The 139,484-nt window shown below is 34.3% G+C and overlaps 32 protein-coding genes across 32 annotated transcripts; 13 read left to right on the top strand and 19 right to left on the bottom strand.

Annotated features, from left to right (window-relative positions):
• Positions 1-5,528: 5,528 nt before the first annotated feature.
• P175DRAFT_0428993 (uncharacterized protein) lies at positions 5,529-7,008 on the top strand (the record flags this gene model as incomplete). Its single annotated transcript, XM_040893338.1, has 5 exons — positions 5,529-5,714; positions 5,837-6,176; positions 6,232-6,533; positions 6,590-6,755; positions 6,818-7,008. The coding sequence occupies 5 exons, from the start codon at positions 5,529-5,531 to the stop codon at positions 7,006-7,008; spliced, it is 1,185 nt and encodes a 394-aa protein (XP_040757082.1).
• A 1,205-nt stretch (positions 7,009-8,213) lies between these two features.
• P175DRAFT_0469214 (MFS transporter) lies at positions 8,214-10,148 on the top strand (the record flags this gene model as incomplete). Its single annotated transcript, XM_040894996.1, has 2 exons — positions 8,214-8,733; positions 8,785-10,148. The coding sequence occupies 2 exons, from the start codon at positions 8,214-8,216 to the stop codon at positions 9,993-9,995; spliced, it is 1,731 nt and encodes a 576-aa protein (XP_040757081.1). The 3' UTR covers positions 9,996-10,148.
• Positions 10,149-10,213: 65 nt separating this feature from the next.
• On the top strand, positions 10,214-11,861 carry P175DRAFT_0529258 (uncharacterized protein; the record flags this gene model as incomplete). The annotated part of the gene is made up of 6 exons (XM_040899673.1): positions 10,214-10,280; positions 10,583-10,622; positions 10,702-10,817; positions 10,945-11,004; positions 11,066-11,413; positions 11,569-11,861. 6 exons carry the CDS (start codon positions 10,214-10,216, stop codon positions 11,859-11,861), a joined length of 924 nt encoding a protein of 307 aa, XP_040757080.1.
• Positions 11,862-12,613: 752 nt separating this feature from the next.
• P175DRAFT_0490711 (uncharacterized protein) lies at positions 12,614-13,609 on the top strand (the record flags this gene model as incomplete). Its single annotated transcript, XM_040895804.1, has 1 exon — positions 12,614-13,609. The coding sequence occupies one exon, from the start codon at positions 12,614-12,616 to the stop codon at positions 13,607-13,609; it is 996 nt and encodes a 331-aa protein (XP_040757079.1).
• A 592-nt stretch (positions 13,610-14,201) lies between these two features.
• P175DRAFT_0514359 (uncharacterized protein) lies at positions 14,202-15,159 on the top strand. Its single transcript, XM_040898801.1, has 2 exons — positions 14,202-14,432; positions 14,584-15,159. Exons 1-2 carry the CDS (start codon positions 14,276-14,278, stop codon positions 15,090-15,092), a joined length of 666 nt encoding a protein of 221 aa, XP_040757078.1. The 5' UTR covers positions 14,202-14,275; the 3' UTR covers positions 15,093-15,159.
• A 411-nt stretch (positions 15,160-15,570) lies between these two features.
• P175DRAFT_0469209 (metallophosphoesterase family protein) lies at positions 15,571-16,886 on the bottom strand (the record flags this gene model as incomplete). The annotated part of the gene is made up of 2 exons (XM_040894995.1): positions 15,571-16,690; positions 16,745-16,886. The coding sequence occupies 2 exons, from the start codon at positions 16,884-16,886 to the stop codon at positions 15,630-15,632; spliced, it is 1,203 nt and encodes a 400-aa protein (XP_040757077.1). The 3' UTR covers positions 15,571-15,629.
• A 353-nt stretch (positions 16,887-17,239) lies between these two features.
• P175DRAFT_0521418 (histidine phosphatase family protein) lies at positions 17,240-19,054 on the bottom strand. Its single transcript, XM_040899200.1, has 3 exons — positions 18,605-19,054; positions 17,642-18,540; positions 17,240-17,590 (listed from the first exon to the last, which is right to left on the bottom strand). The coding sequence occupies exons 1-3, from the start codon at positions 18,950-18,952 to the stop codon at positions 17,431-17,433; spliced, it is 1,407 nt and encodes a 468-aa protein (XP_040757076.1). The 5' UTR covers positions 18,953-19,054; the 3' UTR covers positions 17,240-17,430.
• A 337-nt stretch (positions 19,055-19,391) lies between these two features.
• Positions 19,392-20,778, top strand: P175DRAFT_0498773 (phosphatidylinositol-specific phospholipase C). The gene has a single exon (XM_040896585.1). It carries the CDS (start codon positions 19,408-19,410, stop codon positions 20,563-20,565), a length of 1,158 nt encoding a protein of 385 aa, XP_040757075.1. The 5' UTR covers positions 19,392-19,407; the 3' UTR covers positions 20,566-20,778.
• A 1,156-nt stretch (positions 20,779-21,934) lies between these two features.
• Positions 21,935-24,535, bottom strand: P175DRAFT_0521416 (Zn(II)2Cys6 transcription factor). Its single transcript, XM_040899199.1, has 4 exons — positions 24,122-24,535; positions 24,034-24,061; positions 22,211-23,948; positions 21,935-22,071 (listed from the first exon to the last, which is right to left on the bottom strand). The coding sequence occupies exons 1-3, from the start codon at positions 24,490-24,492 to the stop codon at positions 22,413-22,415; spliced, it is 1,935 nt and encodes a 644-aa protein (XP_040757074.1). The 5' UTR covers positions 24,493-24,535; the 3' UTR covers positions 21,935-22,071; positions 22,211-22,412.
• A 239-nt stretch (positions 24,536-24,774) lies between these two features.
• Positions 24,775-27,401, bottom strand: P175DRAFT_0469197 (IQ calmodulin-binding motif protein). The gene is made up of 6 exons (XM_040894994.1): positions 26,835-27,401; positions 26,452-26,757; positions 25,870-26,386; positions 25,690-25,821; positions 25,238-25,630; positions 24,775-25,170 (listed from the first exon to the last, which is right to left on the bottom strand). The coding sequence occupies exons 1-6, from the start codon at positions 27,228-27,230 to the stop codon at positions 24,896-24,898; spliced, it is 2,019 nt and encodes a 672-aa protein (XP_040757073.1). The 5' UTR covers positions 27,231-27,401; the 3' UTR covers positions 24,775-24,895.
• A 176-nt stretch (positions 27,402-27,577) lies between these two features.
• On the top strand, positions 27,578-29,835 carry P175DRAFT_0469193 (uncharacterized protein). The gene is made up of 3 exons (XM_040894993.1): positions 27,578-27,823; positions 27,892-28,854; positions 28,912-29,835. The coding sequence occupies exons 1-3, from the start codon at positions 27,818-27,820 to the stop codon at positions 29,551-29,553; spliced, it is 1,611 nt and encodes a 536-aa protein (XP_040757072.1). The 5' UTR covers positions 27,578-27,817; the 3' UTR covers positions 29,554-29,835.
• A 123-nt stretch (positions 29,836-29,958) lies between these two features.
• On the bottom strand, positions 29,959-31,714 carry P175DRAFT_0498769 (putative nucleoside transporter). The gene has a single exon (XM_040896584.1). The coding sequence runs from the start codon at positions 31,386-31,388 to the stop codon at positions 30,072-30,074; it is 1,317 nt and encodes a 438-aa protein (XP_040757071.1). The 5' UTR covers positions 31,389-31,714; the 3' UTR covers positions 29,959-30,071.
• A 34,440-nt stretch (positions 31,715-66,154) lies between these two features.
• P175DRAFT_0507104 (vWA domain-containing protein) lies at positions 66,155-68,328 on the top strand (the record flags this gene model as incomplete). Its single annotated transcript, XM_040898243.1, has 4 exons — positions 66,155-66,307; positions 66,371-66,548; positions 66,623-67,663; positions 67,739-68,328. 4 exons carry the CDS (start codon positions 66,155-66,157, stop codon positions 68,326-68,328), a joined length of 1,962 nt encoding a protein of 653 aa, XP_040757070.1.
• A 415-nt stretch (positions 68,329-68,743) lies between these two features.
• P175DRAFT_0529247 (uncharacterized protein) lies at positions 68,744-69,597 on the bottom strand (the record flags this gene model as incomplete). Its single annotated transcript, XM_040899672.1, has 2 exons — positions 68,744-68,933; positions 69,332-69,597. 2 exons carry the CDS (start codon positions 69,595-69,597, stop codon positions 68,744-68,746), a joined length of 456 nt encoding a protein of 151 aa, XP_040757069.1.
• A 159-nt stretch (positions 69,598-69,756) lies between these two features.
• On the bottom strand, positions 69,757-70,152 carry P175DRAFT_0498766 (uncharacterized protein). Its single transcript, XM_040896583.1, has one exon. It carries the CDS (start codon positions 70,070-70,072, stop codon positions 69,767-69,769), a length of 306 nt encoding a protein of 101 aa, XP_040757068.1. The 5' UTR covers positions 70,073-70,152; the 3' UTR covers positions 69,757-69,766.
• Positions 70,153-70,366: 214 nt separating this feature from the next.
• On the top strand, positions 70,367-72,208 carry P175DRAFT_0498765 (putative MFS transporter). The gene is made up of 2 exons (XM_040896582.1): positions 70,367-71,029; positions 71,102-72,208. The coding sequence occupies exons 1-2, from the start codon at positions 70,404-70,406 to the stop codon at positions 72,048-72,050; spliced, it is 1,575 nt and encodes a 524-aa protein (XP_040757067.1). The 5' UTR covers positions 70,367-70,403; the 3' UTR covers positions 72,051-72,208.
• Positions 72,209-72,599: 391 nt separating this feature from the next.
• P175DRAFT_0427407 (putative nucleotide-sugar transporter) lies at positions 72,600-73,448 on the bottom strand (the record flags this gene model as incomplete). Its single annotated transcript, XM_040893239.1, has 1 exon — positions 72,600-73,448. A coding segment is annotated over one exon (849 nt), but the record flags the coding sequence as incomplete, so codon positions are not given.
• Positions 73,449-74,828: 1,380 nt separating this feature from the next.
• Positions 74,829-76,065, top strand: P175DRAFT_0554903 (glycosyltransferase family 32 protein; the record flags this gene model as incomplete). Its single annotated transcript, XM_040900596.1, has 3 exons — positions 74,829-75,300; positions 75,360-75,591; positions 75,667-76,065. 3 exons carry the CDS (start codon positions 74,829-74,831, stop codon positions 75,998-76,000), a joined length of 1,038 nt encoding a protein of 345 aa, XP_040757065.1. The 3' UTR covers positions 76,001-76,065.
• A 147-nt stretch (positions 76,066-76,212) lies between these two features.
• On the bottom strand, positions 76,213-77,373 carry P175DRAFT_0427374 (PIG-L family deacetylase; the record flags this gene model as incomplete). The annotated part of the gene is made up of 4 exons (XM_040893237.1): positions 76,213-76,558; positions 76,674-76,741; positions 76,806-76,996; positions 77,076-77,373. 4 exons carry the CDS (start codon positions 77,371-77,373, stop codon positions 76,213-76,215), a joined length of 903 nt encoding a protein of 300 aa, XP_040757064.1.
• A 958-nt stretch (positions 77,374-78,331) lies between these two features.
• On the bottom strand, positions 78,332-80,351 carry P175DRAFT_0498762 (glycosyltransferase family 69 protein). Its single transcript, XM_040896581.1, has one exon. The coding sequence runs from the start codon at positions 79,915-79,917 to the stop codon at positions 78,346-78,348; it is 1,572 nt and encodes a 523-aa protein (XP_040757063.1). The 5' UTR covers positions 79,918-80,351; the 3' UTR covers positions 78,332-78,345.
• Positions 80,128-82,048, bottom strand: och3 (glycosyltransferase family 32 protein). The gene is made up of 4 exons (XM_040901121.1): positions 81,636-82,048; positions 81,153-81,535; positions 80,564-81,069; positions 80,128-80,488 (listed from the first exon to the last, which is right to left on the bottom strand). The coding sequence occupies exons 1-4, from the start codon at positions 81,796-81,798 to the stop codon at positions 80,302-80,304; spliced, it is 1,239 nt and encodes a 412-aa protein (XP_040757062.1). The 5' UTR covers positions 81,799-82,048; the 3' UTR covers positions 80,128-80,301.
• A 649-nt stretch (positions 82,049-82,697) lies between these two features.
• Positions 82,698-83,289, top strand: P175DRAFT_0507097 (YbhB/YbcL family Raf kinase inhibitor-like protein; the record flags this gene model as incomplete). The annotated part of the gene is made up of 2 exons (XM_040898242.1): positions 82,698-82,818; positions 82,874-83,289. The coding sequence occupies 2 exons, from the start codon at positions 82,698-82,700 to the stop codon at positions 83,287-83,289; spliced, it is 537 nt and encodes a 178-aa protein (XP_040757061.1).
• A 490-nt stretch (positions 83,290-83,779) lies between these two features.
• Positions 83,780-86,165, bottom strand: P175DRAFT_0498759 (MDR family MFS transporter). The gene is made up of 8 exons (XM_040896580.1): positions 85,768-86,165; positions 85,626-85,702; positions 85,510-85,561; positions 85,237-85,435; positions 85,100-85,171; positions 84,525-85,028; positions 84,294-84,454; positions 83,780-84,190 (listed from the first exon to the last, which is right to left on the bottom strand). The coding sequence occupies exons 1-8, from the start codon at positions 86,062-86,064 to the stop codon at positions 83,789-83,791; spliced, it is 1,764 nt and encodes a 587-aa protein (XP_040757060.1). The 5' UTR covers positions 86,065-86,165; the 3' UTR covers positions 83,780-83,788.
• Positions 86,166-86,475: 310 nt separating this feature from the next.
• Positions 86,476-88,586, bottom strand: P175DRAFT_0469162 (transcription factor domain-containing protein; the record flags this gene model as incomplete). The annotated part of the gene is made up of 5 exons (XM_040894992.1): positions 86,476-87,221; positions 87,281-87,570; positions 87,634-87,864; positions 87,931-88,428; positions 88,480-88,586. 5 exons carry the CDS (start codon positions 88,584-88,586, stop codon positions 86,623-86,625), a joined length of 1,725 nt encoding a protein of 574 aa, XP_040757059.1. The 3' UTR covers positions 86,476-86,622.
• A 589-nt stretch (positions 88,587-89,175) lies between these two features.
• On the bottom strand, positions 89,176-91,065 carry P175DRAFT_0521403 (nucleobase:cation symporter-2 family protein; the record flags this gene model as incomplete). Its single annotated transcript, XM_040899198.1, has 4 exons — positions 89,176-89,299; positions 89,360-89,991; positions 90,056-90,596; positions 90,647-91,065. The coding sequence occupies 4 exons, from the start codon at positions 91,063-91,065 to the stop codon at positions 89,176-89,178; spliced, it is 1,716 nt and encodes a 571-aa protein (XP_040757058.1).
• Positions 91,066-100,164: 9,099 nt separating this feature from the next.
• P175DRAFT_0469158 (alpha/beta fold hydrolase) lies at positions 100,165-101,578 on the top strand (the record flags this gene model as incomplete). Its single annotated transcript, XM_040894991.1, has 3 exons — positions 100,165-100,430; positions 100,503-100,705; positions 100,763-101,578. The coding sequence occupies 3 exons, from the start codon at positions 100,165-100,167 to the stop codon at positions 101,467-101,469; spliced, it is 1,176 nt and encodes a 391-aa protein (XP_040757057.1). The 3' UTR covers positions 101,470-101,578.
• Positions 101,579-102,517: 939 nt separating this feature from the next.
• On the top strand, positions 102,518-107,830 carry P175DRAFT_0490691 (esterase/lipase family protein; the record flags this gene model as incomplete). The annotated part of the gene is made up of 5 exons (XM_040895803.1): positions 102,518-102,627; positions 102,693-102,951; positions 103,028-103,084; positions 103,145-104,244; positions 104,302-107,830. The coding sequence occupies 5 exons, from the start codon at positions 102,518-102,520 to the stop codon at positions 107,828-107,830; spliced, it is 5,055 nt and encodes a 1,684-aa protein (XP_040757056.1).
• A 13-nt stretch (positions 107,831-107,843) lies between these two features.
• On the bottom strand, positions 107,844-109,776 carry P175DRAFT_0498756 (ATP-binding protein). The gene is made up of 3 exons (XM_040896579.1): positions 109,672-109,776; positions 108,486-109,615; positions 107,844-108,428 (listed from the first exon to the last, which is right to left on the bottom strand). The coding sequence occupies exons 1-3, from the start codon at positions 109,700-109,702 to the stop codon at positions 108,018-108,020; spliced, it is 1,572 nt and encodes a 523-aa protein (XP_040757055.1). The 5' UTR covers positions 109,703-109,776; the 3' UTR covers positions 107,844-108,017.
• Positions 109,777-110,069: 293 nt separating this feature from the next.
• P175DRAFT_0498754 (glycoside hydrolase family 130 protein) lies at positions 110,070-111,667 on the bottom strand. Its single transcript, XM_040896578.1, has one exon. The coding sequence runs from the start codon at positions 111,425-111,427 to the stop codon at positions 110,315-110,317; it is 1,113 nt and encodes a 370-aa protein (XP_040757054.1). The 5' UTR covers positions 111,428-111,667; the 3' UTR covers positions 110,070-110,314.
• Positions 111,668-112,040: 373 nt separating this feature from the next.
• On the bottom strand, positions 112,041-113,284 carry P175DRAFT_0498753 (WSC domain-containing protein). Its single transcript, XM_040896577.1, has 2 exons — positions 112,885-113,284; positions 112,041-112,822 (listed from the first exon to the last, which is right to left on the bottom strand). The coding sequence occupies exons 1-2, from the start codon at positions 113,189-113,191 to the stop codon at positions 112,509-112,511; spliced, it is 621 nt and encodes a 206-aa protein (XP_040757053.1). The 5' UTR covers positions 113,192-113,284; the 3' UTR covers positions 112,041-112,508.
• Positions 113,285-113,652: 368 nt separating this feature from the next.
• P175DRAFT_0507090 (uncharacterized protein) lies at positions 113,653-114,161 on the bottom strand (the record flags this gene model as incomplete). Its single annotated transcript, XM_040898241.1, has 2 exons — positions 113,653-113,917; positions 113,971-114,161. The coding sequence occupies 2 exons, from the start codon at positions 114,159-114,161 to the stop codon at positions 113,653-113,655; spliced, it is 456 nt and encodes a 151-aa protein (XP_040757052.1).
• A 20,306-nt stretch (positions 114,162-134,467) lies between these two features.
• On the bottom strand, positions 134,468-136,390 carry P175DRAFT_0554891 (putative l-fucose permease). Its single transcript, XM_040900595.1, has 8 exons — positions 136,215-136,390; positions 135,968-136,168; positions 135,821-135,906; positions 135,728-135,771; positions 135,247-135,668; positions 134,987-135,186; positions 134,795-134,923; positions 134,468-134,720 (listed from the first exon to the last, which is right to left on the bottom strand). Exons 1-8 carry the CDS (start codon positions 136,309-136,311, stop codon positions 134,517-134,519), a joined length of 1,383 nt encoding a protein of 460 aa, XP_040757051.1. The 5' UTR covers positions 136,312-136,390; the 3' UTR covers positions 134,468-134,516.
• Positions 136,391-139,484: the final 3,094 nt, after the last annotated feature.

Genomic DNA, 139,484 nt, shown 5'->3' with positions numbered 1-139,484 from the left:
TATATAGACTAATAATTCTCTTAATATAATATAGCCTAAAATTCTTCTAGTCTAATTTCTTCTATAGGTAGAGTATTTAAATATTATAAGTATCTAGCTAGACTTCTTGCCTTATAATATAATAATATATAGATTATCTTTAATAATTAACTTATACTTTATAATAAGCTTAAATAAATAAAATCTTAATATAAATAAATTTATAAATCTTATATATAATATTAGTAAACTTCTTAGTATCTTTTTTAGTAAGATAAATAATAAAATAACTTAATTTAAACCTTAATATTAAGTAAAATTTATAATTAGTTATAAATAATAATACTCTTATAAACTTAGAGTAAATAAAGTTAGTAGTAAATTTAATTATTAATAATTATTTAAATTAATTATTTTATAAGTATAATATATATACTTATAAGTATTATTTTAAAATAATATTAATATATTTAATTTAATTATTAGTCTTAGAATAATAAATAGTAGATAATAAATTATAGATCTTTAGGTAGAATATTAAATATTTTTAAAAAATAGTAATAAACTAGACTTTATAATCTAATATAATTATTTTAGGGATATTATAAAATTTTTAAATATACTTAAAATATAAATTAGTTACTTCTTTAATATTAATTATTCTAGTATAGGGAAGAAAGTACTTTATCTTTATTAAATAATTAATTATAACTAGAATAGTATTATAGCTATTATTTAGTAATAAATATATAATAAAGTCTATACTTATATCTTATTAAATATATTTAGAAATTAATAAAAATCTTAGTATTCTTTACTTTATTTCTTAAGAAGGAGTAATTTAATAATAGAAATAATAATTCTAGACTTATTAATTAATATACTTATAAATCCTGGGCTAGAAATATTTATATAATATTAATTTATATATCTTAGTTTTTCTAGAATATTTAGTAATAGGATTTTTATAATAAAGTTTTAGTATTTTAATTTTTATCTTATTATAGTTAGACATGTAAAGTTAGTCTTAATATCTTAGATATAGACTAGCATGTCTATAGTTAGTTAATATAATATTAGGGTGTCTTAGTAGACTATCCTTTAAGATATTTAAAATAGACTAGAGCTTCTTATCTTATAGATAAGCTCTATTAAATAATAATTATAGTATTAGTAGTAAGGAGATTAGTTTATTAGTAATAAATTATTTAGTAAAGTATATTTAATATTAGTTATTAGTATTTAGTCTTAGATTAATAGTAGTCTTAGATAGCAAGTTTTTAGATTTTAAAATAATCTAGCTCTAGTAAAAGAGTTATTTATTTCTCTTCTTAAGCAGGTCTTCTAATCTCCTAATTAGTATATTAAGTTTAATATCTAACTTCCTAAAGTAATAATATATTTAGAAATTAAATCTTAATAAAAATTTAGACTAGCAGGCTTATTAATAATTTAGTAGCTTAATTAATATAAAATACTCTAGATTTTAATAGTTTATAATAACTTTTATAAGTAATAAAGTTCCTTCTAGTTTAGGATACTATTCTTTAAAGTAATAAATAATAATTAATAATTTTTTATTATAAATCTTATAATTATATTCTATTATAGAATATTTTTTAGAGAAAAATATAATAAAGTATAATATACTTTTATTATTATATTATAATAATATTTTAATAAATATATAATTAAAGGTATTAATTTCTAGAATTATATTTTTTAACTAGTTAAAAAATTTTAATATTAGAATATTTATAAAAGTAGCTTTTAATTATTTAAATATTTTTTAATAAATAAATATCTAATTAAAGTTAATATTTTTCTTAATTAAATTAACTAATAATTTAATAATTTTTAAAAAATTATAAATAAATTAGTAGTAAAAGTTTCTAAAGTTAATAAAGATTTAAATATTAATTAAATAAGTTAATATTTCCTACTTAATAATTATTTTTACTTTATTAAGATTTATTTAAAAATTATCTCTATTTATAATTAGTTCTAGGAATTTTATCTTATATATAAAGAATTTATATTTACTAAATTTAGTATAAAATTTTATTACTTATAAATATTCTAATACTTATTAAATATAATAAATATATTTAATATAGATTTAGCTATAAATTAGAATATTATCTAGATATATAATATAAAAGATATCTAGATAATTATATAAAACTTTATTAATAAATCTCTAGAATAATACTAGGGCTTTAATAAGCCTGAATAATATTATTAAAGATTTAAATAGGCTTAACTAAATTTAGAAAATAGTAAGGTATTCTTATCCTTTCTTAATCTATAGATTATTAAAAGTAGAGATAATATTAATTTTTAAGAAATATTTTATCTCTTTTAGATTATTTAATATTTCTTTTATTAATAATAATAAATAATAATTTTTTATAATAATTATATTTAAGACTTAATAATTTATATAAAATTATAGACCTTCTCTAGATTTCTTTATAAATAAGATAGGAAATATAATAAGAAAGAAATTAAAGTAAATAAAATCTTTCTTTAAATTTTTTTTAATTTATTTCTTTAAAATTTTTAATTTATCTTAAGACATGTTATATAGGCTCCTAAAAGGTAAGATTTTTCTAGATAGTAATTTAATCTTATAATTATTAAATTAGTAGAGTAGTAGGTACTTAGCCTCCTTTAGTAAGAATATATTATAAAATTTAGTAAATTTAGGAAGTAGTTATTCTTATAACTTAGATTTAGTAATAATAATAGGATTTAAAATAGCTTTAATATTAGTAATAATAGTAATAAATATCTAGTATTTATAGCAGGTATATATAATATAGGTAGTAATTAAGATTCTAGTAATATCTTAATTCTTTAGAGATTTAAGATAAGAATTAAGGTATTAGAAAAAAGCTTTTAATAATATATTATATAATACTAAAATCTTTATAAATTTTAAAGATATATTATAGTACTTCCTATAATAAAGGCTTTTAAATAAAATAATATAATTAATAAATTTAATCTAGAAATTATAAGTCTTTAATTAAGATAAGTTAAAAATAATAAGAAAGTATATAAATTAAATTATAAAAAAAATAGTATTTTTTTTAATATAATTATAAATTTTTTAAATTAAATAAATAAAATAAATAATATTATTAAACTTTATTAGAATATTATTAAATTTCCTTAATAAAATAGGATTTCTTAATAATAATATCTCTAATTAATTATTTATAGTCTAATTATAGTCTATAAAATATTTATTCTTAATTCTAGAGTTAATTATAATAAAAATTAATAAAATTTTATTAAAGGTTTCTAGATTAATAGATAAGATTATTAATTTAGATTAGTAATTTTTTTTCTTTATTATTATTCTAGCTATTGCAGCTTTTAATAAATAGAGGAAATATTAGAGATATCCTTAATTATAATTTAGGTTAGGAATACTCTATTTTCTAATTTAGGGGATATAAAGTATTTAGTAAGTAGGATTCTAGTTAATAGAAGGTACAAGTCTAGTTTAGTAGTAGATATAAAGATATAGCTAGTTAGTCTTTAGTTAGGATATAGATAGCTACTTACTAGGTAGTTAGTACTACTATAGTAATAATATAGGTATTAGGTTTAATAATTAAGATAATAAATAATAAATAGATTTATTAAGTCTTTAGTAAAAGTAGTAGTAATAATAAGATTAATAAGGACTATAAGAATTTAGGTAATAGGAGTTAGCTTTAAAATAGGTTAGGAAGGCTAGGAATTCTTTATAAATAGGAGTAGGATAGTACTTATATAATAATAGTAGTAATTTTCTAGATTTTATAGATAATTAATAAAGTTATAATATTATAATAAGGTCTTAAAGTATATTAATATTTTTTAAAATTTTTAATTAATAATCTATTCTAGAATTATAGATAAGATATCTTTATTTATATTCTTTTCTAATATAAGATATTAAAATTTAGTAAAAAAAATATTAAACTTATAATAAATTTATTAAAGATAGAATAAATTAATATAAGTATTAATTTCTAAATTTAGATTTTTAAAAATTTTTTTTAAAATTTCTAAAATTTTAATATAATTATTTAATTTATAGATTCTATTTTAAATATATAGTAAGATTTAAGTATATAAGATTTTTTTAAGGTAACTAATTATATAAGCTATTTTACTATTTAAGATTAGAAAATAATTAAGATTTATAATTATTTTCTAGTAGATTTAAGAAGTAAAGTATCTTAAATTATTTTATTAATTATTAAATTTATTAGGGTTAGGAAGTTATTTAGAAGTTTAAGTAATAAAAATAAATATAATAAGAGTAATAATAATAATAAGAGAGGTAATAATATTAGTATCTCTTTTAAAAGAAGATAATAATTAAAAAAATATATTATTCTAAATAAGTACTTTAAATAGCTTCTATTAGATTTTTTTAGTTTATATCTTCTAGTACTTAATTATACTATTTTTTTATTAAATATAATTAAGAAGATTAGTAATAGTAGAGTATAAAATAGATAATTTATAGAATTTTTTTATAATAGTAGTAAAGAATTAGTATATTTTAATAATATACTATCTTAATTTATTAGAGGTATTATATAGGAGGGTTTCTATATCTTTAGGTAGTATAAATAATAAAATAGGTATAATAATAGTAATTAACTCCTAATAAAGAGGAGCTATATAATATTAGGGAATAGAATTAGATTTAGATATTTATTAACTAGGAGCTAATCTAGATAGAATAGTAGAATAGTAAGTATTAGGTAATAGATAGGACATAGCTTGAAGAGCTATAACAGGATTAAGGGCAATGTGGCTTAAATACAGGAATAAGGGTGGATAGTCAAGGCAGAATCTAACTAGATAGGTACTATGGCTTCGCGCCGTGACAAAAAGAAGGATAAAAGTATTATATTATTCTATTATTAAGATAATTATAGATAGATTAATTAAAGTACTATCCTACTAAAGCTTTAAGATATTTATAAAGAATTTAGGAATAATAAAAAGATTAAAGTTAATAAATAACTTATTACTAGATATAGTTTAAATCTATCTAAAATAAGAATAGTATCTTAAATTACTTTATTATAGATTTAAACTAGATAAAATCCTTTAAATTTAAGAAAATATATTAAATTAAAGGAATATTCTATAATATACTTAATAAGTAAAGGAGGGATTAAAACCCTATATTAAGGTCTTAGGCAAGCACACAACCCCCTAATATATACATACATCAATTCATCTAATTACCTGCTTCTATTGAGCTACCCCTAGGATCATCATATATCCGACAGGGACCGGGCGTCAGGTGATCACCGACTGTACCCCTTCAATTCAACAACTGTACACCACATATTCTGCTATCTCCCACATCAGGGATAGCCTATATTTCGACATCTCCATCCCTTCAAAAGCTACCAGCGCATCCCACCATCTAAAGGTGTCTCGATATTCCCAGCATTCCACACTATCTACACCAATGATCTGAGTTATTCAATAGGCCTGCAGTAAACCTGCTTACCCTCATCTCAGAAATGATGACGTCTATTCTACGGTCCTTACCCCTGCTCGGACGAAGATGGACACCACTTAACTTCTCGAACCCGAACTTCGTCCGGATACCTGCAAGCCAGGCAATTGAAGAGGAGACCATCCCTGGTTATGTTGCTACCCGGTACTACCCTACTACAATAGGAGAAATCCTTAAGAGCCGATATCAAGTAGTGGGAAAGCTAGGATTTGGAGCTAGCTCAACTGTGTGGCTTGCGCGGGATATGGAGTGAGATGCCCGTAGAATATATGTTTACGATTATCTTGCCTCTACTTGTTGGCTAACTGAAAGTACAGCTGCTGTCGTTATGTTACCCTCAAGATATTCATCAAGTCTGCATCATTAGGGAAGCAACTAGATGACGAGCTCAACATATATAAACGCATGGGAGGAGCCTCACAAAAACATCCTGGTCATAAATATGTCAGATCGTTGCTCGACTCGTTTGATATTGATGGACCTGAAGACAAACATCGGTGCCTCGTGCACCCTCCCTTATGGGAGAGTGTGTTGGCTTTTCTATTTCACAACCCGATACGGAGACTGCCTACACCAGTTCTAGTTGTTGTGCTTCACCGTCTGTTTTTGGCACTGGACTACCTACATACAGAATGCAAGATTATACATACTGGTCTGTGCTCCTATTCTGCCTTCTGCTTCTATTATTTACTTGGGAATGCCACCAGACATTAAGGCCGACAATATCATGTTTAGCATCGCCGATGATTCAGTTTTTAGTGATTTTGAAGAGAATGAGCTTCGGGACCCCTGTCCTAGGAAAGAGGTAGCCGGAAGGACAATTTACATTTCCCGGGAACTTAGAATACCTAAGAAATTAGGTGCCCCGGTCCTATGCGACTTTGGCTCGGCCGTACTCGGTGATGAGAAGCACTCGGAAGACATACAACCTGATATCTATCGAGCACCAGAGGTAATTTTGGAAGTTGCGTGGACATACAGCGTTGATATATGGAATGTGGGATGCATGGTAAGACAATTAATCCTATAATAATGGTGCAAAGCTTCTTAAAACTTATGTTACAGATTTGGAATATATTTGAAGGCGGGTCCTTGTTCACTGGCCAGGACCCAGAATTTCAGACTTACCGGAGTCGAGCACACCTCGCCGAAATGATACGTCTTCTCGGCCCGCCGCCGCCTAGTCTTCTTGCACGAGGGAATCTGACCCAAAAATTCTTTTCGAAGGAAGGTAAGTCAACTGCTGTCTTATTATTCAAGGCGGGTATCCACTCATTATGTCTGACTTTCTAGGTGACTTCTGCGCGGGAATTCCAGTACAAGAACATACTCCGCTCGAAGAGAGGGAAACTACTCTTGAGGGACAGGAAAAGGAGAAGTTCCTCTGCCTCGTACGAAAGATGTTACAGTGGGAGCCAGGAAAACGAAGCTCTGCTAAGGAACTCGAAAAGGATGAGTGGTTGCAAACAGAACTACATAAATAGTCTGAGGTCCATGTACCTATGTCCGTTCTACCATTTCAGCTCGCGCTGACCAATGAAATAGGCAGGAGCTTTCGTGCAGCACCTCCTTGAGACATTAGGGCTCGTTCCAGAGGAAAAGAGAAACACGACACTGCTTACAGAACCAACACGGACCCCCTGATTCGTGCTCTTACAGTGTTGGTAAAAAGATTTGGAACCCCCCCCCCCCCCTAAAGCCATTATTCCTAAAGGATCACTGCCCCCATGCGTAGTATAAACAACGCGCATACAGGTACTATTTAGTAAAATTTTATCTGCGTTCTAAAGCTGAAATGTGGAGAGCATGGCGGGAGTTAGCGCCCATATTTCAGCTTCTATTACTCCGTAATAATAACCGCGCGCCTTCAAGGCCCCATCATAAACGGAGGACGAACCAATGCAAAATTGATGGTTTGCCTGTGCTTGAATGCGGTTGCCGGAGCACCTAGGTGCCATAGAGATACAAGATTAAAGCTGCCCAATAAGGCTGAACTTTATAAGGCTCTATTATTTAAAACCTATCTAGTAATAATACTAGATATTATTTAAGATTAGAAATAATCTCTAATATTATTATTTCTAGCTTATATAGGCTATCCCTAATGATATAGTATAACCTGGCGTGGTAACCACTCCTGGGCTTTAGTCCGTGCGCGCCATACAAAGTGATAAAGGTCTAATTCTTTCTATTCTAGTAAAATAACTAGGTTAAAACTTGAAATATAGTAAAATTCTAATTTAGAGATAAGTAAAATAGGGGTAAACTAACTAGTATAGGAAAAATAGAAAGATACACTCTTTGAACAAATATCTGGCATAAGCCTCCTGCAGCTGCGCTAACTTATTTTGTTCCGTACGCGACTCAGGTAGATAGACTTCCGAGTCATGACGACGGTTATCTCGGACTCGGAGTTATCAATGTCGACCCAGTTCGGAGCTAGGCTGTTTTTACCTAGGTGATATCTCCAAATGCTCCACCCGAGCGCCCTTGCTTCGGCCACACAACGCGCAAATGCCAATGTACATAGATCTGACTGGTGCCCGTTGGTGCTTTTATGGAGTCACATTATTAATAATCACTCAGGGATAACTAACTAGTTAGATCAAGGTGCAGTGCCAGTCCAGTTCAAAAAGGTTCTGCCCCCTTTTTGTTTCTTCATTCCGAGTTTCCCAAGCGTTTCCCAATCATGCAGTCCTTTCTCCAATATAGACACGCGGGCCGTGCGGCTCAGGCTCAGATTGACAGAGATGCGGAAAAGTTGAGACATGGCCAACCAGGTGAGAAATCTCCCGCCGGGTCCTCTTTTCCAAACCCCGAACCCTCGATTGGTTCGGGATCCCCCATGCCAGATGATAACATCGAGGAGGGTATCACGAACATCGAGCGCAGTCACACAATTGAAACTGTGATCACGCGCTATTCTGAGGGAACTGCCCTTGGTCATGCGTTGACGGGAATTCGTGTTCAAGATGTGCACAACCATAGCCATGTAGGGCGCAGCGGGAGGGTATTTGTTGTCAACTGGGAAGGGCCTAACGACCCATTGAATCCCCACAATTGGTCAATTGGTAGACGCATTGGCGTCACTTTACAAATTTCTATGATTGGGCTCTTTGTTACAGGTGCATCTGGAATCGACGCAACAGTACTCCCGCAAGCAGCAAAGGCGCTTCATGTTAGCGAAGTTGCCGAGTCACTAGCTACAGGTTTGTTGGTACAATTAGTCCGTACGAAGAATATGCGCTCACTGTTTCTAGGATTGTACCTCGTTGGAATGGGACTTGGGTCTCTGATAGCTGGTCCTTTCTCTGAAACGTTTGGGAGAAATGTAGTCTACATTACTTCTATGGCTGTCTTCATGATATGGATTATGGCTTCTGGCCTTGCTCCCAACTTTGGTGCCCAAATCACGTTCCGTCTGTTGGCTGGATGCTCCGCATCGACACCTCTGGTCTGCTCTGGAGGCTCAATCGCCGACATGTACAACAGCATTGAGAAGACATGGAGCTTCCCTCTGTACGCTATCGTATCGTTTGGTGGGCCGATGATCGGAGCGGTTATGGGTGCTTACATTGGGCCCTCATCCGTCAGCTGGCGTTGGGTAGAATGGTGTACACTCATCGCCGCTGGTCTTGTATTGATACTCGTGGCTTTCTTCATGCCCGAGACATATGGGCCATTGTTGCTACAGTGGAAGGCTGCCCACTATCGAAGAATTACCGGCGATGATCGCTTTTGTTCCGAGCACGAAATTGCTGATGCGACTCTGTTCAGTCGGCTCAAAGTTAGCATGACACGTCCTTTTCGGATGCTCACTGAGCCTATTATCATCGCAATGACGCTGTACTTGAGCGTCTTGTATATCATTCTGTTCACCTTCCTCGTCGGCTGGCCGTACATCTTCGAAAAAACATTTGGCCTGGACCAGGGACTTGCCAATATTATATTTATCTCCATGTTTCTTGGCACCGAGGCCAATTTTGTATTGGTTCCAATTGTCTACCGGATGACCCTCCAGCAAGCCAAGCGGGGACAGGGAGAAGGGAATCATCTTTTCAAGCCTGAGACGCGTCTGTGGTACGCCATGTTTGGTGCAGCAATTGCAGTCCCGGTTTCGCTTTTCTGGCTAGCCTGGACCAGTTTTGCGAGCATCAGCGTCTGGTCCTCAATTTTTGCTGTGGCGATGTTCGGTTTCGGCATAACCGGTGTGTTCATTTGCGTCTACATGTACATCATCGACTCGTACGAGATTTACGCGGCCTCCGCGCTCACGTTTGTCGCCTTGACGCGATACGTTGTTGCGGGAGGAATGACAGTGGTTGGCATCCCATTCTACGAGAACATGGGAACACACCACACCCTGACGATTTTGGCGTGCTTAGCGTCAATTCTTGTACCAATTCCTTATGTCCTTTATTATTATGGACACTGGATTCGATCGAAGAGTAGATTTGCCGTGGCAAAGTAATCATTGCTGCGAAGAGGTTTCTAGGGAGCATAAACCAAGATTGCTTAGATAGCGTTGAATGTGATCCCAGGTTTTCTAACTTAGTTTAATGGGGAATTTCAATAGAAGATGACAAAAAGGGTGTATGGAGAAATGGACACATTACCTAGGTAGATTCATATTGCTGTTGAAAAAATGGAAATAATAGTCATACAACCGTCATATATGCTCTTGCCACCATGAAAGCACATGTATTACTCCAAAAGAAGGCCCCAGAAGACACAGCAAAGGTCGATATCTCAACATGTACGGCACAGGTTTACATCCCACTGTTACGATGCTTGCGTCTTTAATACTTGAAGTGACTACAACCTGGGGCTCTATCTTTCTCGCATCTTTCAAACGGTCATCATGGATTTGCCCTTCTTTCGCTTAGTCTTGAGCGGCCTAGCCAGTATGAGCTGAGCTCTTAGAGGAAACAAGAGCTCCAGGATTAGGGTTTGGGTCCCATCACTGTTATTGTGAATGATATGTCCGCTCCGTTCCTGCTGCAGGAAAAATATCAAAATATCAAAATGGTATAGTTTATTGCCTGAACCCTGATGCAGATCTACAGAACTTATCTCAAGGGGATACCATATGCATCAGGTAAGTCCCGTATCTTCTTTCACATTAGATTGGGATTTGAATAGCCTCTAACATTAATAATCCCGCTCGCCACACATAGGCCCCCAGGAGGCACCTATATCCCCCCGACCACCACAGTCGGTGCGGCAAACCCGACAGTATTCACCACGACGGCAACTCCAGGTGATCCTACTGTTAGCGGCATGATTCCAAATTGTGGGTTGTATTACATAGTTGAAAAGGGGGATATATGCCATGATGTGGCCGTTCGCTTCTCCCTACCTTCCAACCTGGTCATCAAGCAATTCACACCCTCCCGTTAGATCCCCATTTATCACTACAGCCTGGGGTATTGTCGCTACCTTGACGGGCATTATGCAGGGCTATAAGAGCTTGGTAGCCTGTCATGTTATTATCGGAGCTTTGTATTTATCCAACAATGTTCCACACCAAACGCCAATAAGCTCTGCGAATTGGTTATCTTTTCGTGTCTGCTGCTCTTGCTGGATCCATTGGTGGACTCTTTGCCTATGGTATTGGTCACATGGATGGCCTGGCTGGTCTTCGTGGCTGGCGTTGGATCATTATCCTCGAGGGGATTCCCACTTTCATGCTTGGGATCTCGATCTGGTTCTGGATTGCTGATACGCCAGATACTTCTCACTATTTGACCATGCAAGAACATGAGCTTATCAACCTGCGCATGCGCCAGCAAGTCGGACACACTGGATCTTCAGACCAGATGCACAAAAGAGATGTCTATGAAGGATTAAAAGCCTGCAAAATCTGGCTGTTCTGCATTAGCCAATTTGGTGCACATACTATCCTCTACTGATATTCCATATTTTTGCCTACCAATATCAAGGGGCTCAGTGACTGGACATTAGCTATATCGTCGTCGCGTGGTTCTCTGACCGCAGGCAGAGACGTGTAATGTTCACGGTACTCTTCGGACTAACCTCTGTAGTTGGGTACAGTATTCTCGTGAGTACCGCACCTAGGGGCGTCAAATACTTTGGGTGCTTGCTTGCCGCCATGGGACTGTACTTGATTGTGGGTATTCCTCTTGGATGGCTCCCAAGTAACAATCCCCGTTATGGGGAGCGTACATTGGCAACTGCTCTCCGAGGCAGACAGCTTTACACCAGCTTGACACTACCAATGCTGATTCTTCAAAAATCGATACAGTACTTAGATGCTTTTGGACACATTGCTGACAATAGTTTATTTCAAAGGGTGGGGCTATCCCCAAACTATTGAAGAGTTTCCAAAGGGGTGGTAATGTGTGCGCTTGTTGATAGGCTAAACCAGTGAAATGTTGCTGATGATGATGACACCTACTCCTCCTTCCTGACCACGCTAGCGGTATATATCGGCTTGTTTTTGTCTCGTTGGCTGTTCTTGTGCCGCCCAAAAGACCCCGAAGGAATTAGCCAGAGAGTAAATTCGCCTTTTGGACGAATACCGGAGAAGTACTCCCTAGGGCGTCTACTCCACTACTGTGCTACTGAATCACAGATTGGCGCCAAAAATAGCTCTTCTTGCAAAACTTGATTCACCGTTTCACGTCCTCATGAGTAGGCTCGTGGCCCCCCCGCTTTCCCTATCTTACTACTATGTACTCCGTACGTACCCAAGTATTTATTTACAAACCTCTTAGGGCTGCGCCGCAATCAGCTCAGCCTTCACTCAGCCTGGGGCTATTATGCCCGATGATCGCGATGTGAGATGCCGTTCTACGGCTTGTCTTATAATCGTAGAGAAAAGACGATGAAATAGAATAAGAATGGGGTAGTTATTTATTAACGGGTCACAATACTGGAATACTAGTAGTCCCCCGTAAGCATGTGGGTTGCGAGGCGTCCTATAGCATTAAGCGGATGGGCCTCCTGATATGAGTATTTCGATTGCCCCGTGCATTTCGAATCTTTCATTATTTCCTCTCTGTCTCTGGAAACCGGGCACGACTACAAATTCCCCGCATCCCTTAACCAGACCCTGAACGCTTCGTCATGATGCGAAAAAAAGAAACTTATACCATCGTCACACCCATCCCTTCCTGCGTTCCTCGCCAACTGGCTATTGACATCCTCCATAGCCATAGCGAGATCATTACACTCAACCCACTGGTGCTGTCCCACCGCCCGATCAAAGCCCCGCGAGATGCTGCCGCGGACGAGTACTACTCCACGTGGTATGAGATTACCGAGCGGGTCCAATATGTTCCCGGCATAGGAAAGATGGGGTCCGGCAAGATCAAGTTCAAGGGCTGTTTTCACAACGTCTCCTGGGGGCTTCAGACGCACATGTATGCTCCCATGGGAATTGACCTCCAGAGCAAATGGCGTATCGGGGGTAACCAACCTGATGAGCCGCCTGAACTTCAGGAATCTCATTTAGGGAATGCCCCGAAGAATGGACTCTATCTCCGCGAGAATATCGAAATAGAATGCAACATCACACTCATGTCATTTGTCAAAAATCAGTTGAAGGCGTCCTCAAAGGTGCTGGTGGATCGCTTGATTAAGAAGGCCGAACTTCTCGATGCAGGCGTTCTACAGGCGATGATGGAGGACGGGAAACTAAGGACATTTAACCCTGCCGATCGATCAAGCAGGATATCATTGCAATCTCCATCGCGGTCACTATCACTACAGCAAGGTCAAATGTCACCGACATTGCCCTATAATGTCCCAACGTCGCCGACTGACTGCGTACGACTGAGCTCGGTGCCTGAGAAGTCTTTTTTACCCTTCAATTACGGACAAGAATGCAGTAAAGGTGTCGCAGTGGAGTTACCGGCCGACTCTTATTATCCAAACCTCCTGGAATCCAAGAAATGGCACGAGTTGTCGGATGTCGACAGCGGCCGACATTTCAAGTCCAGAACATTATCTAGCTCACATAGGGACTCAAATACTACGACTGGCTTGCTTTCCTCCAGATCTGACGAGAAATACCCTGCGGAATTGTCCACAAGGAAAGAGAATAACCGTTACCATAACTGAATCACCTACTTTTGTTTTCGAAATGATTGAAATTCGTATAATTACCCGAAGCTAATATGAACCTCCAACTGCCTCGCCTTTCCAGCAACCTTATATTGTTTATAGGGAAGATACCCCCATGCTTCATTCATCGCTGGGCCCTTTGGGCACAGTTGGCTTCGAGGATCCAGGGTTCATTTGTTTCATGCAGAGAAATTGTTATCGAGTTCAGCAACAGGGAGCTCGTGTGTTACGCATCTGAGTTTCTCAGCCTTGGGTGATTGCAGCATTTTATTTTTACGGACCAAAGCAAATCGGCTTCAGGGAATTGTAAAGTATAAGTATTGCATCCACTTACTTACCCTTGTCCGAATCCCAATCTTCTTCCCTTTTCTTTCCCTGCAAAAGTAGGATACAATGGATAGCTTTGGTTTACTTTATTTCTCCTTTGTGTTTTCGTCACAAGTTTCTGGTTCCTGGACCTATATTCCCCCCTCCCGGACCCTTGTTTCTCGTTTCGCCAGATATTCTCAACGGTTCAATCACACGGTTTTTTTGGCATACGGGGGAGAATCAAATAAGGGTTTCTCACCTGGTTCTACCTTCCTCGTGAAGTAAAACCTACTCGCTTCTGGATAGGGGTTAGCATCTGGAGCCGTTGTGCATTGTATCACAGCAGGTGACAGCATGGATCCCATAAGCACCGACGGTAACTGCGGCTCAAATTCAGATACCAACACAACATGTCTCACTTCCGAATTCGGTAACTGCTGTTCATCAAAGGGATTTTGTGGAGGTACTTCTGCCTATTGTGGTGAAGGCTGCCAGACTGCCTTCGGGAAGTGTAGCTCCGCGAGCATACATACAAATAGTCAGCACACAGGGATCGTGTGGGTCTACATCGACAAGGAACATTACCTGTCTAGGGAGCATCTACGGAAATTGCTGTTCGGCTTTGGGATATTGTGGAGGGAACGCCAGCTATTGCGGGACAGGTTGTCAAAGTTCATTTGGATCGTGTGATTCAACAAAGCCAAGTTCTTCAGTTTCATGGTCGGCCACCCCTTCGAACCCAGAGAATGTGTCCAAAGATGGGAATTGCGGATCCAATTCTATGACCAACGCAACATGCCTCAAAAGTAAATACGGCGCTTGCTGTTCTAGCCACGGCTTTTGTGGTGGGAATGCAAGTTACTGTGGCACTGGTTGCCAATCTAAGTATGGAAGTTGTTCAATTGCAACGATTCCGGCAGTCCCAACACCATCTCTAGCTTCCGTCTCTACCGTCAGTAGTCTCAGCAAAGGTGCCATAGCTGGGATTAGCATAGGCGCAGGAGCTTTTGGATGCGCAATGCTGGGGTTGTTAATGTGGTCTCTATTCGCTAGAAAGAGAAGATATTCCACAAACGTCGACATTAAACCAATATCCAAGAGTGATGGTTTTACAAACGAAATGGATGGGAGAGGCATTTCTATCCCTGTAGAGCTTCCCACTAGTAAATGACCCCCCCCTCCCTTAGAAGTAAGATAACCTGATGGATGGATGATGTTCAAGCTATACGTATGCATACGTTTTATGAAGTTAATAGGCTATTTCTATTTCCTTAAACTTGAATCTTTATATATTGTGCCAAACCCCAAGCATGTGATGTGATCCGGTTCGCGCAAATCATAGCTGTATAGCCTGTATAGCCTGTATAGCCTAATCCCAGATAGTTTTCCTAGAGATAAAATCATACCTGGTATAAGAGGTCAATATATTAATCAAATGGCCTGCTGTCATTGATTCTAGTTATTTGAATATATACCTAAAACTTGTTTTGATTGATCTTGTTTTTCTTTCTCTTAATTCTGTCATAAAATATCTACCTACAAGATAGATACTATAAATCATTTAGAATACAAGGGAAAACTCTCTTATATTGGTTCATAATAGCGGCGGCTATATGGTAAATCGGGGATACGAAATTATCAACCCCCCCGCCAAAAGAACCCAAGTTACATTGGCCCCGGAAACTCAGGTAAATTCCGAAGATGTAATCTACATATTAGTTGTGGTATCTGGAGTGACAGGATACACATCTTCCCCGTAGGTTGAGTTCAATGCAACAGACCCCACAATATCCCCTGACTCCAAGCGAATCCAAGTGTCTAGCTCCTTATGCTTGAGGAGAGACTCCGTCACAATTACCTGTCTAGATCCACGAATCCAGCTGCCATACCCACCGTAGCCAGAGTGTTGGCCAAAACATAGATTCACTCCATTGCCCTTAATAGTCATACCGGGAAGTAACTCATTCCATTTATAACACCATGTATCGCCGTGGTCATGGCCGGAAAATACGGCAATAAGTCCTGGAGTTTCAACCAGGGCTTTCATGAATGGAACATCCTGGGCACCATAAGAACAGGAGTCACTGTTTGTACCATCTTCACACCATCCTTGCGCCTGCTGAGCAAGGATATAGTCATCATTGATGCCAGGTTCATGGGTTTTACTGATGCCAATCTCGGTTTGGGCTGCCTGCGACGCATTTGTAGGGATGTGAACAAAGGCGAGGGACGGGATAACTTTCTTATGCTTGTGGTGCAGATGTTTGCTTGTTTCCCTGAACCATTTGACAACACTAGCATCCACCCAGTTCGGCTGGGGAATTTCATTGCCGGACGAGTCAAGTTCCTGGAAGTAATTTCCTCCGCGACTATCGAAGAACCATAGAATCATTTTGGGGGCATGGTGGACCGCATCCTTACCAGCGCCGTAGACAGGAAGGTAGTAATTAGTTACTCCCGCGTTCCGGTCGAATACCATTTGTTGGGTACGGGCATTTGGCCAGCGTCGTTCTCTGGCCAATATGGCTGTGCGAGACAGGTTGTACGCGCTATCGTGATTTCCATACGTCGACGCCCAGGTCAGTCCACGATCAACCAGGGGCCCAACAATATCATCTATATAGACCGTTGCATTCTCGAGGAATCCATTTTCTCCCGTAATCAGATCGCCATTGAGGACAACAAGGTCAGGGCTTTCCTTGTTGAGGATCTCGTTAATCACAGTGACCGACTTGCGGTCCTGTTCAGGGCCCCACGTATCCCAGGCATCTACATTTATATTAGCAAAGAAACAAATGATTGGAAATTTTGACTGAGTCTCACTCTCTCCAAAGTGTAAATCTTCAAAAATAGAAATCTGGAAGGTTCCGTTCTCTGAGAATTTAAGTGGGCTAAATTCCGTAGCTCCTTGAGCATAAACGGACGGTAAAACAAGCAATGCCGTGGCGATGATTAGGGACCGCATCTTTCCGACGTAGAGATATACCACTGTAAAAAAAGAAAAGGGGAAGGGGATGACCTCGCCGACTTTATAGACGTCAGGTTTATTAACGCCCCCCTCCTTTTTATTATCATCCACCCAGTTCGAATTTACACTGCTATGTAGCAGCCGAGAGGTTGCCGGTTCCAATACACGTGCCTGCAAGGGTAATATCTAATGGTCTCCCAGTTCATAACTGGGATTAATGTAGATGAATAGTGGGTTATTAGCGCGCTTTACCAAAGCATAGTATGAATCTTATTAATGATTGTATACTTGGTCGTAACGAGATCTGACACTCTCTTACTATCGTATACTGTATTCGGGAATCGGAAAATGCAAACATTACATTGAAATATTATTTCCTAACCTAGAAGGGGAAACAGGAAGAGAAAAAAAAAACCTCCAACTACTCTCCGGCATCACGCGCTTGCCGGAGGGATCGGTTAATTCATAGTACATGAAGACTATCCACGGTTTACACCACAAGGACTGTCGGTAGCTGTAGATACAATTATCAAGTATTAATTTACCCACACAGCGAGGCAATGTCGTCGGGAATATAGGGCTTCATGATATTGATAAGATCAGAGAGCGGAACCCAGTCAAGAGTGCCATGAATTGTCCTGACTGGCTCTCCGCTGTACAGAACTCTGGCGTAGAAAGCGTGCTCCTTATGCTCAGTTTCCCTGTATACTGTTAGCATCGGCCCAAGCGCAAGTGGTTCCGAATAAACCTACCAAACTTCAAATGCAATATTTGAGCCCATACCAGGCCAGCGCAGTGCAGTAATTCCCAGCGATCCCAGGACCGGGCCAAGATCCCCGTCATGGATGAATGTGTGGCTGTAATCCAGAGTGGAGGTCTTATCCAAGACGGCCTGAAGATGAGCCACGACTTCTCCAATGTAGAGGCCTTCGACAACTTGAATATATTTCTTCGCGTAAGGGTTAGTACGCCAGTAGTAATTCCATTCCCAGTCTCCTGCACGGAAGACCTCTTCGGCCAACTGCATGGTTACACAATCGGAAGAGTTCTCCATATTACAGGGCAGCTCATACCCATTGCAAAGCCTGGCCTGGAAGTTGTCCGAGAAATGATCGAAGGTGCTCTGCCATGAGGATGAGGTCGCTCCCAGCATAGAACCGAGAGTCGACCGGAGCTCTTCAGTTACGGTCAGGTGCTCTGCCCATTCTGATGTCGATTCGAGCTCACTCAAGGTGTTGCCAATAGCGGAACAAGAATATCCTTCATTGACTGTATCAACTGAAGGAGTCATTTGATGCAGGGGTAGAGCACCGTGATAATCCGGCCACACACCGCGCAAAACTGCTCCGGCGCTTGCCTGGGTCAGGGGAGACTCGCTGGAGCGGAACCAGACACGTTTGTTGGGCTTCTTAGGAATCAGGCCTAGTTTGTGGCCGTAGACTTCCCATAAGTCTTTTCCGTGTTGATATCCATCCTCAACGCCACCGACAGTCAGCTGAGGAAACTGGCAGGTTCCGTTGACATCTGGGGTAAGCGGATTGGTGGGATCCTGATATGTCTGGGCGTACACTGGCAAGGGCTGCATCCCACTGTCACTTGCCGGGCCGGAGTAAAGGTAGGGCCGAACATTGTCGCATTGATAAGCTTGATTCTGGGGTTGAGTATTAGTACGAGAGCATTGTAATCGAGGAGGAGGTGCGAATTTTGAACTTTACCTCTCCACCTGGTAGAATATTATAGGGAGTGCGGCGCTGGTGGCGCTGCAAATACTCCAGGTAAACTAGTTTTCCCTTGGTGGAGCCGTTCACAATGGCCTGCGGCATCTCGTACTCCTTTGCACGAGGATGTGGCATGGAGCAGTAATCATAGGTTCCATAAGCACCTCCATCCGCTGGGCCTTTGACAGGTGCGCTATAGATTCCTCCATAGGTGCCGATGGTAGTATCAGCAATATAGGAGGTCGCATTCAAAGTGGGAGGGTAAAACGTGTCTCCGCCTGTCAGTCCAGCAACGGGACGGACGAGGGCAGTAGTAGCCACAAGACTCAAGACAGCACTGAGCATGGTTGTTAATTGCGAAGCTCGTCGTGGAAGTATTTTTTTTGGGGTTGCTAATTGTTCTCATGTTGCCCGTGGGCTGTGCAGAATATAAAAGGCGATGTCGAGAAAGGATGGGAGCTTCCATCATTAAGGGCCCACCAGGAAAGAAGCCAGTGGTAAGATTAAGATCGATACACGTGGAAACAAAGCCTAGCACGTGGAATGGAGGCTTCGCACGTGGAATAGAAGCTTAGCGCTTTGCAGACCGAAGGATGCGGAAGGAGCGGATGGGATTTTTGGAGGCATGTTTCATACTATACATACCTCGGCATTGTAAGACACGATGTTTCCCGCATGAATTCCTGGCTCGGAAGTTAAATACAACTCCAGCGCGACACCTGGCCTCTATCTAGCGCCGCTTTGTTAGGTTGGATCCCATCTTGGCTTCTTTTAAAAATCGCGAAAAAAAAAACGCAATTATGCGCGGTTTATTCTCATTGATTGTGACCATCGCGGTCTCCTCGCCCTCGCTAGCTATTGCTTCCTCATTATCGGACCTTGCGCTGGGCAAAGTCCTGCAGGATGCTTCCCCCATCTTCGGGGACTATGTCAAGAAATCGCACGGCAAGGCAACCTGGATGAAGGCCTACTCGGATGATACTCTGCTGGTGCACATGAACATACCAGGTACACATGATAGCGCGACCTGGAACTACACACAAGCTACCCAGGATGCTCTTGAAAGCATCACCGCCCTGAACCAGGTGACAGCTCCTGTGCCGGAGACTTTCCGATGCCAGGATGTCTCATTCATTGAAATGCTTGATAAAGGCATCCGGGCATTCGACTTACGCTATGCTTTTGATCCCACCAATACCACGCTCATTTTTTACCACTCCCAGGCCTTGCTTTCTGAGACTGGAACGGTTGACAACGTGCTTTTTGCGTTCTACAAGTGGCTTGATGATCATCCATCAGAGACTATCTTTTTGTCCTTTCAATATGAAGGGTCAACGGCGCTATATGCTTCCAACGACGCAGCGGTGCAGATGCACCTCTATAATGCTTTAACATCAGAAGCTGCACATCGTTATTTTCTTCATGTGAACGGTGAACTCGGGACGTTGGGCAAGGCCCGCGGAAAAATCATCCTCATGCGACGGTTTGACCTTGATCAATTACCCGCATCCTACACAGATGCCCTCCCAGGACTCCATTTTTCCCCCAGCCTGTGGACGGATAACGGCCTAGACATTGCACTGGTGTACAACACAGAGAAGAATTTAACTGCCTACATTGAGGATTACTACCAGCCCTTGACGCCAATGGGCTCTAGTGCTGCCGAAAATATCCGCTGGAAGTACAACGCCACGACTGCCCACCTCACCAAGGCTGCTACCACGCATCCCAATAGCCTGTTTTGGACTTGGGCGTCAAGTGAAAACACGGATAATGTCCCACAAGTCTGGCCAAGCATCATGGCTGTTGGAAATGGGACAGCTTATACACCCGACGGCGGTGTCAATCAGCAGCTAGTGCCATTCCTCAAGCAGCACAAGGGTAAGCGTATGGGGATTGTGATGTTCGACTTTTTCGAACAGCCTTCAGATCTTATCGACACTTTCCTCAGTCTTTAGAATATCCAACATGTACATTATACCGCAGATTAGCAAAGAGTCACCGTGATACTATAGGTGGAAGGCATGTATAATGTAGAGCATATATAACCACAATTGTGATTGACCATATAGCCTGAAGACATGATCAAACTCATTCCATATATGTTACTTGTGCTGTTTATAGTACATGCCAAATGTACTCCGTACTTATCAAGTACCAATCATCTATAGCCAATCAAAATCCTAGTTTACCAGGTAGCCATTCAGAAAACGGCTTGTTGCATTTAGATCCTTGGAATGAACTAATGCTCAAAATGATATTACATGAATAGAAGCTGGAAACCACGGCTTCTTTACACCCATTTAATTGCCGGCTGCAGGTACATACATTATCATTCATGTATGATAAGAAGAATCCTATCCAAAGTCTTAAGACTTTTACTTCTTTATATTAGTTTTAACATATTAACATTCTAAATAAATTAATATGAAATGGTTCAATAAATTATCTTTTTTGAGCTCAGCATTATCCGCTCAACCACTTCGCGAATCACCTATAGGTATTTCCCCCATGCGCCAGTCCTCCTCTCCTGCACCTGCTCAATTAATAGAATGGTACCTCGTGCAACCGAGCAATTATCTCACAATTACCCGAGGGACGTGATGTAATATTCAGGAGGACGCGGTTCCATGGGATACGAGTCAGATGCCGTCGTTCCAGAATATTGTCGGCTTTATCCGCAAAATTCCGGTCACTTGCAAGGCGAATTTCTTCGATGTGATCTAGATCTATAGGGCCCATGGCTATGTATTTTTTTTTAGACACGTGTGAACGCTCGTTTTATCATTTTATTACTATTTACAACCTAACTAAGCTATCTAGCTCTCTCCAAATGTCCAATTGATCATACCGAAGCTCCTTCTAGCAAAGAAAATACCATATGTAAATGTCAGCAGGATATAGAACTGCTCATTGCATTATCTGATTAGTATACTGTGGGCGGTTAGAGGAATTGCAACACAGATAGTTATAATGGATCAATCCTCCTTACTAAATAGTCTCATTAATATAGGAAAGAGTAACTGAACGAGAGTTGCTTGACCAAGCGGGCGCTGAAAAATTCGCCATGGCTAGATCGTTGGAGTAGATCCTACCATTGGCTTCTACTTGATACCCATTTTGCATCATTAAGCAATAGAATGTGCGCTACAATTCAGAGGTACAAGTACACATACACATTGGAAAAATGAGAACCACACCAAAAAAGTAAGGGATTTACTACGGTAGAGGTCACAGATAATGGATGATGGAATTTCCAAATAAGTATCTACCCCAGAGAGAATTAGTAAAGTCAGCATTCTTATGACAAGGTAGGTGTACTCGGACCAGCTATTTCTGAGCCCTCGATTCTACGGCATGAATCTACAAGGCATGGGGCAATGATGAAGAAAAAATCGCGTGGGTTTAACATGGTAGGAACCTAGAACCGTATCCCAAGGAAATGAAGGGATGATGGAAATAGACTAAAAGGGAAAAACCAGGTTATTAGTTCGGGTTGCGGATCTTGATGGAAGATAATACATGCTATCAGGGCTCCTTGATCCCGCGGGATAATACGTCCAATTCATAAACCTCGACTACACCTGCAGCATTATCACGTACCTTGAAAGAGGTTGAATAAATTCAACTTTACCGTTCGGCCAAAAAGGTGTCAAGACAACCATTTCTAGCTGACACAGTATTATATTGGTCCACAGGAAGCTATTTCGGTTCCTAGGGTGTCAGGAGTTGTTATTCCAGCTTGGAAGATATTTGAAGTATGCGTCTCCCATGTAACATTACAACATATATATCAAACATATTGTTATAACCTCAAGAAATCACTCCAGTATTCCCAATCCAAATCGGCGTCCATAATGAAATCGGAAATTATGGGGGTCGAAGCACCTTCAATAGCCTTTTCTTTTCTCCTATCAGAAAGTAATTGAATGAATTGCGGATTGGCGTTGAGTTCTTGTGGTACTTCATCACGAACCAGCCCTTGTCTTCTGGCTTCCCACGCTTCCAGCGTCAAATCCCCCAGCGCGACAAAAAATCGGTTATCGCCATCAGAGATCAGTTTAGGGTGCTCATCGTAAAGGTTCTCCACTAGTCGCCACGCGAGAGCTACACGATCGCCCGAATACCGCCGTCGCAGCTCACTCAAAACGTAAATATAAGCATCAATCGGCGGTTTCGAAGTCATGTGGGTAAATAAATATGAAGCAAAATTGCAGTGCGTGCCCACATCCACCATTTCCAATGAAAGTAAGGCCGAATCAAAGAGTGTATCACTCTCTTCTTGCGTCAAGTATATCTTGCCATCATCACCGGCCGTACGCGATCTTGGATGGTGGACCTTAAATCGCAGGCGAGCAATTAAAAGATTGGCCATAGCGTATGCTGATCTGTGTAGGGGTATGCGTTTGTCGAGATAGCGAAAGTGTTTCGCTTGATATATGGTTTGAAGCTCATCAATAGCCCTATCTTCGAGCTCTGGCCACATATGATGCTTGACGGGGCCATGGATAATGTTCTGAAAAATCTCGGCAGCGGTGAGCGATGACCGAAGCCAGTTAGAAAGTTCGAATTTCATCAAGACAAATAACATCTCAGTTGGGCCCCTATGCTCGATAGGACATTCGATCATATCTGGATGTAAATCTGCATCATTAACGTTGAGCGGAAGGCGCAAATCACCGAATTCCCATGGTGATGGCCGTCTCCCTGGACTAGAAATCACTCGTACGCGGGAATCAAGGCCAAACAACTGCCACCACAGACGAATACGCATCTCCTTCTCAAAAAAGGAGACCTGGACTTCTGTATCATTTCGGTGTAGGCCTATCCTCTGGCCAATCCTTAGGGCGACGCCACTGAGAGTTGAAGTTAATTCAGACTCGGGGTCCGTTAGGAGAAACAGAACCAATGCCTGCAAAACCTCAAAATCTTTTGTTGTCGGAAAGTCAGCTGCAACTAGCGCACGGAGAGTTGCGACTCGATAACGTATCAGAAGGGTATCCCTGGCCTCACCTAAAGTGGACTGGGAGTAATCAGGAGATATGGAAGTGACAGCGAGAGTGTATATCGCAAACAAAATCGCCGTGAGTGGTTTGGATACGTTGGGTAGATCCCAACTGGCGTCCAAGATGCGCTGTTGCAGCGTTGGCACATGTACGATCTTTATGAGCGGGTTGACCCTTTCTACGAACGTCTGCCAGAGTCGATAAATGTTTTGTGGGCTAGGATGTAACTCATAGAGCTCAGGATGCGTGCCAGATAGGACGCAAGAAAACGGTGGTGTAGGATGCAAGCTAGGGTCATCTTTGTACTGGAGATTTTGAATAGGAGGATGCTTGAGCTATTCGTATTGAAGGAGTCAATTCGCACGGTACAGGGAGAAAAAGGGGGAAAGAGGCAGGGAAATGGTTTCTTCAATCGCTAACCTCTGGGCTTAAAATGGACCATAAACATCTTGACATGAGGTTAGTTCACGGTGACTGGAAAGCTGGGATCTATAGTGACTTGACTCACGGGTCGAGATTTACTGTCTGTCTCTCTTGTTGGTCACAATTCGAATGAATACGGTGTCCACCGGCTGATACAGCCACTGGCCTGGGAGAGCCAACTGCACGCGTCTTAACTTCCAAGCCGGAAGGCACCCAGGTATTTGCGAAGGGAGTGAAGTCAACATTGTGCTTGCGCATGAGATTCTCATAGCGGGCCAGCTGAGCGATCAGATCCTCGTCAGCAGCTCTCTTCCGGGGCCGATACGAATTCGGGGCCTCGTATAAGCATTGGGCTTGTGCCTTATGGCAGTTCGAACAGGGGTCCCCTTTATCGCATTTGACCTTCCGACGAGCACATAGTGAACAGGCATGCCTTTTCCCCCCTTGGGATGCCATTTGGGGAAGTCAAGTCATTCCAGATCAAAATGTAAGAAAATGCATGTCCGAAGCCATGATAACCAACGGTGATATATTTTCGTGTTAAATGCAGAACAGATTTCGGAAGACTCGGGTCCACAAACGGTTAAGCGCAATATATCTCGGGTCCGAAGAAGACAGTCTTAATCGGATGATGTTGGTGATGAGACTTATACCTACGGAGTACAGAGTATAACTTTTCCAGGGCTCACTCAAACTACTTTGGGGTCCCTGTGTTTCTTGTTTTCATTAGGTCTTGCACTCCTACAGCTTTTAGTATACCTATGCTTATGCCTTTCATTCCAGGCTTCAGATAAATATTTTCACACTAAATTCCTCTTCTCCTTGTACCTATACCTGGACGTCTAAATGTCACACTTATTCAAAAGCCACCTACTCCTCGCACCCTCTGGACGGCTCCGATGGCCCCCTTTGCCCAGCTGAATTTCCCCGGGTCAGTACCAAGAGAACCTTCGGGAATTTCTCCCGTTTTCGGATCGTGCCAGCATCCGTCCTTCATACTCACCAGTCCGTATTTGGCAGTGTTTTGGTTTCGGTTCACAGCATCCAACCATATGCGACAGATAGTGGACGAGTCATACAGGAGATTGACTTCCTGGCTGTGGAAAAATGACTGGGTATCCAAGTTCCCATTTCCTGATGGCGAGTATTTTTAGTGCATCATCATACCCACAGCAGCATCTGTAGACTGAAATTCACCTACCTTGTATAGCCACCTGTTCGTCAATGATCATCAATTTGATGTGACAACTTCGCTTCTTGTATTTGTTGGGAATTGGACGCGTTTGGTCTTTCCCAACGTAATTATAAATCTTTAATCGCGATCGCTCCTCATTGGTTTCCAGAGAGTGGTATAGACGGTTTGCAATCATTTCATTAGTTCCATTTTGGAATGGAAGCAGCTCGCCGGCATCATTGTAGCCTAAACATAAGTAGCATGTGACAACCACCCCGCGGCGGACGGCATCTAGAAGCGGCTTTAAAAAGGGCTCTGCGTTCATATTGGGTGTTTGAATGAAAATTGAGCGTTGGGCATGCTTAATGGCAGACAGGAATGCTGCATCTTGCGGCACATCTACGCTTGTATGATCAGGTACTATAAGGTCAATTAGCTCACTTAAGTTCAATAATCTAATGGGCATATTTGTTACTTGCCTCCGTAAGGTTCTCTATTTACCAATGCCATTGGAAAGGGCTCATGTGGCGGTAAGACCACGTATGGTTGCATTCGATTTTGTTGATCCTCATCAGGCGCGTCTCCGGTGGTCGAGGGCTGAATGGTTGTGTCTACCATATATCAGCTGTGATAAGCCTGTTCCGGATAGAGATGCATACTGAGATGGCGAGTTACTGCCTGGGTGGGTGACTCCCCTTGGCGAGGGCTAAGTAAGTTGTTCATTCTTCTGGTCTCGGAGCGAATGCTATCATCGTAATGGGGATCTTCCGTGGTGTGTTCCAGAAGTATCTCTCCATCTCCTACACCATCTCCGATATTACTTGCCTGCGTAACAACGCCGGGGGGTGAGGCCATAGCAGCAGGAGAGTTGAGCATGGGGAAAGGTGGCTCCAGCGCTTTCCCCCAAGAGATCAGAGCCGTGTCATAGAGGGAATCCACAATTGGGCCTTCAACGCGAACCATCATTTCCAGATTATCGTTATCTTGTATGTTGCTACTCTGGAGAAGTGCAACGTGACGATCTATAATCACGAACTTTGCATGAAAGGTCCCTAAGATGGGGCGATGGAAATTGATCACTTGCAGGTCAATATTCGGAATGTCGGCGGGGGCAGGGAGTTGGACTTTTTCGCTCATATATTTATGTTGGTGAACACTCAGGTGATTGTCAAACAGCTGGCGGGTTTGTAAGCTCTCTATGCAGTCCATCATTACCCAGAAGATAGGTGTAGCTAGCCTACCTGCCGAGGATCTCCCCGATCGTAGAGAATCTTGACGATAATTTTCGTGCCCCTTTGGCTCGCTCGCTGCGACAGCTCCCTCAATGCGTTGGTAATCAAAGTCGATGCGTTGGAGTAAAGCCAGTAGTTTGTCCCGAGAAAAACCTCCTTCTCAGCGCGCACAATGCAGTTCGCGATGTGACGGCAGAGGTCCGGTAACGGGGCGATGATTGTAAGAGGAACTGTGCCACTGCTCCCCATAAGTGGCAGAGACACAGCTCCTCCCGTTGGATTCTTATCGAGAACGCAGAGAGCATCATGATAAATCTACCCCCATGGTAGGTGAGTTATTGCAGATATCAGTGTACTGTATAGATTCCGGGTGTTTCTTGTTTTCTTTTTACCTGAAGAAACAGCTTGCTGGGAGTTGCAGTTCCCCAGTTTCCACACTGCGACGCCCTCTCCAGGTTATCGTCCTGTTCTAGGTCGGCTTCCACAGTGACTTGTTCCACATCAGTCTGTATGCCAGGTTTCGCAAAAAGTGCCCTGAAAACATCGTGAGGCACCTTGGTCGGATCTCTTGCCAGCTCCGAGCTCACCGTTCGGTCACTTTGGCACAGGTTGTATACTCTAGATGAGACCATTTTGCAAGGAATAGAGATATGATTTGAAAAGGATCTTTTCCGCGAAACAATTAAAGTAGCCAAGAGAATGCCGACAAGGGCGCTATAAAGCTTGACCAGCGGGTGAAAATGGAAATCAGGGGGCGTTGGGAGCTCGGAGCACTGTAACGCTAGCATGACTGAGGATCATTACACGATGCCTTTTATGACCTAGAAGCTAATACACCACAACGCTAAGTGACGATAAATCAAACGCCCAAAACGGCGACACTCAACGCCAGGGGAGGGGTCCTCTATGCTGTCCCGAATAGGCGCTTCGAGTTCCTTTGGCGTTCGCTCTTCTGTTAAGACATCCTGATAAGCCCTGAGGTTAGTTATTGCTGGCGCGAAGCACTGGAGGATCCTCACCGGAGTGGATTAACTATAATACGGGATCGCGTGACTACACGTGATCCCCCTATCAGACATGCTCAGATAGTAATCCAATCAACAACTCACTTCAACACCTAAAGTCGGGGGATACAGCTCGGCATGGGTAGAGATAGGCTCATCGTAGGTAGAAAATTGTTAGCGCTAGTTCTACCTACCCACGATGAGCCTATCTCTCCCCATGCCGAGCTCTATCCCCGACGGACCCTGTCCGTCCTTCCCTCCGTCAGAAAGCTTGAAGCAGCGTCCAACTTTGGACTGAGATTGTGGCCTCGCCCCACAAAAGTCCTTGTAGCCCGGCACTTCCCCACTGCCAAGCTTGCGCGGACATAATCATGGAGGTACTACTCCGTATCATCCCAAGTCACCCCATAATTTTTGATTCATCTGACAGACTCATTGGTTCTAGGCCGGACCTCTCACTCCCGAGACTTTTTCCCCAGAAGGCAGCACTATCAGCTGTCCAGGCTGGGCCACTCCGGTTCAAGTTTCCCAGAATGCCATCCGCCCCCTCACCTTCCCGAATATTCGCTTAATCAACATCGCAGCTTACGCTGATCTACCTAGCCTCAAGGCCAAAGTATCTTTGATGACAAAAATAGAAACTTCTGATGAAGAGATACTTGTTCGATCAACGCATCCTTCACTAAAGGGTTGCCACGAAGTTTCAGTTGTCGAGGGTGGCCCGGTAGACAGGCCTGTATGGCTAGTCAATGCGAGCGATGCTCACTGCATTGAAAGCACGCATGCGGCCGGCAGAGAGATTCACATTTTTCCAACGCATTTTAGCGAACCCCTTTCTTACTCTCATGTGCCGGTCCGAGACGTGAGTGTTGTGACGATAGATCCTCGGGCTTTTCTTTCACCGCAGGTCATCACATTAATCCGTGAAGCATTCCCTGGGTCCTCAGGCATCCAAATCATTCTCACTGGCTGGATTTTGGTTTTGTTTCCAGACAAGAAATCGGTAGAGGCGTGCTGGGCCAAGGGTGCACCGAACAACGTCGGGACCCTAAGGGTCGGATACATCCTAACGTCGTGTTGTGCTACAGCTAATGTCATCGAATCCGGTCAAGCTGTAAGCGATGCGCCAGCCAATATCGCGCGCCATGCAGCGCTAGGCCTCCGATTACGACTTCCGGGTGGCTTAGAAGCAATAACAACAGTCACGCATGCATTTGTTCGAGTTGCTAACCCTGGAATGTCCAATTTGAGGAAGGGCTTCATGGAATGGATTCTATCCGCGAAGCAGTACCTTGGGAGGTTGCGACCACCGCCAAAGCAGACCCAACATGCAGGCATTGTCCATTCGAAGGGGCTTTCAAATTCGCCGGTTGGCAAAGAAGTATGGTTGAGCGGAACCAATACTCAGGTATGTATTGGGTTACAAAATCATAATTATAACAAACAGCATTAACCTTACTACCAGATTGGCACTATCACTGTCACATATGACCGATGTTCACGTCATCACCTCATTCCATACCCTTATGGCTTCCAACATGATCTCAGTTTAGTCACTGGACCCAACCTCCCTCAGCTAACGAGCCCCCCCGGCACCCCCCGGGTGACTGAATGGGGCCCATACGAAGAGGCGCTTCAAGGCAGGCCGGTATTTTTACAACGCTACAATATCGCGACCGGGAGGTTTCATATTTACCAGGGCCATGGGATAACCGCGCAAACCCAACAGGCCATTATCCATGGGACCCAGTACAGCTGGGAGGAGAGATCACGGGGATTCAACACTGCCTTGCTCTGGAGAACGATACGTGATACTGATAGTGTTAAAGGAGCCTCAGACAGCGTTTTATGCCTAGGCAAGCCACATCACGAAACAGCAAGAGCACTACTCTTCCAAAACTTTGAGGGATCCCTAACAGCGAGTGAACATATTCAGATTGCTGACAACGGGGATGCGCCTACATTTAAAGGCGGGTTCCTCTTACCTGAACAGATTCGACAATCACAGATCATCACAGTCGAAAACCCATTTTCGAAAGTTTTCCGCACCCCCCAGAGGAGCTCTAATCTGGAGGCAGTGACACAGGAAAGCAGTATGACCGTCTAGAAGGGTTTGCGATACCAATGCAGCTACATAAAAACAACCTCGGTGGTCGCGCTGATCTTGTGTCTGTTGGGCCTGCGGTATGCAATTCAATATTTTTCGACACTATCCTCCGATAGTATTCCCTAGAAGAAGACTGAGTTTGCTTCATTATGACATCACTGGTGACCCAACCACGTGAAACTGGTTTTTTTTTTTTTTCTTTAATTAATTTGAAGTGACTCTATCTTTATTTTTCTCTTTTTAAACAGGTAATTTAGGAATATCTAGTCACTGTAGGATGTTTAGTTATTTAGCTGGCATAGGAACAGGTCGAGGGAAAAAAAGAGACGCGCTGATGATGTAGTCGTTGAATGCTCCCCAGCCTCCGCTTGCAAATATGTTCTACTGCTGCAGACAGTTCAGGTTTGAATCTAAATCATGCATCATTGATATTAAGTAAACACACTAAAAATTATCGACGGCTTTCCTGGCCACCATTTTGGCCGCTTCTCACAGGACCCTTCTTCCACCGGTCCTTTTTACCGGCCAAAATACTTCAATTCCAGATATCTCGCCGGGGCATAAGTCAAGGCAGTCACCACAAAAGTGATCTCATTCGCAACATCACCACCGGAGGCGCCAATCAGTTTAGCGAGAGGACCGATGAACCAGGTTTCATCCATTCCCATACACCACGCTACCACTCCTAGACAGAATGCGATCGCAGCGCCAATGCCCAACGGCAGCTGGCTGGGATCATTCCAGGCTTCCAGGTTGTAATTCTCAAACTTACCCTTGCGGAAAATAAAGTGCTCCTCAAACAATATAATGGCGTAGCTGGTGCACCAGTAACCGAGCAGGCTGAGGAAGTTCTGGAGATACTCATTCAGCCGTTGTCGACCACCCACAGCCAATGCCAGGATACAGGCAAAGCAGAAAATAGTCCACAGGAAACGAGGGATGCGTGCAAAGGGGCGTGCGAGCTGCTGGAACGAAATAGCGGAGCTATAGATACTAATAACATTCGTATTGATGCCAGAGAGCACCAAGAGAGTAAGGAGGAACTTGGCAAATCCTCGAGGGTGAAGCACGTCTTGGATGAGATAGCCCAGTCCTTGATTTTCATAAACGTCCTGCCATTCGGGTTTGTTGTTGAATCCAGAGGCAACGACACAGCCGGCAAGCATACCAATGGACGTCGGGATTGCAATACCGAAACTGGTCATAAGGAAGACTTTGATGCGGCTGACATTGGCAGGATAGTGGACGTAGTAATCACTGGCCATAGTACACCAGGATGCGCTTGAACCGTACACGACCGCCAACAGACTCAGCACGGAGCCGGACAGCGTCAGGCCCGTGTCGGTGGCAGGGGCTGAGTTGTCGGCATACCGACCGGTCTCGCCGAAGATGATGAGGAAGATGACGAAGAAGATGATCCAGGCGTATCGCTCATAAACCAAAATCGCATTCAATCCGACGAGTGAGATGGCCAGCGCCACCACGGCAAGGATGACAATGCCCAGAATTAAGGAAACGCGTCCATCCGACACCGCCGTCAAAGCTAGACCTCCCGTAATACACGAGACGGCGGCCCAGCCCATTTGCTGGATGCTGTTAAGCAGGGCAATCAGCTTATTAGGCCACCAACCGAAACTGTAGCGGCTCACACTGATCTGGCGCAATCCGGTTGCAGCACCAAATGTAGCGCAATAGCCTGTGACGGCTCCCCCAATGATGGAGGAGAAGATAGTGACAATGATTGACTGCTTCAAACTCAGTCCGAATTCCCACCCAAGGAACCCGGTCGCAAAACAGGAGGTGTTCATCGTTCCACTCGCCCACAGCAACGCCATCGTGAGTTCCTCGATCCATGATACTTCTCTCTTTTCTTCAGGTCGCTTGCGATCAATGGCTTCCGACTCCACTCCAAGTTTCCTGTCCATGCGCGCCTCCAAACTGCGGAGTTTGGAAAGAAGTCCTCCATCCTGCGACTGGGTTGTATTGTCGGAAGTCTCCGTGGTATTGGGGCTGGATGCGCCGTTTGAAGTGACACCCGGGACACCCTTCTCCTCGGTCACATAGCCGGCTTTGCTAAGGCCTTTCTCGGGATCAAGGGCCATATTGAGAGCTGATTGTTCTCTAGAGGAAAAGGGAAAAGGAAAAAGAAACTAGAAAAAAAATCTGTCGCGTGCCAATTAAGTAGTAGTGTATGGAATGCGGAGAACAGTGAAAATCGCCCTTGCGGGTAAAAAAAAAAAAAAAAAAAAAAAAAAAAAAGGCACAGAAGAAGGCAAAAAGAACGTCCAACAAAACGCTTCTTGACTGGGTACCGATGATACAGAGAACTGGCGAAGGAAGAAAGAAAGAAAGAAATCCTACATAAATAAGATCACCGCCTGTCCAACCGATACTACTTTATAGACTCCAGGTACATCAAATATGTGCGAGTAACCCTATCTTATGACAGACCACCACACCGTATGCACTCTTTGGCAGATTTGGGCAAGCAAAGCTTGTTCGGTTGTATTCAGAAAATACGCGGAGAAGCCATGTAGGGCCAATCATGGAGGATACCATAAGGCTTTTACCCACTTAGGGTCTTTAGTTTCCTTGCCTGATTGTGTTTTCGCCACTGTTATATTCGCTAATGAGAGGCCTCACAGCTATCTTCTCCTATCTCAAGACTTCAGCGCCGTGAATGTCTAGGATCTCTAAACACGGCTCTAGCTGCTTGATCTGAGAGTTGGCTATCTTTTCTTCCAGCTCCGGAAATTCTTACGATAGAGCAAGACAGACCAGGTAAATTGGGCCAGGTTGAACACGATTAATTCCCCCTGGACCATAGGGGCTCCATTTGTCTTCGGTTCCTTCCCGAGCGTGGTGGCCAAGAGGAAAATTTTTTCTAAACTGAACCCCTGGGCCCTGCCCCATTTATCTTTTCAAATCTCTGTATATCATTTTGGTACATGCAATGGATAGACATTGGCTCTGGCCTTGAAGATTCTACCAGGATATTACCCAAGTCCACTACAGTCGGTGATCACCTGACGCCCGGTCCCACCTGACGCCCGATTTCCCCTCACCGACTGTTTTTTTGATAATTTTCAATAACTTATATCTCAACCAATATGGGTTCAATTGAAGCCGCGATAGAAGCAATCAACTTGTTGAAGATTGGTAATTCAATTAATTATACTAAGATTGCAAAAGAGTTTGGTGTTGATTGGATAATACTATTAAGATGCCACCGCGGGGTATAGCACCCTAAAGACCACTAATATAAGCAATAGTGAGTTCTTACCAACCAACATGAAAAAGAACTAATAAGCTATATTAATAAGCTTACTAAGCAAGGCCTCTTCACATCCTATAAGATACTTCGGAATTTTGCAAAGGAAATTACTAGCAAGAAGCCTGGAAAACACTGGCCTGGGCGCTTTATAAAGCATTACCAAGATAATCTTATCTCAACCTATACAACAGCTATTAATACCACGCGAAAACAAGCCAATTCTGCATATAGATATACTCTATATTTTGAGTTATTAAGCTAGAAGATACAGCAATATAAGTTATAGCTAGAGGATATCTATAATATAGACAAGAAAGGATTTCTTATTAAAATATTAGTTAAAGGTCTTAGGATCTTCTTAAAGTAGAAATATATAGCTGGAGAAGGGCTTAAGCAATACCTATAAGATAGAAATCACAAGTAGATAACTTTAATTACTTATATTTATACTGATAAAACCTCTCTCTTACCAGGTCTTATTTACTAGGCTTTTACTAGTAATATATAAGATTCCTGGCTTCAAGACTTTAATCCTGAGCTTTATTCTTACTTCTTTGCCTTCTCTGTAAGTAGTTGGACTAATGATAAGCTAGGATATACCTGGTTAACTAATATATTTGACCGCGAGACTAAGGACAAGGCACGCAGGCGATGGAGGCTTCTTATTCTTAATAGTTATAGATCTTACCTTACCATGAAGTTTATTAATTACTGCGACACTAATAAAATCCTATTAATAATATATCTACCTCATTCAACTCATTTACTACAGCTACTTAATATTGGGATCTTTAGCCCTCTCTCTACTACTTATAGCAAGAATCTCAAGGACTTTCTACATAAATTAATAGGCCTCAGTCATATTACTAAACAGGACTTCTTCCGCCTCTTCTAGCCAGCCTAGGAACAGGCCTTATCAACAAAAAATATCCTTTCTTCATGGCAAACTATGGGGATATAGCCGCTAAATCTAGAAATAGTTCTAGTTTAATTTAATAAGCAGAATAACTCTAGGCCCTTCTCAAATAATTCCTTATACTCTATCCTACAGGCAGAGGACTGGCAGAAGATTAAGAAACTTTTAAATCAAGTTATTACTAATATATATGATAAAAATACCAAGAAATTAAGCTCAATAATATATTATCTTTCTATAGAGAATATTATCCTAAAACTATATTATCAAGGCCTTGAATTAGCCCTCTAGAATGAAAAGAAGAAACATTAATATAGGAAACCCTTGCAGTTTAAGCTCATAGCTCTTAAAAATAATAGTATAGTTTTTTACTCTCCTTAAAAGGTTTAGCAGGCTTGTAATCTTTAAATATAGAAGGATAAAGTTATACAACTTACTAAGGTATTAAAGGAGCAAGAGAAGGTCTATTAATAGCTTGCTAAAGAGAAGAAATAATACTTGCTTAAAGAGTAAAAGAGAAATCAAGCATCCTAGCAAGAATTACAGCTATTAGAGGCAGAGTAAAAGAAACAACAAAAAGAGGATGCTCACCTAGCAAAGGAGGCAGATTACTAGCTTTAAAATAACTTCCAGCAGGTAAAGAAGTCTCCAAAGAAGGTCTCTAAAGCTTTACACCAGCAAAAATCTATAGAAACCAGGCCAACAACACCTATAGAAGTCCTAGAGGCCCCTCTAATAATAAATCATTAAGGCCGCGAGATCCAGCTCCCACAGTGCTTTTAGACTAATTAAAAACTATATATAGAGTCCTAATAATGACTATATTTATCCACCAAAAGATCACGCGATAATAATAATTATATGTGGTTAAATTACTTCATATTCAATATTACTGGTGGTGGTGAAATCGGGCGTCAGGTGGGACCGGGCGTCAGGTGATCACCGACTGTAGTTAGTATCCGCAGTGCTTAAGACTAAGCCACCACTCATCAGCAGGATATACATACATATATTGATGAGAGGTTGTCAAACTATGATGGTAGAAAGTTGACTGAAATGGATTCAATTAGTCTAACTAAGAAATAGAGAGATGCTTGGAGGAAGTATAGAGATCTAGAAGGAAATAGTGGCCTTAAATATATAGAGTAGTCACATGTTACTATCTTCTTTTTTATGGTGATGCTGCTTTATAGTAGTACTAGTTATATTTATTAAGTATAGTACTCTAATACACCCCTCTTAGTAATATATCTATTATATAAAGCTATTTAGAATCTATCTCTAACTTACTAAAACTTATTTTTTTAATAAATTTATTAAATTTTATAGTTAGTAATATGTCACGGGGAGCAGGCAGGCAGTAGGTGTAGCTAATAGCAGGGTGTATATTCAGGCTATCTGCATATAGGTACAACAGGTAGGGATTAGGTTAGGATAAGGACGTAGCTTAAAGAGCTATAACAGGATTAGGGGTAATATAGCTTAAATATAGGAGTAAAGGCAGATAATTAGGGTAGAATCTAACTAGATAGGTATATAGCTATACTATAATAGTATCCTCTCTTTTAGGCTAAGCTCTAGTAAAATATTTCTAAGATCTAGGCTTTCTAGGGTAGTAGTAATAATAAATAGTAATATACTTAATAGTATTCTCTAAATAGCTAGTAGAAATTTTAATAATAATAAGATATTTAATTTATTTAATAATATATTTTAAATATAAGTAACTATTTTAACTATAATAATTCTAGTAAGAGTTAATTACTTCCTTAATCTTTTATTTCTTAATATTATTAACTTTAATATATAGGAGTTTAATTTTCTTTTATTTAAATAATAGGTCTTTAGTAATTAAGTATAATAATTTAATATAAAATATTAGATATATTTTTATATTCTTAAGTAGGTCTAATTTATAGATATAAGGATTAATAACCCTTTTAATAAAAAAAGGGCCTAGATTTTTCTAATTTAATTTTTTTTAAGGGTATAAGATTATAATATTCTTAATATTTAACTAGATTAATTAATCTTTAGTATAGTATCTAGTAAGGTAGTATTTCTAGTTAATATAGTATTTATAGTAGGCTTAAGTAATAATTATAGTAATATAATAATATTCCTATATTTACTTTATAATTAGAGTAAATTAGTAAGTATTATAAATTTATAGATAATAATTAGATAAGATAGGTTTAAATCTTATATAAAAGTTAAAATTATATAAAATAAAAAATAAGAAATATCTAGTAATTTTAAAATTAATATTATTAGTAGTAAATTCTATTATAAATAACTATTTAGCCTAATTATCTTATAAGTAATTAATATAAACTTATAAATATTATTCTAAAATAATATTTATATATTTAGTTTATTTATTAGTTTTAGGATAATAAATAATAAATAAAAGTAATCTTATTTTTAGAATATAATTTAGATATATCTAGAATATTAATATAAATTAGGATCTTTAATTAAATATAATAAATTTAGAGAATTTATAAAATCTTTAAATATAATCTTAGAATAAGTAGATAGTTTCCTTAGTATTATAGGTATTATTATAAGAAATATAGTATTAAAACTTTATTAACTAGTTAATTATTATTATAATAGTATTAAAGTCTAAGCTTTAGAATAAATATATAATAAAATTAATAAATATATTTTTTTAAAGACCCTTAAGTATAAGTAAGGAATAAAGTATTTCTTAATACTTATTTTAATAAAATATAAATTATTTATAAGTATAATAATTATAAACTTATTATTTTATAAATTATAATATTCTAGACTAGTAATATAATTATAATAATAATTTATAAATCTTTAATTTATTTTAATAATTAATAATTATATTTTTATAATATTTATATATTAGTTTTACTTTTAATTTTTTTATATTAAAAATATATAGTTAGTTATAGTAAAATAAAAGTCTAGAATAGCAAGTATACTTAAATAATATAATTAATAAATAATAATTATAATTCTTTTCTAGGCTTTTTAAAATATTATTAAAGGCTAGATCTTATTTATAACCCTTATTTAAGTACTTTCTTAACTATTTAAAGAACTAGATAATCTTTTCTTCTTTAAGCTTAAATAACTAAAAGTATACTAATTTCTTTCTAGTAATAATTTAGAGCTAGATTAATTATAATATTTACTAACTTTATAACTTCTTTAAATATTTAGGTAAAAAGCTTACTAAATTTTTTTTTTTTAATATTATTTAATTCTAATATAGTAAATATTTATCTCTTTTCTTAAGGAGATCCTATAATTTTCTAGTTAAATTATTTAGTTTTATTTTATACTTACTTGGGTAATAATTAATTATAAAGTTAAAGTAAGATAGAAATTTAAATTATTAGGCTTATTATTAATTTAGTATTTTAGTTATTATAAAATACTCTAAATTTTTATAATTAGTTATAATCTTAATTAGATACTAGTATTTTTTTAATTCTAGAGTCTATTTTTTTAGATAATAAATAATTACTAGTAACTTCTTATTATATATCTTATAATTATACTTAATTAGAATTATTTTCTTTAAGTAAAATCTTACTAAGTATAGAATTTTATTATTATTATATTATAATAATACTCTAGTAAATATAAAGTCTAAGATATTAGTTTCTAAAATAATTAATTAATCCTAATTAAAGAATCTTAGTATTAGTTCCTTAATAAATTCTACTTTTAATATTTTAAAAGTAGTCTAATAAATTAAAATTTATAAAAATAAGATTCTTTTTTTCTCTAAAATAGTAATAAGCACAAGAATTTATAAGAATCTTTTAATAAAGTATTAGTAGAATCTAGTAAATTCTATAAAACTCTTAATATTAATAACTATTTTAAGTAGCTTCTAATCTATTATAGTCTTAATCTTTTTAAGATTTATATAAGTATCTTTTCTTCTAATAATAATATTTAGGAACTTAACTTCTAATTAATAGAATTTATACTTAAATATCTTTATATATAGGTTATTATTTCTTAAAATTTATAATATTTACTTTAAGTATTTAGTATATTTTTTTCTTATATAATTATAAATTAAGATATTATTTAAAAATATATTATAGAATATATTTATATATTATTATAGAATATTATTTATAAAATATTAGAAAATAGCTAGGGTACTAGTTAGATTAAATAGTATAATTAGAGACTTATATAGCCTAAAATAAATTTAAAAAGTAGTTAGGTACTCTAATCTCTTTTTAATATAGATATTATTAAAAATAGCTATTAAATTAATCTTAGAGAAGTATTATATTCCCTGTAGGTTATTTAAGATTTCTTTAATTAAGAGTAATAAATAATAGTTCTTAACTAATATAGTATTTAGTTCTTAATAATCTATATATAGGTAGAGGCTATTTCTAGGTTTATTAATAAATAGGATAGAAAAAATAGCTAGAAATAAACTAGAATATATAAAATCTTTCTTTAGGTTCTTTTCTAGCTATTTCTTTAAAATAATTAATTATACTTGTAATATTAGATATAATTTACTAAATAAGGACTATTTTTCTTCTTAGATCTTAATATTATAATTATATAATTAATATAGTAGTAATTTCTTTATTTTTTAAGGATTAAATATATCTTAAAAATCTTATAATTCTAGGGAAAGTATAAGTAGTAATTTAAAACTAGTATCTCTATATTTTAGTTCTTTATTAACTTTATTTAATAAGGTCTAGTATAATTTCTATACTAGATAGTAAATATATATAGCTAGTACTTTTAAGAATATTTAGTATATTTCTATAGGTATAAAAGATTTTAACTCTAGTAATTTTTCTTATTAATTTAGTTACTTAGATTAATTCTTTTAAAAGATATTTATTAGGGCTCTTATCCTTATAAACTTAAGAAGTATATTATAGTATTTATAGTAATATTAGCTATTAAATATAGTTATTTAGTTAGAGAAATATATTTTTAAATTATATATAATAAATTAAGCTAGTCCTAGAATAATTAAATAGTAGGAGAGATAAATAATATAAAAAATAGATTTTTAATTATAATAATTATTTAATAATAAATTAGCTTTTATATAATAAATTATTATACTTTCTTTTATTTCCTTACTATAAAAGCTAGATAAAAATATTAGATAAGAGAGTAGAATAGTCTTTAATCTATATATTTTTATTTATTAATAATTTATAAAGCTAATTTCTTTAGCTCTAGAATTAGTTATAATATAAATTAGTATTTTTAGATTTTTTTAGTATAGTTATACCTACTATATTATTAGGTTAGTATGTATATAATAGGGATTAGAAGAGTTAGTTAATTTAATAATAATATAAGATAGGTAAAATAGTATATCTAGTAATAAGGACTTCTATATATATTCTAGTACTAGATAGTAATTATAGCTAGGTAGACTTTATTTTCTAAATTAGGCAGGGTATTAAAAGAGTATAATTAGTTAGATTTCTCTAAAATAGTAAGGTAGTTATTCTATACTATAGTATAGGGAGTAGGTAATATTATAGTAAAGATTAGGCTAGAATAATATACTAGTATATTTATTTACTCTTAGATTTATATAGGATATTAATTAGGTAAGGAATAGTTTTTTATATAATATATTTTATTTTTATAATAAAAGTATTTCTTATACTTATATTATCCTTCTTTAGGAGAGTATAATATATAGTAAGTATAAGATAAATTTATAGTATTTAAATCTCTTCTAGGTATAAGAAGTATAACTAGATAACTAGATAGGATAGAACTAGGAAGATTCTTTAGTATTACTAGGCTAGGATAATAGGAATTAGATATTAAGCAAGAATAAGATACTTATAGCTAGTATTAGTAGTAATAGTTTTCTAGTAACTAGAAATAGTTAGTATATTCTTAGAAGTCTTAAAATAAGGTAGGATTATAAAGTAATATATCTTAAAGTTTAATTAAAATATTTTAAATTAAGAAGAATATTAGAAAGTTATTAAGTATTTCTCTTTCTAAAGTAAGGTAATAGAACTCTATAAAGTAAATATTAAAGTCTAAATTCCTTTATTTCTAATTATAGAGGTAGTTCTAAATATTTTAAACTTAATTAGGATTTCTAAATACTATTTCTAGATAATTAAGTAAGTTAAAATAGTCTAGGAACTAGAGAATATTAAGTCTTATTTTAAGTAGGATTAGTTTATAAGCCTTTCTAATTAGATATCTTATTATATAGGTTAATCAGGCTTTAATAGCTAGAAAATAGTCTAGATTAGTATTTATTTTATTATAAATTTATTATATAAAATAGTAAAGATTAGAATAAGTACTATTAAACTTTTATAGATTAGGAAATTTTTTACTAAAATAAGTATTAAAAAAAGGGCTAGTAAAAATAAGTATAAATACTCTTATTATATTAGTTATTATAACTTTAGTAAGGAGAGTATATTTAGTAGGGGTAGGAATAATAATAAGAGTAAGTATAATAAAAATAGTAATAACTTATAATATAGTAAATATATACTTAAATTTAATTAATTTCTATTAAATTATTTCTAATTCTTTCTTCTAATATAGTACTACTTCTTCCTTCTTAACTAGCTTCTAGCTAGCTTTATTAGCTTAATTTTAGAAGGCATGAATCTTCTTCTTTAGGGAATTAGTATATTTATTATAAGATTTAAGGTAAATAATCTAGATAATAAGATTATTAGTAATATAGCTTATAAATTTCTTAATTAAATCTATAATTAGGGGTAGTTTAGATTATTTTAATATACTAGTAGTAACTATACCTAGAGTAAGAGCTATATAATATTATGGAGAGCAGGCAAGTAATAAGTATAGTTAATAGTAAGGTATATATTTAGGCTATTTATATATAGGTATAATAAGTAGGGGTTAGGTTAGAATAAGAATATAGTTTAAAAAGCTATAACAGGATTAGGAGTAATATAGCTTAAATATAGGAGTAGAGGTGAATAGTTAGGGCAGAATCTAACCAGATAGGTACATAGCTATGCCATGACATAATACCTTAGTTAGCCTATTAGTAATATTATTCTCTTTATTAATTATTTATAACTAAATTTTACTATTTTTAATTACCTTTTTAATAAAGAAGTAATAAATATCTATCTAATAAAATATAAATATATAATTTAACTTCTTTATTAAAATAATAATATTTATAGAATTAGTATATAAAGATATAGTATCTTTTATAGATTTTTCTAGTCTAATAGTTATATATAGCTTTTATAGTTATATAGCTAGCTTTATTATTATATTTTATATAATAAATTTAATAATAATTAAATTTAAAATAACTAGTAATTACTTTACTAATCTCTATATAATTAATACTCTAAATATAAAAAATATAAAGTCTTCTATTAATTTCTTATCTTTATAATCTATATAAGATATATTAATATATATATATAATAGATTATTTAAATAGTTTAAGATTATTATATAGTCTAAGGTCTTCTTTAAATATTAGAAAACTTATTTAATTATATTATAATTGTCACGGCGACCATGTGACATGCAACCACATGCCGAGTAATTGAGGGTAATCAGGAGAACAGCAATATTCAAGTTACCTGCACCATGCTAGTAACTTAACTAAGTAATATAAATAATAATATAATAATTCCTAAAGTACTAAGAGACAAGTATTTTATTTTATTACTTTTAATATCTTTCTACTATCCTTATACTCTATATAGCTTTACTTCCTTTACTAATACTACTTATACCTAAGTACCTTACTAGTAAGATACTTATAATTTAAAGTACTTTCTTAATTAAGTAAAGTAATATAATAAGTACAAGAAAAATTACTTATTCCTTCTTTTAAGAAATAATAGATTTAAACTCTATAAAATCTATAATTATAGTTCTAAAAATTATTATTAAAGAAGATTTAATAGTACTAGTAACTTTCTAGTACTAACTTATTAAGTTAATAAAAGATAATAAACTATAGTATATAGCCTAATATATAGTATAAGTTATATAAATAAATAGGAAGAAAATACCTAAACTTAAGTTTTTTAAAGTATAAAACTTAAAGAAACTTAATATTTTTTTAGAAAATCTTTAAAATTACTTTAAGTTATAGGGGAAACTCTATAAGAGTAATATAATTAAGATCTATTATATTATAAGTTATTTAAAAAATAATATAAAGTAAGTATAGTACTTTAAATATAAAGTAAATTTTAAAGAACTTACTTATATAAAATTTATTAAATTCCTGTAGAACTTTCTAGAACTAGAGAGAGATTATAAATAGATAGTAGTTTACTAGCTCCTATATATAAAATAAGGACTATAATAGAGTATATAAATCTTAATAATCTAGATAGAGAAGTTTATCTTAATAATTAAAGCTAATTTTAAAAGATTTCTTTACTAGCTAGTTATTTAAATAGCCTGGCCTAAATTATGTAGGAAAATCTAGCAGAATATAATAATATTATAAAGTCTAGCTAAAGTTATTAAACTAGGGATAAAATATAAGAAACTTTAGAAATAAGAAAAGTAGAAAAAATTAAATAAAATATAATTAAACTAATCTCTAGAATCTTATATATTAAAGAATAACTTAAAAAAGAAAAAAAAAATAATAATAAAATAATAAATCCCTAATTAAATAAATTCTAGTAAAAAGAATTAAAAAAGGAGTAGTAGAACTACTAAAATTAATAAAAAAAAGGCTAATATTACTAGTATAATTAAATTAGTTATATTACAAGGAAATACCCCTAGTATAGAGAAGGTATTAAAGAAGTAAGAGAATTAAAGAATTAGAATTAATAATAATTAAATATTCTAGAATCTCTAGTATTTTAATAGAATAAAAAGATACTAGTAAGACTTTTTTTAGTTATTATAATTATTTTAGTAAGTAAGAAATAAGTTATAATAAAGATACTTATAAATACTAGAATAAATAAGAACTTTATTTCTTACTATTTCTTAATTAAAGAAGAAATAAACTTTAATAAGATAAAAATAAAGTAACTTATATATTTTATTAATAACTTAATAATATTATATTATATAAGATTCTAGGTAAAGAGCTAAATTATAGATAGCCTTAATAAAATTAGAAAATTTAATATAGAATATTATATAATAAATTTAGAAGAAAAAAAATATTAACTAATCTTAAAATATAATTAATTAAGCTTAATTAATTCTAATATTTTTTTAGCAGCAAATACCTAGTACTACTAAGGGAAAAAATTAAAGATTAAAATTAAATTATTTAAGTAATTTAAAAGTATAATAAGATAAGAATTTATTATACTAATCTTAAGCTAACTATATAATAATAATAATATAATAGGAGCTCTCCTTAAATATTATAAAGAATAGAAATTAATATTTTTAAAGAAAAAAATAGAGGTACTTCCCTTTAAAAAAGCTAGTTATAATATATTATTAATTACTAGTATAGTATTATTAATAGGCTAGCTATATAATATATTAAAAATAGAGTTAGTAATTTTAAGGGAGTATATTAATTAAATATTAGAAAAAAAATAGATCTAGCCCTTAATAAATATAGCAGGCATGCTAGTACTTTTTATATAAAAGGTTAATAAATTATTATAGCTTTATATAGATTATAAAGGCCTAAATATAATTATTATTAAAAACTAATATTTCCTTCTATAAATTAATAAATTAATAAACTAACTAGTTAAAATTAAATAATTTATTAAACTAGATTTATAAGATACTTATTACTAAATTTATATTTATTAAAGTAATAAGTAAAAAATAATATTTTATATAAAATATAAATATTATAAATATTTAATTATGCCTTTTAAATTATATAATATTCTAGCTACTTTTTAAGTATATATTAATAAAGTAATAAAGGGAATTTTAGATAAATTTTATATAATATATCTAGATAATATTTTAATTTACTTATAAATAAAAAAAAAATATAAGTATTATATTAATAAAGTATTATTATATCTCTAAAAGTATAATCTCTATATAAAACTTTTAAAGTATAGTTTTTACTAGAAGGAAGTATATTTTCTTAATTTTATTATAAGAATTAAAGAAATCTAAATAGATCTTAAGTAAGTATATATTATAGGTAACTAGCTAGAACTATACTTATTCTATAATATTTAAGTATTTCTAGAATTTATAAGATATTTTTAAAAATTTATTTACTAGTATTCTAAGATTACTATCTTATTAAGTAATATACTAAAAAAAATAGTAAAGAGGAGAAAGAGTAGCCTTTTTAAGATAATAAAAAATAATTAAAGTATCTTTAAGATACTAAAGTAGGTATTCTCTAGACTTCTAGTACTATAATATTTTAACCTAGAATAAGAGATATTCCTAGTAACTAATATATTAGATTTTATAATTATAGAAATTCTAATATAATATAATAATATCTAATTTATAAAAATATAGTATATTACTTAGTAATTTATAGTCTTCTATTTAAAAAAATTAATTAAAGTAGAGAGAAGATATAAAACTTATAATTAAAAATTACTAATTATAATAAAATACTTTAAAATATAATACTACTATTTTAAAGATAATTTATATATAATATATATATAAATAAATTATATAAATCTAAAATATTTCTATACTACTAAAACTCTAAATTAATACTAGGCTAGATAAGCTAAGCTCCTAATAATATATAATTTCTAGATTAAATATTAGTTTAGTAGCCTTAATCTAGTTAATATATTTTTAAGGTAAAAGGATTATAAACCTATTTAATAAGATATAGTTAAGGGACTCTTACTTATACTTTAAGTAAAGCTAGAAAATTTATAGAATAATTAAAATAAAAGTAAGATAGTAATTTCTTAAAAAACTCTAATTATATAATTAAAAGATCTAGAATTTTTAACTTAAAGAATACTAGTATAAAGAATAGCTAGTAATAAATAAGTTTATAAGATATTATTAATTACTTTATAAGACTTACTTTAGGAGATATAATATAAAGATACTTATATAAGTTAAATTTAGAGTAATACTAGTAAGAAATACCTAGTATATTAGAGGTATACTTAAATAGTAGGGAAATTACTTAAATAAAAAGTAATAAAGTAACTTAAGAATAATATTAAATAAAGGTAAATTTATAAGAATAGATAATATATTAATAATAATAAGCTAGTATAATATAATAAGGCTATTTATATTTCTTTTAATTAAGTAATATATTAAGAATTACTAAAGATATATTATAATAACCTATATATAAATTACTTTAATTAAGAAAAGATATTAAATTTTATTAAATAAAAATTTTATTAAAATACCCTATAATATAATATTAAGAAATATATAAAAAGCTATCTAATTTACTAAAAAATAAAGATACTTAAATAACTTTTACTAGGCTAGCTTATAAAGCTTCTAGTACTAGAATACTCTTAATAGGACCTAATTCTAGACTTTATTATAAATTTATTACTATTAATATAAAAGGGGCATGTATATAATATTATTTTAATAATTATAAATTAATATACTAAGGAAGCTAAATACCTCCTAATAATAAGAAATATTAATACTAAGGAGCTAGCTAATATATTTATAAAAAAGATTATATTTAAAATAAGAGTACTAAAAAGTTTAATAAGTAATTATAGCTTACTCTTTACTAGTAAATATTAGATCTAGTTATATTAAAAATTTTAAATTAAAGAATAATTAAGTATTATATTTTATTTATAAATAGATAATTAAATAAAATATTAAAACTAAATATTAGAGATTTATCTAAAGACTTATATTAATTATTAATAAATTAATTAAATAGACTAGCTAAATATAATAGAATTTATATATAATAATATAAAAAATATATTATTAAAAATATTCTTTTATAAAATATAGTATAATTACTAACTAGTATTATTTAAATTTACTAATATTAAGGACTCTAGTATAATTATAGTAATAAAAGAATAACTTAACTAATTATAAATAAAATACTATTAACTAGAAGAAAGCCTGTACTATACTACTAAATAATAAGTAAGGAGCTATAATAGGAGGTATTACCTAACTAAATATTATATAGGCTAATAAGTACTACTATCTATAAAGAATATTTATATATAAAGATCTAGTAAGAAACTAGATACTAAATATAAAGGGCTATTTAAAATAATTAAGATAATAAATTAATAAGTATACTACCTATAATTACTTAGATTATATAGAAAAATCTACCTAGTCTTTTATATATTACTTCTTAAGGAATAAAATATAAAAAATAATAATTTATTAATATTATTCTAGCTAGTTATTATTAATAATAAGGAAGAATAAGAAGTAGAATAGATTATTATATAATAAAAATTATATAGTAAAGACTAATATCTAATTAAATAAAAAGAATAGCTAATATATAAGAATATTTAATAATTAATAAAAGACTTAAAAAATATATAAGATATTCTAAATATCATGGGGAGCAGGCGGGCAGTAGGTATAGCTAATAGCAGGGTGTATATTCAGGCTATCTACATACAGGTACAATAAGTAGAGGTTAGGTTAGGATAAGGATATAGCTTGAAGAGCTATAATAGGATTAGGGGTAATATAGTTTAAATATAGGAGTAAAGGTAGATAATTAGAGTAAAATTTAATTAAATAAATATATAACTATATTATAATAGTATCCCCTCTTTTAGGCTAAGCTCTAGTAAAGTATTTCTAAGATCTAGGCTTTCTAAAATAGTAATAATAATAAATAATAATATATTTAGTAATATTCTCTAGATAGCTAGTAAGAATTTTAATAATAGTAAGATATTTAACTTACTTAATAATATATTTTAAATATAAGTAGCTACCTTAGCTATAATAATCCTAGTAAGAATTAATTACTTCCTTAATCTCTTATTTCTTAATATTATTAACTTTAATATATAAGGGTTTAATTTCCTCTTATCTAGATAATAGATTTTTAATAATTAAATATAATAATTTAATATAAAATACTAGATATATTTTTATATTCTTAGGTAGGTCTAGTTTATAGATATAAGGGCTAATAACTCTTTTAATAGGAAAAAAATCTAGATTTTTCTAGTCTAATTTCTTTTAAAAGTATAGGATTATAATATTCTTAATATTTAACTAGATTAATTAGTCCTTAATATAGTATCTAGCAAGATAATATTTCTAGTTAATATAGTATTTATAGCAGGCTTAAGTAATAATTATAATAGTATAATAATATTCCTATATCTACTTTATAATTAAAGTAAATTAGTAAGTATTATAAGTTTATAGATAATAATTAAATAAGATAGGTTTAAATCTTATATAAGGATTAAAATTATATAAAGTAAAGAATAAAAAATATCTAGTAATCTTAAAATTAATATTATTAGTAGTAAATTCTATTATAAGTAATTATTTAGCCTAATTATCTTATAAGTAATTAATATAAATTTATAAATATTATTTTAAAATAATATTTATATATTTAATTTATCTATTAATTTTAGAATAATAAGTAATAAATAGGAGTAATTTTATTTTTAAGATATAGTTTAAGTATATCTAGAATACTAATATAAATTAGGATCTTTAATTAAATATAATAAATTTAGGGAATCTATAAAATCTCTAAATATAGTCTTAGAATAGATAAGTAGCTCTTTTAGTATTATAAGTACTATTATAAGAAATATAATATTAAAATTTTATTAATTAGTTAACTATTACTATAATAGTATTAAAGCCTAAGCTTTAGAATAAATATATAATAAAATTAATAAATATATTTCTTTAGGAACCCTTAAGTATAAATAAGGAATAGAATATTTCTTAATACTTATCTTAATAAGATATAGATTATTTATAAGTATAGTAATTATAAATTTATTATTTTATAAATTATAGTATTCTAGACTAGTAATATAATTATAATAATAATTTATAGATTTTTAATTTACTTTAGTAGCTAATAATTATATTCTTATAATATTTATATATTAATTCTATCTTTAATTTTTTTATATTAAGAATATATAATTAATTATAGTAAAATAGGAGTTTAGAATAGTAAGTATACTTAAATAATATAATTAATAAATAATAATTATAGCTCTTTTTTAGACTTTCTAGAATATTATTAAAAACTAGATCTTATTTATAATCCTTATCTAGGCACTCTTTTAATTATTTAGAAAGCTAGATAGTCTCTTTTTTTTTAGACTTAGATAATTAAAAGTATACTAACTTCCTTCTAGTAGTAACTTAAAGCTAGATTAATTATAGTATTTACTAGCTCTATAACTTCTCTAAATATTTAGATAAAAAGCTTACTAAATTTTCTTTTTTTAATATTATTTAACTCTAGTATAATAAGTATTTATTCCCCTTCTTAAGGAGATCCTATAATCTTTTAATTAAATTATTTAATTTTATTTTATACTTACCTAGGTAATAATTAATTATAAAGTTAAAGTAGGATAAGAATTTAAATTATTAAGCTTATTATTAATTTAGTATTTTAATTATTATAAAATATTTTAGATTTTTATAGTTAATTATAATCTTAATTAGATATTAATATTCTTCTAGTTCTAGAATCTATTTTTTTAGATAATAAATAATTACTAGTAACTCTTTATTATATATTTTATAATTATACTTAATTAAAATTATTTTCTTTAAATAAAATTTTACTAGATATAGAATTTTATTATTATTATATTATAATAATACTCTAGTAAATATAAAGTCTAAAATATTAGTTTCTAAAATAGCTAGTTAGTTTTAATTAAAGAATCTTAGTATTAATTCCTTAATAAATTCTACTTTTAATATTTTAAAAGTAGTCTAGTAAATTAGAATTTATAAGAATAGGATTCCTTTCTTCTCTAAGATAGTAACAGGCGCGAGAATTTATAAGAATCCTTTAATAAAGTATTAGTAAAACCTAATAAATCCTATAAAACTCTTAATATTAGTAACTATTTTAGGTAGCTTTTAATCTACTATAATCTTAATCTTCTTAAGATTTATATAAGTACTTTCTCTTCTAATAATAATATTTAGGAACTTAACTTCTAGCTAGTAAAATTTATACTTAAATATTTTTATATATAGGTTATTATTTCTTAAAATTTATAATATTTATCTTAAATATTTAATATATTCTTTTCTTATATAGCTATAAATTAGGATATTATTTAGGAATATATTATAGAATATATCTATATATTATTATAGGATATTATTTATAAAATATTAGAAAGTAGCTAGAATACTAGTTAGGCTAAATAGTATAATTAGGGACTTATATAACTTAAAATAGGTTTAAAAAATAGTTAGGTACTCTAACCCCTTTTTAATATAAATATTATTAAAGGTAGTTACTAGATTAATTTTAAAGAAATATTATATTCTCTATAAGTTATTTAGAATTTCTTTAATTAAGAGTAATAAGTAGTAATCCTTAATTAATATAGTATTTAGTCTTTAGTAATCTATATATAGGTAGAGGCTATTTCTAGATTTATTAATAAATAGGATAGAAAAAATAATTAAGAATAAGCTAGAATATATAAAATCTTTTTTTAAGTTTTTTTCTAGCTATTCCTTTAAAATAATTAATTATACTTATAATATTAGATATAATTTACTAAATAAGGGCTATTTTCCTTCTTAAATCTTAATATTATAATTATATAATTAATATAATAGTAGCTTCTCTACTTTTTAGAGATTAAATATATCTTAAAAATCTTATAATTTTAAGGAAAATATAAGTAGTAATTTAAAACTAGTATCTCTATATTTTAGTTCTTTATTAACTTTATTTAATAAGGTCTAGTATAGTTTTTATACTAGATAATAGGTATATATAGTTAATACTCTTAGGAATATTTAGTATATTTTTATAGATATAAAAAGTTTTAACTTTAGTAATTCTTTTTATTAATTTAATTACTTAGATTAATTCTTCTAGAAGATATCTATTAGGGCCCTTATCCTTATAGGCTTGAGAAGTATATTATAATATTTATAGTAATATTAGTTATTAAATATAGCTATTTAATTAAAGAAATATATTTTTAGATTATATATAATAAGCTAGGCTAGTCCTAGAATAATTAAGTAATAAGAGAGATAAGTAATATAGAAGATAGATTTTTAGTTATAATAATTATTTAATAATAGATTAGTCTCTATATAATAAGTTATTATACCTTCTTTTATTTCCTTACTATAAAAGCTAGATAGGGGTATTAAATAGAGGAGTAGAATAATCTTTAATTTATATATTTTTACCTATTAATAATCTATAAAGTTAATTTCTTTAATTCTAGAATTAATTATAGTATAAATTAGTATTTTTAGATTTTCTTAATATAATTATACCTACTATATTATTAGATTAGCACGTATATAATAGGGATTAAAAAAGTTAATTAATTTAATAATAGTATAAGATAAGTAGAATAATATATCTAGTAATAAGGGCTTCTATATATATTCTAGTACTAAGTAATAATTATAGTTAGGTAGACTCTATTTTCTAAGTTAGGTAGGATATTAGAGGAGTATAATTAATTAAATTTTTCTAGAATAGTAAGATAGTTATTCTATACTATAGTATAAGGAGCAGGTAATACTATAATAAAGGTTAGACTAGAATAATATACTAGTATATTTATTTATTCTTAAATTTATATAAAATATTAGTTAGATAAGAGATAATTCTTTATATAATATATTTTATTTCTATAGTAAAAATATTTCTTATACTTATATTATCTTCCTCTAGAAGAGTATAGTATATAGTAGGTATAAAATAGATCTATAATATCTAAATCTCTTCTAGGTACAAGGGGTATAACTAGATAACTAGATAAAATAAAACTAGAGAGATTCCTTAATATTACTAGGCTAGGGTAGTAGAAATTAAATATTAGGCAAGAATAGGATACTTATAGCTAGTATTAGTAGTAATAGTTTTCTAGTAACTAGAGATAGTTAGTATATTCTTAGAAGTCTTAAGATAGGGTAGGATTATAAAATAATATATTTTAGAGTTTAACTAAAATATTTTAAATTAGGAAAAATATTAAAGAGTTATTAAATATTTCTTTTTCTAGAATAAAATAATAAAATTCTATAAAATAAGTATTAAAGTCTAAGTTTCTCTATTTCTAATTATAAAGGTAGTTCTAAGTATTTTAAACTTAGTTAAGATCTCTAAATACTATTTTTAAATAATTAAGTAAGTTAAGATAGTCTAGAAACTAGGAAATATTAAATCTTATTTTAAGTAGGATTAATTTATAAGCCTTTCTAGTTAGATATCTTACTATATAGGTTAATTAGGCTTTAGTAGTTAGGAAATAGTCTAGATTAATATCTATTTTATTATAGATTTATTATATAAAGTAGTAAAGATTAAAATAAGTATTATTAAACTCTTATAGATTAGGAAGTTTCTTATTAAGATAGGTATTAGAGGGAGGGCTAGTAAAAATAAATATAAGTATTTTTATTATATTAGTTACTATAGTTTTAGTAAGGGAAGTATATTTAGTAGGAGTAAGGATAGTAATAAGAATAAATATAATAAAGGTAATAATAATCTATAGTATAGTAAATATATACTTAGACTTAATTAACTTCTATTAAATTACTTTTAATTCTTTCTTCTAGTATAGTACTACTCCCTTTTTCTTAGCTAGCTCCTAGCTAGCTTTATTAACTTAATTTTAGAGAGTATAAATCTCCTTTTTTAAGAAATTAATATATTTATTATAAGATCTAAGATAAATAATCTAGATAATAAAATTATTAATAATATAGCTTATAAACTTCTTAATTAAGTCTATAATTAAGAGTGGTTTAGATTATTTTAATATACTAGTAATAGTTATACCTAGGATAGAAGCTATATAATATTATAGGGAGCAGGCAGGTAGTAAGTATAGCTAATAATAGGGTATATATTTAGGTTATCTATATATAGGTATAATAAGTAGGGGTCAGGTCAGGATAAGAATATAGCTTGAAAAGCTATAATAGGATTAGGGGCAACATGGCTTAAATATAGGAGTAGAGGCAGACAGTTAGGGCAGAATCTAACCAGATAGGTACACGGCTACGCCGTGACACTAAATAAGTTTTATTATATAAATAAGATATAGGCAAGATACTAGTAAAATATTATAAAATAATAAAATATAAAAATAATAAGTTAATAAGATTAAAAAATTAAAAAAATTATAAAAATATATTAATAATATTATTCTTTTTCTTTTTCTTACTAGATTTTAAAATTTAATAGAGATATATTATAGGTATTAAGAAATTTTAAGAAAATAACTTAATTTTATTATATAAAAATAAAAATAATAAAGTATCTATACTATAATATTAATAAATTTCTAATTATTATAATTATTCTAAATCTTCTTATTATTATTCTCTAACTTTATTATATTATCCCTAATATACTATATATTAAGTAGGCAAAATATATTATAGTTAATAAATTAAAGTAATCTCTCTATTTAGTCCTTAATCTTAAAATAATAAATAAAAATCTTAATAGTATAGGCTTATTAGGTACAGGCTATTATACCTACTACTTTATTAGATATTACCTAAATTTCTCTAAAACTAACTTATATAAGTAAGATAATAAGAAAGTACTTTTTATATAAGCAGGTATATTAAATATACTATTATTTTAGGTTTAGGTATATATAGGAACAGGCTTTTATAGGACTATTATTTATATATTATTAAGACTTAATATAATATAAATAATATAGTATCTATATAATAGCAGCCAGGCTAGTAAAAGTAACTAGAATAGTTAGAGTAGCCAGGGCTATAGTAATAGTAGGAATAACAGGAGCTGGCGTGATAATAGGAGTTAGTATAATAATAGTAGTAGAAGTAGCTAGAGTTACTATAATAAAAGAAGTAGAGGAAGAGGTAGTAGGAGTTACTATAATATTAGAAGTAGCTATAGAGAATAAGGGGGATATAGTCTTACTAGATAATAAAGTAATAATAGTAGGAATTATAAGAAATATACTAATAATAATAAGGATTATAAGTATTATAATTAATATAAATATAAAGAGGTTTACTATAAGAGCCTATAAATAATTAGTATAATAAACTTATATTATTAAAATAAAGATATTTATAGAGAAAAAAGTAATAATAGCTAAATAAGCTCTCTTTTATAAAGATATAACTAATATAATACCTAATAAAGAATACTTAAAAAGAGCTATAAGATTTATAATATAGTTAGCTATTATTATAATACTTAAATAATAATAACTTACTTAATATAATATATTAACCTATTAAAAGGGACTTTTTAAAATATAGATTAGACTAGAAAAAGTATATATAGAGAAGTATTCTCTTATAATATTTATATTATAATAATATTTTTATCTATTACTAGTATATCTAGTAAACTACTTATTCTTATTTATTATTCTATTTAAAGTAAAATATAATATTATTTATATTCTATTTAATAAAATATAATTAATAAAAGTAATATTATATATATTATTATTATCTCTAGTATTAAATAAAAAAATAGATTATATTATACTAACTAGGACTAGCTCCTCCTTAGTAGAGTACTAAGCTAGATCAGGTGTAGCACACATGACGCGTGGACACGCCATTAAGGGGAGGGGAGGTAATTATCATAGTAATTATGTAACATGCAACCACATGCCAAGTAATTAAGAGTAATCAGGAGAATAGTAATATTTAAGTTACTTATGCTGTGCTGGTAATTTAACTAGGTAATATAAATAGTAATATAATAACCCTTAAAGTACTAAGAGGCAAGTACTTTATTTTATTACTTCTAATATCTTTTTACTATCCTTGTACTCTGTGTAGCTTTGCTTCCTTTACTAATACTACCCATACCCAAGCGCCTTGCCAGTGAGACGCTTACAATAATCTAACTTAGTAAGATTATAATTCCTCTATAGTAGTTATATTATTATATATTAAATATCTAGTTAAGTCTAAATAATAATCTAATTTAAAGATTTAATTAACTTCTAGTAGTAGGTAATATTATCTTTACTAGTAGAAGCATATATAATATCTAGAATAATATTACTAGTATCTTAAGTAATACTACTAGTTTCTAGCATCTCTCTAATTAATTTCTATCTTAGAGTTATTAGTATATAACATGGCTAAAGACTATAGAAATTCTATTTATAGAGTATCTTTTAGATATATATATATTAGAATATTAATATTAGATTATTAAATAATCTATAAATATTATATCTTAAGAACTATATAAGTTTATCTAGTTACTTTAATTTAAAATATTTTTCTAGCTTATCTATAAATTATTAAATATTTACTTTATTAGGGCTAGTAACTATTATATTATTAATATAAATAATAAATATTAGCTACTAGTCTAGATTATAGTAAAAATATAGGTCTTTATTAATTACTTTTATACTAATTTTTACCAGAATATTATAGAATTTCTTATATTAAAGAAATACTATGTAAGCGTCTCACTGGCGAGGCGCTTGGGTATAGGTAGTGTTGGTAAAGGAAGCAAAGCTACACAGAGTATAAGGATAGTAGAAAAGTATTAGAAGTAATAAAATAAAGTACTTACCTCTTAGTATTTTAGGGGTTATTATATTATTATTTATATTGCCTAGTTAAGTTACTAGTATAGTATAGGTAACTTAAATATTACTATTCTTCTAATTACTCTTAGTTACTAGGTATATAGTTTAGCATGTAATTTAGCATATAATTATATATTATATAATTATTATAATAATTACCTTCTCTTTTCTTAATAGCATGTCTGCGCGCTGCATGTATTATATCTGATCTAGCTTAGTACTTTACTAAGGAGGAGCTAGTTCTAGTTAATATAATATAACCTATTTTTTTATTTAATACTAGAAGTAATAATAATATATATAATACTACCTCTATTAATTATATTTTATTAAATAAGATATAAATAGTATTATATTTTACTTTAAATAAAATAATAGATAGAAATAAATAATTTACTAGATATATTAATAATAAATAAAGATATTATTATAGTATAAATATTATAAGAAAATATTTTTTTATATATATTTTTTCTAGTCTAATCTATATTTTAATAAGTTTCTCCTAATAAGTTAATATATTATACTAGGTAGATTATTATTACTTAAGTATTATAGTAATAACTAACTATATTATAGATTTTATAGCTCTCTTAAAGTATTCTTTATTTAGTACTATACTAGCTATATCTCTATAAAAAAGAGCCTATTTAATTATTACTATTTTTTTCTCTATAAGTACCTTTATTCTAGTAATATAGATCTATTATATTAATTATTTATAGGCTCCTGTAGCAAACCCCTCTATACTTATACTAACTATAGCGCCTGTAATCTCTATTACTACTAGTATATCTCTTATAATTCCTACTATTACTATTTTATTATCTAGTAGGACTATATCCCCCTTATCCTTTATAGCTACTTCTAGTATTATAGTAACTTCTACTACCTCTCCTTCTACTTCTTCTACTGCAGTGACTCCAGCTGCTCCAGCTGCTATTATTACACTAGCTCCCGTTATTGTGCCAGCTCCTGTTGTTATGCTGGCTCTGGTTACTCCTACTACTACTATGGCTCTAGCTACTCTAGCTATTCTAGTTACTCCCACTAGCTTATCTACTATCATATAAACGCCATGTTACCTGCATTATATAAAGTCTTGATAGTATATAAATAATAGCCTTATAGAAGTTTATTCTTATATGCACCTGAATCTAGAATAATAGTATACTTATTATACCTACTTATATAAAAAGTATTTCCCTATAATCCTACTTATATATACTAGTCTTAGCAAGATCTAGGTAATATCTAGTAGGGTAGTAGGTATAGTAGCTTATACTTGCTAGACTTATACTATCCAGGTTTTTATTTATTACTTTAAAACTAAGGACTAGTTAGAAAGATTACTTTAATTTATTAATTATAACTTATTTTACCTGCTTAACATGTAGTATGTTAGGAGTAGTATAATAGAGTTAGAGAATAATAATAAGGAGGTTTAGAATAATTATAATAATTAAGAGTTTACTAATATTATAGTATAAGTACTTACTATTTTTATTTTTATATAGTAAAATTAAGTTATTTTCTTTAAGATTTCTTAATATCTATAGTATGCCCCTATTAAACCTTAAAATCTAGTAGGAAAAAGAAAAAGAATAATACTATTAATATATTTTTATAATCTTTTTAATTCCTTATTTAATTAATTTATTATTTTTATATTTTATTTATTTATAATATTTTACTAGTATCTTACTTATATCTTATTTACCTAGTAAAACTTATTTAGGATATCTTATATATTTTTTAAGTTTTTTATTAATTATTAAGTATTTTTATATATTAGTTATCCTTTCTATTTTACTAGATATTAGTCTTTACTATATAACTTCTATTATATAATAATCTATTTTACCTCCTATTCTTCCTTATTATTAATAATAACTAATTAAAGTAATACTAGTAAGTTACTATTTCTTATATTCTATTTCTTAAGAAGTAATATATAAAAGACTAGGTAGATTTTCCTATATAATCTAGATAATTATAGATAGTATACTTATTAGCTTATTACCTTAATTATTTTAAATAGCCCTTTATATTTAATATCTAGCTTCTTACTAGGCCTCTATATATAGATATTCTTTATAAATAGTAATACTTATTAGCTTATATAGTATTTAATTAGGTAATATCTCCTGTTATAGTTCCTTATTTATTATTTAGTAGTATAGTACAGGCTTTCTTCTAGCTAATAGTATTTTATTTATAATTAGTCAAGTTATTCTCCTACTACTATAATTATACTAGAGTCCCTAATATTAGCAAGCTTAAGTAATACTAGCTAGTAGCTATACTATACCTTATAAAAGGATATCCCTAATAATATATTTTTTATATTATTATATATAAATTCTACTATATCTAGCTAATTTACTTAATTAATTTATTAATAACTAATATAAGTTCTTAAATAAGTCTTTAATATCTAGTTCTAATATTCTATTTAACTATCTATTTATAGGTAGAATATAATACTTAGTTATCCTTTAACTTAAAGTCCTTAGCATAGCTAGGTCTAATATTTACTAGTAAAGAGCAAGTTATAGTTACTTACTAGGCTTCTTAGTACTCCTATTTTAAGTATAATCTCTTCTATAAATATATTAGCTAGCTCCTTAGTATTAATATTTCTTATTATTAGGAGATATTTAGCTCCCTTAGTATATTAATCTATAATTACTAAAATAGTATTATACACGTGCCCCTTTTATATTAATAGTAGTAAGCTTATAATAAAGTCTAGAGTTAGGTCTTACTAAGGGTATTCTAGTACCAGGAGCTTTATAAGCTAGCCTAGTAGAAGCTATCTAAATATCTTTATTTTCTAGTAAATTAGATAGCTCTTTATATACTCCTTAATATTATATTATAAGATATTTTAGTAAAATTTTTATTTAATAAGATTTAATATCTTCTCTTAATTAAAATAACTTATATATAGATTATTATAGTATATTCTTAGTAATTCTTAATATATTATTTAATTAGAAGAAATATAAATAATCTTATTATATTATATTAGTCTATTATTATTAATATATTATCTATTTTTATAAGTTTATCTTTATTTAATATTATTCCTAAACTACTTTATTACTTCTTATTTAGGTAGTTTTCCTACTATTTAAGTATATTTCTAGTATGCTAAGCATTTCTTACTAGTATTATTCTAAATTTAATTTATATAAGTATCTTTATATTATATCTCTTAAAATAAGTCTTATAGAATAGTTAATAGTATCTTATAAGCTTACTTATTACTAACTACCTTTTATACTAGTATTCTTTAAATTAAAAGTTCTAGATTTTTTAACTATATAATTAGGATTTTTTAGAGAGTTATTATCTTACTCCTATCTTAATTATTTTATAAACCTCCTAGCTTTACCTAAAGTATAGGTAAGAGTTCCTTAATTATATTCTATTAGGCAGGTTTATAATTCTTTTATCTTAAAAATATATTAGTTAGGTTAAGGCTACTAGACTAATATTTAATCTAGAAATTATATATTACTAGAAGCTTAGCCTATCTAGCCTAATATTAATTTAAAGTCTTAGTAGTATAAAAATATTTTAGATTTATATAATTTATTTATATATATATTATATATAAATTATCTTTAAAATAATAGTATTATATTTTAAAGTATTTTACTATAATTAATAATTCTTAATTATAAGTTTTATATTTCCTCTTTATCTTAATTAACTTTCTTAAGTAGAAGGTTATAAGTTACTAAGTAATATACTATATTTTTATAGACTAGATATTATTATATTATATTAGGATTCCTATAATTATAAAACTTAATATATTAGTTACTAGGAGTATCTCTTATTCTAGGTTAAAATACTATAGTACTAGGAATCTAGAGAATACCTACTTTAATACCTTAAAGGTACTTTAACTATTCTCTATTATCTTAAAAGAACTATTCTTTCTCCCTTTTACTATTTTCTTTAGTATATTACTTAGTAGGGCAGTAATCTTAGAATACTAGTAAATAAATTTTTAAAAATATCCTATAAATCCTAGGAATACTTAAATATTATAGAATAAGTATAGTTCTAGCTAATTACTTATAGTATATACCTACTTAGGATCTATTTAGATTCCTTTAATTCTTATAATAAAGTTAAGAAAATATATTTCTTTCTAGTAAAAGCTATACTTTAAAAGTTTTATATAAAGATTATATTTCTAGAGATATAATAATACTTTACTAATATAATATTTATATTCTTTCTCTATTTATAAGTAAATTAGGATATTATCTAAATATATTATATAAAATTTATTTAAAATCTTCTTTATTACTTTATTAATATATACTTAAAAGATAGCTAGGGTATTATATAATTTAAAAGATATAATTAAATATTTATAGTATTTATATCTTATATAAAATATTATTTTCTATTTATTATTCTAATAAATATAAATCTAGTAATAGGTATTTTATAAGTCTAGTTTAATAAATTATTTAGCTCTAACTAGTTAGTCTATTAATTTATTAATTTATAGGAGGGAATATTAGTTCTTAATAGTAATTATATTTAAGCCTCTATAATCTATATAAAGCTATAGTAATCTATTAATTTTTTATATAAAAAGTACCAGCATGCCTGCTATACTTATTAAGGGCTAGATCTATCTTTTTTTTAATATTTAATTAATATACTTCCTTAAGATTACTAATTCTATTCTTAATATATTATATAGCTAGCTTATTAATAATATTATACTAGTAACTAATAGTATATTATAACTAGCTTTTTTAAAGGGGAGTATCTCTACCTTTTTCTTTAAGAATACTAATTTCTATTTTTTATAATATTTAGAGAGAGCCCTTATTATACTACTATTATTATATAGTTAGCTTAAGACTAGTATAATAAGTCCTTACCTTATTATACTTTTAAATTACTTAAATAATTTAATTTTAATCTTTAACTTTTTTCTTTAGTAATACTAGATATTTACTACTAAGAAGATATTAGAGTTAATTAAGCTTAGCTAGCTATATTCTAGAATTAGTTAATATTTTTTTTTTTCTAAATTTATTATATAGTATTCTATATTAAATTCTCTAGTTTTATTAAAATTATTTATAATTTAGTTCTTTATCTAGAATCTTATATAATATAATACTATTAAATTATTAGTAAAATATATAAGTTATTCTATCTTTATTTTATTAAGATTTATTCCTTCTTTAATTAAAAAATAATAGGAAATAAAATCCTTATTTACTCTAGTATTTATAAGTACCCTTATTATGATTTATTTCTTGCTTACTAGGATAGCTATAGTAGCTAGAAAGGGTCCTACTAATACTTTTTTATCCTGTTAGAGTACTAGAGATTCTAGAATATTTAATTATTATTAGTTCTAGTTCTCTAATTTTCCTACCTTCTTAGTACCTTCTCTACACTAGAAGTATTTTCTTATAATATAACTAGTTTAATTATACTAGTAATATTAGCCTTTCTTTCTTTAATTTTAGTAGTTCTACTATTCTTCCTTTAATTTTTTTTACTAGAATTTATTTAGTCAGGAATTTATTACTTTATTATTATCTTTCTTTTTTTTTCTTAAGTTATTCTTTAATATATAAGATCCTAGGAATTAATTTAATTATATTCTATTTAACTTTTCCTACTTTTCTTATTTCTAAAGTTTCTTATACCTTGCTCCTAGTTTAGTAACTTTAGCTAGACTTTATAATATTATTATATCTTGCTAGATTTTCTTACGTAATTTAGGCCAGGCTATTTAAATAGCTAGCTAGTAGAAAAATTCTTTAAGATTAGCTTTAATTATTAGAATAAACTTCTTTATCTAGGTTATTAAGGTTTATATACTCTATTATAATCCTTATCTTATATATAGGAGCTAGTAAGCTATTATCTATCTATAATCTTTCTCTAATTCTAGAAAATTCTATAAGAATTTAATAAACTTTATATAAGTAAGTTCTTTAAAATTTACTTTATATTTAGAGTGCTATACCTACTTTATATTATTTTTTAGATAATTTATAGTATAATAGATCTTAATTATATTACTCTTATAAAGTTTCCCCTATAACCTAAAGTAGTTTTAGAGGTCTTCTAGAAAGATATTAAGTTTCTTTAGATTTTATATCTTAAAGAATTTAGATTTAAGCACCTTCTCCCTACCTATTTATATAACTTATACCATATATTAAATTATATATTATAGCTTATTATCTTCTATTAACTTAATAAGTTAGTACTAGAGAGTTACTAGTACTATTAAACCTTCCTTAATAATAATTTCCAGAACTATAGTTATAGATTCTATAGAGTTTAGATCTACTACTCCTTAGGAGGAGGAGTAGGTAATCCTTCTTATACTTATTATATTACTTTACTTAATTAAGGAAGTACTTTAAATTATAAGTATCTTACTAGTAAGGTGCTTAGGTATAGATAGTATTAGTAAAGGAAGCAAAGCTATATAAAGTATAAGGATAGTAGGAAGGTATTAGAAGTAATAAAATAAAGTGCTTGCCTTTTAGTACTTTAGGGGTTATTATATTACTATTTATATTACCTAGTTGAGTTACTAGCATAGTATAGGTAACTCAAATATTACTGTTCTCCCAATTACCCTTGGTTACTGGGTATGTGGTTCGGCATGTGGTTCGGCATGTGGTTGCATGTCACGTGGTCGCCATGACATACTAATTATTATAATCTATATAAGACTTAAAGTAGTAAATATACTATATTATTTTACTTATTAAAACTAGTTAGTTAATATATATAGATCTTCTAATTCTTAATTATTATATTAAGATAGGTAGTTATTATATTAAATTATACTTATTTTAAATTAAAATAAATAATTATATTTAAAAATAGCTTTATTAAAGTATTTACTACTACTAGGAAGTAAACTTAGTTAAAGTTTATACTTAATTTTTAAAAATTTCTATATATAATCTATCTTATATAGAATTATAATATATTATTATTTATATTTAATTTTAAGTTATATATTTATTTTCCTAGTAAAACCTTTATATTCTTTAATAATAGTATAAATTTATAAGTCTAAATAGCTTTAAGCTTGCTAATTTAACTTTATATTACTTATATCTAGTAATCCTTTTATAGTAACTTTATTACTTAAGTATAGATTTATAAGATTCTAATTTTATAAGTCTTTATAGGCTTAATCTCTAGTATAAAATTACTAGAATCTAGTAATATTATAGTAATTATATTAAGTAATTCTTCTAGCTTTAGATAGGATTCTAGTAGATAAGGTATTTTTAGAAGCATTTTTAGAGATAATATAGACTAGAATTAAGATTATTATTCCTATTTTACTTCCTCTTCTTATAGTTACTTTACCTACTTATCTTTAAAGTAAATACTTTAATATTAACTCTTTATAAATCTTAAAGATCTCTATAGAGTAGTAATACTATTACTAGTATTATTACTAGTAAGATTTTATATCTTTACTAGATTAATTATTTCTATATTCCTAATATTAAATTTAACCTACTTTCTAGTCTTTAAATACTTCCTTTTTAATATATTTAGAGTTATTAGAGTATAGTTATCTTTAAAAGATTCTAAAATTAGTAAGATCTCCCTATATTAGGTAAATAACTTTAGAAGCCTTTATATTAGTTATAATACTAGTATTCTTTTAAAAATAGGTTAACTAGTATATAGATTATTTATAGTAAAATAATTAATTATTTCTTTATATTTACCCTACCTAGATTATTCCTCTATACTAGGTCTTACTATCTCCTCCACATCCTTACTAATTACTTAATTATTTTACTTGGTAATAGTTTTAGAAATAGCCCTAGAGGCAGGCCCAGAGGCAGGTATCTGCTCTAGTATGATAAGCTTAGTAGTTTTAGAGATAGCCCTAGGGGCAGCCCTAGAGACAGGTGGCTACTTAAGTATGATAAGTTTAATACCTGCCTCTAGATCAGGTAGGGTTAGTTTAGGTAGAGCTAGATTAGGTGTTAATATTTAAATTCTTCCTATAATAATCTTATTATTATTTACTAATAGTAAGGTTTAGGAAATAGTATTATTTTAAAATATACTATTATAGGTTATTCTTCCTCTTTTAGTATTAATAGATATAGTTACTCTAGATAGACTATTATTATTTAGTTTTAGTTTATTAGGAAGTTATAGTTATATTTTATTTATTCTATTAATATTATCTTTATTAAATATTACATCCCTTAATTAAATTATCTTCCCTATATCTAGATACTATACCTTGTAGATATAATCTCTATTATATCTAACTAGTTAACTAATTTTTACTCTAGGTAATATTTTTATACTTTTAATCCTATCTTTATATAGGATATTTATAAATATCTTATATCCTTATATATAAATATATTATAAATTAATATCTTTAATTAGAATATTTAATCCTTTATAAAAAAGTTATATAAATAGCTTTCCTTTATTATTACCTTCCCTAATTAACCTATTTAAAATATAGACTACTATATCTATACTATATAGCTATATAGTTAACTCTATTTTTACTTATATATATATTATACAGGTAGTCTAGATTATATAGCTACTAAACTATTTAATAGCATTATTTTCCTTGGGGGTTCATGGTAGTATTAGTTTATATATAGTGCCAAAATCTTTACTCTACCTAGTATACTTATTAAATTTAGAAGTAGAGTTAAATCTAACCCTTCTAATATAGATACTAGTTATATTTAACTAATTATTATATATTTCCTTTAATACCTTTAAAGATTTACTTTTTGTCTTTAAATATTATATAAAAAGGTATCTAGAATAATTATCTAGAACTAGTAGGATATATCTAATACTATCTCTTCTAATTAGTTTAATTTCTTAGAGATCTATATATATAAATTATAATAGTTTTATTACATATAATTATAGTTTTTAGGATATTTTTTTCTTTAATTTTAATAATTAATATATTTTATAGTATAGCTTAGTATTCTAATTAGTAGCAGGCAAGTTATTAATAGCTAAGTTATTATTATAAAGTATTACTTTATTATATTTTAATTATTTAATAAATAAATAACCTAATTATTAATATAATAAGTCTATTAGTATGGTGGGCATGACTACTACCTTATTTAGAATTAAAAATAAGATATTATTATCTAAGATAGTATATCTAATTATCTTATCTATTACTATCTTATAAATGCATTAATTTTTTAAGTTAAAATAGATTCCTAATTCTATCTTTATTCTTTCTACTAGTATTAGGTTATATAGTATATTTAGATTCTAAAGATATTTTATTTAGTATAATATTAAAGTACTATTATTTAATTTAAATTAAATTATTATTTTTCTATAACCTTAAGAATATACTACTTTATTATTAAAGGTAATAAAACTATAATTCTTGAAGCTATTTAGGTCTTTAATTAGGTTATTAAAGAGATTATAATTATTATATACTATATAGCCTGCTCTAGAGTTATATAGCTACTTATTCCTAAAAATAGTTAATATTAAAGCTATTAATATATTAACTCTAGATAGTATAAAATTATTAATATCTAGAATAATATTAGTTTATATAGTTAGAGTAATAACTTAATTTTAAATTAAATTATTTCTATTCTTTAATTTATATAACTTAAAGTACTAAAATATTAAAATTAATCTTTACTCTTCCTTCTACTTATTAATTACTAAATATAAGTAGTCCTTAATATTATATTTTTCCTCCTTATAAAATAGGTATAGTATTCTAGGTTTCCTAGATTACTTTAATTAATAATTAATATAGTTAGTAATTATTATATTCTATAGTAATATATATTTCTACTATTACTATTATTTTTTTCTATTATTTATTATTAATTAAGAATTTAGTATATTTATAGCTAGTATTATAATATTAAATATAATATTAAATAATAAATTTTTTTAAATTTTATTCTTTATTATATTATATATAGCATAAAAATACTTTTATATAGTTATTTTAATAGAATTATTATTTAGATTATTTAAGATTAAATTTATAAAGTTTATATTATTTCTTTTAAGTTTCTAAAATATTATAGTAACTACTTAATAAGATATAATAATTATTTTTAACTTATTAAAAGTATTTATTTTCTAGATAAAATCTAATATAAACTTATTAATAATTATATAATTTTTATATTTAATCTTAATAATTTCTCTTTATATCTAGTATATATATCTTTAATTATTACTAATAATTATTTTTTATAATTTCTATATAAAATTATCTATAAAAATATATAAAATAATATTTATTAATAATTTTTTTACTAGTTTCTTACTTATTAAATATAATATTTAACTAGTTACTATTTATAAAAGAAGTTTCTATAATTTATATTTAAAATTATTAAATTATAGTCTAGAAATATTACTTTTAAGAAGTTTATCTATCTTATAAAGCTTTAACTTTATTTATATAAATAAAGTCTAAATTTTAAATTTTAAATTATTTTCTAATACTATTATTAGGCTTAAGTTAAATATACTATTCTTTAGCTTTATTACTTGATTTTAGCTATTAGTAAACAGGGTAGTAGCTATTAAAGGTAGGTATAATAAGTTAGGGATATTAAGATATCTACTAGGGGTAGGTTTAATTATTATTTTAATTAAATTATAAAGATTTTCCACATACTATTACCTAGGTAGTATAATATAATAGTAGTAGGTAATATTTTTATTAGGATCTCTATCTAATTAGGGAGTAGATCTCTAGTATAGGGGTATAATAAGAGTTTTAGAGGTCTATAAAGTATAAAATAGAACCTTAAGGAGGGCTTATAACCTAATAAGAGGTTGTTAAATTATAATAGTAGAAAGTTAACTGAAATAGATTTAATTAGTCTAATTAAGAAATAAAGAGATGCTTGGAGGAAGTATAGAGATCTAGAAGGAAATAATAGCCTTAAATATATAGAGTAGTCACGTGTCACTATCTTCTTTTTTATAGTGATGCTGCTTTATAGTGGTGCTGGTTGTATTCACTGAGTGCAGCACTCCAACATATATACATACATATATATATATATATGTGTGTGTGCGTTTCTTCCCATGTAAACAGCAGAACACTCGCAATTCTTAAGTACAGACATTGCCTCTATTTGAAACATCAAGGCTATCTTTGGTTATATTATTAGTCTATATTGTTAATTTAGGGTGCAAGACACATGCCGCTTCTTTATACATCCAGTCCCGCAGGTGCAAAGATGGCAGATATTGCTCCCATGATCCCTCATCAACAATATATCAGCATGCATTACTCTAACTGTATCCTAGAATATGGCCCATTTCTATATCATTCAACCTCGGCCTTGTATCTGTCTATTGAGTCAATAGTTAGTTAGTTAACTAACTACTCCGTAACTAACTAACTAACTAACTAACTAACTAGTTAACTAGTTATAGGGACGCCGCTTATTAATTTACAACACACTTTAGGGATAGCTTCCTTTTGACAGACTTGCCACTAAAAACCTTCTCTCTAGTCCCAGGGTGGCAGCGTCAAGAACATGAAGTCCCGCACTGATAAGCGGTGTTTCCTAAGAGTGCGAGAGAGACACGGTCATAACTGGAGATTTGAGGAAAACCCTTCCAACAATACCGAATATGGCCCATCCTTTGGGTCATTCTGGGGATGGTGACACGTCTGTCAATGCCCCCCCGTCGTACAATGACACAATAAGCAGTGTCGGCGTGTCACATCCTCCGCCTCACACAAATGCGGTCATTGAAGCTGGCAATATCCGGGCCCGAGATGAGGTATAATGCGCTCAAAATTCGCTGTCCACATCTGACGTTTCTCATTCCTTTTTTGGCCTGTAGCAAGCGATGCAGAACATGCTCCAAGAAGTCCAACTAAAAAGCGGCATTTACAACAACGATATCGAACCAGAACATGATTCAGACTTCCCTTGTAATTGTATCATACACCGATACAGGAACAGGAAACTGAATCGCCTGGGGGTCCAGGAAATGTGGTCAAGGGCGGTCATGTATCCAGGTCAGAACCATCTCCAACGACGTGTGAGCCAGTCAGTCGCCTATTCCACTTACACCAATTTGGATCCGGTGCAGGAGAAAGGTTCTACCACGATTGCTATGAAAGGATTCTTTTTACAAATAACCCCTATATCAGGGTTGTGTCACCCTATGGGCCTAATGGGGCCACCTTCGGCGGAGTAACAGGACCTCAAGCGGATTACTATACCTTATCAGTGCAGCAGACAATCCAGATAAATGCATCTCTTAATACACAGGCACAGGCATCTGTCGACGCAAAAGAGCCCCCATCTGACATATGGAAAATGAACGATGAGCCCTCTGTCTCCTCTAGAATAGGTGGCAGTGAAGAAGATCGAATCGCCAAGTCCCCACCAAATAGCACCTCCGAGTCAAGCAAACAGTCTAGGTTTGGAGGGTTGAAAAAAGCTCTTAAAATCAAGTCATCTGAGGAGAAATGGTATGCTAAGGGCCGCGAGTTACGAAACGAAATCATCAAGGAGGAGGCTGGTAGATGGCCAAATCAGCAGTGGCGACAAATCGTAGCCGCCTACCAAGACAAAGTCGGAATGACCCAGAAGATCGCGAGTCTCCGGGTCCATCAACCTCTTCAGTACCTTCATCTACTCCGGGCGGGTTATTTTGAACCTATCCCGATCGCCTGGGCCAGTCTCGCTTCCAATCCCCTCAAGTTTCTTATCGATGCGCCTTCTGGATGGAGAGGAATCACCCCGTCCTGGAGAGGATTTGAAGACACAGCAGAGGAACGGCTTTACTGGGTCTTGAATCACAGAGAAGGGAGCACCGGGGTGCGAATGAAGCCGGACTTTATCTCCGCCATGGAAATGGCCCAGGCAAGGATGGCCTCTGCCATTGAACCACCTCCGGCATACTTCTCAGCCACCGATACCTGCCATGTTCAGCATACCTCTGAGGGCTACTCCAGGCAGGTCATGCCTGCCCCGTTCACGGTCCTCAAGGAATCAAAATATCATACAGATGATACTATGATTCTCTTGGACGTCTCCGGATCCATGAGTATTGACCCTATTCGACCAAATTATAAGCAATATCTGATTACCGGTTATTCCAAGGCCACTCAACCAAAGAATAAAGGTAAAGGCAGCACGAATACATAGCCGCCTATATGATACACTAACCCTTTTTTTTTTTTTTTTTCATGGGCTGTAGATGTCGCCAAGGCTATTATCCGCCGCTTTACTGATGCACTCATAAACCACGATCATAATTCGGATGGCTACCAACTTGTTACTTTCTCGTCCCAATCGGATTATATTGGTCTTATCAACCACGACAATTTCGATGCAATGTGGAAGAACATTGCCTTTGGGGGGCAGACCCGAGTCATGTCCGGATGGCAGAAAGTCAAGGATCTACATTTCCAGCAGCATTCTGAATCTGCAACCTTTCATTCCGTATACGGGTGGCAGGCCGGCTCCCGAACCCCCATATTAAGGTTACTTCTTCTCCTCGATGGCGAGGCCACGGACATGGATGAATTTGAGCTAGATCTTCTAGGTCTCTCTTGGATTCATGTGACGATATTTTTGATTGGCGCCGATGGGTGTCCGCATCATCATCGTCATGCTAACGAGCTACAGAGAATCAGCGAGGTCAACCCCCATGTTTCCTTTGTTGATGCTCAAGGCAACACCCCGGAGCGGTTTGTTACCCACGAGCTACTCAAGCGGCATCTTGGCTATGATCTTTCAATAACCGAGTTCGAGGAGTTGGAGCACCCGCCATCATATGAAGATTGAGTCTCGGGCAGTCACACTATTCTCACTGTCTACTTTATTGTAATATCTTGTACATTTATCATGCGAACTTTCCGAAATGTATTATTTCCTAGGTCTCGACCCAAGGACATACCATTGACGAATAATGGTGATAAATCGAGATAGGCATCAATCAAGCCTACCCGACCTAGCGTGCAATAAAACTCCAGGGCCACACTCTTTGGTAATGGTGTACGACTTTTTCCACAAGCAACTGTAAATTGCTTCTCTAATCTTTGTTTCCGCGTATTCCATGGGCAAGAATAATGAAGGATTCTCCATGTTACATTTCATCCTCCAGTCAACTCCGCGCGTCCCGGAGAAATCGCATTAGTTTCGTCTGATGTGTACGGAGTATATCCATTAGAATCCGAAAGGTCCGTGGTAGAACAGGACCCTACACTATCCACCAGCAGTCCGCCCAGCCGTAATCGGTTTGTCTTACGCACATAGACTCAGATGGGTACGGAGGGCGACTATTGTAAAACGGACTGGCGTTTCTCTTCCACTCTTCCAAAAATTGAAGCATCCCGTGCAGTTCTTCAGCCGGGCCGCGGTGCTTTCGGAGGACACGCACGTACTTGAGACTCCAGTATTATCAGGGACGAATTTCACCGCCCATTTCAGCTGTGGGAGACACAGGCTAGTCTTGCTGGATCCGGATTCTCAATGACTCGAGCTATTGTCACGAGGGATTTGTAAGGGAGCTAAGAGAGTAGTTAGCGCACCCATCATCATAACCTCAACGCCTCCTCTCGACTAGTCTCCAGGACCGCGTGAATGAGAAATATGAACATGGGGAATGACATGCTGAAGTTTGTTATGCACAGGCAGCCCATAAGGCGCTTCCTATGCTACTACTATGTCGCAAACTTTAGATGTGCGACTATACATAGAGCTCATGACAGCAGGTCTTGGAATTCAGAATGAGTCTGGGGAGGACTTCAACTTAGGTATGATGTCAGCACTTCACCGCCACTCTTACACGTTCAATATCCTACGGCGAGGTCCTTGGCTGGGGTGAGGAGCCACCCGGATGCAGGATTGTCTAGGCCGTAAGTGTAAATCTATTGAAACATGTTCTAGACGCTCCGGTGGAGAATAGGACCGTGTCGATTTAAGTCCATGCACGAGATGTTCGTTATCCACGTCAGGCATCTTTTCACAAGGGCGAAAATGCATGGTTGTAACCCAGGTAGCTGGATGCTCACATTCCTGGGTGCCGAGAATGCCAGTTTTCCACCAACACATAACAACATCATATCATGCCTTGGTTCCTTGGGGGATTGCCGGCGAAATGGTCCAATGATTGAGGGTTAAGAGAATAACCACCCTTGGTACGGAGTAGATTCATCAATTGATCAATGAGACAACTCCACTTGATAACTCTTCCGCATCCGTAAATAGCGACGGGTATTGACTAAATGCAGTATCGGCCGCGAGGTGGCATCACAGTAACCGAGAAATTCACAATTAGCGAACCATCAACACCTCTATACAGTACTCCAAGAGTCCAAAGCCTCGTTAAAGCCACCTGAACCCACACACTCCCGTTCAATTCAAGCCGCGGCGTTCTCGACCAACCGCATACAGGAGGAAAAACGAGCAATCCTTTGAACGCCAAGATAGATGCAGTGTTATCATACCATATCCATCTGAATATAGCCGATGAATGATTCGAAGGGCATCTGTTGTTGTACTCCGTAAGTTGGAATGCAGCTTCCATGTCTCCGTCCCTCGGCAATTGTCGGCGTCTGAAAGAACGGCAAAAGAAAACCCCCACGGAGGGTGGGAGCATGCGGTGGCGCCATGGTGTGGGGGATTAACCGCGGGGATTTCCTATTTCATCGGGTTATGAGAGTTATACAGCAACGAAAGCCTGGGGGTGGGGAAGATACAGGGCAAAAGAGGCGAATAATCCGTGGGGGTACCGCAGCGACGCTTGATATAAACCAGTTCTTCTGCCCGCAGCAGTTGCGGCCTCTTTCTTTTCTCTGTGTGTGTGTGTCTCCATACCTGAACTAGTACGTATAGGTGGCAACCCGTCATAGATATCCATGGCCCCCTCAAGCAAGCCTCACGTTTCCCACAATGAGAACGGGGAGGCACCGAAACCACAAGATGTGGACGCCCTCAACATAGTACGAGTCCCGTTGACGGATGAAGACAGCAAGCGCATCCGACGGAAAACAGACAAACACATCCTCATCATCCTGATGTGGGTGTACTTCTTGCAAATCCTCGACAAATCCGTTTTAGGATACGGTGCGACCTTTGGCTTGAAAGAGACTACACATCTGACCGGCGACCAATATTCACTGGTCGGATCTATTGCGCCCATAGCTCAACTCGCCTGGCAGCCCTTCTCGTCGTTTTTGATTGTCAAAGTCCCCCATCGCATTTTAATGCCCATTCTGGTATTTGGGTGGGGCGTTGCCCAGGCATGCATGGCCGCATGCCACAGTTTTGGAGGCTTGATGGCAGCCCGGTTCTTCCTGGGATTGTTCGAGGCTGGTTGTTTGCCTCTATTCAGTATCATTACGAGCCAGTGGTATCGCCGCGCTGAACAGCCCCTTCGCGTTGCAGCCTGGTATAGCACCAACGGGTTGGCCACCGTGGTGGCAGCCGCTCTGTCATATGGGCTGGGGCATATCAAGTCCAGCGTGCTGGTTGAGTGGCAGATGTACGTTATGCCTCCCTAGGAACACCGTCTGGGAGGAGGGAAAAAGAAGACTAATTTTCTCTACAATTGTAGTATTTTCCTTTTTGTCGGGTTGGTGACTATAATCTCGTCCCCGGTGATATATTTTTTCCTCGACAACGACATCCCGTCCGCACGTTTCCTCAACGACCAAGAAAAATTACAGGCCATGGAGCGGTTACGTGCCAACCAGACTGGGGCTGGAAATCGTGAATTCAAGATGTATCAGGTCCTCGAGGCTGGTCTTGAACTCAAGACCTACCTGTGGATTGGCATCGCGCTTCTCCTAAACATCGGGGCAAGTGTCACTAACGTCTTCGGCCCATTGATCCTCAGTGGGCTCGGGTTTGACAAATTCAGGACCACCCTGCTCAACATGCCCTTTGGAGCGGTGCAGTTTGTTATCATCCTGCTAGCAAGTCTTCTGGCCCAAAGAGCCCGCATGAAGGCTGTCATCTTGTCTCTATTCCTCCTGCCCGTGATCGCCGGTTTAGCCATTCTCTACGCGGTCCCACGCGACCACTCTGTGCAAAGTACCCTTATGGCTGGATATTACCTGCTCGCCTTTCTTTTTGGAGGAAACCCTCTCATCGTTACTTGGATTGTGGGAAATACAGCGGGCACGACCAAGAAAAGTACCGTAATGGCGCTTTACAGTGCGGCATCCGCAGCAGGAAACATCATCGGACCCTTGTTATTCAACGCAAAATATGCCCCCGCATACTTGCCAGGGTTACGAGCGTGTCTGGCAATCTTTGTTGCTCTGGTCGCCGTCGTTCTCATTCAGTGGGCAAATCTATTTGTTTTGAATAAGCTGCAGGAACGGCGACGCGTTGCAAATGGCAAGCCTGCCAAATTGGTCGACCAATCTATGCAAGACCGGTTTCCCCAACCCGATGAAGACACGGCTGTCGAGGATGGCGAAGCTGAGCTGCAAATGGGGAGTAATGCCTTTATGGATCTCACCGACCGGGAAAATGATGAGTTTATGTACATTTACTAGGCATTTTTATGCCCTTCTCTTCCGAACTAGCGATATTGCAATGTTTTGTCAATGATACCATGTGAATAAAACGATACAGAACAGCGTAGACCCAGCATGTAACTTGCGCCCCGAAGAGCATCCTAACGGCCAGCTAATGTATATATTTTGAACTGCGGGGTGATTCGTTGCGTCTTCCTTGGTCTAGTTTCTAATATCCTATTGCGGGCAAGGTCCTGCCGAGGGTAAGCTCGCCAAGTACGTATGGCTCCTGTTGTAGTTGCTCATCAGTGTGGGCCAATATATAGAGAATAACATCCAAGGTACGTATAATGCTAGGTGGCTCTATTAAGTTACAATTCTAGCAGTCACCACCGTAGTTGATACACGCAATGCGGGCAGTATCACAAGGACCAACAACCGATGCTATTCTTCAGACGTGAGCCATCTCCGGGGACTTGTATTCGTCCTGTATATTCACCGTGGTAGCCTTCTTTTGCGCCGAAAAAGCGGATGCGAGAACTGAAGTCAGCACCAGTACGACGCCCAACAGTAACTGAGAGAGCATCATTAGCTTAATCCATTATTGTACGAGTTCCTATGTGATCTCACCTGGATATTGATTCGATGCTGGGATAACACAAGAGGCAAGCTAATAGCCAAAGAAAACCCTAGCCCTTGGGCATAGTTTTTCGTCACAGTACTTGTCCTTTGAACGCACCAGGCCACAAGAAACCCCCCCGATACTTGAAGGCCGATGTAGATCACAACAGGCACAGTGAAGCCGCTAAAGAAATGCGCAAAATCGAATTGTGTTAGCCATCCAAAGTAGAGGAGGGCAAATACAAAACTATAGCCAGCCAGCTGGGCATTGCAGAGGAACAGAAAGCCAGATCGCTTTATGGTCTTTTCCATATATATGCTGCCTAGAGCCACACAGACGCCTGCCAGCAGCATCGAAGCCACTCCATGCACGATGGCCCGAGCCTCCAAGGGCTTGGTCGCACTCGAATTCCCCGCAGTGCTGCCGAGCTGGGCCAAAACGATACCTAGCGCCATCATGGCGACGTATAGCCAGTTTTTCAATGGGTATCTCTGATTCAAGATGGTTCGGGCAAAAAGCGGTGCCATGATGACCTTGAGCTGCGATAATACGAGATAGGGCACCAGATCTAGGTAATATGCCCCCACGCTCTGCAGAATTGTTGCAATGGTGTAAAGCAGAGCCGGCACCGCGGCATCCTTATGCGCAGTGAAGAAAGTAGGCGAAGGCGTCTCTGCTTTGGGATATAATGATAGGGAATACAGAACATAGATCGCAGAGAGAATGAACTTGAGGATCTCAACCAAGATGATGCCCGTGAGAGGCTCAAATCGCTCTTTGGTCTCTGCTGGGCGCGATTGAACCTTATGTTGTAGCTAAGATTTCTCTTCAGTAAGAGCCACAACTCCGCATGGTAGATGGTACCTACCGTCACAGACGCCATATTCTGGAGAACAAGCTACACGCTATCCATTAGTCGGTAATATCCAGGATGTTAGGGTGCGCACATCTTACTAGGAGGAGTGCCGTGAATGTCAACAGCTTGATATTAATCTGTCCGGGAAGACCGGGACTCCATGTCTTCCGCGACCTAGATTCCATGTTGGAAAGAGACCACAAATTCCGATGTCGATTGGAGTACACAACGATCCAGAACTAAGACAGAGCAAATCCAAGTTATTTTTGTGTATGCGAAGGGGTCTTCTCCCCTCAATACCCAAAAACTTGATCTACCCCCAATCTGGCGGTGTTGGACTGTGGAGGACTTTTTGACCTATAATAATCACACCACCGTTAGGAAAATCAAATAAAATTCAGGAAAATTATATGGTATCAATTTTATTTGGTGTTTCTGGCTTTTTTTTTCTCTCTCTTTTTTTTTTTTTTTTTTTTTTTTTTTTTTTCCCTTTTGCTTTTGTTCGGTCAGTGTTTCCACCTATCCAATATTCGGGACCGCAATTTACGGCGTGCCCACTGAGGAGGAACAGGCAGAGTTGCCTACAGAGTACGGTGCGAATCCCCTGGAAGCTCCACAGATGCGTCTTATTAGTTGGTTCTATTCATGATGATGACTTCTTTTCCCCTTTCCAGGCAGAAGAAATAACACGGAAGCAAAAGACCGCTCTGGCACCCAATAAGCGGATCAAAGGATACCCGCTTTTAATCCTTTTGCATTTTTTTTTTTTTTCTTTTTTTTTTTCTAGACTCAGAAAAGCTTTTTGGAATCACGTCCATTGTATGTGCAGAGTAGGTAGGCTATTATTAATTCCCAGCATGGCGGAGTAACTAAATACCCCTAAGAATAGCAGAAGGTTAGGCAGAGAGGAGATAGATAGATGCATTTGCATTGCCCTCCGCGGCCCCAGTTACTGAATTTAGAATATCGGGGCCTTTTGCAATCCAATTTCTTCTCTTTGTAAGCTCTTGATGTTCTTTAATCTATGGAATTACCAGAGTATGGAGTATGGAGTAAGCGAGCGAGCGAGAGAGAGAGAGCTGCATGAAAGTACAAATTTCACTGTGAATAGTTGCATTACTAGCGCATACACCTTCTTGATGGAACCGTGACTGTTGGACAACGCCGGAATAGGTCAAGTTGCACCGGCTCTCGTAAATTATAGCGTCAACGAATCTCCTGGAGAAAGGGTTCCGGGTGAGTTTTCCGCGGCCTGCAGTACCGTGAATTTAAAGCTATACAGGCATGGCTTGCCCCAACTTTTGTTCCTGACGTCCGCCGCTGCTGTTTGAAATAAGTCATGGCTCGCACTCGGCTTCGAGTACTCTGGGTGTGCTTCCTGGTATTTCTTGGACTCAATCTCTACTCGCTGCCGGCGCTGCGAAGCCTCTATTATCTTTTACGACTCCCGTTTGTATGGAATGAGTCGACAGCGGCCGCCGTCATTTCCCAGCAACACGACCACTTTGACCTCACGTTTGCGGCCTACGATGCCAACTACTCGACCAGCGATGCGGGGTTGCGTCCCCTGATTCCCTCGAAACTCCATCACATCCATCTAGGATCCAATCCTCCACCAGCGAAATGGCTGGCCGCAAGGGCAGAATGTCTCAAACACCACAAGTCGTGGGAAACGTTCCTCTGGAATGACGAGAACGCGGCGCATTTTGTGCAGGATCAATTCCCCCATCTGTACGACATGTGGAATACCTATCCGTTCATGGTCCAGCGCGTTGATGCCCTGCGCTATATGGTTCTTGAAAAACACGGGGGTACGGTTGCCATCATCTGATCTTCCCACGAGACCAGCATCGCTAACGGAAGATCCCAGGCGTTATCCTCGACTTTGACCTCGCATGTAAACGTTCGTTGGAGCCCTTGCGCCAATTCGACTTTGTTGCTCCTGCGGCTCATCCCACGGGTGTCTCCATCGGCATGCTGCTTGCCTCGCCAAACAACTCCTTCGTCAAGGCGCTGGTCAACAATTTACCAGCCTTTAATCGCCGGTGGCTATTACTCCCGTATGTCACAGTGATGTTTAGCACGGGTTGCCATTATGCCTCGTAAGTCGTTCGCCTCCGTCCCCTTGATCCTCTTATCATGTTTCTCCGTTGACCAATGATCGTCCACGTCTTTAGAACAATTTACACGCTCCAGCAGAACCGCACCAACCTCCGAATTCTCGCCGGAACCCCCCAACTTCCAAACCTACACATGTTGAACGGATTCGTTGACACGCCGCTCTTCCGACATTTCGGCTCTTCGTCATGGCATAGTAAGGACGCGCGACTGATTGCCTTCTTCAAAAATATGGATCAACGTATCCTTTTCGCCGTGCTAGTTTTCTCCCTCGCGGCCAGCGTGTCGTTTCTGGTGGTCCTTTGCGCGGGGCGACAACGGCAGTCTTCTCACCAGGATGTGGAATCTCACTTGTCGCAGTCCACTACGAAATTTTCCAGCAAGCACGCGTAGTGCATTCATTTCATTTCAGGTCTTGTTTTAATATATATATATATATATTCTTTTTTTTTTTTTTTCTCTTCTCCTGTGTATATAGATTTTTTTTTTTTTTTTACTTTTCAGCGCTCTATATAAAATAGTGTACCACAGCATATAGACCTCAAAGTATAATACATAATGATTTCCATTTCCTAGGTACTAATTTACACGCGATCGATCACTAGTTACCCCAATCGCTCTAATGTGTTAAACCACATATAGCGACTAATCACCAAGTATAAGACGCGATCCCACGAGTATTGACTTTGGTGTTGGCTAAAAGCAGCTCGTGATTCCAGATACGTCTGCCATGAGCTGACGAGAAGGGCCGTTTCGGTATGCCCACGGGGCGCCGTAGCACTCTGTGCTTCGTCTGGATTGAGGGGCGATGCGAGGAGAGCCTGTGCAATGCGCCAGGAGAAGGGCAGTGCAGTGGGGAGCAAGTCTATCAACGAGGAATATTTGCGCAGCAGAGCTGTACTTTGCAGCGCAAAGGCGGGGGGTGCATTTTGGGTAGTCGACACATACTTCCTAAAATAATACCAAAAAAAAAAAATGAAAAATAAATAAGTAATCAGCAAACCCATAAAAAATCAAAATCAAAATAAAATAGGAGGGGGGTGTGTGTGTGTGTGTGTGTGCATACTTAACACCAGCGCTGACAGCGCGATGGTTAATGTGGCCGGAGATTCCTCCGTGATCAAAGGTCATAATCTATACACCAGTCAGGTCAGAACAGGATAGCTCTCTCTGCCATGGGCCACGGTGAATAACGCACCACGTCAGCGTGCCATTTCTCAACATGGGGGCCGACAATGCTCGCGATCCCGTCTTCATCCCACCATTTCGTTGGATTATCTTGTAGATCGGGGTGGTTGCCAACCACGCAACGATCCTGGGAGATGCCTAGTGCAGCGCAGCTATTATGGACCTCGACTAGACGTTGATCCCCGATCCCATTGTAATTGCCTAGGCAGAGTATCCAAACAACGTTAATGGGGGGAAGAGGTCTATGGGGACAGACAACGCTAATTTACGCAAGACCAACCTGACGAGATCACCAATAAGGAGCGAGTCACATGGGGCTCATGTCGATGATAGAGGATACTGGGGCTGAAAAAGAGAGTTTCATCATCCGGATGCGCAGTCACAAGAACAATATTGCGTGCCTGTCGCAGGACTCCGGGGACAAGACGTGGGTCGTCGGCGAGGTGATAGGCAAGTAGGAAATACAACACAAGGACGGCCACCGTCACCGCACAAACCAGGGATGAAATGACTCGAAGCAAACTGCGCCTCCGACACAGGCGGGCCAGGCGTTTGAGGAGCCCCGAAATCACTACCATCATGGTCTGTCTCATTAGCGGGACTGGACCTGGCCCATGGAAGAAATTCTCAGCGGAAAGGGGGGGGAAAGGAAGGAAGACATGATATGATGGTGACTTTGAACCTGAATAAAGGATTACCTGCTACTCATGATTTGAAAAATACCAGCAATGTGAGGCAGCCCTTGAAACTCCGAAACGAAGCGCTTCCAAGTGGACCTGCACGGCTTAAACCAGCTCAAGGCTCGAGCTTATGCGACGAGGCAAAGCTTGACCAGCTTGACCTTTGACGCTCTGGCCAATCTCAGCCCTTGCAAATGTGACTGCCTAGTGACAAGCTTTAAAACACGATCTGGGTACTGGTCCCCGGTGATATAACAGGTCAGAAGTCCTCCGTTGGCTCCATCTGCAAGTGCACACTGCCACACACTATATCCAATTTCAGGCAATCACTCGGAAGATCGCGGAATCCTACATGTCTTTCCTAATCCTGCATATTTGCTCCGAGTGGATGGACGAACCCTGGGTTGTCAGTTAGTTAGTCAGAGTCTTCCCATGTCCCCAGTCGAGAAGAAGCAAGAGTGAGACATTTTTCTTCCAGTATGGAGTAGATCTAGCCTTTCATTCCAGCCCCCTCCCCTTTTTTTTTTTTCTCCCTTTTAGAGCCTCCTTTTTCATTTCCTCTGGTGTCTCATCTTAAGCGGCCCGTATTCCAGATTCTTGCGATTCTTACTGTACCGAGTACGGAGTATTATTCTGATCCCATCATGTGGTAGGAATTCATTGGTTTATCCAGAGGACCAGAGGTGTAAACTAGTGAAAAATTTTCAGTGCCAACCCTGAACCAGACCCGCTGGATATGCAGCTGACTCTTTAGTGAACCCTGTGAGGCTTAGTTACACAACTAATAATTTATTAACTAATAACTACTACATGTTCATCTAAAATTAAAATAAATAAATAAATAAAAAAGGAGAACAGCTGCTCCTTCGCTTACAATACCACCCTGGGGATTGCAATAGGTTCAAATCCATCCTGCCAAGGTTTCCGGTCCTCAACGATGACTTCCAGTCCGCGCCGGCCACAGAATCCATCGTTTCGCGCATCACGCTCAATCGTCTGGAAGCCACCTCCTTGACCATCACCATCACCATCGCGGTCGGTCCAGACGGTGTTGACGACCTTCGCGCCAGGAATCTCCGACTGGCGAGGGTTGTACCAGGGTAGTCCAACCACATGATTGAGCAGGGTATGGGCAAGGGGATATAGCCTCTCGAAGCGACGGGTTGTCCACAGCCAAGAGTGGCTTCGAGCATCGTATGCGACACGCACAAAGGGATTCATGTACGATCCTCGATCGCTGATGTCTTCGGGGTTCGACGGTGGATCCTGAATGTCCGCATGGACAATACAGCATTCCGAGGCGTCCCAAAACAACTCCGCGTCAGCCCGAAAGCGAACGGGATTCACCCCCTGGAAAAACTGGGCATCAAATGCCACCATCCCGCCCCAGCAGCTGCGGACGCGGACCGCATCTCGGCCCTGCAATACGTCGCGTCGGCTCTGCGCGTGGCCTGCCGTGGTGAACCAGGGGAAGAACGGAAGTCCGATCCCGTAGCCCTCCAGATCGCGCGTGGCGTAGGTATCATAGAACTTGAATGCATTGCTGAAGTCCACGGCGCAAGCCGCGCGGTACTGAGCGACCCCGTCAGCACCCCCCGCATTGGTACAGAAAAGAAGCTGAAGCGCCTCGACCGGGTCGAAGATGACATCGTTCAAGTAGAGGAGTTTGTCATATTTCACGTCCGGTTGCTGGTCCAAGGGTCGTAGAGCCCGATTTCGAACCTCCGCCAGATAATCAATCCGGCGAATGCGCTTGTCTCCGCCCGGCACAGCCACGCGAGGGATTCCGCCCAAGCTGAGATCCGGCTCAGCTAGAATAGAATGGTTGCAAGTCACTTGATTGGATAGAGCGTCCAGGGCACGCTGCCCGGTTTCTCCGCTGTTGTTTTCGTATATGCTCAGGAAGACATTTTCCTCACCCAGAAGCTGAATGAGTTGGAGCAGTGCATGGCCCCAGCGCCCATTGGCGATCTCTCCTTGCGGGTCATAGAGAACTGCGGCGATGAAAACCTTTTCATTCCGGAGATTGCCCCTTCCATGAGCTTCCGTGCGCTGTACCCGCTCTTGCAGAGCCTTGTAATGCGCTGGTAGATGTGTATAGGACGGCCAGAAGGTGGCTGTCAAAAATATAGATGCCAGGAGAACGCCCAGCGCTACGTTAAGAATCAGAAAGGGCATGCGACGTATGGATCGATATCGAGATCCACGTCTCAACGAGAATTTCCCGCTGGTGACCAGCCGCAGGGACGCTGTAGAGGCGCGAGAGAGTACGGTAAAAAGCCCTGTTGACAGCTTGAGCAACCCGATTCCCAACCCCGGCAAAGGCTGCAGATCCCGTCGCCATTCCCCATCTTCTTCGCGGAAATTGAAATGCTCTCCCGATTCCAGTGATATCCGATCATCTAGCTCATAACCATCCGGTCGGAGGGGACGGGCTGACATGGTGGTCAAGGGTGAGTGAAAGGCACTTTTTATCATCTTGGGGGCCGCCTTTAAAAGGTGTAAATGTCACGTGTTCGCGCCAAGATATGCCTCATTTATTGAATTTTGTTTTCTTTTCTTTCTATAAAAGGGAGATTTCTCTAGATTTCCTGTGTTTAAAGTGGCGTGGGTTGATATAAATATATATACTACATCTGCATGGAATGGGGGGGCACATCCAGTCAAATTTAGATCTATATCACCACGAGTGTTGGATGTGCTGTTTGCCCGAGTATACTCCGTAGGGAGATGAAGATCGGAAGTGTAAGTATAATTAATAAGTGTATACGAAAAAAAATTACTACTACATCAAACAAGAATTAAGCTTAACTTTTCGCTCTCGTGTCACGTAATGAAGTTATGAGGCACCTTCGACCAGTCCCTGCAGCGCCCGAATACCGTGCGGCAGAATTTCCCATACTCAACGAGAAGACTGGTTTTCCTCCAGGACCCTTGAGCATGATGGACTAGGCGCGCGGAAGGATCGGTCACCGATTTCGACCCCATATTGCCATACTGGCCTCGACCAGGACTTCCAGATCAGTCAGCCCTGATACATACATACATATATCGATATTTTCACCGAGCAGGAGGAGAAAGAACATACCTGAAGCCCGTGATTGGGAGAACCAGAACTTCACCCACCAACTTGCTGAGACCCCCATCCCTGAGGCCCGAGAGAGCATTCCACCTCAGCCCCGAGGTACTTTCGAGCCACATACGCACAGAGTCCGTGAAAGCGACAGGACCCGTGAATGTCAGTGGATCCAAAGCGTACATTTCTTGCTGCGCGGAATTTGATTCCAAGTGGCCGTTGTTGTTACTGGAGACGATGTGCAACGTCATAAATAGGTGATCGAGGAATAATTGCAGGATAGGGTGCCTCGGTGTCCAGGCGAATGACCATTGCGTGAGCTGGACCGGGTAGGTGTAGCCCATGCGCCAGTACAGATCGGTGTCAGGGGAGCAATCTGCTTCCAAGCCTACAATTGCCTGGACCGGTTCGGTGGAGTTATACATATGGCCTGTCTCTGGATCCCGCCAGGACAAGATATCTGTAGAGGTGATCCAGTCTGTTGGCGAGCGAATGGGCTCCGTGTCCATATCGCCATACTTATTATTGCTCATTAGTGTCTTGACAATCTGGACAATTTCTGGGATACAAAGAGGACCGAAAAAAAAAAAAAAAAACTTACAATACCACCAATCCATTTAGAAACGAGAATGCGAAACACGTCCGAGCGTTCTACACTGCTTGGGAGAGCATAGAATTGATCTTCTAGTCCAGGCTCGAACGATTTGATAAACTGAGCAATGCCATCATCATCCCACAGAAAGTAGGCCATTGTGCTGTCTTCAACAGCCCCGAGCCATTTTTCAGTACTCTGACGAAACATGTCCGGCCATGTTTCTGGATTGGTATTCTTCCAAGTTTGGTGAAGAATCAATGGGATAGTAGAATGTGGAAGTTGCCTCTGCGCTGTTGACCTGGACAGGTTCAGGGCGCATTCTGCGGCCTCAACAATGTTGCTGGGGGATATACCTGACCCCCGAGTCCACTCTGGAGGTAAATACCAAACTGATTGATTGCCATGTCAGCTGCAATCGTGCGATCACTTTGGGGAGAGAGAGAAAAAGGGGGGGGGGGGGGTAGTAGGTGTGTATGTTTAATTTCTTACCTCCACCGTCTCTTCTCCGGTCAGTTACATATCTTGCAAGCAGGGGGTATTTAGTCGGAGCGAATCGTGGATTATTCGTTCGCCAATGTAGCAGCAACGTCAAGAAAAGCACCAAGGCAACTGCCAGGGCTACCACTCGCCGTAAACGCCGTGGTGATCGCATTGTGGATGTAATGTTAAAACGACCTCCAGGCCCAAGGAAAATCTTTCCACAAATACCAATCTTCTTATTCGGTCGCGATCATGTTCCTTTGGCCGGTAGATTGCCTGCATTGACGTCTTGAGTCTACTCTGTACATGGACAGAAAAAAAAGTTTAAAGGCAGCCAAATGAGCCTAGCCAGACTTCACCTAACGAGGGAATGAAGGATAAATTAGGTGGCAGTATTCCCTGTGTATTCGTTAGTTACACAGCCCACCGCCCCCTAAAAGGATTGGAGGGGGGAAAAGGAGAACTGCACAGTACTCCGTAATCGAAAGCGGAAACATCATCTTGAAAGATTAGCTGTTCCTGAGTGAGGATTAGTTCGGCGTAGTGATTGCGAAACTATTAGTGAGCAATTGCAAGTTCGTAACTTTCCAAATCCGGGAGCCACACTTGGGGCTCGGACAATCATGTGATCGGACCGGACATTTTTGTTTTTTTTTTTTTTTTTTTTTTTTGTTGGAGGCTCGGAGGATTTGAGAGGAGTTTTCGTCCGGTCCGATCTATGTTCTAGAGCAGTAGCTAGAGCAGGAGGGAGGAACTCGTAATGGTTGAAGTGAATAGACATACATCAATCCTATGGCTCCCTACCTGGATCACCAGCAGGGCTTCATAGCACTCCCCACGGGGATCGTCTTGATTCTTTGCAGGTTATAGAAAGAAGTAAGGCTTGGGAAAGCTTTACATATTGACAGGATGCATGCTTGGCAGAGCTTACCCTCAATCTCCGACGTTTAACTCCCCTTTTAACTCCGCATGAAAGGCTTCTTATATACTTCTTGTATCCTGACTGTCTTCTGGCTTTTCTTTTTTTTCTTCCTCCCAGGGCCATTAAATGAATTGTCCTCGACCTCCATCATGCCGGTAAATCAAAGCGTCAAAAATGCTCTGACATTGATCAAAAATGACCCTTCGAAAGTGCTGGGCTTGAAGGTTGGCACACATGAAATCAACCCCGGACAATATGTCCCCAAAGCTGGTAGGAGACCCTGATTTCGTGTCTGTGGTACATGGGGAGACTTAACGGGGAATAGATGCCCAGTCCGCCCCAGAGCTGTCCTTCCCAGCGGTGTCCCCGAATGGCATCTATATGGTTGTTGGCTTAGATATTGACGCGCCATTTCCATCTTTCGACGTTCTGGGCCCTATCTTGCACTGGATTCAACCGGATCTCCGACCTACTCGCTCCCAGAACGGTACTTTCGCTCTGAAGACCACTGCCCCGTTTGTGGCCAACTATATTGGCCCTGCGCCGCCACCCCCAAGCTCGCCTCATCGATACATCTTTTTTCTCTACGAACAGCCCGCCAACTTTGAAGGCAAAAAGTACGCCCCTCCTAATGGGCAAAACCTCAGTAACTGGAATCGCATGCGATATGACCTTGATGCGTGGGAGAAGAAGATCGGGTTGCGTGCCCCGATTGCGGCCAATTATTTCGAGAGCAACTAAATGGCCAGAGGATGTATTACTTTGAGTCCGTTATGCGATACCACTTATAGCGCCCCGGAGAGGGAGGAGGAGGAGGAGGAGGAGGTTGCAAAACCCTTGGCTTATCTATAATCTATCTATAGTTCATTCCGCATCCTATATGAGTGACAATCCGTAGTAAGTAAATTGGACGTTGAAGCGTAAGATTTCCTCATGCCCTGAACTCTCAAACGGAATCCCACCGCTTCATTCTCTTATTCTTCTTATCTGCAACCTTCGACGAGCCTGGAAGGATCCTAACTCGTGGATCCGTGCGACTCAGTCTGAATAGTGCTGAGAACGCAATTACGGTGCGTAGACAATAATGCTGTATTAGTTTACGTTAATTAGACGAGTCTGGCAATACAGGAAGATTCTGATTCTAGGGATATTAAAGAGATTTTACTAATTGTCTAATGAGAGTGTAGATTCTAATGTACATTTTTTTTTTTTTTTTTTTGGTGACCTTGAAGCACCTCAGTCATGCCTCAATCGCTATCTCGCCTTTCTCCGTGTCCTTTGGTTCGTCCTTCTTCTGGCTAATATCCTTCCAACCCAGTCCCCATGAAGCGACAAACTGTACAACTGCTAATGCAGCGGCTAGATAGAACACTCGGTCAATACTCTTCGCATATGCCGACAAGACTCCAGGCAAGTCTTGCTGAGAAATCACGTCCCGAAACCCCGTAGCACCGGCGGCGATGACAGTGTTGGGATCGACATTTGGGGCGTATTTGGGGATGGTATCCTTGAGACTATTGGAGAAAATGACTTCGGCAACAGCCAAGAAAACCGATCCACCAAAGGTCTGGCTGAAGGTAAGAATGGCCATAGCCGTCGAGACTTCATCAGGACTAATGGCGTTCTGTACTGCAATCATGGGCTGTATATATATACCATAGGTTAGCAATGACCCTCCAAAGAGTAGGAAATGGTGCAATTTAATGCGTTGAGTAACTGAATGATAGAAGATGGGCTCAACTGACCGCTTGTGTAGAGGCACCTCTACCGAAACCAAACAGGGCTTGGAAACCAGCCCAGTCTCTGGTGGGCGTGGTAGGGCTGAGCGTCGCAAGAAGCCCAGAGCCAATGGCATTAAGCATGCTGCCAAAGACAGCCCATGGGAGATAGTACCCTAGCTTGCCGGCTAGATAGAGTCTAGATGTTAGTAATGGGAAGGGAAGAGAAAAGTTTTAGGAGGACATGGCATCACATACTGAGGACGCCGGATACGACAGCCATGACCAGCTGGCATAAAACATTCGGTAGTAGGTCCACGCCGCTAACCAAAGCCGAATGGCCTCTTACTGCCTGGAAGTAGATTGGCAGATAATAGGTCATTACCATGGTCATGCCAAACATAGTCATCATGGACACGTAGCTGGAGTACGCAATGCGCGGACGGATCAGATGGAAGGGAATCATTGCCCCTTCTCCTGTCCGATATTCCCAGATTAAGAAGATAATGCATGTGGCGCCTGCGCCGCAAAACAAACCAATCACTGTGGAGCTGTTCCATGCGTATTTGTTTCCTCCGTACTCGAGCGCAAGAAGGAACATGATCGCCGCAGGTGCAAAGAGGACGAACCCAACGAGATCAAACGTCTTGAAAAATGTAGGCAGAACCTCAACTGCACGCCCTTTTTTCCGTTGTTCCGGAATGTGAGTGAAAACAAGTAGGACGGCAACCAAAGCGCCAATGGGTAGGTTGATATAGAAGCCTGTTTCAATATACGACTTCCGGTCAGATAGAGCTCTTTGTCGTTTATGCTAGCGGCAGGACAGTACTCACACCATCGCCAGGTTGTGTACGTTGTGAATGCACCTCCAATTAAAGGCCCCAAGACAAGACCAAGTTGCGAAACTGATTACGAGACACTGCCTTTAGCAAGATCTTCTTGACTTGGACTTGCAAAAAAGATAACATACCTCCCATCATAATTCCAATCATAGCTGGTCTTCGGTGCATTGGCAAGGCCCCCGCGATGATGGTCATCGCCCCGTTTACCATGCCCGACGTACCCATTCCGGCAACGGCACGACCGACAATCAACATTTTGGAGGAGTTTGCCAGGCCGCATATTAAGGAGCCCAGCTCGAATACCCCAAAAAATCCGAGAAAGACCCACTGCCGGGAGGCATAAGCAAGCAACTCATTTTATTGATTTGGGGGGGGGGGGGGGGGGAGGAAGGCACCCCTACCTTTGTTGTGAAATGTGTATAAAATTTCCCGGTTAACGGCTGCAACGCACAGCTGAACAAGAATAAGTTAGCAAAAGGGACACAATAGATCCACCTGTGCTTAGTATAAGACATACCTTGCTAATGTATATGCGCTGCCGTACCACGCGACGTCTTGCAGAGAATGAAATTCGTTGGTGATTCGAGGGATTGCCTGGTCAAGGATAGAACGTTAGCTCGTTGGACAGGCCAAAGTCCTTTGAAGAAGGCGATTTTTACCGTAGAGACTATAGAAGTATCCAGCAACATCAAAAATATCACCAGTGTGACTCCAGTTATCGCCGCGAATAGTGGAATGCCGCTGATCCACTCTTGCTCTGTTGAAGGGGTATCTTTCTCGGTAGGGCTCCGCGGTTCGGACTTTTGAATATCATCTTGAGTCGATCCAGACGCTCCCTTGAATGATGTAGGTCTCGAAGGAATACTCTTTCGAGCATCGGCCGCGAGCGTTTCTTTCTGCATTAGGGTATCACTCCCGCTTTGGCTGGATAGAGTAGCAGTACGAGAATCGTCCATTGTGAACGCCGAATTGGTTTCCCAGGCTGTCAATATACTCACATAATGAAAATAGAATATGAGGATATTTCACTCCTTTTTAAAGGACTGCTGGGTATAGCCCACATTGTTTACTGAGTACGGTGTTAAGTCATCTCCGAATCTGAATTCCGTCGCGCTATGGGCCCGAGAGTGATCGGAACGGTGTTGGGCCAACACCGGTACACCCGAATCCGATTGTGCCTAATCTGATGTGTCTATATACATCCATTTGAGATATCAACGTTGATAGGTTTCTATCAGGTGAGAAGCCCATAGGCTGCATAATCCTCGGTCTATGTAAATGATATGCATGGGAGAGCTACGTGTCGTTATTTGGAGAGCATGGAACATACAGGTACAGGCTAAGAGGTCGCTTTTTATCCTGGAGGTGTGCATTACCAAGAAGCCACGTGTAAATAGTAAAAATAGAGTCCCTGCGGAGAGTTATGACATGTTTTTGATGGCTAAACAGCATTAGTGATCTATAATAGGCTCTAACTAGGCGTTGCGGTCAAAGAGGTATGTATTGTGCCATCGTTATCCGCCCATCATTAGAGAATCTGTTAACAAGGCCATGTCTGGCAATGAGAGCCAGGCATCGAAAAATTGTTGGTCAAATTCAGCAGGAGGCGGCGGCGGCGGCGGCGGCGATTTCACACTGTCCACGCTGTCGAGAGAAGCTGGCTGCATATCCAGAAGCCTTGATGCCCACCTAGCTCGTAAGGTGAGTGTGATTTTCGCGCCCCTACAAAACGACGCGCCGAGAGTATCCTGGTTCTGGTGGCCTACCTGCTCGGCTGCCTCGGTGAACTTGTCCGCTACTTGCTGTGTGACGGACAAAACATCAAGCGATTGGCGAACCGTGGCTCCATCCCAACCTGGATACTCAAACGTGGTGAGACGGAAGAGGGTGACCAAACAGTGGGCTACGGGGAGAATAATCGTAGACGGAAGACATAGCCATGCCTTTATAGGGAAATCGAAAATCAACTGAAACCACTTCTTTAATGCGTACAGACATGCATACAAGTCATCTAGCCGGGTAAAATCTATATCACCGTCTACCCCAGTGGGTTTCGACAGACAGGTCTCGTAAAGCATTGCTTCAGCATAATATAGATGCAACTGTAAAGCTTCTAGACGCCTTATGTTAGTGAAAGGTAATTCAAAAATGCCCGGGATTCACTTGGCCTACTATTCTGGCATAAATCTGGCGGCATTTGGTCCCTGAGGTCGATAAATTGTGACTGGAACGCCTTGATGTAGAATCTTACGGGCGCTCGAGAAAGTGCATTATCGTCTGCCAGGATGTCGCAGTCGTGGCCAAGTCCACGCATTATGTTATCGGCAATTAAACAAGCCCGAGTCATGTACACCAAGAGGGCATCGTTTGGCGTTTCTTTGCTGTCAGCCAGGATATCGAGGCATTCCTTCATGTGCGGCGTCCATCGCAGGGACTCAGCCCTGCCTAGGAAATGGGAGATTCTGCAAAATCACGTATGTTATGAGCATTGTACAGGTTGGTAGGTAAATGAAGGCCGCGCATACGATGAGCTAACAAGAAAACAACCGAGCACCGCTCTTCGTTCGTTCATGGTCCGAACCCGTGACAACCAAGACTTAATATAGTTGTGACCGGCCTTGAAGCATTGCGATGGCGCCATGTTGTTAGGGTTTTGTGAGGTTGGCTTGTTTAGCCCAAGATCAAACACCAGACTGATTGCCATTTGCATATATGGCCCTAATGTTCCCTTACGGGGTTGACATTGAAAGCTGATCCTACTGGCAGTGAGCAAGCCAATCGCAAAGTGCATAGTCAAGCACATAGCCTGGGAGACGCCATACCACCCTAGGAAGACCAAAATGGCCTGCAGAAGATCAAGACTCCTGTCACAATCAACTAGCAATGCCTTCGCGATTACTTCTTTGATTTCTGTATGTAGCGTGGTTTGCTGGGAGGTATTCTTCTGATTTAGGGTGGATATGCAACGCCAGAGGAATGGGGATTCCTGTCGCATCTGGGTGGCAGTTGCAGTAGCTGGGATATGCACAATGGGCAGGAATGGCAGCTGTTCCAGCCGAAATTCACTCAGAATCTCTTCGTCGGCTGCTGTACCATCGGTCGGGGCTGGGAGAGACTCTCCATGGCTGGGGAGACTACTGGGCTCCGGATCAGACAAGATGGCATTGGATGTAGATGTAGGCTCAGTGGCTCGCAGAAGGGTGACTAGTCCATCTAGCCGTCGCTCCAACTGTGCGGTCTTTGCAGCCACCGAAGTACGTCCAGAAATAGACTTTCGAACCCGACTAGCAGGTTGGCATTCTTTGCCCAGTCGTAAACACCTTCCGCCGTCAATGCCTAGAGTATAAACGCTATATAACCTGGGTACACACCTTGAACAACTTCCACTCGTCTCTGAAAGTAAACACTTACATTTGGACTTGGCACAGCTGGCACACGAACGCCCATATGGCGCGGATGCCCAAAGGTTACCTTCCATTGTCCTCCGTATTTCCAGGTCATGTTCCGATGCGGGATTCGGGGTTTGGGAGAGCGGACTCGGCTTTATATAGACACGGAGTCAGATAAAACCGGGAGATCGGACGGAGTTGGATGAATCCCGGATACGATGATGACTCACTGACCCACACGACAAGACAGAAATAATACGGAGTTATTAGGGGATTAATGGGATCCTAACACAATGGATGTCCTCTCTACTTGCGAGAATCTTTAGTATCCAATTGTCCCATACTAAATATCCTTAAACTGCACTGTCCACCTGCACTGAACTAGACTCGGTCTGGAACTACTGTTTATTCCATTTTTAGATTTAGATTCATATTGATACTATCTAGCTGTCAAGCTGTGCCTTGTACCTGACCTGTACCTATACTATACCGCATTAAACCCTTATAAAAATGCCTGTGGCATGTCCAAGGAATCAACTGAACTAGCCTCTAGCATATATTATGTCATGGCAGACGTTTCTTATCTTACAGTGGTATCATTAAGTAGAGATATGTACATTGCATTACAGCTCTTGCGCTAGTCATAGTGAAGTGAAATAAGGCATTATTCGTTTATCATTAAGCCTGTTTGCTTTGATAATCGGGTTCATCATCCCTCTCAGTCGTCGGAGAAGGAACCTGCCTCACGGCGCTAATATCTTCGATTTCAGGCGGCATGATCAAGTTAAGAAGCATAGCAACACTGTAAATCAAGTTAGCCTGAAAGTCAAGGGTTTCCCATCGAGAATGCAGAGGAGCTCACAAAGCAGTAACGGCAAACCCAGTCTCGAGGACCAGCTCAATTGCGTTCTCAAAGCCCTCCAGATTTTTGTTACCAGTGGACCCGAAAACGTTGGAGAACCAGGTGGGGACCAGAGTTGCACCGTACCCGAGGGCCATGGAAGCTGTCAAGATAAACCGATTGCGACGGTTGAAAGGCGCCTTGGAAACAATGGCCTGACCGCTGATAGCCACAGAAGCGAACAGGAAGGTCGTCATACCACCCATGACCGGGTTCGGGATGGCAACAATCGCTGCTGCGAATTTGGCGAAGATCCCCGCAACAATGAGGAGTAAACAGCAGCAGTACCCCGCTGTCCGGTTGGCACATCGTGTGAGGGCAATGACTCCATTATTCTGGGCAAAGGTAGTCATAGGAGTCATGGTCGCAAGAGCGGCAAGAATGGAGTTCAATCCGTCCGCAAGCACAGCGCCCTGGATACGGGACTCGAAAATTTCGCCTTCAACTTCTAGACGAGAGACATCGCAGGTTGCTGTCACATCTCCAATACATTCACAGGCGCAGATGATGAAAACAGCGAGAAGAGGGAGGACCATTGGTCCGTACACCGTGAGTGGGAATGTCTTGACCCAGATGAAGGACGCGACAGGGGCCTAAAATGTGTCAGTTCACGAAGACCCCCCTACAAGTATAGGGTTTGGGAGGAAATGGACATACGGCATCAATTCCGGACCGGTCAAAATATCCACAGGCAGCAGCAACGATACAACCAACTAACAAACCGATCACGACGGAGCAGGATTTCATGATAGGAGCCCCGAATCTCTCGCAGATCAAAATGGTCACAAACACCAGGAATCCTAGCCCGATAAATTCCGCGCTTCCCCAAGGCATGGCTCGCGGAGCTGTATCAGAAGGGCACAATCCAGTCGTGCAACCGGACCCTCCAGCCCAACCCTCGAAGCCACTGCTGATCAAGCTGATTCCAATGAGCATGACGGTGGGGCCCGTCACGATGGGCGGGAAAATCTTCTGCATCGTCTTAGGAGGGACGAAGGAGAGGAGGACTTCGACTAAAGCGCAGCACGCCGAGGTACCCAGTAACGCACCGTATGCTTCGGGGCAAGGGAGTTTAGTACCGTCCTTGTCAACCGGGCAGAATCCGTTGGCATACATCTGGCTGAAAGCCCCGGAGGCGACGGAGATAATCGCGAAGGAAACCCCCATAACAGAGAGGACTCCACTTCCGATAAAGAACCTAGATCACATCAATGCCCGTTATACTATCAACTGGGTAGGTTCACTCACGGCGTCTTGTAGATATGAAAGCGTGTGATTTGTACCATTGACAATATTCCACAGACGATCAAGGAGGTCGAAACCAGGTATTGTTGAAGATCGGACGGTAGGTTCAAGGAGCTCGACATAATAACAGGAGGGGTGACAATGCCCGCCAGCATTGCCAATGCATGTTGCAGGCCCAAGATGAAAGCAAGAAGTACGGGGATCTTCTCATTCAATCCGAAAAATGGGGCTGGGCGAGTGTCTCTTTTCATGAACGGAAGTTCGGGGCGGAAAAGAAAACGGTAGTCATAGTCGCCGATGAGACCGTCCTTGGTGGTGAGTTTCTTTACAAAGCCTTGTACACGCTGGCCTACCGTCTTCTTAGGATTGGAACCAGGAACGATAGTATCGGGACCATCTAATGAGTGGATGGAAGTATCCATCCTTTCCTTGGGCACCAAAGGTTTGTTTCGCAATAACCTTGAATTGGCAAATCGTTATTCCTTTTTTTTTTTTTTTTTTTCTCTCTCTCTCTCTTTCACCCTAACGTCCAAGCCACGAATGAATTGATAGAATTATACCAGGGATACTCTCTAAATATACGGGGCATGGATAGTGGTCGTTACAAGGGTTTTAAGTACATCCAGCATGACAATTGTTGTTGGTCATTGGATAAGGACGATCGAATAACCTACAGGGAGCTTTGCTATCACATCTGCCCTGATAAGACAACCGACGCTAATTAAAGTAAAGAAGATATGTCTTGACGAAAATAGGAAGCTCAGACACCCGATTGACTTGGTTTAGCCAGGCAGCCAGTGATGGACTACGGCACTGAGTAAAGCCCAGGGATGGGCTGAGCTAACTAGTTGGTCAACTTTCGGGATTTCTAAGCTCAGAGATAAGGAATACTATACGGACCTCGCCTGTTGGGTGATGAATCAAGAAGTTCCATGTACGAGACGCGTGCTTGCGGGGATTGCCTGGATGATAGTAGGTATATAGCAGGAGGGGGTATACAGAATCCAAGAGGGTGGGCTGCTCTATCTGCGCCACTATCTTGCCCAGCTTTTCTGGCAGGACGATAAAAATACAAAAGTCTCCTTCAAATACAGCATCCACCATGAACAGCAACGGTGGCCCCCGTCGGGTATTTCCCCAGGATCCAGTGCGAGTGGGAGAAAGAAGCCTCCGACAAACGGAAGGACGGAATTGGCCAAAGACAGAGTTGTCACTTCAAAACCAGGAACCAAATTCTTCAGGTCCATCAGATAACTGGAATAATTGCTCGTGGTCATTATAACGGCTTATCTTTGCCTTCTTTTCTATGGCTTGACTCGAGCTTATCAGGGCTTCTTTCTTGTAGTCGGCGGGCTCCGACAGCACGTGAAACTAATGAGTCATCAATAACACTGCTGAGTCAGTCGAGTCATGTGAACCCGGAGCCGCCATTAGTTTATTCCGAGTATAGCCTAAGGCAACAAAATGGGTGCCGCAGAAAGCCGGGTGTTTATTCAGAAATCTGCCAGTCTATAAGTAATTCCTGCCTTGGTTGATGTTTTAATATTCATGATAGCTTAAAATAATTCAAATTCCAAGTACAAATCAAGTACTCCGTACACCAAACACAACCAACTATATAGAGTTTCCTCGGGCCCAACCCGCTAGGCTCCCACGTTTTTACCTATGGTTAATTGATTGCCTTGAAACTAAAAAAAATCTATAAAACTACTCCGTAGGCAGCATTATGTTATACCCTTGATGTTGATTTATGCGTGGTGCAATCTGCTGCGCCACTGTTTAGAGTCGACCCACTTTGCATACCTTTTGTGATGTTTATCCATGCCTTTCTGCCCACCTAAACCGCTACCTGCTTTAGGTGTGCCACACATTCTTCGCGATTACATATTCTTCGTGATTTTTAATATTTTAACTTATTTTTATTATTATTATAATATAACATGCCTAAATCTCTAGATTTTAATAAATCTTGCTTGCTTGAAGCTATTACTATAGTTTAAAAGTAAAAAAAACTAAATATTACAAAGATTATACAAGAATTTAATATACTTAACTCTATACTCTAAATATACCTTAAAAAACTAAAGATACTAGTAATACTAATAATAATAAATAAGAATTTTTTATAGCTATATTAAAAGAAGGCCTTAATTAACTAGATTATATAAATATAGAAATAGAATATCTTACTAATTTCTATAATTATTATAGTATAAGTAAATTAGATACTTACTTACATAGGATTAGATAAGTAAGTTAATAAGATATAATTATATTAATTTAAATTATATATACTAGTAGATCTAGGACTTACTCTAATAAAGTAAAAAATTAAGGAATTAAGATAAATATAAGTAGAGAATACTAGCTTACTTTAATACTAGTATAATCTTTTAAAATTACTTCTTTGCAGGGTCCTGGCTTACCTTATTTATAACTTTAATAAATATAGTTTCTAACTAGGTAAAGATTATAATAAGAAGGTTTTTAAGGGTCTTAAATATCCTAATCTTATAGAAAATAAGTGTCACGGGGAGCAGGCGGGCAGTAGGTGTAGCTAACAGCAGGGTGTATATTCAGGCTATCTGCGTACAGGTATAACAGGTAGGGGTTAGGTTAGGATGAGGATATAACTTGAAGAGTTATAACAGGATTAGGGGTAATATGGCTTAAATATAGGAGTAGAGGTAGATAGTTAGGGTAGAATCTAATTAGATAGGTATATAGCTATATTATAATAGTATCCCCTTTCTTAAATTAAGCTCTAGTAAAGTATTCCTAGGGTCCAGGCTTTTTAGGATAGTAATAATAATAAGTAGTAATATATTTAATAGTATTCTCTAAGTAGCTAGCAGGAATTTTAGTAATAATAAAGTATCTAATTTACTTAATAATATACTTTAAATATAGATAGCTATCTTAGCTATAATAATTCTAGTAAGAGTTAATTACTTTCTTAACCTCTTATTTCTTGATATTATTAACTTTAATATATAGGGGTTTAGTTTCCTCTTATCTAGGTAGTAAGTTTTTAGTAGTCAGGTATAATAATTTAATATAAAATACTAGATATATTTTTATATTCTTAGGTAGGTCTAGTTTATAGGTATAAGGATTAATAACTCTTTTAATAAAGAAGGGGCCTAGATTTTTCTAGTCTAATTTTTTTTAGGGGTATAGAATTATAATATTCTTAATATTTAATTAAACTAATTAGCCCTTAATATAGTATCTAGTAAGGTAGTATTTCTAGTTAGTATAGTATTTATAGCAGGCTTAAGTAATAACTATAGTAGTATAGTAATATTCCTATATTTATTTTATAGTTAGAGTAAATTAGTAAGTATTATAAGTTTATAAATAATAATTAGGTAAGATAGGCTTAAATCTTATATAGAGATTAAAACTATATAAAGTAAAGAATAAGGAGTATCTAGTAGTCTTAGAATTAATATTATTAATAGTAAATTCTACTATAAGTAGCTATTTAGCCTAATTATTTTATAAATAATTAATATAAATTTATAAATATTATTCTAAAATAGTATTTATATATTTAGTTTACTTATTAGTTTTAGAGTAGTAAATAATAAATAAGAATAATCTTATTTTTAAAGTATAATTTAAGTATATCTAGAATACTAATATAAACTAGGATTTTTAGTTAGATATAATAAACTTAAAAAATCTATAAAATCTCTAAATATAATCTTAAAATAGGCAGGTAGCTTCCTTAGTATTATAGATATTATTATAGGGAATATAATATTAAAACTTTATTAATTAATTAATTACTACTATAATAGTATTAAAGCCTAAGCTTTAGAATAAATATATAATAAAATTAATAAATATATCTTTTTAGGAACTCTTAAATATAAGTAAGAAATAAAGTATTTCTTAATATTTATTTTAATAAGATATAAATTATTTATAAATATAGTAATTATAAATTTATTACTCTATAAATTATAGTATTTTAGGCTAGTAATATAATTATAATAATAATTTATAAATCTTTAATTTACTTTAATAATTAATAACTATATTCTTATAATATTTATATATTAATTCTATCTTTAATTTTTCTATATTAAGGATATATAGTTAGTTATAGTAAAATAAGAGTCTAGAATAGTAAGTATACTTAGATAATATAATTAATAAATAATAATTATAGCTCTTTTCCAGGCTTTCTAAAATATTATTAGGGGCTAGATCTTATTTATAATCCCTATCTAGGTACTCTCTTAATTATTTAGGGAGCTAGATAGTCTCTTTTTTTTTAAATTTAAGTAGCTAAAAATATACTAACTTCCTTCTAGTAGTAGCTTGGAGCTAGATTAATTATAGTATTTACTAGCTTTATAACTTTTCTAAATATTTAAGTAGGAAGCTTACTAAATTTTCTTTTTTTAATATTATTTAATTCTAGTATAGTAAATATTTATTCCCTTCCTTAGAAAGATCTTGTAATCTTTTAATTAAATTATTTAATTTTATTCTATACTTGCCCGGGTAATAGTTAATTATAAAGTTAAAGTAGGATAGAAATTTAGATTATTAGGCTTATTATTAATTTAATATTTTAATTATTATAAAATACTCTAGGTTTTTATAATTAGTTATAATCTTAATTAGATACTAGTATCTTTCTAGTTCTAGGATTTATTCTTTTAGATAATAAATAATTACTAGTAACTTCTTATTATATATTTTATAATTATACTTAGTTAGAATTATTTTCTTTAAATAGAATCCTACTAGGTATAGAATTCTATTATTATTATATTATAATAATACTCTAGTAGATATAAAATTTAAAGTATTAATTTCTAAAATAACTAGTTAATTCTAATTAAAGAACCTTAATATTAGTTCCTTAATAAATTCTACTTTTAGTATTTTAAAAGCAGTCTAATAGATTAAAGTTTATAAGAATAGGATTTTTTTCTTTTTTAAGGTAGTAATAGGTATAAGAATCTATAAGAATTCTTTAATAAAGTATTAGTAGAATCTAGTAAATCTTATAAAATTCTTAATATTAGTAATTATTTTAAATAGCTTTTAATTTATTATAGTCTTAATTTTCTTAAAATCTATATAAGTACCTTCTCTTCTAATAATAATATTTAGAAACTTAATTTCTAGCTAGTAAAATTTATATTTAAATATTTTTATATATAGGTTATTATTTCTTAGGATTTATAATATTTATTTTAAGTATTTAGTATATTTTTTTTTTATATAGCTATAAATTAGAATATTATCTAAGAATATATTATAGAATATATTTATATACTATTATAAGATATTATTTATAAAATATTAGAAGATAGCTAGGGTACTAGTTAGGCTAAATAGTATAATTAAGGATTTATATAATCTAAAATAAGTTTAAAAAGTAATTAAGTATTCTAATCCTTTCTTAATATAGATATTATTAAAGATAGCTATTAGATTAATCTTAAAGAAGTACTATATTTTCTATAAGTTATTTAGGGTTTCTTTAGTTAGGGGTAATAAGTAATAATTCTTAACTAATATAGTATTTAGTCCTTAATAATCTATATATAGGTAGAGGCTACCTCTAGATTTATTAATAAATAGAATAAAAAAAATAACTAGAGATAAGCTAGAATATATAAAACCTTTTTTTAAATTCTTTTCTAGCTATTCCTTTAGAGTAATTAATTATACTTGTAATATTAAGTATAATTTATTAAATAGAGGCTATTTTTCTTCTTAAATCTTAATATTATAATTATATAATTAGTATAATAATAACTTCTTTATTTCTTAAGGATTAAATATATCTTAAAAATCTTATAATTTTAAGGAAAGTATAAGTAATAATTTAGGACTAATATCTCTATATTTTAATTTTTTATTAACTTTATTTAATAAGATCTAGTATAGTTTCTATACTAGATAGCAAGTATATATAGCTAGTACTCTTAGGAATATTTAGTATATTTTTATAGATATAAGAGGTTTTAACTTTAGTAATTCTTTTTATTAATTTAGTTACTTAAATTAATTCTTCTAAAAAATATTTATCAGAGCTCTTACTTTTATAGGCTTAAAAAATATATTATAGTATTTATAGTAGTATTAGCTATTAAATATAGCTATTTAATTAGAAAAATATATCTTTAGATTATATATAGTAAGCTAGGCTAGTTCTAGGATAATTAGGTAGTAGGAGAGATAGGTAATATAGAAGATAGATTTCTAGTTATAATAATTATTTAATAATAAATTAGTCTCTATATAATATATTATTATATTTTCTTTTATTTTCTTATTATAGAAGCTAGATAGGGGTATTAAATAGGGAAGTAAAATAATCTTTAATTTATATATTTTTATTTATTAATAATCTATAAAGCTAACTTTTTTAGCTCTAGAATTAGTTATAGTATAAGTTAGTATTTTTAAATTTTTTTAGTATAGTTATACTTATTATATTATTAGGTTAGCACGCATATAATAGGGATTAGGGGAGTTAGTTAATTTAGTAATAATATAGGATAAATAAAGTAATATATCTAGTAGTAAGGGTTTTTACATGTATTCTAGTACTAGGTAGTAATTATAGCTAGGCAGACTCTATTTTTTAAGTTAGGCAGGATATTAAGGGAGTATAGTTAGTTAGGTTTCTTTAAAATAATAAAATAGTTATTCTAAATTATAGTATAGAAAGTAGGTAATACTATAGTAAAAATTAGGCTAGAATAATATGCTAGTATATTTATCTACTTTTAGATTTATATAAGATATTAGTTAAGTAAGGGATAGTTCTTTATATAATATATTTTATTTCTATAATAAAAATATTCCTTATACTTATATTATTCTCCCCTAGGAAAGTATAATATATAGTAGGTATAGGATAGGTCTATAGTATCTAAATCTTTTCTAGACATGGGAGGTGTAACTAGGTAACTAGATAGGATAGAATTAAGGAGATTCCTTAGTATTACTGGGCTAGGGTAGTAGGAACTAGATATTAGGTAAGAATAGGATACTTATAGCTAGTATTAGTAGTAGTAATTTTTTAATAACTAGAGATAATTAGTATATTCTTAGAAATCTTAAAATAAAGTAGGATTATAAAGTAATATATTTTAGAATTTGATTAAAATATTTTAGGTTAAGAAAGATATTAAAGAGTTATTAAGTATTTTTCCTTCTAGAATAAGATAATAGAACTCTATAAAGTAAGTACTAAAGTCTAAGTTTTTTTATTTTTAATTATAGAGATAGTTTTAAGTATTTTAAATTTAATTAGGGTCTTTAAATACTATTTCTAGATAGTTAAATAGGTTAGGATAGTTTAGAAACTAGAGAATATTAAGTCTTATTTTAAGTAAGATTAATTTATAAGTCTTTTTAGTTAGATATCCTATTATATAAGTTAGTTAGGCTTTAGTAGCTAGGAAATAATCTAGGTTAATATTTATTTTACTATAGATCTATTATATAAAGTAATAAAGGTTAGAATAAGTATTATTAAATTTTTATAAGTTAAGGAGTTTCTTACTAAGATAGGTATTAGGGAGAGGGCTAGTAAAAATAAATATAAATACTTTTATTATATTAGCTACTATAGCTTTAGTAAGGAGAGTATATTTAATAAGGATAGGGATAATAGTAAAAGTAAGTATAATAAAAATAATAATAACTTATAATATAATAAATATATACTTAAACTTAATTAATTTTTATTAAATTACTTTTAGTTCTTTTTTCTAATATAATATTATTTCCTCTTTCTTGGCTAGCTCTAGGCTAGCTTTATTAGCTTAGTTTTAAAGGGCATGAATCTTCTTTTTTAGGGAATTAATATATTTATTATAGGATCTAAGATAAATAATCTAAGTAATAGGGTTATTAATAATATAGCTTATAAATTTCTTAACTAAGTCTATAATTAGGGGTAATTCAGGTTATTTTAACATGCTAGTAATAATTATACCTAGGGTAGGAGCTATATAATATTATAAGGAGCAGGTAAGTAATAGGTATAACTAATAGTAGGGTATATATTCAGGCTATCTATATATAGGTATAATAGGTAGGGATCAGGTTAGGATAAGGACATAGCTCGAAGAGCTATAACAGGATTAGGGGCAATATGGCTTAAATACAGGAATAGAAGCAGATAGTTAGGGCAGAATCTAACCAGATAGGTACATGGCTACACTGTGACAATAAGTAAGGTAAAAATATTACTATAATTAAATATATTACTATAGATAGTTAGGTAATAGACCTATTTTTTATTTTTAAAATAATAAGTAACTATATAGAGATCTAGTATTATAATATAGAATAATTATTACTTAAAATAATAATAGTAATATCTTTAAATAATTAGATAATTAATAAGCTTATACTTGCCTAGCTATATTAATTTAATACTAAAATAAAGTATCCTAATTATATTAAATAAGGTAAGAAATAATATCTAATATTTAATAGCTATAGCTTATACCTTATACTTAAATTTCTATAATATTATAAGGAAAATAATATTATTCTCTTTAATTTTATAGCTTATTTAATATATTTCTATTAATCTCTTAATAAAAAACCTTTTCTTACTTATAAAATTAATTTTTACCTTAAGAATAATAAGCTATTTTAATAAAGGGATAAGTTATATAGAAAGGTAGAGTTCTTAAAGATTATTTAGCTAATCTATAACTAGATCTTTTACTAGTAAATTATTCAAGATACCTTTAAAAAATATAGTATCTAGCTAGTTAATAATACTAAAATTATTAAAAAACTAGTAAATTAGATAGATATACTAGATATATTAATTAATTTTTATTAAACTTTATTTTTACTACTATTACTATCTTCTAGTATTAAAAATAATTCTCTAGTAATAATAGAGGCTCTTTTAAAGAATTAGGCAAAGATTATAAAGGAACTTGATAAAGTATTTAATTAGGTAAGATAAAATATATTAAAACTCTTTTAATATTAGATAGAGAAGCTTAAGGAGCTAAAAATAATCTAGAAAGTAATTTAAAAGATTAGGGCTATATAAGAGTCTTAATACTAGGTTTATATTAAGTACTAGATTAAAAGTCTATCTAGTAATAGGGTTCTAAGAATTCATAATACTATTTAATTAATTAAAGATAGGAAGGCAAAGAATACTAAATATAAATAGAGGAGATTAGTAAAGTAAAAAAAAAAAGTATATAATTCTCTATCTCCTCTATACTCACAGGAGTTAATTTAAAAAGAAATTAATAATATAAGATATACTAAAGAAACTAGAGAGTTTTTTTATTTTAATTACTAGTATTATTATTATTATATAGCTTCAAATATTAAAAAATCGCGAAGAATGTGTGATTGCGAAGAATATATGGCGCACCTAAAGCGGGTAGCGGTTTAGGTGGGCAGAAAGGCATGAATATAACTTGAGCAAGATCTATTCTTTGCATTCAGGGTTTGAGGAATAAAAATTTACCTTTATAGAGTGAATCACAGCAGTAATGTCTAATCAATCTTGCTCTCCTCATGACTTTGCCCTTACCTATATCTCTAATGCCCGTTTTCACTGCCGCTTCACGCTACCTGCTACATCTAGTCGGGAATCTCTCACCGTCAGCTATGCCGATGTAGGGGTTGTGCCCAACCCCACAAACCCAACCCCCCCGACAATTTTGTTCATGCCAGGAATGTTTGGGTCTAGATTCCTCGGTGTTTTCATGCATACGGTTGCTGAAAAGCTGGGGGTGCGAGTGCTGGTAGTGGACCGGTAGGTGAATTCCAGGTTACCATGCTTGTTATGGTCAGCGAGCTTCTTCTAATGAGAATATTCAATCCATAGTCCTGGTATGGGCCATTCTACAGATGTCCCCCTTTCCCAACGAGTCGCTGTTTGGTTGGAATTGGTACCGCAGATTTTGACTCACCTTGGAATCGAGCATGTCGCCCTCGTGTCTCACAGTGCGGGAATGATGTACTTGCTGAATACCTTATTCTACTGTCGCAACATTCTTCACCCGGAACGACCGTTTGTTGCCTTCCTGGGTATCTATTCCCCCCTTCTATCCTTTGGTTAGAAAAACAATCACTCATATTTGATAGCACCTTGGGTGGACCCTTCCAATTCACACGTAACACAGATGCAAATGGCTCAGTATATACCGACAGCTGCCTTCAGTCTCTGGAATCGAGTTCCAAAGTTTTTTCTTCTCAAGGCTGGCCCGGTGTTTGCATCTAGCGGGGTTGTTGCGTCTACTGTCTCTACTGCAGTCTCATCGAGTACTGGCCATGGAGATGGCCAGGAGAACTCTGAACTCGAGAAGAATAGACAGAGGATAGAGAGAGACTATGGCATTTCTCGAGATGTTCAGGCCGAGCTGGACAATCTCGTGTTTAAATCCATGTTTGCAGAGAACACAATTGGAGCAAATAGTGAAGCCTTGCAGTGCTTACGCAAGGGTCCAGGCGGCGCTGCGTCGTGGGGGAAGGCTCAAGATTATCGGACGTTTGTGAAAGAATTCGTCGATCGCGAAAGGAAAGGGCGTTCGGAGGGACTGTCTCTAGGAGCGAGGTTACGCATACGAGCCTACTTTGGAGAGACGGATTCTATGATCGGGAAGCTGGGCCAGACCTACGTAGAGGAATGCTGGCAAGGGACGGAGAACGGCGCAGGATTTGAGGATGTGCTGGATTTTGATACCAGGACAATTCCCGGGACTGACCACAACAGTTTGGTACAATCTGTTGTGGCCCTAGAGAGTGTGATGATCCACGCTGGAGGATTACATGGGACTTTGACTGGGCCCTAAATCCTCGAGTGCTTACTCTGGGCCACGACGATGAGATAGTTGGGAAGGGTACGTGCCTTCACAATAATGAATAATTTAAAAGAATCTATTTGAGCAACCTCTGAGTTAGAAAAACTGTTATATCCCAGACCAGGTTCTGACAAAATATAAAACCATGCTAAATAGTCCAAGATTTGAAGCTGAGGATTTGGATGCGTTCTAGAGAGCCAGTCTTGGAGGAGCCACAGACAAAATCCATCCCCCTTAAAAAGTTTACGCAGACCAGCTCACGGGTCAACTTTTTTTTTTCCTTTGGCGTCTTTGGGATTTAATGAAGGCTGGGGCCCGCGTAAGCTAAAAGTTGTTCCAGACATGAAATTCTTACGCGGCCGGGAAAAAAGATCATTGCCCATTCAGTTCCTTGTACGACCATCCAAGACGCCAATCAAGCGGCGGGGTAAGCGAGATTTTAGTTCATCCTGGAATCCGCCCGTTTTACTGAGTACTGCTTCTAAGAAAAGCGGTTCAAGTGTCTGGGGGATGACGAGAACGGGGCGTTTTGGATGATGCATGATTGACCTCCCAGACGAGGCTGCCTCTCGCGCTGACGGTCTTGTACTTCAGGAATCCGCAAATCTGGCTCTAACACCAAGGCTTGCTCTGTATTTTATCTGGTTGGAGAAATGTGACCGCTAATATTCAATTAGGATGGCAATTACACGCTCATATAAGGTCTCAAGTCGTCGAGAAAATGTGGCAGAGACTATCTGTCAAAGCTATACACAATAATATCAAGGCTCCTAAGCAGCCATGACGGCACACTTCGTATAGCCATAAATGGTGAAAAAAGCCGAGCTGCAAATACCCCGGTTCGTCCAGGCGATTGGCTTGGTTGTATTTCTGCAGGTCCTGCGCCTCTGAATTAGCCATACTCTAAGCCTCAGCGCTTACATTTAGATATGCCAATTCCAGGCAAGCCCAGGTCTCGAATCTTTCTTCATGGCCTTTCGATCCCTATATTAATTTCAAACACAGAATCCAGGAATGAGTTACTGCCCAACAGAGGACGATGGCAGACTGTGAAGACGGCCTGCCTGCGCAGCTTCATCAGGAGTTTGTACCTCCCAAGTCCAGAGTATCTGAATCCTTCACCCGTTATCATGGCGAGGCTGCGGCTGAGTACGTTTACTGGAATGGAGTGACAACTTGAATGATATTTCATGAAAAGCTTACACTTTATACAGCATCGTTTTCGTGCATGGTTTAGGGTCCAGATATGAGACGACCTGGACCTACAAGCGCAAAGATGGAAGCAGGTTCAACTGGATACGGGAGAGATTGGCTAAGGACATGCCTGATGCCCGTATTCTTGGCTTCGAATATCCGTCTCGATGGTATAATGACCCAGTGCAGACTGACTTGACCGAGTGTGCTTCAGAATTACTTCGAAGTCTTATTCGCGATCGCTGCCATAACGGTTCCGGGGAAATGTGTCGGGCACGGGTAAGTAGCAGGACTGCCAACTTATCAAGTCCTTCCATAGACATGTTAGGGTTTATTGACTCGTTGATCGCAATAGAGGAAGCGGCCTATCATCTTCGTCGGGCATAGCTTCGGAGGACTGGTGGTTAAAAAGGTAGAGAGAGCATTCGGCTACATCTGTACAGGCAGTCAATTGCTAATCATGCTATGATAGGCCATGACCATGGCCAGCCAGGTGTTGAATACGAACGCCTCTCGTGAAGAATACAAGAATAATCGAGATCTGTTATCCGCCATGTCGGGCATTATCTTCCTGGGGACTCCCCACCGAGGGTCCGACTTTTCTGTCCTTGGACTTTGGAAGAACTTCTTTGGTTCTAGCATCCTCCGTGTCTCTTCCAACAATGAAATCATTACGATCCTACAGCCAGACTCGTATTCCCTGAGCGAACTACAACGCCAGTTCACCAGACTCTGCATCGATGAGCGTATGGCCGGACTTAAGCTAATTTGCTACTATGAGATGCGAGAAGTGCCAGTGCTCAAAAAACTGGTTGTGCCAAAGCACTCGGCCGTTTTGGATCATGCGGCTAGTCGCGGTATGAATGCCAATCATATGGATATGAATGGCTTTCCGGAAAAGGATGATGGTGAGAGGGAGGCCGATTATGGCCACTTCCTTGCGGACATACAGATGCTATTCAATTCCGCTAAAACGTCGGTACGCGATCGATTTAGCGCATGGCAGTACGGTTCAGCTATGCCAGACGCTGAGCGCGAACAGCTGCAGCGTTGGCTGGATCCATCACGGGAGGCACAGACAACGATCTACCACAAGCGAAGGGAGATTCAGCAATCGGCGACGTACACATGTACTTGGATTCAAAATGTCCCCGCCTTCCAGGAGTGGTTGGGCGACACAGAGAAGCGAGATGCACTTTGGATCACCGGCAAGGCGGGCTCAGGAAAAAGTATCCTTGCTGCATATATCATTGATTTGTTAAAGGACAGGTCTCCCACAGAGGATGAGGAGTCACTCCTCTGCCACACTCCATTGACTCAAGCGGAGTGCAGCTACAAGCAAAACAATACGCCTGTTTTGTTCTTCTTTGGCGGGGTGGATAGGAATAGGGAGACCGCTGAAAGGATGCTCGCTACCATGTTGCATCAACTTCTACTGGCGAGACCAGAGAGCCAAGAGGTATTCAACATAGCCAGGAAGCTATATCTCGACGCGCTCAATGGAAACGGAACCTCCCTAATGGCGATGGCAGAGTCCTTGCTCCACGTTATTTCGGTTGTTGGGCCTACCTAGTAAGTATTGCTCCAATGTGGAAACCACAAGAGAATTCATATTGAACGGGAATTTAGCATAATTGTCGACAACATCGAGGACATTGCCTCTCCTGGCATATTCCTAGAGAAGCTGGCAGTCCTGAGATCGGCTTCGGAGGCGAGATTCCTGATCCTTAGTCAAGAGACTCGTCAGGTTTCAGAGGCCCTTTCCTCCAATTTCAACATCACTGAGCCCCTTGTCATTACGGATTACTCGGCCGATGATATCACTGAATTTATTTCGGTGAAAAGCGCGTTCTTGTTCGAGAAAAAACCCAGGCTGCTGGTCAAAGAGGAGACCATCGTGAAGTCGCTTCATGATGGTGCTCATGGCATGTTCCAGTGGGTGAATTCGGCCTTTGAACACCTCAAATACGTCGAGGATCCTCGCGATATCGAGCAAAGCTTGAATGGTATCCATAAAGATCTCATCGACACCTATGACAAGATCTTTGAGCGACTTGGACAGGATCGGGCTGAGTTTGAAATCCGCAGAATCCGCGTCTTCCTTCAGTTTCTGGCTGTGTCGGCCACACCCGTGTCGTCAGCCGACGTAAAGATTGCGGGACTGGCTGCGGAATGCCTTTACCAGGAAGCAGTAGAAGGAGGGTCGAAAAAGGAATGTGCCCGGAGGACTGAAGAGTCACTAAAGACGTTGCTGGATTATCAACAGTGCTCCGATTCGTGGGACGTGGCAGAAAGCGACATGCGAGCATGCCTGGGCTCAGTTGTAGACATCTGTTCAGATGGGACGCTGCAATTCAAACACCCATCCATTCTTCGAGCACTCACTCGAATAGATCCTGCTACATCTGGCAGCCCGGAATCGTCCATTTTCAAGTTTTCCTTGGAGGAAGCGCATTTGACGATCGCGCGGATCTGTATGACGGTGTGCCGGTCATCTACATTCATCCACTCGAACGTTTTTGTTTCTACCCCGGTGCCTATGGTGGCTTATGCCTGGAACTATTGGGCTTACCACTTTAAGAAGTCGAAATGTGTTTTGCTTACTGAAGCCCAGGGTGTTCAACTTTGGAGCCTGGTGCAGAGTAACCCTGCTGTCTTGCAGGGAGTATGGGAGGCGCAGCAAGCACTACAAGAGATTTTCAACAGAATGGTGGATGGTGTCTCGCGCGATGCCCTTCTCTACCTGGAAGCTCTAATTGACTTTATTAGTAGGCCTCTTAGGGCTGTCCCTGGTCGTTTTTCGGACCGGGAGTACGTCCTGTGTTTACAGAGAGCTCAGGAATCGTTGTTACGCCCCACACAAGATTTATGCTCTCTGAGGAAGGCGCCTTACGATTCATTTGCATATAATCTGTCTGGTGATCGGGCACTCGTTACTGGGGCCCTTGCTAAGGAGACTCCTGACCCTCTCGCAGCGACAAACCTCCGCCACAAGGCCGTTGACGCAGCAACTCAAGCAAAATCGAAGCTGCTTGGACCATCCTCCTCTGTATTCCGACTACATCTTGACGATTACCTTCAGTCTAACCAAGGGGTTCCGCGGCCATCTGGCCCAAGCCGCCTCCTCCTTGATGTTGCGCGTGATCTACGGCGTGTAGCCCTTCGATTTGCTGTCGATCCAATCTATAGCGCTCTGTTGGCGACTGCAAGTGGATCGTCATTCTCCCCGCTTCATCCGCTAGTGCACGTTGCACAACTACTGGAAGAGTGCGGGCAATACCCATACTGGGAGCCCCTGCCCATAGCTACGGATCATATGGGGTACTTCATTTGTCCTGCAGATGACCTCGAATATGCCCCAGCCAAATTTGTCCTGCATTGCTTCGAGTGGCGCTCTGCAAAGCGAGACGGGAGTGAAATGACACCTATACAACCCACAACCCACAAATTAAAGGCCCGGCCCAGCCCCTCTGGCCATCGTTTGGTCAGAGTGTCGACCGAGAATCGGGAACAAGTCCGACGTCTACACCAGATCACAGCAGACAAATATTTTGCCGCGCAACTTTCATACGCAGTATTCCAAGCGGACGAGAAGAACGGGTGGATCAACTATTTAATTACCAACCCACTGAGAAATATGCATATGAAAACCAGCCTTCTTATCACTGAAATCAGAGACTCGCAGATGTCAAATGACCCGGCTTCAATTCTAAACCACTATGCTCCAACAGAGGTACACGAAACCCAGATGGGGGCTTTTCTACGCTCTGTTCCACGTCTCTTGCCTGTCTACTTTGTACATTATGTTGTGCTTCTTCTGGAAGCCTTCGGACGTGTAGCTCGTCAGACACTGTCGGCGCACTTTACAAAGATCCAGATTGCCTACGTTGAATTACAACAGGTTACCGGATTCTTATGGCGAGCATTCACGCCTGGCAACTTACCCCCCTTAAAGTCGAAGTATTTTGCGGCTGCTGTGGCTTTATTCCTACTACGCTGCAGGTACTTTCATTCTTGGGGGTCATACTTCTGGTTTCATCCATGGACCCAGTTCAGTTATGCGTATAAACACCCTGCAGTATATTTGGACATGCAGAACGAATTCCACTTTTGGCGATGCTGCTGGAGGCTTGTGCTGTATTTTGTCACTTCTTTGAGTGGCACCACATCAATGGGGTTCACCATGATGCCGGATCTCAACGACACTCCTACTGGGCACATAAGCATGGTCTACGCCATCTTCCACAGTTTCTGCACCATTGAGCGAAGTTTATTCGCTTTTACAGCTGTCGTTGCCACGCTAATTGCATCTGCTAGTGTTATGCTTTATGATCTCGAGACCTTAATCCAGATTTACTCGTTCAGCCTTGCCTTCTGGCTCAACTTGGGCTTTGAGATCTCTCTAGGCGGGATGCAGATTGCCCTGCCCGCGAGGTTGCAGGGCTGGACTGGCATCCTCATGACCCTTGCAATACGTGTCGCTGTCTACTACTTGGTCGTGAGGTATTTTGTCACGGTATCCCGTTTTTTCACCTTCGTGTCAAGACCCTTTTGGTTAGTTATGCTTGCGTTCTGGAAATACTTCCTGAACAACTCAATCGCCCTCGCTAAGGGCATTGGAACTTTATGCATACTACTCATGGCTTACAAAGCGTTTTGGACCATGCATAAGTTCATCTGGGACCCCTATGGCATTGAGGACAGTTTGAAAGCCCTTCTCAGTGCATCGCATAATGCCAGGGCCACCCTGGACGCGGGACAGGCCGGCAATCTCCGGCGAATAGGCTGGTACCCACTTGGAATCAGAGTCGCAGAACCCACAGAGAACATAGAACAACAGGCAATCACTGAAAGAGGCCAGCCTTATGCCAATGTTCCACTGAGACAAGCGGTCAGTGGGCTTCAAGAGTCAGTTGCTGGCGGAGTGGAGCAAGTCGCGGGAGAGACAAAGCAGTATTTCGAAGACGGCGCCTGGCAGCGGGACAAGGAGCGGCTAGGGGAGTATATGGACAAGACAGCGTTGGAAACCGGAGAACAACTTAACAAGGTAGTTGACGGCGTAGCTTTCTCGGTCGGTGGGCTGTTTGCAGAGAAGCCGAAGAAGCAGTTGCTGGTGCCGCCACCGAGGGCCGGCAAAGGTGGGGAGAAGGAAGATTAGCGGCGAAGTGAGAGGATTGAGTTAGATTATGGGAATCCGATATGTAGACGAACTGATAGTTACTCTATACTTACTATTGACTAATATGAATTTCGGTTTCCTCAAATAGTAGCAGAACTCAGCCGCCATCTACCCATAAACAAGCACGGGGTTGTTGGATAATCATGTAAATCCTCTGCTAGGTTCTCTACTGCTGCTTCTTCTGAATAGACAGAAACGTATCATGCTTCCCTCCGTGTCCTTGTACTCGAATTTCATATTCGCCGTCACACAAATCCTTCATTGTCAACTCAGTGGTCCTTCCAAGACTCTCCAGCTCATCTAGTCGATCGAGTGTGGCCTTCAAATGCTCTGCAAATCCTGGCTCACTACAAACCGCTTTGAAGGCGTTTTGCATCGGCACAGAGTCTGCTCGAACCACTGCATCGGCATCTATCGCAATAATGTTCATTTGGTCTAGTTTGCGAATGAAGTCTGCTCGCGTCATCAATTCCTGGGCCTTGTGCAAGGGAATCCCCGGCAGCCCAGGAATACTCGGCTTTTCCGAAGGGTTGTTTCCTATCTCCACCAAGGCCTGGGCCAGCAACATGGCGGCAGCCTACGCCGTTGTCAGCGAGCTCGAGTTACATTCAAGGGTTGGCAAGGGGTGAAATACGCAATAATCTTGCTGATCCTCCGCTTTATCATCCATTTCCCCTCCGAGAATCCAGCATTTGCAGAGGAGCCATCGCTTCTCTTTCTCACAGATGGATTGACCGGTTTTGAGCATGTCCTTTGTCCTTGCAACCTGGTCTAGGAAGATTAAACGCCCTCCCACTAAGTTATAGACTTGATCTAAGGTACTGCTTGGGGAGCGCTCGCCAAATGCTCTCTCGCGGAAGGCCTTTAAGGACTGTATTGCCATGTCTTTGGGAATATCCTGGATATTCATAACCTGCAGCCGCGTAGCATGTAAGCGAAGCATTTCGGTGTTACGATATTGGTCGCTAGTAAAGACAAGCGTAACCAGTCCGCTCGCAGCCCATAGTTCAGCGCGCTGTTGCAACAGATCCAACAAATGTTGTCCCTCCGTGTTGTCCGGAAGATAGTGGATGTTGTTGATAATTAAAACCAACGGCCTGTCCCGGATACTCTTTCGCGTGAGGGCAACTTTCTCAAGCTTGTTTAGCGCACGCTCAATATCAAGCAAGGGCGTTGCATCGCGTGGTCCTCGGATGCTAAACATCCCGCCAATATAGTCTTCATGGTATTCATAGTCCAACGCTTTCCCCAGCCGAAGGCGGAAGACTTCCACGTCTCCATGAGCTTCCAGCATGGCAACACCATCTCCCTGTACTTTCTGCATCGACTCCAATAACATCGACGTTTTACCGGTACCCTTTTCACCGAAGAGTAGATAGTAGTTGCCTCTCGCGTTACCCCTGATAATAGCATCAATCGTCGCCTGTTCCGGTCTCACAATGCGGAATTTTTGTTCGTCATTTGCGGGCTCATTGCTTCGATCTCGAGAGTACCCGTGCTGTGCGAGAGCTGCCAGCTCAAGAGTGGAGAATCCGGCGGAGAAAGCATTGTCAATCTTCCGTAGCACCAAGCGTTTGTAGAAGACATGGTATGAATAGCCCCCGACACCAACCATAAGTAGAGCTGCTATTGTGGTGGCACCATTTTCGAGGAATTTTCGGAGAATGCTATCACCGTTATTTTGGTGCCCTCGGCCCCTGTCCCCTCGGGAATGGGCCCGCCATTCTGCGCTGCTCTCCGTCCTGGAGGGGCGAAACCAGGATCCTGTGGTTTGAGGGTCAATTCTATTATTTCGGGGAAGATACTTTGAGAGAACTTGCCGTATTTTGGGGTGCGAATTATCCGGGGCATATTGCCTGTATGTACAGCCCCCAGCTTCAGACGAGGAAATTCTATCCGATTTCTACAACCCTCCCACCTTCTGCCGGCATTCGGAGAGAAAATAAGTCCAGGTCGATTAGAAGCGGATTTGGACAAAAATGTCGTTGTCTCTTCCTTAGCCAATATTTCCTGCGGGGGGCCTAAAGGGGAACCAATAAGAGCTTTAAAACCAGCTTCATTTACATATTGGAAGTCCCCGCTCGGCGATAAGCTAGAAACAAATTCCGAATCTGCAGAGCTTCCGAAAAGCCAGAGGATGAGTAGCAGGGTGTCAATACTCGTGCTCTTGCGCGCTTCGGGCTCACATTGCTTGTATGGGGTGGCCAAGTTCACTCTGTTGGGAAAGCCACAATGCATCGTTGGCTTCGTGAGGTTCTAGTGTATGGTGAATGTCCTTTCAGTGCCTAAGAGACTCTACTTATCAACTCGTTTTCCTTGCAAATGGGACTTTTCATGTCCCTCCAGTATATATATACACAGAGATACGGACGAACCCCTTCTGCTACTAGGGGGTAGAAATTCCTCCGTTTCCACACAGGGAAAATACCCAAACGCAAGAAGCAAGCCAGTTCAATATACACTCTAAGGCTGAACCGGGGCCACGGCAACACCGACTGATGAATCGTCAATGCCAAAATACAAAAACCACTGCCCATGGAACTGAACCAGGCCTTCGGAGAAAACAACCCGGTGGCCAGTTTCAGGCTCCAGCATCGGAAGTTCCAGACGAGCAATTGGCGGTCCAAGAGGAAAGTTCCCCGGATCGATCAGCATTTGGCCAGTGTTATACTGCATTGAAGCGAAACCGCCCACCCCGGTAGATACCCCGTTATACACCTTTAGCCATCTTCCATCTCGCGTCTTGATTGGGGGTGGGCCGGACTCCATCAGGCCTTGCTCCCAGATGTTAAGCTTTGGGGCATAGGGAGCGGGCTGGTCTGCAATGCGCAGCAGTCCTGCAAGGGTATCATCGCTCGTTGATACATGCCAGTGAATCAAATCGGTCGAGTACGCCGTGTATAAATAAGACTCCCCGAAATGCATGTAGTACCGACCATCTAGTTGACGCTCGTTGAGGATCGCTCCGGATTTGCTCCAGCCGTGCCGGGAGAGGTAGCCGTTAAACGGACGCAGAAAGTCATATACAACATCCGAGATATCAGGAAGGATTGGACCATGCTTTTTCCAATCGACCAGGTTCGTTGAAGTTGCAAGACAAAGACGAGCCAGGGAGTTCTCAACCCCGGTGTATGTTAGGTAGAAGGTTCCATTGACTCGCACAACGCGAGGATCCTCACATCCACCAGATGTTTCGTAGGACTCGGTAGCTTCTAGTATTGGCGTTGCAGAGCGCGTGAAATGAATCCCATCCGAAGACCAGGCTATCCCGATTGATGATCTGCCCGTTATATCCTGCGCCCGGTAGAGGAGCCAAACCCGGTTATCGACGACAATTGCACTAGGGTTGAAAACCGCGCGCGATTCCCACGCATGAGAGGTGTCGGCTGTCAAAATAGGGTTGGCTGCATATTTCTCAAATCCCAGAAGAGGGAAATAAGGTGCACTATAATTCGCCTCATTATCGGTAGATTGTGGTGTGATGACCGGAATGCCATTCGAGTCGCGGGGTACAGAGGCCCCCAAAATAGAGGAAGGCGAGGCCAGTGCTAGTAGCAGCAGCAGCGACAATTTCATGGCTAATGTGGTGATTCCACGAGTGCATATTTTATGGCCATCCTTCGATAGGTTCTCCACACTATTATTTATAGCCAGAGTCCCCGCCTCGGAATGTTGTTAAGCCTCAACACAGATACCGACACATAAGCTGCGGGAAGCCAATTGACCTCGTCAGACCTCTACGCCTCTGTATCCACCTACCCAGGGTGGATCACACAATTGGCGACAGGGATAAGCACCAGCCAGAAAAAGAGCCCGAGGCGGGGTACGGCGGGGAGGCTGTAGATTGGCCATCACGAAAGACCAAGAATGGGCACGCAGAGATCTGCATCTCAGGGCCTGCAACTCACAAGCTGATGTGTACCGGAGTACACGACCCCTTTTGCTAGGATAAACCTAGAAGCACCTAGCTTACGGGCTAGGTTGGAATACCTAACCTCGTGTGCTAATAGTCATAGAAAAGTATCCTTCCGACTAAACGGGACTGTGAAAGGTTTACCGAATTAGCCATATACTTAGACCCTAAAGCATTATTCGAGTAGCTATACAAGTGGACATTTCATACGCATGTACCTAATCTGTTTCGTATTGGAATTAGCGGAGGTCACTACTCATAGCAGAGAATTGGAATAGGATTCTTATGTTTTCAAGCCCGGCGTCCACAAGACGATGCCCTTCGTTACATATCAAGGAGCCCTTCGATACTCTTTATACTCAGGTGTGTGCGAGGCTCGACTATCGATGAGTGGCGCCGGTCATGTTTTGAAGGAATCCGCGCCAGTAAAGCTTGACTCCAAACCCGTTGTGTCAGAAAAGAGCCAGCTGCCCGGCATTCCTCTTGTATAGATTTTATTTGTGTTCTATAGACTCTGAAATTGGGGGTATGTGTATTATAACAAGACAACGAATATGAAGCGAACGGCAACGTATAGTTCTTTCTCCGTTCTCCTCTCTCAATGCTCAACCTACTCTATGATATACAGGTCTATATAGATAGCAATTCTCTTCATGAACTCCACTGCCTTACTCACTTGAACGTAACGAGCGGAGGAGTGCATAGCATCACCATCTCTATAGGCTTGGCAAGATTATGACTGGCTTAGAAGAACAGGAAGCTGGATCGGCGGTTAGCCTTCGACGCGGAAGGAGCCGGAGTAATACTGATCGAGGCAGAGCTGCTTGAGGTGTTTTCTGACGAATGTTGCGCGGAAGTTGACGATACTGTTGTCGAGGTTTCGGATGTTGACGTAACGGAAGTAATAACGTGAGAATCGGTTGAAGAAGTGGTAGTCGAGGGGTCTGTGAATCTTGTAGAAGTTGAACTGGAAGTAGTCGAGGCGATGGCCGATGAGCTGGACTCCGGCTTTTCGTAATCACCAATTGCATACACAGACCACCTAGCATTACCGCCACCTATAGTTCAAATTCGTTAACGTATAAGTATATCCTGAGACCGCAAAGCTTCAACCACTAACACATCACTTTAGGCCATCCTGCGCAAGGGTAATTGCAGTTATCATCCGAAACAATGTCCGTTTCTGCCGGTGCAGAATCACCACACAAACAAGAGTCTCCACGAAGTGCAGCAAAAGCTACGTCTGTTTTCGCGCAGAGGTCTGTACAATAGGACACGGACTGGAATTGGAATGATCCTTGGTCTTTCATGCCATTAAGGTCCGTGTAGCAGCCAAGATAGGTTGTTATTTGAGAGCTAGCAGAAACTGGGAGCGAAAGGGAGAGAATAGCTGCTGCGAAGAGTGAAACGAGCGATTGAAACTTCATTTTGGAAGATTAAGGGCTTTTTATGCGCGAAAGAATCGAAATGCAAAAACCGAATGATAAACAAGCGTAGCATTTAGGACGGTAGCGGCGCTTTTAAAAGGAAAATACGGACTCTAGAGTTTAGACTGACTCGAAAGGAGCCTCCAATTTATGCTGCTTCACCCCACCCAGAGAACGGGTTCGCGATGTGAGTGGTTTGAATTAATATGAAATATCCACTTGGTCAAGTCACTAACAGCAGGTAAGATGAATCATTGGAGCCAATTGACCCCTAAATCCTTAAAATAGTCCTGTTTCAATCCTATGGGACTGACTGCCTGCCGGCGAGCTATGCCCTGAAGCCGAAAATTGGAAAACCGTCATCTATTAACCTGAACTGTAGAAAAGCACTTGGTATCATTTATTCGCGATTCCAATAATTCCTCCGAACCTTCAACTGTATGTAGAGCCAGAAAATAAAATTATACTCCTATCTCAAGGGTTCCCTTGTAGTTGCAGTCAATGAGGACGTGAGGCTCGGGGTTATCAACGCAAATCCATTTCGTGCCAGGGGCTCCTCCGTTGGCGTTGGAGCTCAGCAGTATTCGACCCTCTTCAGCGATGGGCCCGGAAACTCTCTCCAGCTCCAGTGTGAAAAGATTAAAGTCGGGAGGGCCCATAGGGAATCTGATATAGTACTCTCCATTGTTACAGCGAGCGTCAAGTTTAGGGTTCTGGCCATAAGTCCTAACGAACCAGTCAGCAAGTCGTTTATTTTAGTTTCAGATTGAAGAACTCGCCAGATCAAGTTGCATTCAGTAGGTGTGTCATCAGGATAGTTCGGGTCGGTGACCACAAAGTGCATAGTAGCTGATAAAGATGCTCGGGCGTGAAGTTCGGTAATTTGGAGAAAGTTATCACGTTTAGTATTAACTGGAGTGGCCAGGGTGTAAGCGGCCGCTAGAAGAATAGAGACAATCGTGAACTTCATTTTGATTGTCTATCGGCTATATAAAAGCCCTGTAGGAAGGAAAATAGTATCAAATCTAGGAAGCTATACTTGTGATGAAGCTGGTGACGGTGCTGCTTGTTGCAGATATAATTGTTTGGGGTGGACGATGTATTTATATATTCCCCCATATTCCTCAGCTGTCTATAATACTGCTGCATTGTATAACCTATCCACAGTTATAGGAAATCATGAAATGTTACCTGACGCCGAATTATTCTCAATGAGACATGTTGGACTTGATGTGACAAATCATGAGCCCGAGTATAGGTAAGCTACAGGGAGGCAGTGAACTCACTCCTTCACAAAAGAGGCCTTGTTTTAGTCAATATCTTACTCTAGATATCTATTTTGAGCTCTGGATATGTTTACCCTTACATTTTAGGCCCCCAATGCGCTCGAAGTCTACAGAAATAGCGCTGACATTTTGGAGATCCTTGCTTGAACGAGTGACTTGTCTGCGCCAACACGCATATTGAAGGACTGAATATCATATTATGATGAAGGTCGTCAAACTATGATGGTAGAAAGTTGACCGAAATGAATTCAATTGGGTCTAACTAGGAAATAGAGAGAAGGAGAGATACTTGGAGGAAGTATAGAGATCTAGAAGAAAATAGTAGTTTAAATATATAAAGTAGTTATATATTATTATCTTCTTCTTTATAGTAATACTAGTTATATTTATTAAGTATAGTACTTTAATATACTCTTCTTAGTAATATATCTATTATATAAAGCTATTTAGAGTCTATCTTTAACTTACTAAAATCTAATCTTTTAATAAATTTATTAAATTTTATAATTAATAATACCTTAATTAGCTTATTAATAATATTATCCTTTCTATTAATTATTTATAATTAAATTCTACTATTTTTAATTATTTCTTTAATAAAGAAGTAGTAAATATCTATTTAATAAAATATAGATATATAGTTTAGCTTCTTTATTAAAATAATAATATTAGTAGAATTAATATATAAAGGTATAGTATTTTTTATAAATTTTTCTAATTTAATAACTATATATAGCTTTTATAGCTATATAGCTAGTTTTATTATTATATCTTATATAATAAATTCTATAATAATTAAACTTAAGATAACTAATAATTACTTTACTAATCTCTATATAATTAGTACTCTAAATATAAAAAATATAAAGTTTTTTATTAATTTCTTATTTTTATAATCTATATAAAAGATATTAATATATATATATAATAAATTATTTAAATAATTTAAAATTATTATATAATTTAAAATCTTCTTTAAATATTAAAAAACTTATTTAATTATATTATAATTTAACTTACTAGAATTATAATTTCTTTATAATAATTATATTATTATATATTGTCATGGGGAGCAGGCGGGCAGTAGGTGTAGCTAACAGCAGGGTGTATATTCAGGCTATCTGTGTATAGGTATAATAGGTAGGGGTTAGGTCAGGACAAGGACATAGCTTGAAGAGCTATAATAGGATTAGGGGCAATATAGCTTAAATATAGGAGTAAAGATAGATAATTAGGGTAGAATCTAACTAGATAGGTATATAACTATACTATAATAGTATCTTCTCTCTTAGGCTAAGCTCTAGTAAAGTATTCCTAAGGTCCAGGCTTTCTAGAGTAGTAATAATAATAAGTAGTAATATATTTAGTAGTATTCTCTAGATAGCTAGCAGGAACTTTAATAATAGTAGAATATTTAACCTATTTAATAATATACTTTAAATATAAGTAGCTACCTTAACTATAGTAGTCCTAGTAGGAATTAACTATTTCTTTAACTTCCTATTCTTTAATACTATTAACTTTAATATATAGAGGTTTAGTTTCCTCTTATCTAGATAGTAAATCTTTAATAATTAGGTATAATAATTTAATATAAAATACTAGATATATTTTTATACTCTTAAGTAGGTCTAGTTTATAAGTATAAGAATTAATAACTCTTTTAATAAGAAAGGGGCTTAGATTTTTCTAGTCTAATTTTTTTTAGGAGTATAAGATTATAATATTCTTAATATTTAACTAGACTAATTAGCCCTTAATATAGTATCTAGCAGGGTAGTATTTCTAGTTAATATAATATTTATAGCAGGCTTAAGTAATAACTATAGTAGTATAGTAATATTCCTATATCTACTTTATAATTAAGATAAATTAGTAAGTATTATAAGTTTATAAGTAATAATTAAGTAGGATAGGCTTAAATTCTATATAAGGATTAAAATTATATAGAGTAAAGAATAGAGAATATCTAGTAATCTTAAAATTAATATTATTAGTAATAAATTCTATTATAAGTAGCTATTTAGCCTAATTATCTTATAAGTAATTAATATAGACTTATAAATATTATTCTAAAATAGTATTTATATATTTAATTTACCTATTAATCTTAAGGTAGTAAATAATAAATAGAAGTAATCTTATCTTTAGAATATAATTTAAATATATCTAGAATATTAATATAAATTAAGATTCTTAATTAAATATAATAGACTTAAAAAATTTATAAAATTTTTAAATATAGTTTTAGAATAAGTAGGCAGCTCTCTTAATATTATAAGTATTATTATAGGGAATATAGTATTAAAACTTTATTAACTAGTTAATTACTATTATAATAATATTAAAGCCTAAGCTTTAGAGTAGATATATAATAAAATTAATAGATATATCTTTCTAGAAATTTTTAAATATAAATAAGAAATAAAGTATTTTTTAATACTTATCTTAATAAAATATAGATTATTTATAAATATAATAGTTATAAACTTATTACTCTATAAACTATAATATTCTAGACTAGTAATATAATTATAATAATAATTTATAGGTTTTTAATTTACCTTAATAGCTAGTAATTATACTTTTATAATATTTATATATTAGTTCTATCTTTAATTCTTCTATATTAGAGATATATAGTTAGTTATAATAAAATAAGAGTTTAAAATAATAAATATACTTAAATAATATAATTAATAGATAATAATTATAGCCCTTTTCTAGACTTTCTAGAATATTATTAGGGGCTAGATCTTATTTATAACCCTTATTTAGGTACTCTCTTAATTATTTAAGGAGCTAGATAGTCTCTTCTTCTTTAGATTTAGATAGCTAGAAGTATACTAACTTCCTTCTAGTAGTAATTTAGAGCTAGATTAATTATAGTATTTACTAGCTCTATAACTTTTCTAAGTATTTAAATAGGAAGCTTGCTAAGTTTTCTCTTTTTAATATTATTTAATTCTAGTATAATAAGTATTTATTCTCCTTCTTAGGAAGATCTTATAATCTCTTAATTAAATTATCTAGTTTTATCCTATATTTACCCGGGTAATAGTTAATTATAAAATTAAAGTAGGATAGGAATTTAGATTATTAGGCTTATTATTAATTTAGTATCTTAATTATTATAAAATATTCTAGATTTCTATAATTAATTATAATCTTAATTAAATACTAGTATCCTTCTAGTTCTAGGATCTATTTTTCTAAATAATAAATAATTACTAGTAACTCCTTATTATATATCTTATAATTATACTTAATTAGAGTTATTTTCTTTAAGTAAAATCTTACTAGATATAGAATTTTATTATTATTATATTATAATAATATTCTAGTAGATATAAAGTCTAAGATATTAGTTTTTAAAATAGCTAATTAGTCCTAATTAAAGGATCTTAATATTAGTTTCTTAATAAATTTTACTTTTAATATTTTAAAAGTAGTCTAGTAAGTTAGAATCTATAAGAATAGGGTTTCTTTCTTTTCTAAGGTAGTAATAGGTACAAGGATTTACAAGAATCCTTTAATAAAGTATTAGTAGAATCTAGTAAATCTTATAAAATTCTTAATATTAGTAATTATTTTAGATAGCTTCTAATCTATTATAGTCTTAATTTTCTTAAGATCTATATAGGTACCTTCTCTTCTAATAATAATATTTAGGAACTTAATTTCTAGCTAGTAAAATTTATACTTAGATATCTTTATATATAAATTATTATTTCTTAAAATTTATAATATTTACCTTAAATATTTAGTATATTTTTTTCTTATATAGTTATAAATTAGAATATTATTTAAAAATATATTATAGAATATATTTATATATTATTATAGGATATTATTTATAAAATATTAGAAAATAATTAGGGTATTAGTTAGGCTAAATAGTATAATTAGGGACTTATATAATCTAAAATAGGTTTAAAAAGTAGTTAGGTACTCTAACCTCTTCTTAATATAGATATTATTAAAAGTAGCTACTAAATTAATCTTAAAGAAGTACTATATTTCCTGTAGGTTATTTAAGGTTTCTTTAGTTAGGGGTAATAAGTAGTAGTTCTTAACTAATATAATATTTAGTCTTTAATAATCTATATATAAGTAGAGGCTACCTCTAGATTTATTAATAAATAGAATAGAAAAAGTAGCTAGAAATAAGTTAGAATATATAAAATCTTTCTTTAGATTCTTTTCTAGCTATTTTTTTAGAGTAATTAATTATACTTATAATATTAGGTATAATTTATTAAATAGGGGCTATTTTCCTTCTTAAATCTTAATATTATAGTTATATAATTAGTATAGTAGTAGCTTCTCTACTTCTTAGAGATTAAATATATCTTGAAAATCTTATAATTTTAAAAGAAATATAGGTAGTAATTTAAGACTAGTATCTTTATACTTTAGTTTTTTATTAATTTTATCTAATAAGATCTAGTATAGTTTCTATACTAGATAGTAGGTATATATAGCTAGTATTCTTAAGGATATTTAATATATTTTTATAGGTATAGAAGGTTTTAACTCTAGTAATTTTTTTTATTAATTTAGTTACTTAAGTTAATCTTTCTAGAGAATATTTATTAGGGTCCTTATTTTTATAGACTTGAGAGATATATTATAATATTTATAGTAATATTAGCTATTAAATATAGCTATTTAATTAGAGAAATATATCTTTAGGTTATATATAGTAAGCTAGACTAGTCCTAGGATAATTAGGTAGTAGGAGAGATAGATAATATAAAAAATAGATTTCTAGTTATAATAATTATTTAATAATAGATTAGCCTTTATATAATATATTACTATACTTTCTTCTATTTCCTTACTATAGAAGCTAGATAGGGGTATTAGATAGAAGAGTAGAATAATCTTTAATCTATATATTTTTATTTATTAATAATTTATAAAGCTAACTCCTTTAGCTCTAGAATTAGTTATAGTATAAGTTAGTATTTTTAGATTTTCTTAGTATAGTTATACCTGCCATACTATTAAATTAGCACGCATATAATAGGAATTAGGGAAGTTAATTAATTTAGTAATAGTATAGAATAAGTAAAGTAATATATCTAGTAATAAGGACTTCTATATATATTCTAGTACTAGGCAGTAACTATAGCTAGGTAGACTCTATTTTCTAAGTTAGATAAAGTATTAAAAAAGTATAGTTAATTAAGTTTCTCTAGAATAATAAAGTAGTTATTCTAAGCTATAATATAGGGAGTAGGTAATATTATAGTAAAGATTAGGCTAGAATAGTATACTAGTATATTTATTTACTCTTAAATTTATATAGGATATTAATTAGATAAGGGGTAGTTCTTTATATAGTATACTCTATCTCTATAATAGAAGTATTTCTTATACTTATATTATTCTTCCCTAGGGGAGTATAGTATATAGCAGGTATAAGATAAATTTATAGTATTTAAATCTTTTTTAGGTATGGGGGGTATGACTAGATAACTAGATAAGATAGAACTAGGGAGATTCCTTAATATTACTAGGCTAGGGTAGTAGGAACTAGATATTAAGTAAGAATAGGATATTTATAGCTAGTATTAGTAGTAGTAATTTTCTAATAATTAGAGATAATTAGTATATTTTTAGAAATTTTAGAATAAGATAAAGTTATAAAGTAATATATTTTAAAATTTAATTAAAATATTTTAAATTAGAAAGAATATTAAAAAGTTATTAAATATTTTTTTTTCTAAAGTAAGATAATAGAATTTTATAAAATAAATATTAAAGTTTAAGTTTTTCTATTTTTAATTATAGAAATAGTTTTAAATATTTTAAATTTAATTAGGGTCTCTAAATATTATTTCTAGATAATTAAGTAAGTTAGGATAGTTCAGGAACTAGGGGATATTAAGTCTTATCTTAAATAAGATTAATTTATAAGCCTTTCTAGTTAGATATCTTATTATATAGGTTAGTTAAGCTTTAATAGCTAGAAAATAATCTAAATTAGTATCTATTTTACTATAGATCTATTATATAAAATAGTAAAGATTAGAATAAGTATTATTAAATTTTTATAAATTAGGAAGTTTCTTACTAAAATAAGTATTAGGAAAAGGACTAGTAAAAATAAGTATAAATATTTTTATTATATTAGTTACTATAACTTTAGTAAGGGGAGTATATTTAGTAAGAATAGAAATAATAGTAGAAATAAGTATAGTAAAAATAATAATAATCTATAGTATAGTAAATATATACTTAAATTTAATTAATTTCTATTAGATTACTTCTAGTTCTTCTTTCTAGTATAGTACTACTCTCTCTTTTTTAGCTAGCTCTAGGCTAGCTTTATTAGCTTAATTTTAAAGGGCATGAATCTTCTTTTTTAGGGAATTAATATATTTATTACAGGATTTAAAGTAAATAATCTAAATAATAAGGTTATTAGTAATATAATTTATAAATTTCTTAACTAAATCTATAATTAGGGGTAGTTTAGATTATTTTAACATGCTAGTAATAGCTATACCTAGAATAAGAGCTATATAATATTATAGGGAGCAGGTAAGTAGTAAGTATAGCTAATAATAGGGTATATATTTAGGCTATCTATATATAGGTATAATAGGTAGGGATTAGGTTAGGATAAGGATATAGCTTGAAGAGCTATAACAGGATTAGGGGCAATATAGCTTAAATATAGGAGTAGAGGTGGATAATTAGGGCAGAATCTAACCAGATAGGTACACAGCTATGCTGTGACATATATTAAATATCTAGTTAGATCTAAATAATAATCTAATTTAATAATCTAATTAATTTCTAGTAATAAATAATATTATCTTTACTAGTAAAAATATATATAGTATCTAGAATAATATTATTAATATTTAATATCTCTTTAGTTAATTTTTATCCTAAAATTATTAATATATAATATAACTAAAGATTATAAAAATTTTATTTATAAAGTAACTTTTAAATATATATATATTAAAATATTAATATTAGATTATTAAGTAATTTATAAATATTATATTCTAAGAATTATATAAGTTTACTTAATTACTTTAATTTAAAATATTTTTCTAACTTATCTATAAATTATTAAATATTTATTTTATTAAGACTAGTAACTATTATATTATTAATATAGATAATAAATATTAGTTACTAGTCTAGATTATAATAAAAATATAGATTTTTATTAATTATTTTTATACTAATTTTTACTAGAATATTATAAAATTTCTTATATTAAAGAAATACTAATTATTATAATTTATATAAGACTTAAAGTAGTAAATATACTATATTTTCTTACTTATTAAAACTAGTTAATTAATATATATAGATTTTCTAATTCTTAATTATTATATTAAGATAGGTAATTACTATATTAAATTATATTTATTTTAAATTAAAATAAGTAATTATACTTAAAAATAGTTTTACTAAAGTATTTATTATTATTAAAGAATAGACTTAGTTAAAGTCTATACTTAATTTTTAAAAATTTCTATATATAACCTATCTTATATAGAATTATAATATATTATTATCTATATTTAATTTTAAATTATATATCTATTTTCCTAGTAAGATTTTTATATTTTTTAATATTAATATAAATTTATAAATTTAAATAATTTTAAGCTTACTAATTTAATTTTATATTACTTATATTTAATAATTCTTTTATAATAATTTTATTATTTAAGTATAGATTTATAAGATTCTAATTTTATAAATTTTTATAAACTTAATCTCTAGTATAAAATTACTAAAATCTAGTAATATTATAATAATTATATTAGGTAATTCTTCTAGCTTTAGATAAGATCTTAATAAATAAGATATTTCTAGAAGTATTTTTAAAAATAATATAAATTAAGATTAAGATTATTATTTTTATTTTATTTTCTTTTTCTATAATTACTTTACCTACTTATTTTTAAAGTAAATATTTTAGTATTAACTCTTTATAAATTTTAAAAATCTCTATAAAGTAATAATATTACTACTAATATTTTTACTAGTAAGATTCTATACCTTTATCTAATTAATTATTTCTACTTTCTTAATATTAAATTTAACTTACTTTCTAGTCTTTAAATACTTCCTTTTTAGTATATTTATAATTATTAGGGTATAATTATCTTTAAAAGATTCTAAAACTAGTAAGACTTCCCTATATTAAATAAATAATTTTAGAAGCCTTTATATTAATTATAATATTAGTATTCTTTTAAAAATAAGTTAACTAATATATAGATTATTTATAATAAAATAATTAATTATTCCTTTATATTTATCCTATCTAGATTATTTCTCTATATTAGATCTTACTATCTCCTCTATATCCTTATTAATTACTTAATTATTTTACTTAGTAATAGTTTTAAAAATAGCCCTAGAGGCAGGCTAAGAGGTAGGTATCTATTCTAGTATAATAAGCTTAGTAGTTTTAGAGATAGCCCTAGAGATAGCCCTAGAGGCAGGTAGCTGCTCAAGTATAATAAGTTTAATACCTGCCTCTAGATCAGGTAGGGTAGTTTTAGAGATAGTCCTAGAGATAGGTAGGTATAGATATATTAAGTTAGTACCTACCTCTAGGTTAGATAGGCTTAGTTTAAGTAAGGCTAGATTAGGTATTAATATTTAAATTCTCCCTATAATAATTTTATTATTAATTACTAATAATAAGATTTAGAGAATAATATTATTTTAAGATACTTTATTATAAGTTATTTTTTCTCTTTTAATATTAATAGATATAGTTACTCTAGATAAATTATTATTATTTAATTTTAGTTTATTAAAAAATTATAATTATATTTTATCTATTTTATTAATATTATCTTTATTAAATATTATATCTTTTAATTAAATTATTTTTTCTATATCTAGATACTATATTTTATAAATATAATCTTTATTATATCTAACTAGTTAACTAATTTTTACTTTAAATAATATTTTTATATTTTTAATTTTATTTTTATATAAAATATTTATAAATATTTTATATTCTTATATATAAATATATTATAAATTAATATCTCTAATTAAAATATTTAATCCTTTATAAAAAAATTATATAAGTAGCTTTTCTTTATTATTATTTTTCTTAACTAATTTATTTAAAATATAGACTACTATATCTATACTATATAGCTATATAATTAATTCTATTTTTACTTATATATATATTATGCAGGCAGTCTAGATTATATAGCTACTAAATTATTTAATAGTATTATTTTTCTCAGAAGTTTATAGTAGTATTAGTTTATATATAGTACTAAAATTCTTGCTCTATCTAGTATACTTATTAAATTTAGGAGTAGAGTTAAATCTAATCCTTCTAATATAGATATTAATTATATTTAGCTAATTATTATATATTTTCTTTAATATCTTTAAAAATTTGCTTTTTATCTTTAAATATTATATAAAAAGGTATCTAAAATAATTATCTAGAATTAATAAGATATATTTAATACTATTTTTTTTAATTAGTTTAATTTCTTAGAAATCTATATATATAAATTATAATAATTTTATTATATATAGTTATAGTTTTTAGGATATCTTTTTCTTTAATTTTAATAATTAATATACTTTATAATATAGCTTAATATTTTAATTAATAGCAGGCAAGTTATTAGTAGCTAAGTGTCACGGCGTAGCCATGTACCTATCTAGTTAGATTCTGCCCTAACTATCTACCTTTACTCTTATATTTAAACCATATTGCCCCTAATCTTATTATAGCTTTTCAAGCTATATTCTTATCTTAACCTAATTCCTACCTATTATACCTATATATAAATAGCCTGAATATATATTCTACTATTAGCTATACTTACTACCTACCTGCTCCCTATAATATTATATAGTTCTTACCCTAGGTATAGCTACTACTAGCATGTTAAAATAACCTAAACTACCCCTAATTATAGACTTAGTTAAGGAGTTTATAAGTTATATTACTAATAATTTTATTATCTAGATTATTTATCTTAAATCTTATAATAAATATACTAATTTCCTAAAGAAGGAGATTTATACTCTTTAAAATTAAGTTAATAAAGCTAGTCTAGAGCTAGTTAAGAAAAAGGGAATAGTATTATATTAGAAGGAAGAATTAAAAATAATTTAATAAAAATTAATTAAGTTTAAGTATATATTTATTATATTATAAATTATTATTATTTTTACTATACTTATTTTTATTATTACCCCCACCTCTATTAAATATACTCCCCTTACTAAAACTATAGTAACTAATATAATAAGAATACCTATACTTATTTTTACTAGCCCTCTTTCTAATATCTATCTTAGTAAGAAATTCCCTAACTTATAAAAGTTTAATAATACTTATTCTAATCTCTACTACTTTATATAATAGATTTATAGTAAAATAAATATTAATCTAGATTATTTTCTAGCTATTAAAGCTTAACTAACTTATATAATAGGATATCTAACTAGAAAGGCTTATAAACTAATCTTACTTAAAATAAGACTTAATATTCTCTAGTTCTTAGATTATCTTAACCTACTTAATTATCTAGAAATAGTATTTAGAGACTCTAATTAAATTTAAAATATTTAGAATTATCTTTATAATTAGAAATAAAAAAACTTAAATTTTAATATTTACTTTATAAAGTTCTATTATTTTACTTTAAAAAAAAAAATATTTAATAACTTTTTAATATTTCTTCTAATTTAAAATATTTTAATTAAATTCTAAAATATATTACTTTATAATCCTACTTTATTTTAAAATTTCTAAGAATATACTAATTATTTCTAATTATTAGAAAATTATTACTACTAATACTAGCTATAAGTATCCTATTCTTACCTGATATCTAGTTCCTACTACTCTAGCCTAGTAGTATTAAGGAATCTCCCTAGTTCTATCCTACCTAATTATCTAATTACACCCCCCACACCTAGAAGAGATTTAGATACTATAAATCTATCTTATACCTATTATATACTATACTCTCCTAGGGAAGAATAATATAAGTATAAGAAATATTTTTATTATAAAGATAAAATATACTATATAAAAAATTATTCCTTATCTAACTAATATCCTATATAAATTTAAAAGTAGATAAATATACTAGTATATTATTCTAGTTTAATCTTTACTATAATATTACCTACTTTTTATATTATAGCTTAGAATAATTATCTTATTATTTTAGAGAAACTTAACTAATTATACTCCTCTAATATCTTATCTAACTTAAAAAATAGAGTCTGCCTGGCTATAATTATTATTTAGTACTAGAATATATATAGAAACCCTTATTACTAGATATATTATTTTACCTATCCTATATTATTACTAAATTAACTAATTTCCTTAATTCCTATTATATATATATTAATCTAATAGTATAGTAGGTATAATTATATTAAAAAAACCTAAAAATATTAATTTATATTATAATTAATTCTAGAGCTAAAAGAATTAACTTTATAGATTATTAATAAATAAAAATATATAAATTAAAAACTATTTTATTTTCTTATTTAATATCTTTATCTAGCTTTTATAGTAAGAAAGTAGAAAAAAATATAGTAATATATTATATAAAGACTAATCTATTATTAAATAATTACTATAATTAAAAATTTATTTTTTATATTACCTATTTCTTTTATTACCTAATTATTCTAGGACTAGCCTAGCTTACTATATATAATTTAAAAATATATTTCTCTAATTAAATAACTATATTTAATAATTAATATTATTATAAATATTATAATATACTTCTTAAGCTTATAAGAATAAGGGCCTTAATAGATATTCCCTAGAAAAATTAACTTAAGTAACTAAATTAATAAAAAGAATTACTAGAGTTAAAATCTTTTATACCTATAAAAATATACTAAATATCCTTAAGAGTACTAGCTATATATACCTACTATCTAGTATAGAAACTATACTAGACCTTATTAGATAAAGTTAATAAAGAATTAAAGTATAGAGATACTAGTTCTAAATTATTATCTATACTTTTCCTAGAATTATAAGATTTCTAAGATATATTTAATCCTTAAGAAATAAAGAAGTTACTACTATACTAATTATATAATTATAATATTAAAATTTAAGAAGGAAAATAGCCCTTATTTAGTAAATTATATTTAATATTATAAGTATAATTAATTATTCTAAAGGAATAGCTAGAAGAAAATCTAAAGAAAGATTTTATATATCTTAACTTATTTCTAGCTATCTCTTTTATTCTATTTATTAATAAACCTAGAAATAGCCTCTATCTATATATAGATTATTAAGAACTAAATACTATATTAGTTAAGGACTACTATTTATTACCCCTAACTAAAGAAATTCTAAATAACCTGCAGGGAATATAGTACTTCTTTAAGATTAATCTAGTAATTATTTTTAATAATATTTATATTAAGAAGGGGTTAGAATATCTAACTACTTTTTAAATCTATTTTAGATTATATAAGTCCCTAGTTATATTATTTAGCTTAACTAGTACCCTAGCTACCTTCTAATATTTTATAAATAATATCTTATAATAATATATAGATATATTCTATAATATATTTTTAGATAATATCTTAATTTATAGTTATATAAGAAAAGAATATACTAAATATTTAAAATAAATATTATAAATCTTGAGAAATAATAACCTATATATAAAGATATTTAAATATAAATTTTATTAATTAGAAATTAAGTTTCTAGATATTATTATTAAAAGAGAAGGTACCTATATAGATCCTGAGAAGATTAAGACTATAGTAAATTAGAAGCTACTTAAAATAGTTACTAATATTAAGAATTTTATAAAATTTACTAGATTCTATTAATACTTTATTAAAGAATTCTTATAGATTCTCATGCCTGTTACTATCTTAAAAAAGAAAGAAATCCTATTTTTATAAACTTTAATTTACTAGACTACTTTTAAAATACTAAAAATAAAATTTATTAAGGAACTAATATTAAGATCCTTTAATTAGAATTAACTAGTTATTTTAAAAATTAATATCTTAAACTTTATATTTACTAGAGTATTATTATAATATAATAATAATAGAATTCTATATCTAGTAAGATTTTATTTAAAGAAAATAACTTTAATTAAGTATAATTATAAAATATATAATAAGGAGTTACTAGTAATTATTTATTACTTAAAAAAATAAATCCTAAAATTAGAAAAATATTAATATTTAATTAAAATTATAATTAATTATAAAAATTTAGAGTATTTTATAATAATTAAAATACTAAATTAATAATAAGCTTAATAATCTAAATTTTTATCTTATTTTAACTTTATAATTAACTATTACCCGGGTAAGTATAGGGTAAAACTAGATAATTTAATTAGGAGGTTATAGAATCTTCCTAAGAAGGAAAATAAATACTTACTATATTAGAGTTAAATAATATTAAAAAGAGAAAACTTAATAAGCTTCTTACTTAAATATTTAGAAAAGTTATAGAGCTAGTAGATACTATAATTAATCTAGCTCTAAATTACTACTAGAAGGAAGTTAATATATTTCTAGCTACTTAAATTTAAAGAAAAAGAGACTATCTAGCTCCCTAAATAATTAAAAAAGTACCTAGATAGGGATTATAAATAAAATCTAGCCCCTAATAATATTTTAGAAAGTCTAGAAAAGGATTATAATTACTATTTACTAATTATATTATTTAAGTATACTTATTATTCTAGACTTCTATTTTACTATAATTAACTATATATCCCTAATATAGAAGAATTAAAAATAAAACTAATATATAAATATTATAAGAGTATAGTTACTAGCTATTAAAATAGATTAAAAATTTATAAATTATTATTATAATTATATTACTAGTCTAGAATATTATAATTTATAAAGTAATAAATTTATAATTATTATATTTATAAATAATTTATACTTTACTAAAATAAATATTAAGAAATATTTTATTCCTTACTTATACTTAAGGGTCTTTAAAAAGATATATTTATTAATTTTATTATATATTTACTCTAAAGCTTAAGCTTTAATACTATTATAGTAATAATTAACTAGTTAATAAAATTTTAATACTATATTTCTTATAATAGTACTTATAATATTAAAAAAGCTATTTATTTATTTTAAAATTATATTTAGAGATTTTATAAATTTCTTAAATTTATTATATTTAATTAAAGATTCTAGTTTATATTAATATTCTAGATATATTTAAATTATATCTTAAAGATAAGATTATTCTTATCTATTATTTACTATCCTAAGACTAATAAGTAAATTAAATATATAAATACTATTTTAGAATAATATCTATAAATCTATATTAATTATTTATAAGATAATTAGGCTAAATAGCTATTTATAGTAGAATTTACTACTAATAATACTAATTTTAAGATTACTAGATACTCTTTATTCTTTATTTTATATAATTTTAATCCCTATATAAGATTTAAGCCTATTCTATTTAATTACTACTTATAAACTTATAATACTTACTAATTTACCTTAATTATAAAGTAGATATAAGAATATTACTATATTACTATAATTATTATTTAAGCCTGCTATAAATACTATATTAATTAAAAATATTATCTTATTAGATACTATATTAAGGGCTAATTAATCTAATTAAATACTAAGAATATTATAATCTTATATCTCTAAAAAAAATTAAACTAGAAAAATCTAGATCCTTTTCTTATTAAAAAGGTTATTAATCCTTATACTTATAAATTAGACCTATCTAAAAGTATAAAAATATATCTAGTATTTTATATTAAATTATTATATTTAATTATTAAAAATTTATTATCTAGATAAGAGGAAACTAAATCTTTATATATTAAAATTAATAATATTAAGAAATAGAAAGTTAAGAAAATAGTTAATTTTTATTAAAATTATTATAGCTAAGGTAGCTACCTATATTTAAAGTATATTATTAAGTAGATTAGATATTTTATTATTACTAAAGTTTCTACTAGCTACCTAAAGAATATTACTAAATATATTATTATTTATTATTACTACTACTTTAGAAAGCCTGGATCCTAGGAATATTTTATTAGAGCTTAGCCTAAGAGAGGGAATACTATTATAGTATAGTTATATATTTATCTAATTAGATTCTACCTTAATTATCTACCTCTACTTCTATATTTAAGCTATATTACCCCTGATCCTGTTATAGCTCTTCAAGCTATGTCCTTATCCTGACCTAACCCCTACCTATTGTACCTGTACGCAGATAGCCTGAATATACACCCTGCTGTTAGCTACACCTACTGCCCGCCTGCTCCCCATGATACTAAGTTATTATTTTTATTATAAAGTATTATCTTATTATATTTTAATTATTTAATAGATAGATAATCTAGTTATTAATATAATAAGTCTATTAATATAGTAGGCATGATTACTACCTTATTTAGAACTAAAAATAGAATATTATTATCTAAGATAATATATTTAATTATCTTATTTATTATTATCTTATAAATATATTAATTTTTTAAGTTAAAATAAATTCCTAATTTTATTTTTATTCTTTCTACTAGTATTAAGTTATATAATATATTTAAATTCTAAAGATATTTTATTTAGTATAATATTAAAGTATTATTATCTAATTTAAATTAAATTATTACTTTTTTATAATCTTAAGAATATACTATCTTACTATTAGAGGTAATAAAACTATAATTCTTAAAGTTATTTAAATCTTTAATTAAATTATTAAAGAGATTATAATTATTATATATTATATAGCCTGCTCTAGAGTTATATAATTACCTATTCTTAAAAATAGTTAATATTAAAACTATTAATATATTAACTCTAGATAGTATAAAATTATTAGTATCTAAAATAGTATTAGTTTATATAACTAGAGTAATAACTTAATTTTAAGTTAAATTATTCCTATTCTTTAACTTATATAGTTTAAAATATTAAAATATTAAAGTTAGTCTCTACTCTTCCTTCTACTTATTAATTATTAAATATAAATAGTCCTTAATATTATATTTTTCCTCCTTATAAAATAGGTATAATATTCTAGATTTTCTAAATTATTTTAACTAATAATTAATATAGCTAGTAATTATTATATTCTATAGTAATATATATTTCTATTATTACTATTATTTTTTTCTATTATTTATTATTAGTTAAGAATTTAATATATTTATAGCTAGTATTATAGTATTAAATATAATATTAGATAATAAATTCTCCTAAATTTTATCCTTTATTATATTATATATAATATAAAAATACTTCTATATAGTTATTTTAATAAGATTATTATCTAGATTATTTAAAATTAAATTTATAAAGCTTATATTATTTCTTTTAAATTTTTAAAATATTATAATAATTACTTAATAAAATATAATAATTATTTTTAATTTATTAGAAATATTTATCTTCTAAATAAAATTTAATATAAACTTATTAATAATTATATAATTTTTATACTTAATTTTAATAATTTCTCTCTAGATCTAGTATATATATCTTTAATTATTATTAATAATTATTTTTTATAATTTTTATATAAAATTATTTATAAAGATATATAAAATAATATTTATTAATAATTTTTTTACTAGTTTCTTACTTATTAAATATAATATCTAACTAGTTATTATTTATAAAAAAAATTTTTATAATTTATATTTAGGATTATTAAATTATAGTCTAGGAATATTATTTTTAAAAAACTTATTTATCTTATAAAGTCTTAATTTTATTTATATAAATAAAGTTTAAATTTTAAATTTTAAATTATTTTCTAATACTATTATTAGACTTAAGTTAAATATACTATTCTTTAGCTTTATTACTTAATTTTAGTTATTAGTAAATAAGATAGTAGTTATTAAAGATAGGTATAATAAATTAAAGATATTAGAATATTTACTAGGGGTAAGTTTAATTACTATTTTAATTAAATTATAGAAATTTTCTATATATTATTACCTAGGTAGAGTAATATAATAATAATAAATAATATTTTTACTAGAATCTCTATCTAATTAGGTAATAGATCTTTATATAGGAGTATAAGAATATAATAAGAATTTTTTAAAAATCTATAAAATATAAAATAAAATCTTAAGGAGAGCTTATAACCTAATAAAGATTATTAAACTATAATAGTAGAAAGTTAACTAAAATAAATTTAATTAGGTCTAACTAGAAAATAGAGAGAAGGAAAGATACTTAGAGAAAGCATGGAGATCTAGAAGGAAATAGTAGCCTAAATACACAGAGTAGTCACATATTACTATCTTCTTCTTTATGGTGGTGCTGGTTGCATTCACTGAGTGCAGCACTCCAACATATTATGCTGTTTACGTTGCGAATAATTGCTCTTCAGTCAAGAATTAAGATCCCTGGACCTCTGATCACATGCTTTTACATGAAAAGTTTAGGTAGGCCTGGCACCCAAGATCAAAGGCATCCTTAATATAGCCACCAGTCAACATGGGTTCTTGAAATACTTTGAGGAGACCCGATGTGCTAAGGGTCCAAGGAATCACCGTGGGCCTTGCCTGGGATTTCTCTTGTAGTACATGATGGATCATAAAAAGAGGACTCTACTGCGTGGGAGCTGTATGCTAGATCTTGTTACTATTCAAGACCATGGCCACAGCTTACTACACCCTGTATCTTGACTTGTGCTTGTTAAAAATATTTCGAGTAATTTTAATCCTATTCTCTTCAAACTTTAGTATTCAAAATATTGATAGCACTTCACTGCCGCATTATCTCATTCCTCCAACTACACTGCTAGCGCTTAGAAGAGTCCATACCCTTAGTCTTAAATATCGGTCTTCGATTGACGAAATGCCCCATAAGGCAAAACAGGATCTCACGAACCGTGTAGAAGTTTTACGAAAGTATATTCTTGATGCTATTTTCAAGAGTATGGAGCGTCTTGGAACAAATTGATGTCCTCGGACAAATTAGCTAGACTCGGATGCTTGCACCGAGGGGTTCATAAAAGCCTGGAACAATGTAATTCAATATTAATAGTTTGGAGTAGCAGAAACCTGGCCAAACAGTAGAGGCAGTTTCTTTTCATTCAACAGGTGACGAGTTGAGTTACTTGAAGGCCCTGAATCATCGAGAAGATATGACTAGAACAATGCAGAGAATGCTTTCTCGCCGGCATCAGACTCTACATCTTGGGGTGCCTTTGTCGACGTACCAGAATCGCTGGCATTATTTGGTCAATACAATAAATTCCACCTAACAGTGCCTATTATTACTACCGAAATAATAAGTCAAAGAGTATGTGGCATCGAAATAGAGCTCTAATGGCTAGCAAATTAGTTTATAAGACCAAAGAACTTTCATAAACAATACACAGAATGCGTCCATCATCATCATCATATACCGGCAATCCATTACTCGAGCTAGGATCAACATTGTTATTCAATGATAACGGGCGTTTTTCCGGCTCAAAACTAGGGTTGTACTATTTTGTACTATCCTTGACGTCTACTTCGTATTTGTACCCTCATACTGAGCCGAGAGTAGACACATAAAATTCCTCTAAATCACAGATTAGTTCCCCAGCAGCAGATGAACTCGTATAGGAAGGAATTTGTATGACACCTCAGCCCGCAGATATTTGTCTAGGAGGATGTCTATCATTTTGGCTAAAGATGGTAAGTTCTGCGAGTTTGGAGACCAGGGTAGATGTGATTGTTCACTTCCTCGATCCTTGAGAATCTGGCACCACTGGCAAGGAGGAGCAACAGAGGGTCTTCCTCTGTAAGTCGTCGGAATCTTGTAGCTACATGTCCAACTTCGGGGTAGTCTACTAGGATTCTCAGTTTGCTAGGTAGCTTGCGACAGTCGGGAAATGCACCGACTTGCAGGCCTCGTGAGTATGAAGGAATCAAATGATGAAACTTACCAAGTTTCGACTAAAGAATTGTCGACCTACAGAGAGAGAATAGAAACCTTCCTGGGATAAAAACAAATAAAAGAGGGCAATACGTTCGGTAGATTGCTTTTCACGCAAGAGGGCCTTCGCGAGCTCTGAAATCATCCATCACAAATTCAGGGCCTATGTATTCCATAAAATATTTCCTAGCGAGAAATTCTACCCCCTAAAATGCTACTCCCAAACACAATCATAAACAATAAAGCTTCACAAAAGAGTGCAGTAATTCTCCGAATCCCCTGCGCAATCCGGATCGCCATCCCAATGTCTACTTCTGTATAACCTCACGGATACCTAAAGGGCGCTAGACCTGTTCACTAGCCTATACGTCCCGTATGCCGAGGTTTCTCCACCCTGAAGCCCCAAAGGCTAGGCTGGGATTGTGATGTTGACCACGACACTACCCTCTGCTTCATGGAAGTAGTAGCAGTCGCCGCAGTCTGCACCTGAAAGCTCCTTGACAGGAAATCTGCCATGGAATCCATTATCAGTTGATGCACAGCAACGCAATTATCGGTACAATATCGAACGCTTGACCTGATCTCTCCCCGGATATGATCAACTCCTTCGGGATGTCGGCGGGCCAGTGAGGATCACACTCATCAATTTTGCAAGCAATAGAGGCAAGAGTTCAACCGGGCCCGTTCCCTGCGAACTAAATTCGCAACCTGTGATTTTCCATACGTGGCTAGTCCAGAATCCAGGTACATCCTAGTTGACGACTTTACACGAAATGTCTTTCTCGCTCTAGGTGCTAGATTGCGATCGAAAATCACCAGGGAGATTCTTGTCTCAATTGCTAGTACAAAAGTCTAGCCGATTTGATTCTAATATGTGAGTCAAGTGGTTGGAAGGAGGGGAGAATTCACCATATTCCGTTACTTCAAAGCGTTTTCGAATTCAACCCCTCTCTCATTCGTCGCGGAGTCGGGATGGCGTCCCTGTGTTCTAAAGGAAGCTAATGAGAATATATGATATGTTCATTATCTAAAACGGCCTGAACGACCTCGTGGAGAAATTGGTGCCTTCAGGTCCGGCTATTGTCGACATGCTTAGAGTGCCCTCCCTCCAACCCAACCTCCTTGCCCACTGTCATATCGACGTTGAGGGCAGTGCTTCGATGAAGATCCATGGTATCTTTCTGGAAGATATTGACGTAAATAGGGAAAATTAAAGCCAAAATGTACCCCATCATCGGAATACCCATGGCCCAATGAGCGTTCTTGTTCGTCTACCAATATGAAAAGTAAGTACACCCGTCAAATGGTTGGACGAAAAGAATGAAGTAGGATGTTGAAAACTCACCACAATAGCACCCATCATAGGAGGAAAGACTGTTCCTCCTGAGATTGCCGCTACAAGGAACGAACCTCCGATCTTTGTATGACGACCGAGGCCACGTAACGCCAAGGTGAAGATTGTTGCAAAGCAGCACTGTAATGAAGAACGTTAGAAAGAGACCCAATTAATAGGTTCCCAGTATGGTGGTCGACTTGCCGATTCAAAGCAGAAAACCAAAATGGTAAACACTACAGAAGCCTTGCCCCTCGTATTCATTGCGATCACCGAAAAGATAAAGCAAAGCAGTAAATAGACGGTAAGCATGTAGCGAGGCTTGAATGTCTTCATCATCATCAGCCCAGCGGCCAGGAATCGATTAAAAGCATAAAGACCCTGTGCAACAGCGAGCAAATCGGCTATACACGAAGTCAGCGGAGACCCTAAGGTTGGCTTTTCGAATGGGAGAGACAACGTACAAGCCTTGGCTGCTGTATATCCAGCCTCTTGGGCAAAATTGATGAAATATCCTGCTAAAGCTACCTGGGCGCCTACATAGCAGAACTGACTCCAAACCCCTAGGAAGAGGTTGTACTGCTTGCGCAGAGGAGCCGTCTCCTGGCCTTGTTCCGTTATCATATTCTCCAGAGCCTGTTGGTCTGCGTCGGTAATTTCAGGGAAAGGCGCCAGGAAGAACAGGATAATCAAGAGCGCAACAAAGCATGCGACACCAAGATATACCCATTGGACATTTTTGAGGCCCTGTTCTGTGTTCACAGTATGCGCGAAGAAGACACGAGATGCGAGAAGTGGTGCGACAAAGGTCCCAACGCCTTGGACCGCTTGTGCCAGGTTGAGGCGGATTTCACTGTATCGCGGAGGCCCACAAATGGATAGGAATCTAGATGGTAACCAAGAAATTAATCGTATAGTCTAGGGAAAATCAAGCATGATACGTACGGATCAGCAGCTGTTTCCAAGGTTGACAAACCAGCTCCCACTACCTGCAATCTGTTAGACAAGCACTCGAAGGATTTCAATGATGATACACACAAACATGCTACCACAAAATCCTCCAAAGGACTTCTTCACGCCACTAGGCCAGAAGAGAAGGCAACCGACCGCAAGAACTGCAAGGCCTATCCGTTCGAGTTAGCCAGGAAACCGATGTTATCGTACAGTCCAAGAATGAGAGGGTACCGGTCATAAAAGTAACCCTGAAGCCGAATCTCCGAACGAGCAAACCCGAGATCGTCAGCGGACAAATAAAGTATGCGCCAAAATAAGACGCTTGTAGGCCGCTAGATCTGCTGGCAGAAATATGCAGTGTCGACTGAAAGTGAGAATTGAGCACATCTAAAAGTCCATAGGCGAACCCCCATAGGAAAAACAAAATGGTGACTGCGTCGGTTAATGGCTTGACTTGGAACGACTCTTAGGAACATACCTAAAGCATTTGGCAGAAGAGACTGTCTCAGGGTCAAGCTCACAGCTGATGTGACCGTATCATCTCTGATGGTGATCTTCCGCTTGTACAAGCCCATCTTGGTGCTGGCTCTTAAAAGCCGTCGGATGCTATGTTGGCAAATGTCAGGAGGGGAGTTGCCGGTTTCCTGTATGCCATGCTGCCCACCTTATACATGACTGCTGACCCCGCTAAGGAAGGGAGAGAAGCTGATCTCGGGAGAATATATTGCGAAGCTGTGAACATGATTTGATAATAGGAACTTATATGGCTCAACCAAGGGTCAGTCGACAAGAAGGAACGAATCCAATCAGTAGCTGGCTAGGGATATTCGGGATAAGGCGACCCGCACTGAATGAGAACTTGCGCTCTGAGGCCGTGGGGACCCAAATCATGAACCCTAACAAAGAGTCCACCAAGTCAGGTCAAGAAGCACCAGACCGGGCCAAAGGTAGAGCTATCCCGCACTTAAACTCGATCCAGTTGAGCTGCAAGCCCACATACTCTGTCATAAAGGAACACTAATAAAACAGAGGATGCGGGGTTTACCAACCATTGTCTGCGCATTTTCCGTCTCCGCAGTTCTGCATAATAGTCCTTGTAAAGAAAGACTACCCTATTAGGTAGCTTTGGCAGGGATGTATGTAACTGAATGTATAATGGTCTCTGCCTTTTAGAGGGCACGATTAGGTGGGACGTACAATATATATACTGATGAAGGTTGTCAAACTATGATGGTAGAAAGTTGACCGAAATGGATTCAATTAGGTCTAACTAGGAGATGGAGAGATGCTTGGAGGAAGCATGGAGATCTAGAAGGAAACAGTGGCCTAAATATATAGAGTAGTCATGTATTACTATCTTCTTCTTTATAATAATACTGCTTTATAATAGTACTAGTTATATTTACTAAGTATAGTACTCTAATATACCCCCCTTAGTAACATATTTATTATATAAAGCTATTTAGAGTCTATCTCTAACCTACTAAAATCTAACCTCTTAATAAATTTATTAAATTTTATAGTTAGTAGTATCTTAATTAGCCTATTAATAATATTATTCTCTCTATTAATTATTTATAATTAAATTTTATTATTTTTAATTATCTCTTTAATAAAGAAGTAATAAATATCTATCTAATAAAGTATAAATATATAGTTTAACTTCTTTATTAAAATAATAATATTAATAGAATTAATATATAAAAGTATAATATTTTTTATAAATTTTTCTAGTTTAATAACTATATATAGCTTTTATAGCTATATAACTAGCTTTATTACTATATTTTATATAATAAATTTTATAATAATTAAATTTAAAATAACTAGTAATTACTTTATTAATCTTTATATAATTAATACTTTAAATATAAAAAATATAAAGTTTTTTATTAATTTTTTATTTTTATAATTTATATAGAAGATATTAATATATATATATAATAGATTATTTAAATAATCTAAAATTATTATATAGTCTAAGATTTTCTTTAAATATTAGAAAACTTATTTAATTATATTATAATTTAACTTACTAAAATTATAATTTCTTTATAATAATTATATTATTATATATTAAATATCTAGTTAGATCTAAATAATAATCTAATTTAAAGATCTAGTTAACTTTTAATAATAGGTAATATTATCTTTACCTATAGAGGTATATATAATATCTAGAATAATATTACTAGTATCTAGTATCTCTCTAATTAATTTCTATTCTAGAGTTATTAGTATATAATATAACTAAAGATTATAGAAATTCTATTTATAGAGTATCTTTTAGATATATATATATTAAAATATTAATATTAGATTATTAGGTAGTCTATAAATATTATATTTTAAGAACTATATAGATTTACTTAATTACTTTAATTTAAAATATTTTTCTAGCTTATCTATAAATTATTAAATATTTACTTTATTAGGGCTAGTAACTATTATATTATTAATATAGATAATAAGTATTAGTTACTAATCTAGATTATAGTAAAAATATAGATCTTTATTAATTATCTTTATACTAATTTTTACTAGAATATTATAGAATTTTTTATATTAAAAAAATACTAATTATTATAATCTATATAAAATTTAAAATAGTAAATATATTATATTTTCTTATTTATTAAAACTAGTTAATTAATATATATAAATTTTCTAATCCTTAATTATTATATTAAAATAGGTAGTTACTATATTAAATTATACTTATTTTAAATTAAAATAAGTAATTATACTTAAAAATAGCTTTATTAAAGTATTTACTATTACTAGAGAGTAGATTTAATTAAAGTCTATATTTAATTTTTAAAAATTTCTATATATAATTTATCTTATATAAAATTATAATATATTATTATTTATATTTAATTTTAAATTATATATTTATTTTTCTAGTAAAATCTTTATATTCTTTAATAATAATATAAATTTATAAATCTAAATAACTTTAAGCTTACTAATTTAATTTTATATTACTTATATCTAGTAATCCTTTTATAGTAACTTTATTATTTAAGTATAGATTTATAAGATTCTAATTTTATAAGTCTTTATAAGCTTGATCTTTAATATAAAATTACTAAAATCTAATAATATTATAATAATTATATTAAGTAATTCTCCTAACTTTAAATAGAATTCTAGTAAATAAGATATTTTTAAAAATATTTTTAAAGGTAATATAAATTAGAATTAAGATTATTATTCTTATTTTATTTCTTCTTCCTATAATTACTTTGCCTGCTTATCTTTAAAGTAAATATTTTAATATTAACCCTTTATAGATCTTAAAGATCTTTATAAAGTAATAATACTATTACTAGTATTATTATTAATAAAATTTTATACCTTTACTAGGTTAATTATTTTTATATTCCTAATATTAAATTTAACCTACTTTCTAATCTTTAAATACTTTCTTTTTAGTATATTTAGAGTTATTAGAGTATAGTTATCTTTAGAAGCTTTTAAAACTAGTAAGATCTCCTTATATTAAATAAATAATTTTAGAAGCCTTTATATTAGTTATAATACTAGTATCCTTTTAAAAATAGGTTAACTAGTATATAGATTATCTATAATAAAATAATTAATTATTCTTTTATATCTATCCTGCCTAGATTATTTCTCTATACTAAATCTTACTATCTCCTCTATATCCTTACTAATTACTTGATTATTTTACTTAGTAATAGTTTCAGAAACAGCCCTAAAGGCAGGCTAAGAGGCAGGTATC

The sequence above is a fragment of the Aspergillus ochraceoroseus genome, assembly GCF_002846915.1.
Source record: "Aspergillus ochraceoroseus IBT 24754 chromosome Unknown P175scaffold_1, whole genome shotgun sequence".
Lineage (NCBI taxonomy): Eukaryota > Fungi > Ascomycota > Eurotiomycetes > Eurotiales > Aspergillaceae > Aspergillus > Aspergillus ochraceoroseus.
This window is presented reverse-complemented; position numbering and strand designations above follow the sequence as displayed.

What these genes read in the sequence shown, in the direction of transcription:
- P175DRAFT_0498765 (XM_040896582.1), top strand. Translation starts at nt 70,404, where the DNA reads ATGGCCCCCTCAAGCAAGCCTCACGTTTCCCACAATGAGAACGGGGAG. An exon ending in GTGCTGGTTGAGTGGCAGAT is followed by an intron (nt 71,030 to 71,101) that starts GTACGTTATGCC and finishes CTACAATTGTAG; the next exon opens with TATTTTCCTTTTTGTCGGGT.
- P175DRAFT_0498769 (XM_040896584.1), bottom strand. Translation starts at nt 31,388, where the DNA reads ATGGCGTTGCTGTGGGCGAGTGGAACGATGAACACCTCCTGTTTTGCG.
- P175DRAFT_0498753 (XM_040896577.1), bottom strand. Translation starts at nt 113,191, where the DNA reads ATGAAGTTTCAATCGCTCGTTTCACTCTTCGCAGCAGCTATTCTCTCC. An exon ending in AGGATGGCCTAAAGTGATGT is followed by an intron (nt 112,823 to 112,884) that starts GTTAGTGGTTGA and finishes TTTGAACTATAG; the next exon opens with GTGGCGGTAATGCTAGGTGG.
- P175DRAFT_0469193 (XM_040894993.1), top strand. An exon ending in TGAGCGGAACCAATACTCAG is followed by an intron (nt 28,855 to 28,911) that starts GTATGTATTGGG and finishes CCTTACTACCAG; the next exon opens with ATTGGCACTATCACTGTCAC.
- P175DRAFT_0514359 (XM_040898801.1), top strand. Translation starts at nt 14,276, where the DNA reads ATGGATCCCATAAGCACCGACGGTAACTGCGGCTCAAATTCAGATACC. An exon ending in CCAGACTGCCTTCGGGAAGT is followed by an intron (nt 14,433 to 14,583) that starts GTAGCTCCGCGA and finishes ATTGCGGGACAG; the next exon opens with GTTGTCAAAGTTCATTTGGA.
- P175DRAFT_0521418 (XM_040899200.1), bottom strand. Translation starts at nt 18,952, where the DNA reads ATGCTCAGTGCTGTCTTGAGTCTTGTGGCTACTACTGCCCTCGTCCGT. An exon ending in ATATTCTACCAGGTGGAGAG is followed by an intron (nt 18,541 to 18,604) that starts GTAAAGTTCAAA and finishes ACTCAACCCCAG; the next exon opens with AATCAAGCTTATCAATGCGA. An exon ending in AATATTGCATTTGAAGTTTG is followed by an intron (nt 17,591 to 17,641) that starts GTAGGTTTATTC and finishes AACAGTATACAG; the next exon opens with GGAAACTGAGCATAAGGAGC.
- P175DRAFT_0554891 (XM_040900595.1), bottom strand. Translation starts at nt 136,311, where the DNA reads ATGGGCTTGTACAAGCGGAAGATCACCATCAGAGATGATACGGTCACA. An exon ending in TCTTCTGCCAAATGCTTTAG is followed by an intron (nt 136,169 to 136,214) that starts GTATGTTCCTAA and finishes TAACCGACGCAG; the next exon opens with TCACCATTTTGTTTTTCCTA. An exon ending in TTGGAAACAGCTGCTGATCC is followed by an intron (nt 135,669 to 135,727) that starts GTACGTATCATG and finishes GTTACCATCTAG; the next exon opens with ATTCCTATCCATTTGTGGGC.
- P175DRAFT_0498759 (XM_040896580.1), bottom strand. Translation starts at nt 86,064, where the DNA reads ATGGACGATTCTCGTACTGCTACTCTATCCAGCCAAAGCGGGAGTGAT. An exon ending in ATACTTCTATAGTCTCTACG is followed by an intron (nt 85,703 to 85,767) that starts GTAAAAATCGCC and finishes ATCCTTGACCAG; the next exon opens with GCAATCCCTCGAATCACCAA. An exon ending in AGCGCATATACATTAGCAAG is followed by an intron (nt 85,562 to 85,625) that starts GTATGTCTTATA and finishes ATTCTTGTTCAG; the next exon opens with CTGTGCGTTGCAGCCGTTAA.
- P175DRAFT_0498754 (XM_040896578.1), bottom strand. Translation starts at nt 111,427, where the DNA reads ATGAAATTGTCGCTGCTGCTGCTACTAGCACTGGCCTCGCCTTCCTCT.
- P175DRAFT_0498773 (XM_040896585.1), top strand. Translation starts at nt 19,408, where the DNA reads ATGCGCGGTTTATTCTCATTGATTGTGACCATCGCGGTCTCCTCGCCC.
- P175DRAFT_0521416 (XM_040899199.1), bottom strand. Translation starts at nt 24,492, where the DNA reads ATGGCATCCCAAGGGGGGAAAAGGCATGCCTGTTCACTATGTGCTCGT. An exon ending in CAGACAGTAAATCTCGACCC is followed by an intron (nt 24,062 to 24,121) that starts GTGAGTCAAGTC and finishes CCTCATGTCAAG; the next exon opens with ATGTTTATGGTCCATTTTAA. An exon ending in GGTCCATTTTAAGCCCAGAG is followed by an intron (nt 23,949 to 24,033) that starts GTTAGCGATTGA and finishes CAATACGAATAG; the next exon opens with CTCAAGCATCCTCCTATTCA.
- P175DRAFT_0498766 (XM_040896583.1), bottom strand. Translation starts at nt 70,072, where the DNA reads ATGGAAGCTGCATTCCAACTTACGGAGTACAACAACAGATGCCCTTCG.
- P175DRAFT_0498756 (XM_040896579.1), bottom strand. Translation starts at nt 109,702, where the DNA reads ATGCCCCGGATAATTCGCACCCCAAAATACG. An exon ending in AATTCGCACCCCAAAATACG is followed by an intron (nt 109,616 to 109,671) that starts GCAAGTTCTCTC and finishes CTCAAACCACAG; the next exon opens with GATCCTGGTTTCGCCCCTCC. An exon ending in AGGATCAGCAAGATTATTGC is followed by an intron (nt 108,429 to 108,485) that starts GTATTTCACCCC and finishes ACAACGGCGTAG; the next exon opens with GCTGCCGCCATGTTGCTGGC.
- P175DRAFT_0498762 (XM_040896581.1), bottom strand. Translation starts at nt 79,917, where the DNA reads ATGTCAGCCCGTCCCCTCCGACCGGATGGTTATGAGCTAGATGATCGG.
- och3 (XM_040901121.1), bottom strand. Translation starts at nt 81,798, where the DNA reads ATGCGATCACCACGGCGTTTACGGCGAGTGGTAGCCCTGGCAGTTGCC. An exon ending in CCGGAGAAGAGACGGTGGAG is followed by an intron (nt 81,536 to 81,635) that starts GTAAGAAATTAA and finishes GCAATCAATCAG; the next exon opens with TTTGGTATTTACCTCCAGAG. An exon ending in CTAAATGGATTGGTGGTATT is followed by an intron (nt 81,070 to 81,152) that starts GTAAGTTTTTTT and finishes AGCAATAATAAG; the next exon opens with TATGGCGATATGGACACGGA.
- P175DRAFT_0469197 (XM_040894994.1), bottom strand. Translation starts at nt 27,230, where the DNA reads ATGCTAGCGTTACAGTGCTCCGAGCTCCCAACGCCCCCTGATTTCCAT. An exon ending in CCAGCAAGCTGTTTCTTCAG is followed by an intron (nt 26,758 to 26,834) that starts GTAAAAAGAAAA and finishes CCATGGGGGTAG; the next exon opens with ATTTATCATGATGCTCTCTG. An exon ending in AAATAGAGAACCTTACGGAG is followed by an intron (nt 25,631 to 25,689) that starts GCAAGTAACAAA and finishes TTGACCTTATAG; the next exon opens with TACCTGATCATACAAGCGTA.